Source organism: Hyla sarda, chromosome 8 (assembly GCF_029499605.1).
Source record: "Hyla sarda isolate aHylSar1 chromosome 8, aHylSar1.hap1, whole genome shotgun sequence".
Taxonomy (NCBI): Eukaryota; Metazoa; Chordata; class Amphibia; order Anura; family Hylidae; genus Hyla; species Hyla sarda.
In genome coordinates this window covers 215,705,809-215,840,935 of record NC_079196.1, presented here as the reverse complement: position 1 = coordinate 215,840,935, position 135,127 = coordinate 215,705,809, and the positions used below count along the sequence as shown (strand labels likewise).

The following is a 135,127-nucleotide window of genomic DNA, read 5'->3' as shown; positions in this document are numbered from 1 at the left end:
ACTGTAATACAATGCCTACATAATACAGTCCCTATATAGTACTGTAATACAATGCCTACATAATACAGTCCCTATGTAGTACTGTAATACAATGCCTACATAATACAGTCCCTATATAGTACTGTAATACAATGCCTACATAATAGTCCCTATATAGTACTGTAATACAATGCCTACATAATACAGTCCCTATATAGTACTGTAATACAATGCCTACATAATACAGTCCCTATGTAGTACTGTAATACAATGCCTACATAATACAGTCCCTATGTAGTACTGTAATACAATGCCTACATAATACAGTCCCTATATAGTACTGTAATACAATGCCTACATAATAGTCCCTATATAGTACTGTAATACAATGCCTACATAATACAGTCCCTATATAGTACTGTAATACAATGCCTACATAATACAGTCCCTATGTAGTACTGTAATACAATGCCTACATAATACAGTCCCTATGTAGTACTGTAATACAGTGCCTACATAATACAGTCCCTATATAGTACTGTAATACAATGCCTACATAATACAGTCCCTATATAGGACTGTAATACAATGCCTACATAATACAGTCCCTATATAGGACTGTAATACAATGCCTACATAATACAGTCCCTATATAGGACTGTAATACAATGCCTACATAATACAGTCCCTATATAGGACTGTAATACAATGCCTACATAATACAGTCCCTATATAGTACTGTAATACAATGCCTACATAATACAGTCCCTATATAGTACTGTAATACAATGCCTACATAATACAGTCCCTATATAGTACTGTAATACAATGCCTACATAATACAGTCCCTACATAGTACTGTAATACAATGCCTACATAATACAGTCCCTATATAGTACTGTAATACAATGCCTACATAATACAGTCCCTATATAGTACTGTAATACAATGCCTACATAATACAGTCCCTATATAGTACTGTAATACAATGCCTACATAATACAGTCCCTATATAGTACTGTAATACAATGCCTACATAATACAGTCCCTATATAGTACTGTAATACAATGCCTACATAATACAGTCCCTATATAGTACTGTAATACAATGCCTACATAATACAGTCCCTATATAGTACTGTAATACAATGCCTACATAATACAGTCCCTATATAGTACTGTAATACAATGCCTACATAATACAGTCCCTATATAGTACTGTAATACAATGCCTACATAATACAGTCCCTATATAGTACTGTAATACAATGCCTACATAATACAGTCCCTACATAGTACTGTAATACAATGCCTACATAATACCACAATACAGTACCCACATAATATCACAATGGGGGGGGGGGGGTCTATATAATTCTGCAATACACCTCCCACATAATACCACAATATAGAGGGAGATTTATCAAAACCTGTGCAGAAGAAAAGTTGTTGAGTTGCCCATAGCAACCAATCAGATCACTGCTTTCATTTTTAACAAGGCCTTGTTAAAAATGAAAGCAGCAATCTGGTTGCTATTGGTTACTGCACTACTTTTCCTCTAGTCAGGTCTAGATAAATCCCCCCCATAGTGCGTTGTGTGTATTAGTGCGTTGAGAAAAGCAGCCACGGCACAACAGCATCTGGGCAGGTGTGGCATTCCTTGGCAGTAGGGTCCCGGGGGGCAATCGTATGATATGGACGTATACGGTAGAGCAGAAGTATCTCATTGATTGTGTATGAAGAACCAATAAGAAACGTCGTCCTCTTTACTTCATGTCATGCCCCCCCCCCCCCCCCCTGTACTGTAATATATTATTCCAGTTGCCCAACACCAGGGTTGCGACAAATAACAGAACCAGAAGCCACAATATTCCAGCCCCTTGTGTAACCTCCTCCTGACCTTTCTTGCCAAAAAATACAGTCCATGCTAATTTGAATAATTAATTATATATATGCGTGACATCACAGGATACACATATAGGGGGGGGGGGGGGAGTATACATTTTGTCCTATTCTGACCCTATAACCTTTTTATTTCTCCTTATACAGGGCCTGTATGAGGGCTCATTCCCCCCCCCCCCCGATCTGTAGTTTTTTAACAGGACTGTTTTTGTTTTGATGTGACTTTTTGATCACTTTTGTTTTTTGTTTCAAATTAAATTTAGGAGTTGCAGTTAGTTACTAACTACAACTCCCAGCATGGCCTGATACAGCCTGTGGCTCAGCAGCTGCCCCAAACGAAAACTACAACTCCCAGCATGTTGGACTATATAGTAGTATATAGTATAGGTCCGTGTTTCCCAACCAGGGGTGCCTCCAGCTGTTGCAAAACTACAACTCCCAGCATGGCCTGATACAGCCTGTGGCTCAGTAGCTGCCCCAAACAAAAACTACAACTCCCAGCATGTTGGACTATATAGTAGTATATAGTATAGATCAGTGTTTCCCAACCAGGGGTGTCTCCAGCTGTTGCAAAACTACAACTCCCAGCATGGCCTGATACGGCCTGTGGCTCAGTAGCTGCCCCAAACGAAAACTACAACTCCCATCATGTTGGACTATATAGTAGTATATAGTATAGGTCACTATTGCACTATATAGTAGTATATAGTGTAGGTCAGTGTTTCCCAACCAGGGGTGCCTCCAGCTGTTGCAAAACTACAACTCCCAGCATGGCCTGATACGGCCTGTGGCTCAGTAGCTGCCCCAAACGAAAACTACAACTCCCAGCATGTTGGACTATATAGTAGTATATAGTATAGGTTACTATTGCACTATATAGTAGTATATACTATAGGTCAGTGTTTCCTAACCAGGGGTGCCTCCAGCTGTTGCAAAACTACAACTCCCAGCACAGCTTGATACGGCCTGTGGCTCAGTAGCTGCCCCAAACGAAAACTACAACTCCCATCATGTTGGACTATATAGTAGTATATAGTATAGGTCACTATTGCACTATATAGTAGTATATACTATAGGTCAGTGTTTCCTAACCAGGGGTGCCTCCAGCTGTTGCAAAACTACAACTCCCAGCATGTTGGACTATATAGTAGTATATAGTATAGGTCACTATTGCACTATATAGTAGTATATACTATAGGTCAGTGTTTCCCAACCAGGGGTGCCTCCAGCTGTTGCAAAACTACAACTCCCAGCATGTTGCACTATATAGTAGGATATAGTATAGGTCAGTGTTTCTCAACCAGGGGTGCCTCCAGCTGTTGGAAAACTACAACTCCCAGCACGTTGCACTATATAGTAGTATATAGTATAGGTCAGTGTTTCCCAACCAGGGGTGCCTCCAGCTGTTGCAAAACTACAACTCCCAGCATGTTGCACTTTATAGTAGTATATAGTATAGGTCAGTGTTTCCCAACCAGGGGTGCCTCCAGCTGTTGCAAAACTACAACTCCCAGCATGTTAGACTATATAGTAGTATATAGTATAGGTCAGTGTTTCCCAACCAGGGGTGCCTCCAGCTGTTGCAAAACTACAACTCCCAGCATGCCCGGACAGCCAACGGCTGTCCGGGCATGCTGGGAGTTGTAGTTTTGCAACAGCTGGAGGCACCCCTGGTTGGGAAACTCTAGTATAGGTTATAGTACAACATTCCAGGAGTGGGGGGATTGGTTGGATATGCATGGCCGGTATTTTTTATATAAATATACCGGCAGGGTGGCCAAAATACTGGCTGTGCCGGTAATATACCGGCTAGGTGGCAGCCCTATCTATGACTGACAGCGGCAGATCCCTCGGTCAGTCCGATTGGTCCATCACGTGTCATCCCGCCATCATCTCCACTTACTGACACATTTGTGTTTTTTTTCCTATTTTCTCCACCGATAAATAATGTAATAATGGATGATGTAAGTGTTTGTGATGTCATGTGTCGGCCCCTCGGGGTTATTCTGAGTGTACGTGAATGATCTGATCTGCTGCTGATGTGTTTGTATAATGCAGGAGATCAGACGTGTACAGATCCCTAGAGGGTGCAACCAGCTGAGGCCTAGCTGAGGCCTGGTGACCCATGGCTACGCTAAGTGATGTGTGCGAGAAACCCGCTGGGCCCACAGGATGATGAACCCATCTCGGGGACCTTTTAGTGACTACAAATGGATTTTACTGTCACCATGATGAACACCAGGGCCACAGGTGCAGGGGGGGGGGGGGGGGGGGGGACAGGAGTGGTGGGACGTACAGGAGGTCACGTCTCCGGATCCAGACGGTGCTGGGGGCTTTTTGCTAAGTCCTTGAGATGTCCTCAAGTTGTGTGAAATTCTTTTCTTGGTTCTGGAAAAGTTGAGCAATACCTGACCACCAATGGAGCTGACCGTACTGCTTCCACATGGGGCTGTCACAAAACGTCTCCATAATATGGTCATATCTTACTACCGTAACAACCAGACCTCCCCTGTGGTGGTTCTACAGAACTGAACATTATAGTACCCTGTTGTACCCTATAGTAACAGTATAGCACCCTATAATTACATAGCAGCAGTGTTATAGTAGTTACTTTCTTGTACATAGAACTATTATAGTAGTTATATTCTTGTATATAGGAGCAGTATTATAGTAGTTATATTCTTGTATATAGGAGCAGTATTATAGTAGTTATATTCTTGTATATAGGGGCAGTATTTTAGTAGTTATATTCTTGTATATAGGAACAGTATTATAGTAGTTATATTCTTGTATATAGGAGCAGTATTATAGTAGTTATATTCTTGTATATAGGAGCAGTATTATAGTAGTTATATTCTTGTATATAGGAGCAGTATTATAGTAGTTATATTCTTGTATATATGAGGCAGTATTATAGTAGTTATATTCTTGTATATAGGAGCTGTATTATAGTAGTTATATTCTTGTATATAGGAGGCAGTATTATAGTAGTTATATTCTTGTATATAGGAACAGTATTATAGTAGTTATATTCTTTTATATAGGTTGCAGTATTATAGTAGTTATATTCTTGTATATAGGAACAGTATTATAGTAGTTATATTCTTGTATATAGGAGCAGTATTATAGTAGTTATATTCTTGTATATAGAAGACAGTATTATAGTAGTTATATTCTTGTATATAGGAGGCAGTATTATAGTAGTTATATTCTTGTATATAGGAGCAGTATTATAGTAGTTATATTCTTGTATATAGGAGCAGTATTATAGTAGTTATATTCTTGTATATAGGAGGCAGTATTATAGTAGTTATATTCTTGTATATAGGAGCAATATTATAGTAGTTATATTCTTGTATATAGGAGCAGTATTATAGTAGTTATATTCTTGTATATAGGAGCAGTATTATAGTTGTTATATTCTTGTATATAGAAGTATTATAGTAGTTATATTTTTGTATATAGGAGGCAGTATTATAGTAGTTATATTCTTGTATATAGGGGGCAGTATTATAGTAGTTATATTCTTGTATATAGGAGCAGTATTATAGTTTTGTTATATTCTTGTATATAGGATAAGTATTATAGCAGTTATATTCTTGTACATAGAAGTATTATTATAGTAGTTATATTCTTGTATATAGGAGCAGTATTATAGTAGTTATATTCTTGTATATAGGAGCAGTATTATAGTAGTTATATTCTTGTATATAGGAGCAGTATTATAGTAGTTATATTCTTGTATATAGGAGCAGTATTATAGTAGTTATATTCTTGTATATAGGAGCAGTATTATAGTAGATATATTCTTGTATATAGGAGCAGTATTATAGTAGTTATATTCTTGTATATAAGGGCAGTATTATAGTAGTTATATTCTTGTACATAGGAGGCAGTATTATAGTAGATATATTCTTGTATATAGGAACAGTATTATAGTAGATATATTCTTGTATATAGGAACAGTATTATAGTAGATATATTCTTGTATATAGGGGCAGTATTATAGTAGATATATTCTTGTATATAGGGGCAGTATTATAGTAGTTATATTCTTGTATATAGGAGCAGTATTATAGTAGTTATATTCTTGTATATAGGAGCAATATTATAGTAGTTATATTCTTGTATATAGGAGCAGTATTATAGTAGTTATATTCTTGTATATAGGAGCAGTATTATAGTAGTTTTATTCTTGTATATAAGGGCAGTATTATAGTAGTTATATTCTTGTACATAGGAGGCAGTATTATAGTAGTTATATTCTTGTATATAGGAACAGTATTATAGTAGATATATTCTTGTATATAGGAACAGTATTATAGTAGATATATTCTTGTATATAGGAGCAGTATTATAGTAGTTAAATTCTTGTATATAGGAGCAGTATTATAGTTGTTATATTCTTGTATATAGAAGTATTATAGTAGTTATATTTTTGTATATAGGAGGCAGTATTATAGTAGTTATATTCTTGTATATAGGAGGCAGTATTATAATAGTTATATTCTTGTATATAGGGGGCAGTATTATAGTAGTTATATTCTTGTATATAGGAGCAGTATTATAGTTTTGTTATATTCTTGTATATAGGATAAGTATTATAGCAGTTATATTTTTGTACATAGAAGTATTATAGTAGTTATATTCTTGTATATAGGAGCAGTATTATAGTAGTTATATTCTTGTATATAGGAGCAGTATTATAGTAGTTATATTCTTGTATATAGGAGCAGTATTATAGTAGTTATATTCTTGTATATAGGAGCAGTATTATAGTAGTTTTATTCTTGTATATAAGGGCAGTATTATAGTAGTTATATTCTTGTACATAGGAGGCAGTATTATAGTAGTTATATTCTTGTATATAGGAACAGTATTATAGTAGATATATTCTTGTATATAGGAACAGTATTATAGTAGATATATTCTTGTATATAGGGGCAGTATTATAGTAGATATATTCTTGTATATAGGGGCAGTATTATAGTAGTTATCTTCTTGTATATAGGTGGCAGTATTATAGTAATTATATTCTTGTATATAGGAGCAGTATTATAGTAGTTATATTCTTGTACCTAGGGGCAGTATTATAGTAGTTATATTCTTGTACCTAGGGGCAGTATTATAGTAGTTATATTCTTGTACCTAGGGGCAGTATTATAGTAGTTATATTCTTGTACCTAGGGGCAGTATTATAGTACTATATGAAATATTGTAATGCTGGTTGTGAGGGGGTTAAGTGTCATGGATTCTTCTCCAAGTCATGTGTTTACTTAGAAGCGCCCAGGAATGTGGCACACCTGCTCCCTCTATTGTTGTGTTGGAGCAGTGCGGCCTCCAGAGGATCGGGTGTGTCTCCAGGGTGACACACCCGGAGTGTATATGTGCCTGGGGGGAGACGTAATAAACACTGACATCCATTGTCCCATTGCTGTGTAATTCACAGAGCGCAGTCATCTGAACGCAGCCATTGTCAGGACACGATTACAGGAACTCGCTGCGAGCGCTAAGGTGAAACGGAAAAGAAAAGGGGATAAACACTGTGTACAATGCGAGAACAGCTGGGCTCTAAGATGGCGCATCACCACCTTTACCTGTACAGTAGGAACACCCTACAACAGTGGTCTCAAACTGTGGCCCTCCAGAGGTAGCAAAACATCAACTCCCAGCATGCCCGGACAGCCGTTGGCTGTCCGGGCATGCTGGGAGTTGGCGTTTTGCGACCTCTTAAAGGGGTACTCCACTGGAATTTTTTTTAAATCAACTGGTGCCAGAAAGTTAAACAGATTTGTAAATGACTTCTATTTAAAAATCTGAATCCTTCCAGTACTTATCAGCTGCTGTATGTTCCAGAGGAAGTTCTTTTCTTTTTGAATTCCCTTTCTGCCTGACTCCAGTTCTCTCTGCTGACACCTCTGTCCATTTTAGGAACTGTCCAGAGTACAAGCAAATCCCCATAGAAAACCTCTCCTGCTCTGGACAGTTCCTGACATGGACAGAGGTGTCAGTAGAGAGCACTGTGGTCAGACAGAAAAGAAATTTAAAAAGAAAAGAACATGCAGCAGCTGATAAATACTGGAAGGATTAAGATTTTTAAATAGAAGTAATTTACAAATCTGTTTAACTTACTGGCACCAGTTGATTTAAAAAAGAAAAGTTTTCCAGGGGAGTGCCCCTTTAAGGGCCACAGTTTGACACCACTGTTCTAGAACATGAAGACACTCTTACTGTAGTCCATTCTACAGGGGGGGGGGGGCGCATTTATATGGAAACACCTTAATAAAATGGGAATGGTTGGTGATATTAACTTCCTGTTTGTGGCACATTAGTATATGTGAGGGGGGAAACTTTTCAAGATGGATGGTGACCATGGCGGCCATTTTGAAGTCGGCCATTTTGAATCCAACTTTTGTTTTTTCAATAGGAAGAGGGTCATGTGACACATCAAACCTATTGGGAATTTCACAAGAAAAACAATGATGTGCTTGGTTTTAACGTAACTTTATTCTTTCATGAGTTATTTACAAGTTTCTGACCACTTATAAAATGTGTTCAATGTGCTGCCAATTGTGTTGGATTGTCAATACAACCCTCTTCTCTATATACTGCTATATACTACTATATACACCGCAGGAGAAATGCTAGCACAGGCTTCCAGTATCCGTATACACTGCTATATACCACTATATACACCGCAGGAGAAATGCTAGCACAGGCTTCCAGTATCCGTATACACTGCTATATACTACTATATACACCGCAGGAGAAATGCTAGCACAGGCTTCCAGTATCCGTATACACTGCTATATACTACTATATACACCGCAGGATAAATTCTAGCACAGGCTTCCAGTATCTGTATACACTGCTATATACTACTATATACACTGCAGGAGAAATGCTAGCACAGGCTTCCAGTATCCGTATACACTGCTATATATTACTATATACACTGCAGGAGAAATGCTAGCACAGGCTTCCAGTATCCGTATACACTGCTATATACTACTATATACACCGCAGGAGAAATGCTAGCACAGGCTTCCAGTATCTGTATACACTGCTATATACTACTATATACACCGCAGGAGAAATGCTAGCAAAGGCTTCCAGTATCCGTATACACTGCTATATACTACTATATACACCGCAGGAGAAATGCTAGCACAGGCTTCCAGTATTCGTATACACTGCTATATACTACTATATACACCGCAGGAGAAATGCTAGCAAAGGCTTCCAGTATCCGTATACACTGCTATATACTACTATATACACCGCAGGAGAAATGCTAGCACAGGCTTCCAGTATCCGTATACACTGCTATATACTACTATATATACCGCAGGAGAAATGCTAGCACAGGCTTCCAGTATCCGTATACACTGCTATATACTACTATATACACCACAGGAGAAATGCTAGCACAGGCTTCCAGTATCCGTATACACTGCTATATACTACTATATACACTGCAGGAGAAATGCCAGCACAGGCTTCTGGTATCTGTATACACTGCTATATACACCGCAGGAGAAATGCTAGCACAGGCTTCCAGTATCCGTATACACTGCTATACACAACTATATACACCGCAGGAGAAATGCTAGCACAGGCTTCCAGTATCCGTATACACTGCTATACACTACTATATACACCGCAGGAGAAATGCTAGCACAGGCTTCCAGTATCAGTATACACTGCTATATACTACTATATACACCGCAGGAGAAATGCTAGCACAGGCTTCCCGTATCTGTATACACTGCTATATACTACTATATGCACTGCAGGAGAAATGCTAGCACAGGCTTCCAGTATCTGTATACACTGCTATATACTACTATATACACTGCAGGAGAAATGCTAGCACAGGCTTCAGTATCCGTATACACTGCTATATACTACTATATACACCGCAGGAGAAATGCTAGCACAGGCTTCCAGTATCCGTATACACTGCTATATACTACTATATATACCGCAGGAGAAATGCTAGCACAGGCTTCCAGTATCCGTATACACTGCTATATACTACTATATACACCACAGGAGAAATGCTAGCACAGGCTTCCAGTATCCGTATACACTGCTATATACTACTATATACACTGCAGGAGAAATGCCAGCACAGGCTTCTGGTATCTGTATACACTGCTATATACACCGCAGGAGAAATGCTAGCACAGGCTTCCAGTATCCGTATACACTGCTATACACAACTATATACACCGCAGGAGAAATGCTAGCACAGGCTTCCAGTATCCGTATACACTGCTATATACTACTATATACACCGCAGGAGAAATGCTAGCACAGGCTTCCAGTATCAGTATACACTGCTATATACTACTATATACACCGCAGGAGAAATGCTAGCACAGGCTTCCCGTATCTGTATACACTGCTATATACTACTATATGCACTGCAGGAGAAATGCTAGCACAGGCTTCCAGTATCTGTATACACTGCTATATACTACTATATACACTGCAGGAGAAATGCTAGCACAGGCTTCAGTATCCGTATACACTGCTATATACTACTATATACACCGCAGGAGAAATGCTAGCACAGGCTTCCAGTATCCGTAGTTTCAGGTGATGCCGAATGGGCAAAACAAAAATGTGAACAGGACCCTCAGTTTCCGCAGAAGATTTTGTTCAGTGATGAGGAAACTTTTATGTGAATGGTGAAGATAACAAACAAAACCACAGCTATTGGTCTGACACTAACCCACATTGGATAGATCCCTCCAAGACTGTTGGAACACAAACATTGATGGTCTGGTGTGGTATATGGGGTACAAAGATAGTGGGGCCATTCTTCATCAATGGAAACCTCAAAGCCACTGGATATGTGACATTGCTACATGATGATGTTTTTCCCTCTTTATGCACTGAAGCTGCACGTTCCCTGAGTTTTTCCAGCAAGATGGTGACCACCACATTATGGGTTTCAGGTCCGAGCATTCCTAGATGAACAGTTTCCTGGAAAGTGGATTGGTCGTCGTGGGCCAGTTGAATGGCCCCCAAGGTCTCCCGATCTGACCCCCTTAGACTTTTATCTTTGGGGTCATCTGAAGGCAATTGTCTATGTACAATTGTCTTCCAACATGACCTCTTCCAGCTCTGTGTTCCAACATGATCACTCCCGATTCCTGATCTACCAACATGACCTCTCCCACCTTGTATTGTTCCAACATGATCTCTTTCATTTCCTGATGATCCAATGTGATCTCTTCCACCTTATGATCCTCCAATATGGTCTCTTCCACCTATGATCCTCCAATATGATCTCTTCCACCTTAAGATCCTCCAATATTGTCTCTTCCACCTTAAGATCCTCCAATATTGTCTCTTCCACCTTAAGATCCTCCAATATTGTCTCTTCCACCTTAAGATCCTCCAATATTGTCTCTTCCACCTTATGATCCTCCAATATGATCTCTTCCACCTATAATCTTACCACATAACCCTTCCTACTTCTCAATCTTCCAACACAACCTCTTCTTCTCTCGATCTTCCACCGGGACCTTCTTAGATAAATATAAAGTAGATAGAAGACGGCACTGTGATGGATGCTCCAGCTGAACTGAACTGACTTATTGTGATCACTTCTACTCGTAAAGCCTATTAGGCCCTACATCATAATGTCTTCTAGCTAAAGAAACCCTATCGTGGATCCTTTCAATTCTTACATTTCAACATGGACACTTATGAAGGGTGTTCACATACCTTCTGCATTACTTCTGCCCATTTCTCAGCAAGTCAAACACGAGAACCTTTTACCTACAGACCATAGAACATGCACCTGAAGACAAATGACTCCACTTATGGGATTTCCATTACGGTCATACTCTACTCTTCCAACGTAATGTCTCCCAGGACCTTCAATATGATGCATTCACTTGTATTGGACCTTATTTTTGACCAACCCTTAGCTAAGAGACCTGACCCAACTTCACGTTCCTCTCCATTATGACCTTCTCCACCACTTTCTTTATATATCTGAGGTACTAGATGTCATCCTCCTCAGTCTCCTCACTGTTTATATGTGAGCTCATGGTGCCAAGAATATCAGGTTGACTCACAAACAGATCCAGCCTGTGGTTCACAATGATATCACAGTTAAGTAACCACGCGTTTCCAGTAGAAATAACAGAGAACGGGAATATGTCTGCTCCGTGTATGTAGGTGGTGGGCGAGTCCTGGCACAACTCACTGTCTGAACCATCTTTAGCCTCTGGCGATGGATGGTTGGTACTACCGTGCGCCTCATGCACTTACATGCACCCGAGTATAGAGGATATTGGGGCAGAGCGGAACGTGTCCTCAGGGAAAACAACTCATTTATAGTCACAAAGTGTCTCATAATATTTCATCATTGTTATTTCCTACAGCAGGAAAACAATGGGACCCACGATTATAGTAGTTATATCCTTGTATTATACATAGGAGGCAGTAGTATAGTCGTTATATTCTTGTATATAGGAGCAGTATTATAGTAGTTATATTCTTGTATGTAGGATGCAGTATTATAGTAGTTATATTCTTGTATATAGTAGCAGTATTATAGTAGTTATATTCTTGTATATAGGAGCATATTATAGTAGTTATATTCTTGTATATAGGAGTATTATAGTAGTTATAATCTTGTATATAGGAGCAGTATTATAGTAGTTATATTCTTGTATATAGGAGGCAGTATTATAGTAGATATATTCTTGTATATAGGAGCAGTATTATAGTAGTTATATTCTTGTATATAGGAGCAGTATTATAGTAGATATATTCTTGTATATAGGGAGCAGTATTATAGAAGTTATATTCTTGTGTATAGGAGCAGTATTATAGTAGTTATATTCTTGTATATAGGAGCAGTATTATAGTAGTTATATTCTTGTATATAGGAGGCAGTATTATAGTAGATATATTCTTGTATATAGGAGGCAGTATTATAGTAGATATATTCTTGTATATAGGAGCAGTATTATAGTAGTTATATTCTTGTATATAGGAGCAGTATTATAGTAGTTATATTCTTGTATATAGGATAAGTATTATAGTAGTTATATTCTTGTATATAGGAGCAGTATTATAGTAGTTATATTCTTGTATATAGGAGGCAGTATTATAGTAGTTATATTCTTGTATATAGGGGCAGTATTATAGTAGTTATATTCTTGTGTATAGGAGCAGTATTATAGTAGTTATATTCTTGTATATAGGAGCAGTATTATAGTAGTTATATTCTTGTATATAGGAGCAGTATTATAGTAGTTATATTCTTGTATATAGGAGCAGTATTATAGTAGTTATATTCTTGTATATAGGAGCAGTATTATAGTAGTTATATTCTTGTATATAGGAGGCAGTATTATAGTAGTTATATTCTTGTATATAGGAGCAGTATTATAGTAGTTATATTCTTGTATATAGGAGCAGTATTATAGTAGTTATATTCTTGTATATAGGAGCATATTATAGTAGTTATATTCTTGTATATAGGAGCATATTATAGTAGTTATATTCTTGTATATAGGAGCAGTATTATAGTAGTTATATTCTTGTATATAGGAGGCTGTCACGATGCCGGCTGGCAGGTAGTGGACCCTCTGTGCCAGAGAGGGATTGGCGTGGACCGTGCTAGTGGACCGGTTCTAAGCCACTACTGGTTTTCACCAGAGCCCGCCGCAAAGCGGGATGGTCTTGCTGCGGCGGTAGTGACCAGGTCGTATCCACTAGCAACGGCTCACCTCTCTGGCTGCTGAAGATAGGCGCGGTACAAGGGAGTAGGCAGAAGCAAGGTCGGACGTAGCAGAAGGTCGGGGCAGGCAGCAAGGATCGTAGTCAGGGGCAACGGCAGAAGGTCTGGAAACACAGGCAAGGAACACACAAGGAACGCTTTCACTGGCACTAAGGCAACAAGATCCGGCAAGGGAGTGCAAGGGAAGTGAGGTAATATAGGGAAGTGCACAGGTGATAACCCTAATTGGAACCACTGCGCCAATCAGCGGCGCAGTGGCCCTTTAAATCGCAGAGACCCGGCGCGCGCGCGCCCTAGGGAGCGGGGCCGCGCGCGCCGGGACAGAACAGACGGGGAGCGAGTCAGGTAGGGGAGCCGGGGTGCGCATCGCGAGCGGGCGCTACCCGCATCGCGAATCGCATCCCGGCTGGCAGCGGGATCGCAGCGCCCCGGGTCAGAGGACGTGACCGGAGCGCTGCAGCGGAGGGAGTGAAGCGAGCGCTCCGGGGAGGAGCGGGGACCCGGAGCGCTCGGCGTAACAGTACCCCCCCCCTTGGGTCTCCCCCTCTTCTTGGAGCCTGAGAACCTGAGGAGCAGACTTTTGTCAAGGATGTTGTCCTCAGGTTCCCAGGATCTCTCTTCAGGACCACAACCCTCCCAGTCTACTAAAAAAAAATTTTTCCCTCTGACCTTTTTGGCAGCCAAAATTTCCTTGACCGAGAAGACGTCCGAGGAGCCGGAAACAGGAGTGGGAGGAACAGATTTGGGAGAAAAACGGTTGAGGATGAGTGGTTTGAGAAGAGAGACGTGAAAGGCATTAGGGATACGAAGAGAAGGAGGAAGAAGAAGTTTATAAGAGACAGGATTAATTTGACACAAAATTTTGAAAGGACCAAGATAGCGTGGTCCCAACTTGTAGCTAGGGACACGGAAGCGGACATATTTAGCGGAGAGCCATACCTTGTCTCCAGGGGAAAAAACGGGGGGAGCTCTTCTTTTCTTATCCGCGAACCTCTTCATGCGTGAAGAAGCCTGTAAGAGAGAATTTTGGGTCTCTCTCCATATAATGGAAAGGTCACGAGAAATTTCATCCACAGCGGGCAGACCAGAGGGCAAGGGGGTAGGGAGGGGGGGAAGAGGGTGACGGCCGTACACCACGAAAAATGGGGATTTGGAGGAAGATTCAGAGACCCTGAAGTTATACGAGAATTCGGCCCATGGAAGGAGATCTGCCCAGTCATCCTGGCGGGAGGAAACAAAATGTCGCAAATAATCACCCAAGATCTGGTTAATTCTTTCTACTTGTCCATTGGATTGAGGATGATATGCAGAGGAAAAATTTAATTTAATCTTGAGTTGTTTACAGAGAGCCCTCCAGAATTTAGACACGAATTGGACACCTCTATCCGAGACAATCTGCGTAGGCAACCCGTGAAGACGAAAAATGTGTACAAAAAATTGTTTAGCCAACTGAGGCGCAGAAGGAAGACCAGGAAGAGGGATGAAATGTGCCATTTTGGAGAATCGATCAACGACCACCCAAATAACAGTGTTGCCACGGGAAGGGGGTAAATCAGTAATAAAATCCATACCAATCAGAGACCAAGGCTGTTCGGGGACAGGCAGAGGATGAAGAAAACCAGCGGGCCTCTGGCGAGGAGTCTTATCCCGGGCACAGATAGTGCAGGCTCGCACAAAGTCCCCAACATCCGTCTCCAGAGTCGGCCACCAATAGAAGCGGGAGATGAGTTGCACAGATTTCTTGATGCCCGCATGACCTGCGAGATGGGAGGAGTGACCCCATTTGAGGATTCCGAGGCGTTGGCGTGGAGAAACAAAGGTCTTTCCTGGAGGAGTCTGCCTGATGGAGGCAGGAGAAGTGGAGATCAGGCAGTCAGGTGGAATGATGTGTTGCGGAGGGAGATCAACTTCTGAGGCATCCGAGGAACGAGAGAGAGCATCGGCCCTAATGTTCTTATCGGCAGGACGAAAGTGAATCTCAAAATTAAATCGGGCAAAGAACAGAGACCACCGGGCCTGGCGAGGATTCAGCCGTTGGGCAGACTGGAGGTAGGAGAGGTTCTTGTGGTCGGTGTAGATAATAACAGGAAATCTTGATCCCTCCAGCAGATGCCTCCATTCCTCAAGTGCTAATTTAATGGCTAAAAGCTCTCGATCCCCGATGGAGTAGTTCCTCTCCGCTGGAGAGAAGGTCCTAGAGAAAAAACCACAAGTGACAGCATGCCCGGAAGAATTTTTTTGTAGAAGAACAGCTCCAGCTCCCACTGAGGAGGCATCAACCTCCAATAGGAAGGGTTTGGAAGGGTCAGGTCTGGAGAGCACGGGAGCCGAAGAAAAGGCAGACTTGAGTCGTTTAAAGGCGTCTTCTGCTTGAGGAGGCCAGGACTTGGGATCAGCATTTTTTTTGGTTAAAGCCACGATAGGAGCCACAATGGTAGAAAAATGTGGAATAAATTGCCTGTAATAATTGGCGAACCCCAAAAAGCGTTGGATAGCACGGAGTCCGGAGGGGCGTGGCCAATCTAAGACGGCAGAGAGTTTGTCTGGATCCATCTGTAGTCCCTGGCCAGAGACCAAATATCCTAGAAAAGGAAGAGATTGGCATTCAAACAGACATTTCTCAATTTTGGCATAGAGTTGGTTGTCACGAAGTCTCTGAAGAACCATACGGACATGCTGGCGGTGTTCTTCTAGATTGGCAGAAAAAATTAGGATATCGTCCAGATATACAACAACACAGGAGTATAACAGATCACGAAAAATTTCATTGACAAAGTCTTGGAAGACGGCAGGGGCATTGCACAGTCCAAAGGGCATGACCAGATACTCAAAGTGTCCATCTCTGGTGTTAAATGCCGTTTTCCACTCGTCCCCCTCTCTGATGCGGATGAGGTTATAGGCGCCTCTTAAGTCCAATTTAGTGAAGATGTGGGCACCTTGGAGGCGATCAAAGAGTTCAGAGATGAGGGGTAAGGGGTAGCGGTTCTTAACCGTGATTTTATTAAGACCGCGGTAGTCAATGCAAGGACGTAGGGAGCCATCTTTTTTGGACACAAAGAAAAATCCGGCTCCGGCAGGAGAGGAGGATTTACGGATAAAGCCCTTTTTTAGATTCTCCTGGACGTATTCGGACATGGCAAGAGTCTCTGGGGCAGAGAGAGGATAAATTCTGCCCCGGGGTGGAGTAGTGCCCGGGAGGAGGTCGATAGGGCAATCATAAGGCCTGTGAGGAGGTAGAGTCTCAGCTTGTTTTTTGCAGAAAACATCCGCGAAGTCCATATAGGCCTTAGGGAGACCGGTTACTGGAGGAACCACAGAGTTACGGCAAGGGTTACTGGGAACCGGTTTTAGACAGTTCTTGGAACAAGAGGACCCCCAACTCTTGATCTCCCCAGTGGACCAATCCAGGGTTGGGGAATGAAGTTGAAGCCAGGGAAGTCCAAGGAGAATTTCTGAGGTGCAATTGGGGAGGACCAAAAGTTCAATCCTCTCATGATGAGCTCCGATGCTCATAAGAAGGGGCTCCGTGCGGAAACGTATGGTACAGTCCAATCTTTCATTATTTACACAATTGATGTAGAGGGGTCTGGCAAGACTGGTCACCGGGATGTTGAACCTGTAGACGAGAGAGGCCAAAATAAAATTTCCTGCAGATCCAGAGTCCAAGAAGGCCACCGTAGAGAAGGAGAAGGCAGAGGCAGACATCCGCACAGGTACAGTAAGACGTGGAGAAGCAGAGAAGACATCAAGGACTGTCTCACCTTTGTGCGGAGTCAGCGTACGTCTTTCCAGGCGGGGAGGACGGATAGGACAATCCCTCAGGAAGTGTTCGGTACTAGCACAGTACAGGCAGAGGTTCTCCATACGGCGTCGTGTCCTCTCTTGAGGTGTCAGGCGAGACCGGTCGACCTGCATAGCCTCCACGGCGGGAGGCACAGGAACAGATTGCAGGGGACCAGAGGAGAGAGGAGCCGAGGAGACGAAACGCCTCGTGCGAACAGAGTCCATATCTTGGCGGAGTTCCTGACGCCTTTCAGAAAAACGCATGTCAATGCGAGTGGCTAGGTGAATAAGTTCATGTAGATTAGCAGGAATTTCTCGTGCGGCCAGAACATCTTTAATGTTGCTGGATAGGCCTTTTTTGAAGGTCGCGCAGAGGGCCTCATTATTCCAGGACAATTCTGAAGCAAGTGTACGGAACTGTACGGCATACTCGCCAACGGAAGAATTACCCTGGACCAGGTTCAACAGGGCAGTCTCAGCAGAAGAGGCTCGGGCAGGTTCCTCAAAGACACTTCGGATTTCCGAGAAGAAGGAGTGTACAGAGGCAGTGACGGGGTCATTGCGGTCCCAGAGCGGTGTGGCCCATGACAGGGCTTTTCCGGACAGAAGACTGACTACGAAAGCCACCTTAGACCTTTCAGTGGGAAACAGGTCCGACATCATCTCCAGATGCAGGGAACATTGGGAAAGAAAGCCACGGCAAAACTTAGAGTCCCCATCAAATTTATCCGGCAAGGATAAGCGTATCCCAGGAGCGGCCACTCGCTGCGGAGGAGGTGCAGGAGCTGGCGGAGGAGATGACTGCTGAAGCTGTGGTAGTAACTGTTGTAGCATAACGGTCAGTTGAGACAGCTGTTGGCCTTGTTGCGCTATCTGTTGTGACTGCTGGGCGACCACCGTGGTGAGGTCAGCGACAACTGGCAGAGGAACTTCAGCGGGATCCATGGCCGGATCTACTGTCACGATGCCGGCTGGCAGGTAGTGGACCCTCTGTGCCAGAGAGGGATTGGCGTGGACCGTGCTAGTGGACCGGTTCTAAGCCACTACTGGTTTTCACCAGAGCCCGCCGCAAAGCGGGATGGTCTTGCTGCGGCGGTAGTGACCAGGTCGTATCCACTAGCAACGGCTCACCTCTCTGGCTGCTGAAGATAGGCGCGGTACAAGGGAGTAGGCAGAAGCAAGGTCGGACGTAGCAGAAGGTCGGGGCAGGCAGCAAGGATCGTAGTCAGGGGCAACGGCAGAAGGTCTGGAAACACAGGCAAGGAACACACAAGGAACGCTTTCACTGGCACTAAGGCAACAAGATCCGGCAAGGGAGTGCAAGGGAAGTGAGGTAATATAGGGAAGTGCACAGGTGATAACCCTAATTGGAACCACTGCGCCAATCAGCGGCGCAGTGGCCCTTTAAATCGCAGAGACCCGGCGCGCGCGCGCCCTAGGGAGCGGGGCCGCGCGCGCCGGGACAGAACAGACGGGGAGCGAGTCAGGTAGGGGAGCCGGGGTGCGCATCGCGAGCGGGCGCTACCCGCATCGCGAATCGCATCCCGGCTGGCAGCGGGATCGCAGCGCCCCGGGTCAGAGGACGTGACCGGAGCGCTGCAGCGGAGGGAGTGAAGCGAGCGCTCCGGGGAGGAGCGGGGACCCGGAGCGCTCGGCGTAACAGAGGCAGTATTATAGTAGTTATATTCTTGTATATAGGAGCAGTATTATAGTAGTTATATTCTTGTATATAGGAGGCAGTATTATAGTAGTTATATTCTTGTATATAGGAGCAGTATTATAGTAGTTATATTCTTGTATATAGGAGCAGTATTATAGTAGTTATATTCTTGTATATAGGAGGCAGTATTATAGTAGTTATATTCTTGTATATAGGAGGCAGTATTATAGTAGTTATATTCTTGTATATAGGAGGCAGTATTATAGTAGTTATATTCTTGTATATAGGAGGCAGTATTATAGTAGTTATATTCTTGTATATAGGAGGCAGTATTATAGTAGTTATATGCTTGTATATAGGAGGCAGTATTATAGTAGTTATATTCTTGTATATAGGAGGCAGTATTATAGTAGTTATATTCTTGTATATAGGAGCAGTATTATAGTAGTTATATTCTTGTATATAGGAGCAGTATTATAGTAGATATATTCTTGTATATAGGAGCAGTATCATAGTAGTTATATTCTTGTATATAGAGGCAGTATTATAGTAGATATATTCTTGTATATAGGAGCAGTATTATAGTAGTTATATTCTTGTATATAGGAGCAGTATTATAGTAGATATATTCTTGTAGATAGGAGGCAGTATTATAGCAGTTATATTCTTGTATATAGGGGGCAGTAATATAGTAGTTATATTCTTGTATATAGGAGCAGTATTATAGTAGTTATATTCTTGTATATAGGGGGCAGTATTATAGTAGTTATACTGCGGGAACTGGGATTCAGTTGAAGTTTAGGAAGAAATTGTACAATTATGATTATTGGAAGAATGAAAGTTTGTGTATAGAGGACGCAGCTTCAGCCATTTGTAATCTGATTCTGGTAGTTGTGAAGTATTACAGCCGCACATGCAGGCAGCCTCAGTAGGTTAATGATTTACCTATAATAACGGAGGCCTCTCCATCCTGTTACAGAGATAATCTGCAGCCAATGACATCACTAAGGGCTTTTACCTCCAGCTGTTGCAAAACTATAACTCCCAGTATGCCCGGACAGCCAACGGCTGTCCGGGCATGCTGGGAGTTGTAGTTTTGCAACAGCTGGAGGTCCACAATTTGGAGACCTAAGCACTTTCAGCATTTTGATCACCCACATATCTTCTGAATTATTAAGCATTTTAGTCTTAGGTACACATATCTTAGTTTTGTGTATTGTCGTAAAGGCACCATGAACCCTAGAACTCTTCCCTAGTACATCCTAAGGTTCTTGGTGTGAGAGAGTGACTGGAATGGTGGTCAGGGATCGCCATATTTTCCCAAGGTTTTTGTCGTATGTGGATACCAGGTTTCCAGAAACGCATATCTCATCCAGGAAAAGCTGGGTGAGATATGGGGAATCCAGGAAATAGTTAAAGGGGTTATCCAGGAAAAAACTTTATATATATATATATATATATATATATATATATATATATATATATATATATCAACTGGCTCCAGAAAGTTAAACAGATTTGTAAATTACTTCTATTAAAAAATCTTAATCCTTTCAGTACTTATGAGCTTCTGAAGTTAAGGTTGTTCTTTTCTGTCTAAGAGCTCTCTGATGACACGTGTCTCGGGAACCGCCCGGTTTAGAAGCAAATCCCCATAGCAAACCTCTTCTAAACTGGGCGTTTCCGAGACACGTGTAATCAGAGAGCACTTAGACAACCTTAACTTAGAAAAGAACAACCTTAACTTCAGAAGCTCATAAGTACTGAAAGGATTAAGATTTTTTAAATAGAAGTAATTTACAAATCTCACCGGATTTCCAATTCAGCAGATTTTATTGCACATTACTCACAGCCGTAGTACAATTCACGGGGAGACGACGGATGGTACAAGGGGGGTACCACAGGGGTAGCCTCTCTTTGGTACCCCCCTTGTACCATCCGTCGTCTCCCCGTGAATTGTACTACGGCTGTGAGTAATGTGCAATAAAATCTGCTGAATTGGAAATCCGGTGAGTGCCGACTTTTCTTTGTTTTCTTATGCACTGATGGTATATTCTACGTGAGTCCGAGCACCACCGTATCCTCATTCCGCTACAGCGACTTAGTGTCCACTCGCCTTCAGGTACAGAAGTTAGCAGTGCCGAACTACTCATCTATACGCTATAATTAACAAGTCTGTTTAACTTTCTGGAGCCAATTGATATATATATAAAAAAAAATAATTCCTGGAATACCCCTTTAAATTCCCTGGCGAGACTTGGCTTGCTAGCGACTTTGTTAAGTCCTGTTATGAGGACTAGGATTTTTCTAGAATGAAAAGCAGGTTTGGTAATGGGGCCTTTCATCCCCTTTCTGGACCGCCAAAGTCAGCACAGGTGCTGAGGACAATCAATACTTGGCGTAACAAAGTCTGCGCTGAGAGGTTTTGAGGAACCTCTGATGAGAGTCCTGAGGTTTGTAACACACTTTTGCTGACTGTTTTGTTGGGTGGCTGGTAGTAAGCCACCTGTACAGAGATGGATGATTTTGTGTAGTTATGGCGGGACTAGCAGGATTTATTTTGTTGTCTAAATGTTACTTCCATGTCCCTGCCTCTGACTCCTGTTTTGCTGCTATTTGACTGGATCTACGGAACTAATTTCCCACATTGGTCAGTGAACAGAATACAAGCGTTACAGTGAAAACTGATACACAGACAGAAATGAATATTTTCGTGCATAACAATTCAAATCCATATTCTAGTATCTAGTTATTTTTTGGGAAGAATTGCTGTCGTAAAGTGTGAACACCGCAGGATCATGCAAGTTTTGTACTCGGGTTTGCATAGATAAACATTTGGTTATGAAGGTCACATCTCCTTTTCTGGGCCACCAAAGTCAGCACAGGTGCGGAGGCCGATTAATACCTGGTGTAACCAACTTCTGAGGAGAGTTTAAGTCCTGAGGTTTGCAGTCTGTAAAAGGGAACATTTACCTTGTGTGAGTAACACATTTTTACTGACTGTATTGTTGGGTGGCTGGTAGTAAGCCACCTGTACAGAGAGGGACAATTTTGTGGAGTTATGGCAGGACTAGCAGGATTTATTTTGCATTTGTATGTGTCTGAAGTTAAAGGGGTACTCCGGTGGAAAACTATTTTTTTTTATTAACTGGTGCCAGAAAGTTAAATAGATTAGTAAATGACTTCTATTAAAAAATCTTAATCCTTCCAGTACTTATTCGCTGCTGAATACTATAGAGGAAATTCTTTTCTTTTTGGAATACAGAGCTCTCAGCTGACATCATGACCACAGTGCTCTCCGCTGACATCTCTGTCCATTTTAGGAACTGTCCAGAGTAGGAGAAAATCCCCATAGAAAACATATGCTGCTCTGGACAGTTCCTAAAATGGACAGAGATGTCAGCGGAGAGCACTGTGGTCATGATGTCAGCAGAGAGCTCTGTGTTCCAAAAAGAAAAAGTAGTATTCAGCAGATAATATGTACTGGAAGGATTAAGATATTTTAATAGAAGTAATTTACAAATCTGTTTAACTTTCTTGCACCAGTTGATTTAAAAAAAAAAAAAAGGTTTCCACCGGAGTACCCCTTTAAAGGGGTACTCCGTCCCTAGACATCTTATCCCCTATTTAAAGGGGTACTCCGGTGCTTAGACATCTTATCCCTTATCCAAAGGATAGGGGATAAGATGCCTGATTGCGGGAGTACCGCCGCTGGGGACCCCCGTGATCTTGCACGCGGCACCCCGTTTGTAATCAGTCCCCGGAGAGTGTTCGCTCCGGGTCTAATTACCGGCGACTACAGGGCGGGCGGTCACACTCCCTCCAATAGACTTGAGGGGCGGAGCGTGACATCACACGGGGGCGGAGGCGTGATGTCACACGCCACCCGCCCTGTAGTCGCCGGTAATCAGACCCGGAGCGAACACGCTCCGGGGACTGATTACAAACGGGGTGCCGCGTGCAAGATCACGGGGGTCCCCAGCGGCGGGACTCCCACGATCAGGCATCTTATCCCCTATCCTTTGGATAGGGGATAAGATGTCTAAGCACCGGAGTACCCCTTTTAAGGATAGTAGGGGGGGTCCTGCCGTTGGGATCCCCCGCGATCTCTGGCCCAGCACCCCGGCACTCTGCTAGGCTTCGAGTGCCCATGGTCATCATGCCCACACCATTCATCTCCATGGGAGGGGGCGTGATGGCTGTGGTTGCTTGTAATCTGCATGCACAGAGTTCGCTCCAGTGGTCGGACCCCCCGCGATCAGACACCTTATCCCCTATCCTTTGGCTGTTTGTAGATCACATCGCCTTTTCTGGGCCACCAAAGTCAGCACAATAATTTGCATAACAAACCTCTGATTAGAGTTGGTGTCCTGAGGTTTGCAGCCTCGAAAGGAGGACCATTACCTTGTGTGAGAAACACAATTTTTATTGACTGTATTGTTGGGTGGCTGGTAGTAAGCCACCTGTACAGCGAGGGACAATATTGTGTAGTTAACACTGGACAAGCAGGATTTATTTTGTATTTGTGCCTGAAGTTATAGGCTGTATTTGTTTAAACGTTACTTCCGTGTCCCTGTCTGTGACTGCTGTTTTGCTGCAATTTGACTTTGTTCTACGGAGCTAATCACCCACATTGCTCAGTGAACAGAATGCAATCGCTACAGTAAAAACTGACACACAGACTAAACGGTAACAGGCAGTAATGGATATTTTTCAGTATCTAGTCTTTTTTTTTTTTGTTTTTGGCGGGGGGTGGTGGTATTGCTATCGCACAGTGGGAACACGTCACCAGGCGCATACAATTTTCGTACCAGGATTGGTAGAGATAATTTGCTTATGTTTTGTAGGTCACAGACGGCAGCAGCGCGCACTCTCTTAAACAGCGACAAGTGATGTGAGAGAGCGCAGACAGAAATTGTAGGCTGCCAGGAGGCGCACCCCTGCGACCGCTGACAGATGTCACCACACCGCTTCCTGTGGTTGGTCTCAGTTAACTTGGTGAGTGATTGTTATTCAGTTAGACGCTTTGCTGCAGCAGTACTCTCAATACTTTTATTTTTATCTTTTATTTTTTTTAATTTTTTTTGCACAGTTTTAAGGCGACTGATCCCGGGGAAGGACGGCGGGGGACCCGCACAACGTCCCGGAGACACACGACATGACCTGACGAGTCGCAGGCAGCTGTCACCTACAAGGTGGTTGAAGCTGGTCCTGACCTAAATATAGACTGGCATGTCACATGTTATCTGCTCTTTAAACTCCTGGACGCTGAGGACGGTAAGTACTTTGTTATTCCTATTAGTCGCCATAGGGATTAGTCGCTATTGCAAAACTACAACTCCCAGCATGCCCGGACAGCCGCTGGCTGTCCGGGCATGCTGGGAGTTGTAGTTTTGCAACAGCTGGAGGCGCCCTGGTTGGGAAACACTGCTCGTGAGTCTACTGTTTTATACACAGATCATTGTTATGTTTTTTTTACATTTTTAAATTTTTTATTATTGCATAAATAAAGCCGGATTGGTCGAAAAGTTCTGCAACTTTTCTAAAATACTTTACGTTTCAGTTCCTCGCCATTTTTAAACATCTCCTCTTCTGGGAATTCCGTTTTTTTTTTTTTTAATTTATTAATTTTTTATTTATTTTTCGTTTTTTTTTTTTTTTGCAAAGTGTAAAAAAAATAAAAAATAAAAATGACACGACCTTAGTCACCGTAACAGAGCAGAGAATTTGTTACAGTGTATCAGAGCTCTGTCTTGTAATGAGTCAATGACTTGTGTGTGTTAGATGTAATCTGGTCCAATGAATCTGTTTCCAAATGTATTTTAGGATGCAAAACCTTTTCTTTCACACACATTATATATATATATATATATATATATATATATATATATATATATATATATATATATATACATACAGTCATGGCCATAAATGTTGGCACCCCTGAAATTTTTCAAGAAGATGAAGTATTTCTCACAGAAAAGGATTGCAGCAACACGTTTTGCTATACACATGTTTATTCCCTTTGTGTGTATTGGAACTAAACCAAAAAAGGAAGAAAAAAAAAAAGGAAATTGTACATAATGTCACCAAACTCCAAAAATGGTCTGGACAAAATTATTGGCACCCTTTCAAAATTGTGGACAAATAAGATTGTTTCAAGCATGTGATGCTCCTTTACACTCACCTGGGGGCAAGTAACAGGTGTGGGCAATATAAAAATCACACCTGAAAGCAGACAAAAAGGAGAGAAGTTCACTTAGTCTTTGCATTGTGTGTCTGTGTGTGCCACACTAAGCAAGGACAACAGAAAGAGGACAAGAGAACTGTCTGAGGACTTGAGAACCAAAATTGTGGAAAAATATCAACAATCCGAAGGTTACAAGTCCATCTCCAGAGATCTAGATTTGCCTTTGTCCACAGTGCGCAAAATTATCAAGAAGTTTGCAACCCATGGCACTGTAGATAATCTCCCTGGGCATGGACGGAAGAGAACAATTGATGAAAGGTGTCAACGCAGGATAGTCCGGATGGTGGATAAGCAGCCCCAAACAAGTTCCAAAGATATTCAAGCTGTCCTGCAGGCTCAGGGAGCATCAGTGTCAGCGCAAACTATACGACATTTAAATGAAATGAAACGCTATGGAGGAGACCCAGGAGGACCCCACTATGGAGGAGACCCAGGAGGACCCCACTATGGAGGAGACCCAGGAGGACCCCACTGCTGACACTGAGACATAAAAAAGCAAAACTACATTTTGCCAAAATGAACTTGAGTAACCAAAATCCTTCTGGGAAAACGTCTTGTGGACAGATGAGACCAAGATAGAGCTGTTAAATATAGCACATAATTCTACTGGTTACATAAAAAGAGAATGAGGCCTACAAAGAAAAGAGCACAGTACCTACAGTGACATATGGGGAAGGTTCAGTGATGTTTTGGGGTTGTTTTGCTGCCTCTGGCACTGGGGGCCTTGAATGTGTACAAGACATCATGAAATCTGAGGATTACCAAAGTATTTTGGGTCGCACTGTACAGCCCAGTGTCAGAAAGCTGGGTTTGTGTCAGATCTTGGGTCTTCCAGCAGAACAATGACCCCAAACACACGTCAAAAAGCCCCCAGAAATGGATGACAACAAAGCGCTGGAGAGTTCTGAAGTGGCAGCAATGAGTCCAGATCAAAATCCCATTGATCACCTGTGGAGAGATCTTAAAATTACTGTTGGGAAAAGACGCCTTCCAATAAGAGACCTGGAGCAGTTTGTAAAGGAAGAGTGGTCCAACATTCCGGCTGAGAGGTGTAAGAAGCTTATTGATTGTTATAGGAAGCCACTGATTTCAGTTATTTTTTCCAAAGGGTGTGCAGCCAAATATTAAATTAAGGGTGCCAATAATTCTGTCCAGACCATTTTTGGAGTTTGGTGACATTATGTCCAATTTGTTTTTTTTCCTCCCTTTTTTGGTTTAGTTCCAATACACACAAAGGGAATAAATGTGTATAGCAAAACATGTGTTACTGCAATCCTTTTCTGTGAGAAATATTTCATTTTCTTAAAACATTTCAGGGGTGCCAACATTTATGGCCATGACTAAATAGTATAGTATAGTAATAATAGTAATAATTATAATAATTTAAAAAAATAATACTAATAGTACTAATAACTATAATAATATTACCAATTACAGTATTATATATATATATATATATATATATATATATATATTATTACTGTTTTAATAATATTAATAATAATATAATTATTATTATTATACTTTTTATTGCAATATGATTAAACTTTATACAAAACTAGAATCCCCCTTTGTAGAGTTTTTTTTTTATTTTTGTTTAGGAAAGTGGACAACCTTAAATCACACCGCCATATAGTCCCTTTAAAATGTCTTCACACATCAGGGCCTGAAGTGATGTCACTGATAATGATAAGTGATGTCACATGAGATCTCAATAGGTGTCGCTATACTGATGATATTATGCGATGTTAATGGACTGATGATGTCATATTGGGCAATTCCACTGCACTGATGACGTCACTATACTGATTCTGTCACAAATCGAGAAGCCACCACATTGATGATGTCACATTAAGAGATATATGTACTGGTTGTTATATTGAGCGATATCACTGGACTAATGGTGTCATAGTAAGTGATGTTATAAGACTAAAGATGTCATTGTGGTAGAGGGTGTGATGCAGGGCAGATGGCATTAACCCCTTGTATTCGTGACGCCAGGGTGTGGTTAATCCTCAATACCACCTGAAGATATACCGCTGGATCCTGGGCTAGGCACAGGGGGCAATAATGACTCAGACGCCAAGTTACAGAACAACGTTAGCTTTACTGAATTAGACAGGTGGAATAGTCTATACAGCTTAGCCAGGCCCACGGAGGTGACCAGTGACTTCAGAGACCTTAGGGCTTGCTGGGACTTGCAGTGAACTGGGACAATTTTGGTGCAGGCCACGCTGACTGAGGACAGGTTGACTTTGACTGACTTGACTGGGACTGACTATACCCCGTTTGTAGCTTACCAGGCTCTGACTGGGACCTGGGGGTTGTGGACTGGTAGACTGGTGACTGTGTGGTTGACTTGTGGCCTCCTCTGGACTCCAGACACTCTCTTAGGACTTGACTGCACTGGACCTCAGCCAAGACTTAACTGGAATCAAGAGAGCGAGCTCCTCCCAGGGCTTATATGGGGGAGACTAGGAGGGGTCCCATAGGTCACCCTAAGGTCACATGGTCACTGATACCTCACTGGGTTACAATCACATGACAACTGTTTAATGACATGACAACTGTTCTTAAAGGGGTACTCAGCCCCTAGACATCTTATCCCCTATCCAAAGGATAGGGGATCAGATGTCAGATCGCCGGGGTCCCGCCGCTGACATCACACGAGGGCGGAGTTGTGACGTCACGATCTTCCGTCCTCGTGGTCGGGAGGAATTAGCCTGAGAGCCTCCAGCCCTTCCAGAAGCAGTTACAGGTGGGTGGTGCTTGCTATTTTGCGGGGATCCCCAGCAGCGTATAGGGGATAAGATGTCTAGGGGTGGAGTACCCTTTTAAAGACATAACACTTTTATTTACACAGCAAAAAGATAACTATACAAGGGGGACAGGTGCAGGGGGCCCTTGGGGACACTGCAGGGAGGCTGCCTGACAGGACAGCAAGGGTACAGGGGTACAACTCCTGTACTGGGCCACCGCATCATGTTAAAGGGGTACTCCGGTGAAAACCTTTTTTCTTTGATATCAACTGGTGGCAGAAAGTTACACATATTTGTAAATTACTTCTATTAAAAAATCTTAATCCTTCCAGTACTTATTAGCTGCTGAATGCTATAGAGGAAATTCCTTTCTTTTTGGAACACTGATGACATCACGAGCACAGTGCTCTCTGCTGACATCTCTGTCCATTTTAGCAACCGTGCATAGCAGATGTATCCTAAGGGCAGCATGGTGGCTCAGTGCCTTGCAGTGCTGGGGACTTGGGTTCAAATCCCACTAAGGACAACAATAAATAAAGCGTTATTGTTATTATAATAACGTCAGCAGAGAGCACTGTGCTCGTGATGTCATCAGAGAGCATTTCAAAAAGAAAAGAATTTCCTCTGTAGTATTCGGCAGCTAATAAGTACGGGAAGGATTAAGATTTTTTAATAGAAGTAATTTACAAATATGTTTAACTTTCTGCCACCAGTTAAGGTTTTCACCGGAGTACCCCTTTAAGTGATAGTCTTTGGGATGTCATATTTAGCAATGTCACAGCATAGATGATGTCATATTAAGCAATATCCCTGCACTGATGATGTCATATTAAGCAATATCCCTGCACTGATGATGTCATATTAAGCAATATCCCTGCACTGATGATGTCATATTAAGCAATATCCCTGCACTGATGATGTCATATTAAGCAATATCCCTGCACTGATGATGTCATATTAAGCAATATCCCTGCACTGATGATGTCATATTAAGCAATATCCCTGCACTGATGATGTCATATTAAGCAATATCCCTGCACTGATGATGTCATATTAAGCAATATCCCTGCACTGATGATGTTGTCATACCGATTGTAGTCACTGACACGGGTGCAGGACTCTTTACTCTGATCCCATGTACAATGACATGCACCATGTGAGGTGGGTCTCCAGCAAGCAGAGGTCTTGATAATGGTGACAATATAATACACAATGTTAGCTCAGCGGAATAGTTTGGATTAGGGATGAGCGAACTTACAGTAAATTCGATTCGTCACGAACTTCTCAGCTCGGCGGTTGCTGACTTTTCCTGCATAAATTAGTTCAGCTTTCCGGTGCTCCGGTGGGCTGGAAAAGGTGGATACAGTCCTAGGAAAGAGTCTCCTAGGACTGTATCCACCTTTTCCAGCCCACGGGAGCACCTGAAAGCTGAACTAATTTATGCAGGAAAAGACATCAACTGCCGAGCCGAGAAGTTCGTGACTAATCGAATTTACTGTAAGTTCGCTCATCTCTAGTTTGGATGTCTGAGGTTGCCCTGTTGACATATCAGTCGTCTCGTACTTTCCGGACACCTATACCTACATACTTCTGGATTAGGCGTGTGCACTATAAATACAGAGCCTGGCGGAGCGATCAGACGACTGTACTAATATTATTGTATTATGGCGACATTTATTCCTAATATTTTACCACCGTCACAGAAATATTGTGGCAGGCCTCACCGTGTGCAGATATAATTCTGTATGGATACGTTACAGTGACAATCATCCCTGGATTTGTAGCATTGTATGAAATATGCCATAGACCAGTGTTTCCCAACCAGGGTGCCTCCAGCTGTTGCAAAACTACAACGCCCAGTATGCCCAGGCAGCCAAAGGCTGCCTGGGCATGCTGGGAGTTGTAGTTTTGCAACAGATGGAGGCACCGTGGTTGGAAAACACTGCCATGGACTATAGGAGTAGCTGACTCTTCTATAGTCCATCAAACTGTCGGTGGATTGATAAAGCTTTTCTTTTTATAAAAGGCTGTCCGGGCATGCTAAGAGTTGTAGTTTTGCAACAGCTGGAGGCACCCCTGGTTGGTAAACACTGGTATAGTATATGGTGCAACATTCCGGAAGTTGGGGGATTGGTTGGATGAATACCGGCCATTGCATTGCTGGTATTTTTTAATATAAAAATACTGGCAGGGTGACCAAAATACCGCCTGTGCCGGTAAAATGCCTGGTGGAAACCTACACACTGATGATGTCACAAAAAATGATGTCCATGCACTGATGCTGTCACATATTATGATGTCACCGTATTGATGATGCCATATTAGCTTTTGCTATACAGATGCTGTTACATATAGTGATATCACCGCACTGATGATGTCACATTAGGTGTCACTATACTGATGATGTCACATGTGATGTCACCGCACTGATGATGTCACATTAGGTGTCACTATACTGATGATGTCACATAATGTAATGTCACCGCACTGATGATGTCACATTAGGTGTCACTATACTGATGATGTCACATAAAGTGATATCACTGCACTGATGGTCACATTAGGTGTCACTATACTGATGATGTCACATAATGTGATGTCACCGCACTGATGATGTCATATTAGGTGTCACTATACTGATGATGTCACATTAGGTGTCACTATACTGATGATGTCACATATAGTGATATCACCGCACTGATGACGCACTGTATTGATGCTGTCACATAATGTGATGTCACTTCACTGATGATGTCACATTAGGTGTCACTATACTGATGATGTCACATATAGTTATATCACCGCACTGATGATGTCACATTAGGTGTCACTATACTGATGATGTCACATAATGTGATGTCACCGCACTGATGATGTCACATTAGGTGTTACTATACTGATGATGTCACATATAGTGATATCACCGCACTGATGATGTCACATTAGGTGTCACTATACTGATGATGTCACATAATGTGATGTCACCGCACTGATGATGTCACATTAGGTGTCACTATACTGATGATGTCACATTAGGTGTCACTATACTGATGATGTCACATTAGGTGTCACTATACTGATGATGTCACATTAGGTGTCACTATACTGATGATGTCACATTAGGTGTCACTATACTGATGATGTCACATAAAGCGATATCACTGCACTGATGATGTCACATTAGGTGTCACTATACTGATGATGTCACATAATGTGATGTCACCGCACTGATGATGTCACATTAGGTGTCACTATACTGATGATGTCATATTAGGTGTCACTATACTGATGATGTCACATAAAGCGATGATGACGCACTATATTGATGCTGTCACATAATGTGATGTCACCGCACTGATGATGTCATATTAGGTGTCACTATACTGATGATGTCACATAAAGCGATGATGACGCACTATATTGATGCTGTCACATAATGTGATGTCACCGCACTGGTGATGTCATGTTCACTGAGGATGTTGAATAATAATTTTTTATGGTTTTTTCTATAAAATGTAATTATCCTCAATAAGAAATGGCGCTTCTCTAACTATGATCCATAGAGGGCTCTTCAGTCCCATTCGGGCCCAGAGGATATCATTCAGGTGTCATCATGGCTGCCGCGAGCAGGTGACGTCATGTGAAAGTGGACGGAGGCCGCACTACACAGAGACCATTGTGGGCTTTCACCCGTCATTCATTGAGGTTCCCATATGGACGGAGCCGTGGAGAATGGCTTCACAAGTTGCCAGCACAGATGTGGGGTGACTCATTCGGGGGCCAGGTTTTTTTGGAAGAGGGCGTCAGGAAGGAAGAGAGAGAAATAATAGGTCTTCCTGAGGCATCGGCGGGGCTCAGCCTTCCATTTCCCTCCACAGAATCTCTATAGATAAAGCCGGCAGTGGACAAGAGGCCGGGCACGCTGCCAGGACTGCCCACCACTCCTGGTTACGCCACAGACTAATTGGGCATCTGGTTAATCTGTCAGAAGCCAAGGGCAGATCTGTTAATACACAATTCATTATGGAGGAAAAGACCCAGGTGGGTGGCACAGACATAAGACATGAATGGGACGCCGGCTGGATGGAAAATTCCTATATTGGCCATGAATGCCCACCGGCTTATAGGCTGCATTCCCAGACTTAGGACCCGCTGCCCTGGGGTACCTTCATGTGTTAACCTCTTACTTACCAGTAACCCCATGAACACCAACATTATGGTATTGCTGGGCAAGAGAAACACATAGGGCGAGATTTATCAAAACCCGTCCAGAGGAAAAGTTGCTGTGTTGCCCGTAGCAACCAATCAGATCGCTTCATTCATTTTGCAGAGGCCTTGTTAAAGGGGTACTCCGGTGCCAGAAAGTTAAACAGATTTGTAAATTACTTCTATTAAAAAAAATCTTAATCCTTCCAGTACTTATTAGCTGCTGAATACAACAGAGGAAATTCTTTTCTTTTTGGAACACAGAGCTCTCTGCTGACATCATGACCACAGTGCTCTCTGCTGACATCTCTGTCCATTTTTAGGAACTGTCCAGAGCAGCATATGTTTTCTATGGGGATTTTCTCCTACTGTGGACAGTTCTTAAAATGAACAGAGGTGTCAGCAGGGAGCACTGTGCTCGGGATGTCAGCAGAGAGCTCTGTGTTCTAAAAAGAAAACAATTTCCTCTGTAGTATTCTGCAGCTAATAAGTACTGAAAGGATTAAGATTTTTTTAATAGAAGTAATTTACAATTTTTTTTTTTAATAGAAGTAATTTACAATTTTTTTTTTTATAGAAGTAATTTACAGCCGCATCTATGTCTTTTATTACTGTAACGCGGTCAAGTGATCACCAGTCTGTCTCACATCAGGTTATAGTGCAGAGGAAGTGGTCAGTCCTGGGTCAGCTGACTTCCTGTGAACTACAGGTAAGCACAAGGCATACCCAAGAACGTCTCCATTATTCTCTAATAATAACCTGTGCTGCATTATATAAGAAAAATAATAACAATAATCCCAGAGTGCTTCTTTACTGACCAGGCAGAGGTAGGAAGAGGGAGCAGGGAAGTGTCTGTGTATAGATGTGAGACCAGAAGACTCAGGACTCTAACTACGCAATGGCTGACTATAATTGGCCACTCTGAAACATGTGGCACATCATTGATAATTCATATGATTGGAGATACGTCTTAAAGGAGTACTGTGGTGCAGTAAAACTTATCCCCTATCCAAAGGATACAGAATAAGTGATCACGGGGGTCCGACCAATTGGACCCCCAGGATCTACTGCACGGCACCCGCCTCTCCCCAGGAACAGAGCGTGTCAACCCCGGCACAAAGCCACAGCCGACCCACCCCCTCCATGTATCTCTATGGGAGAGTCAAAGATACGGCCAACATGCTCCCTTATGTATATCTATGGGAAAGCCAGAGATACCCGAACGCGTGCGTTCGGGTATCTCTGGCTTTCCCATAGATATACCGTACATAAGGGAGCATGTTGGCCGTCACTGCATGCGAGGGTCGACAAACTCCCTTCCTGGTGGAGAGCTGGGATGCTGTGCAGGAGATCGCCGGGGTCCCAGTGATCGGACCCCCGCGATCTGACACTTATTCCTTATCCTTTGGATAGGCGATATCTTTTACTGCAGCGCAGTGCTCCTTTTAAGGTGGCTTCACACATAGGTTAGCGTCTAACAAAAACATTGTACGGCCTACAGCTCTCCCTCCCAATCCTAGCTAAAAATCCAATATGGCTGACCCTTCTCTTTACTGGCATCGGCCAATGGAGGGAGTCAAGAGGCCACCATATACACAGGGCCATGTTTGGTGATCAAGTGCCATGGGCGACAACTTGTGAGGGGAAGCAATAGGTGTTGGTTGAATTAAATAAATAAATGTAAACATATTAGATAAATGGCTGGTCCCACAGAACCAGACGGGTTTGACTGACACATAGCTACGTATCGCCATCTTTAATCTCCCAACAAGTAACCTTGGTGCCTGTGCCAGGCTGTGCAATCTCTACTACTTCTATCTCATTGTATTAGAAGACATTTATCTATACGTGTGGCGAGCTAGTCAAGATCAAAGGAAGGTGATGACTTTACCGTGCGCCTTATCTATAAGAGGGAGGGAAAGGGGAATAAGGAAAGAGATAAATGGTGGGACAAGCAGATGATCGCCCAGACCCACCATACTCATTACAGTATACTAGACTGTGTGCACCAGCAATACTTCACCCCCTGCTGGTCCTTGTGTTGCCCCCTGTCCAATGAGTGTGGTAGATCCTGGACAGGAGACACGAAGGGGTCATTTACACTCGTGTGGTGTCGGGGTGTGATGGTAGGAGCAGATGGTATTAACCCCTTAGTGTTCGTGACACCAGGGCGTGGTTTGCCTATGTAACCACTCGAAGGTAATCCCGTTAGTCCTAGGTTAGGCAGGGGTAAAGAATAGTCCAAGGCCAGGTTAATGTTAACTGTGGCTTTACTGAGGTTGACCAGGTCTAACAGTCCTTACAGAGCAGTAAGGTTCCCAGAGAAGTGACCTGTAACACAGGGGACCTCGCAGCTTGCTGGGACTTGCAGTGACTTGACAGACTTTAGTGCAGCCACGCTGACTATAACTGACTTGACTTGACTGACGATAGTGACAGCAGACAGAGATGACTTGACTTACTCACTTGTGGCTGTGATTTAGGCTTGAGGCCTCCAGATGTGCTGGACACTGGGTCTGAGACGTCTGGACTGGACTTGACCTCAGCAGAAAGTGTGTAGAAAGAGAGAGAGATTTTAGTACCTCCCCCTCTTATAAAGGGGGGCTGAGCAAGGAGCCCATAGGCTAGCTGCGGGTCATCTGGTCACCTGGTGCTCTCTGGGTAACATAACATATGACTTAAACATGTGATAACCATTATCATGTGACTAACAATCATGTGACCATATCAAAGGTCCTTTACACTAAATATACAATCTATATATTATATGGGGGAACACTGCAGGAGAGCCCTGAGGACATACAGGGACTCAACCTGACAGGACTGTAGGAACATATACCGTACCGGGATACCACACTAGTGATCTCCATGCCGTTACAAAACTACAACTCCCAGCATGCCTAAACAGCCAACATACTGGAAATGGATATTCCTAAAAGCAGAGGCCTCAAGCTACTAGAGATTCCCCCGACTTGGGCATTACAGTCCTGATTTTGGGATTCTCAGAAATTGATGTTGGCTAAACCTTCTCTATCTTGACATCTACTGTCAGAGAAAATGTAGGAGTCCCCCCCCCCCCCCCCAAAAAAAAACAAAAACCTTTGATTATTGTTTCTCAACCAGGATGCCTCTAGCTGTTGCAAAACCACAATTCCCAGCATGCTCTATCTTTATACTACTGCTACTGTTATCTCTATGGGATCAGGATATATAGTAGTTATACACCTCCCCTCACAGCTCTCTCTGTATACTGCTGCTGTTATCTCTATGGGATCAGGATATATAGTAGTTATACACCTCCCCTCCAGTTCTATCTGTATACTGCTGCTGGTGCTATCTCTATGGGATCAGGATATATAGTAGTTATACACCTCCCCTCACAGCTCTCTCTGTATACTGCTGCTGCGATCTCTATGGAATCAGGATATAAAGTAGTTATATACATCCCCTCCAGCTTTATATGTAAACTGCTGCTGCTATATCTATGGAATCAGGATATATAGTAGTTATACACCTCCCCTCCAGCTCTATCTGTATACTGCTGCTTTCTCTATGGGATCAGGATATATAGTAGTTATACACCTCCCCTCCAGCTCTATCTGTATACTGCTGTTATCTCTATGGAATCAGGATATAAAGTAGTTATACACCTCCCCTCCCAGCTCTATCTGTATACTGCTGCTGCTATCTCTATGGGATCAGGATATATACTGTAGTAGTTATACACCTCCCCTCCAGTTCTATCCATATACTGCTGCTGGTGCTATCTCCATGGGATCAGGATATATAGTAGTTATACACCTCCCCTCCAGCTCTATCTGTATACTGCTGCTGCGATCTCTATGGAATCAGGATATAAAGTAGTTATATACATCCCCTCCAGCTTTATATGTAAACTGCTGCTGCTATATCTCTGGAATCAGGATATATAGTAGTTATACACCTCCCCTCCCAGCTCTATCTGTATACTGCTGCTGCTATCTCTATGGGATCAGGATATATACTGTAGTAGTTATACACCTCCCCTCCAGTTCTATCCATATACTGCTGCTGGTGCTATCTCTATGGGATCAGGATATATATAGTAGTTATACACCTCCCCTCCAGCTCTATCTGTATACTGCTGCTGCTATCTCTATGGAATCAGGATATAAAGTAGTTATATACATCCCCTCCAGCTTTATATGTAAACTGCTGCTGCTATATCTCTGGAATCAGGATATATAGTAGTTATACACCTCCCCTCCAGCTCTATCTGTATACTGCTGCTATCTCTATGGGATCAGGTATTTAGTAGTTATACACCTCCCCTCCAGCTCTATCTGTATACTGCTTGCTGCTATCTTTATGAGATCAGGATATATAGTAGTTATACACCTTTCCTCCAGCTCTATCTGTATACTGTTGCTATCTCTATGGGATCAGGACATATAGTAGTTATACACCTCACATCCAGCTCTATCTGTATACTGCTGCTATCTCTATGGGATCAGGATATATAGTAGTTATACACCTCCCCTCCAGCTCGATCTGTATACTGCTGCTATCTCTATGGGATCAGGATATATAGTAGTTATATACCTCTCCTCCAGCTCTATCTGTATACTGCTGCTATCTCTATGGGATCAGGATATATAGTAGTTATACACCTCTCCTCCAGCTCTATCTGTATACTGCTGCTATCTCTATGGGATCAGGATATATAGTAGTTATACACCTCCCCTCCAGCTCTATCTGTATACTGCTGCTATCTCTATGGGATCAGGATATATAGTAGTTATACACCTTCCCTCCAGCTCTATCTGTATACTGCTGCTGCTATCTCTATGAGATCAGGATATATAGTAGTTATACACCTCCCCTCCAGCTCTATCTGTATACTGCTGCTATCTCTATGGGATCAGGATATATAGTAGTTATACACCTCCCCTCCAGCTCTATCTGTATACTGCTGCTTCTATCTCTATGGGATCAGGATATATAGTAGTTATACACCTTCCCTCCAGCTCTATCTGTATACTGCTTGCTGCTATCTCTATGAGATCAGGATATATAGTAGTTATACACCTCCCCTCCAGCTCTATCTGTATACTGCTGCTATCTCTATGAGATCAGGATATATAGTAGTTATACACCTTCCCTCCAGCTCTATCTGTATACTGCTGCTGCTATCTCTATGAGATCAGGATATATAGTAGTTATACACCTCCCCTGCAGCTCTATCTGTATACTGCTGCTATCTCTATGGGATCAGGATATATAGTAGTTATACACCTTTTCCACCAGCTTACAATTTCCCATTATACAGACATGACATAATAAATATAGGGCTGTACATCTATAGCCATAATAGGAAACTATTCCATATATTAGTTCCACTAATCCCTACTTCCCCGCACTGTTTACAGCCCGGACCAGGCCTGTCCCCCCCCCCCCTCCCCCTCCCCCTCCCTCGGGATTACGGTAAAATAAATCCAATAGTGTGAAAAGAGAATATAGAAGCTTGTTCTGTAAACACAGGCGGGCCCTAAAGAGGAAAGCTGGCATGTAAATAACCAAAATGTAAATGATATGTCAGTGTCACCGAGGGCCAGGAGGGCCGGTGCTCATAGACATGAACGATTTAGATGATATTTACTAGTGTTTCCAACCATGGTGCCTCCAGCTGTTGCAAAACTACAACTCCCAGCATGCCCGGACAGCCGAAGGCTGTCTGGGCATGCTGGGAGTTGTAGTTTTGCAACAGCTGGAGGAACTTTGGTTGAGGAAACACTGCCGTAAGCTATATACATCAATGCAGAATTTCAACATAACCGCAGAACCTGGGGTCCCAATAGGTGCGTATACTGCAAACTTGCAGACCAGGCCAGATCAAGGTCTACAAAGGCCATTAGCAATACATGAGTGGGGGCCACAAGTAGAGATGAGCGAACTTACAGTAAATTCGATTCGTCACGAACTTCTCGGCTCGGCAGTTGATGACTTTTCCTGCATAAATTAGTTCAGCTTTCAGGTGCTCCCGTGGGCTGGAACAGGTGGATACAGTCCTAGGAGACTCTTTCCTAGGACTGTATCCACCTTTTCCAGCCCACCGGATCACCGGAAAGCTGAACTAATTTATGCAGGAAAAAGTCAGCAACCGGCGAGTTGAGAAGTTCGTGACGAATCGAATTTACTGTAAGTTCGCTCATCTCTAGCCACAAGGAGTCGAATGGAGAGTTTTATGCTGGTTATACACCTAAGATAGACAGCTATCTCTCCAGATCCCTTTTACACCTGCATGGTCAACCGAGCCGAGCGTGCATGCGCTCTGAATGGGGAAAGGGGGCAGAAAACATTTGCCAACTTTGAAGACTAGACCAGATTAAAGGGGGTACTCCGGTGGAAATTTTTCAACTGGTGCCAGAAAGTTAAACAGATTTGTAAATGACTTCTATTAAAAAATCTGTACCCTTCTAGTACTTATTAGCAGCTGTATGCCACAGAGGAAATTCTATTCTTTTTGAATGTCTTTTTTTTGTCTTGTCCACAGTGCTCTCTGCTGACACCTGATGCCCGTATCAGGAACTGTCCAGAGCAGGAGAAAATCCTCATAGCAAACTTATGCTGCTCTGGACAGTTCCTGACACGGACAGAGGTGTCAGCAGAGAGCACTGTGGACAAGACAAAAAAAAGAAATTCAAAAAGAATAGAATTTGCTCTGTAGCATACAGCTGCTAATAAGTACTGGAAAGGTAAAGATTTTTTAATAGAAGTCATTTACAAATCTGTTTAACTTTCTGGCACCAGTTTTCCACCGGAGTACCCCTTTAATGTCTATATAGGAAAACATGAGTGGGGGCCACAAGGAGCAGAATGGAGAGTATAAAGCTGGACGTACATGTAAGATACACAGCTATATCTCTCGATCCTCCTAAACACATGCACAGTCGACTTTGCTCAGCGTGCATTTTCTCTGAATGAGGAAAGGAGGCAGAAAGCCGCTGCCAGATTCCTCTAGCTGGAAACAAAAGGATCGGACAGTTGAAATCCAACATGCCCAATCCTAGCAGGCCACCATACCGATTATATGGGAGGCCAACCATGTCTAGCTTTACTGGCATAATACCACCCAAACGGTACCATGCCTATACAACGCACTGCCACATGTTGCCACCTTATAGTGCCATAGCGGTAGTACAAAGTAATGCGTCCATACAGTGTCTGCAAGGAGCCATCAAGGAAGATGCTTGGACCAGGCCCTAAAATGAATATACACACACATGTGGTGGCCCAGTATGGGATGATGTTTCCCCGTACCTTCCCTGTCCTGTCAGGCAGTGTCCCTCAGTGTCCCCAGGGCCCCCTGTAGTTGTTTCCTCCATGTAAATAGGTTATGTATTATATTGTGTATTGTACCTTTTAATAAATGTGCCATGTGATGGTTACCCAGGAGGTACCAGTGACCAGTTGACCCCAAAGATGACCTATGGGCTCCCTGCTAGTCTCCCCCATATAAGCCCTGGGTGGAGATAGCCCCTCTCTCTCTTTTGAGTTCTGCTCTCTCTTTGTACTGAGGTCCAGTCAAGGCGTGCCTATAGTGTGTGTCCAGAACAGTGGAGGCCTCAAGTCCGGTCCCGCAGCCTCAAGTCCGGTCCCGCCGCCTCAAGTCCAGTCCCACCGCCTCAAGTCCGGTCCTGCAGCAGTGTGTGTCCAGAGCAGTGGAGGCCTCAAGTCCGGTCCCGCAGCCTCAAGTCCAGTCCCACCGCCTCAAGTCCGGTCCTGCAGCAGTGTGTGTCCAGAGCAGTGGAGGCCTCAAGTCCGGTCCCGTGGCCTCAAGTCCGGTCCTGCGGCAGTGTGTGTCCAGAGCAGTGGAGGCCTCAAGTCCGGTCCCGCAGCCTCAAGTCCGGTCCCGCCGCCTCAAGTCCAGTCCCACCGCCTCAAGTCCGGTCCTGCAGCAGTGTGTGTCCAGAGCAGTGGAGGCCTCAAGTCCGGTCCCGTGGCCTCAAGTCCAGTCCCACCGCCTCAAGTCCGGTCCTGCAGCAGTGTGTGTCCAGAGCAGTGGAGGCCTCAAGTCCGGTCCCGCGGCCTCAAGTCCGGTCCTGCGGCAGTGTGTGTCCAGAGCAGCGGAGGCCTCAAGTCCGGTCCCGCGGCCTCAAGTCCGGTCCTGTGGCAGTGTGTGTCCAGAGCAGTGGAAGCCTCAAGTCCGGTCCCGCCGCCTCAAGTCCGGTCCAGCGGCCTCAAGTCCGGTCCTGCGGCAGTGTGTGTCCAGAGCAGTGGAGGCCTCAAGTCCGGTCCCGTGGCCTCAAGTCCGGTCCTGCGGCAGTGTGTGTCCAGAGCAGTGGAGGCCTCAAGTCCGGTCCCGTGGCCTCAAGTCCGGTCCCGCCACCTCAAGTCCGTCCTGCCGCCTCAAGTCCGGTCGGTGTCTTCATTGCCCCCCGTGCCTAGCCCAGGATCCAGCTGTATACCTTCGGGTGGTTAAGGCTAAACCACGCCCTGGCGTCACAAACACAAGGGGTTAATACCATCTGCCCCTAGGGTAACAACTTCTGCTCTGCACCACACACCCCGCTGCCATACCACACATATATATAAGTTATAATACAGTGCCTTGGTCTCCAAACTGCTGGGAGTTGTAGTTTTGCAACAGCTGGAGGTCCACAGTTTGGAGACCACCGCCATGCATTGGGCACAGCTGTCTGGGCATGCTGGGAGTTGTAGTTTTGCAACAGCTGGAGATCCACAGTTTGGAGACCACCGCCATGCATTGGGCACAGCTGTCTGATGTATCTTCCGGCCTCCTAGTGCCCCCTAAGCAGATCACTTTATAACCATAAACCTTTTATCCAATTCTCCGGCGCTCACATCGTGCACGGTAACCAGGAGGTCAATGCCGCCGCTTCAGCCTCCGCTGTCTGATTTTATTATATTTCCATTAGTTCAAACTGCTGGCGACATCTACTCACTGTCATTCTCTATTGTCTGGGATGCGAGGAAATAAAAACAGGCTAATGATGGTCTGGGGGGTCCCCAAGAGACCACCACCCCCCTCCCCCTCATCAGACTTATCATTATCACTTGCATTATACACATTTAATGTTCCGGTGAGTCAATTGATTGCTGTATGTCTGACGGCTGTCAACAAATGGAGCAGGAAGGTGAGGAGACTTAAAGGGAAACTCCACCTCTGAAAGAAAAAATAGACAACATCGTGGAGTTAAAATTCCTAAAATGTTGAGCGACTTTGTAAATACTTTTCTTTACTCATTCGGGGAGATTTATCAAGAATTGTGCAAAGTGAAAGTTGAGCAGTTGCCCATAGCAACCAATCAGATGGCTTCTTTCATTTTTCTGAGGCCTTGTTGAAAATGAAAGAAGCGATCTGATTGGTTGCTATGGGCAACTGGGCAACTTTATCTCGGCACATTTCTTGATAATTCTTTACCAATAAGTGAGGAAACGTTGACCGGTTGCCCATAGCAACCAATCAGATCTCTTCTTTCATTTTTTTTCTTTATAAAAACAGCGCCACCCCTGTCTTCAGGTTATGTGCGATATTGCAGCAAAGTGAATATAGCCAAGTTGTAATACCAAACACAACCTGATGACAGGGGTGGCGCTGTTTTTGGAAGAAATCAGCTCTGTTTTTTTTTTCTATTTCAGGATAACCTTGCTGGCTGATAATCATCTATTTATTCCAGTGTTTCCCAACCAGGGTGCCTCCAGCTGTTGCAAAACTACAACTCCTAGCATGCCCGCACAGCCAACGGCTGTGCGGGCATGCTAGGAGTTGTAGTTTTGCAACATTCCTAGGACGCCGCGAGGTCAGGGCCTGGTTTTATGGTATTTGTCACTAAAATAATAATCACATAAAGCAAAGGTATTGGCCTATAAAATGTGTTTGGATAAGGCAGAGTAACCTTGGTGAGCGATGGGGACAGCAGATGGGGATTAATGCAGCGGGCCGGCCTGCCAGAGCACCAGCACGGACGAGGACGCCTTTCAATTTAAAGGGACATTTATCTCGGTGGGAAAGGGTTTTGGCTTTTCTTCCTTCTACCCTGGCCCTGTATCTGAATACCCAGGTCCAGGCTAAGGGACTTGTTGGCACCAATTGGCGCCCAGCTCTGGGGTCCTACCCCGGACTGTCTACAGCTGACCATAGACCCATTTCTATTCCTCCCACTAGTCGTTCTCATTTCCCTTACACCATTTAACAGGCCCAGCAATGATTCCACGATGCACTACAGCAGTGGTCTACAATCTGAGGCCCTCCAGCTGTTGCAGAACTACAACTCTCAGCATGCCCGAACAGCTTGCTCATGATGCACTACAACATGAGTCTCCAACATGTGGCTCTCCAGCTGTAGCAAAACTACAACTTCCAGCATGCCCCAACAGCGTGGCCATGACACACTACAACAGTGGTCTCCAACCAGGGTGCCTCCAGCTCTTGCAAAACCACAACTCCCAGCATGCCCTAATAGCCTGCCTATGATGCACTACAGCAGTGGTCTTTAATCTCTGGCTTTCCAGCTGTTATGAAACTACATATCCCAGCTTGCTCCAGAGCCTGCTCACAATGGACCACAGCAGTGGTCTCCGAGCTGTGGCTCACCAGCTGTTGCTAAACTACAACTTCCAGCATGCCCTAACAGCTTGCCCATGACGCACTACAACAGTGGTCTCCAACCAGAGGCTCACCAGCTGTTGCTAAACTACATCTCCCAGCATACCCTGACAGCCAGCAGATGAATAGAGCAGTGATCTACAACCTGTGGCTCACAACCAGTTGCAAAACTACAACTCCCAGCATGTCCTGACAGGCTGCCCATAAGCAATAGTCTCCAAGCCAGTGTTTCCCAACCAGGGTGCCTCAAGCTGTTGCAAAACTACAACTCCCAGCATGCCTGGACAGCCTGCCCAAGATGAATAGAGCAGTGATCTCCAACATGTGGCTCACCACCAGTTGGAAAACTACAACTCCCAGCATGTCCTGACAGTCTGCCCATAATCCTCTAAAGCAATAGTCTCCAAACCAGTGTTTCCCAACCAGGGTGCCTCCAGCTGTTGCAAAACTACAACTCCCAGCATGCCCAGGCAGCCTGCCCAAGATGAATAGAGCAGTGATCTCCAACTTGTGGCTCACCCCTAGTTGCAAAACTACAACTCCCAGCATGCCCTGACAGCCTCCCCAAGATGAATAGATCAGTGATCTCCAACCTGTGGCTCACCACCAGTTGCAAAACTACAACTCCCAGCATGTCCTGACAGGCTGCCCATAATCCTCTGAAGCAATAGTCTCCAAGCCAGTGTTTCCCAACCAGGGTGTCTCCAGCTGTTGCAAAACTACAACTCCAAGCATGCCCGCACAGCCAACGGCTGTGCGGGCATGCTGGGAGTTGTAGTTTTGCAACAGCTGGAGGCACCCTGGTTGGGAAACACTGCTCCAACCTGTGGCTCACCAACAGTTGCAAAACTACAACTCCCAGCATGCCCTGGCAAGCCTGGCCATGAACGATCCAGATGTTTAATCCATACAATCATTCCCATAACAGATCCATAATGCAACAATTGTCAGTTCTCTATTCTTTAGCCCTTGCAGTGCTGGGACTTGTAGTTCCACAACAGATGGCCTGCTGCTGGGGGCCCACATAGCCTCCCTACTGTTCTATTGTATTTACATAATATCTCTCCTTCTGCCCAGGGTCACATCCCCCCCTCTAATCCTCTCCTGTAACACCATAAGGCTGTGTGCACTGCCCTGCTGCATCCTCTATACAATGTATCCACTTTATATACAGTACAGCCCTGTCAACTTATACACTGTAACAACACTACAGTGTGGCTAGCACCCCAGGGGGTGTAAGGAATCAGGACCCCCCAGCCCTGCTCTCTCCCCCCTTCCTCCTCCTCCCTGCTCTCTCCCCCTCCCTTCTTTTGCAGGCTCTTGTTTCTCTGGCTCCCTCCTCCCTTCTCTCCTCCCCTCATCCTTCCCTGGCTGCCTCACATCTCCCTGCCGCCCGTCTGGGGCTCCATAGACACCCGATTCCTTCTCACCAGTGGCCCTCTGAGCTCTCACCCTGAGCTGGGAGGGGTGGGGGGAGAGGAGCACCCTCCCTGCCCCCTCTGCACACAGTCACAGGAGACCCTTTTTTTTTTCCTTTGGCACAGAGAAGACCCCTTTGCAAGAAGGAGAGAGTCCAGTGGGGTGAGTGTGGGTGGCTTTTTCCTATTTTAGGGTGTGGGGGTTGGGGGGGGGGGGGGGCTTGACCCACTGTGCCAACCCTGCAAATACCCAGGGGCCTGTTGCTGTCTGGAGGAAGAGGCCTCTTCTTTAGGGTGTGGGAATGCACCCCCCTCCTCCTCCATCCTTGTTTATACATTAGTATTTCTTTATTGATACATTGTATCTCTTTTATTATGCAAGGCCTTCTTCTCTCCCCTCTCCCTTGCACCATGCCCTTCTACATCTCAAGAATTCCAGTGGGCAGAGTATGTTGGCATGGAACCCCGGCTTGTTAAAATTATCCTTCCCTCCCTAAAATACCTCCTGGCACAGTGAACTATTTGTGCTGGATACATTGCTACCTCTGCAACTCCTAATGTTGTTCTATGGAACTTACCCCCAGTCCATGCCAAGGGGATGGCACCCGGTGCCCACCACCTCTTGCAGCAGATGATGCTTCTGTTGTTATATATATATATATATATATATATATATATATATATATATATATATATGCTCACAGGTTATTTAAGGTGGGTACCATAAGGTGAACCCTATGGTCAGGATTGGGATGAGATTGCAGGATCCATCTTGCTCTGTAACCTTTTGTTCCCTGGAGGGTCTCAGTGCTGGGGGGTGGGGGGAGGTTGTGTGCAGGAAGTTTAGGTTGTGGCATCACTTTATCCTCCTTGGTATCGGATACATTGTAGTCAGTGTATTGTTACGTTGTTGCATTGTATGGTTACATTGTGTTGGAGAGGTTTACTCTTCTTTTTACCACCCTCTTTTACTATTTGGCTTTTGCAACTCCTTACGTTGGGGGTTGCTGAGTAGAACGTCTGTGTTTTTATTCACTTACAGCTGTGTTTCCTAACCAGTGTGCCTCCAGCTGTTGTAAAACTACAACTCCCAGCATGCCCGAACAGCCTTCGGCTGTCCGGGCTTGCTGGGAGTTGTAGTTTTGCAACAGCTGAAGGCACCCTGGTTGGGAAACACTGCCTTAAGCAATAACTAATGTAACGTTTGGCTGTCTGGGCATGCTGGGAGTTGTAGTTTTGCAACAGCTGGAGGCACCCTGGTTGGGAAACACTGCCTTAAGCAATAACTAATGTAACGTTTGGCTGTCTGGGCATGCTGGGAGTTGTGGTTTTGCAACAGCTGGAGGCACCCTGGTTGGGAAACACTGCCTTAAGCAATAACTAATGTAACGTTTGGCTGTCTGGGCATGCTGTTAGTTGTAGTTTTTCAACAGCTGGAGGCACCCTGGTTGGGAAACACTGCCTTAAGCAATTACTAGTGTAACCTTTGGCTGTCTGGGCAGGCTGGAAGTTGTAGTTTTTGCAACAGCTGGAGGCACACTGTTTAGGAAACACTGGCATAAGAGTTTCTATGTTCTGTCTAAGGCTGTCTGGCATGCTGGGAGTTGTGGTTTTGCAACAGCTGGGGGCACCCTGGTTGGGAAACACTGGCATATAAGTTGTATGTTCTGTCTACGGCTGTCCCGGCATGCTTGGAATTGTAGTTTTGCAACAGCTGGGGGCACCCTGGTTCGGAAACACTGGCATAGAAGTTGTATGTTCTGTCTAAGGCTGTCCAGGCATGCTGGGAGTTGTGGTTTTGCAACAGCTGAAGACACCCTGGTTGGGAAACACTGGCTCAAGCAGTTACTAGTGTAACTTTAGGCTGTCTGGGCATGCTGGTAGTTGTAGTTTTGCAACAGCTGGAGGCACACTGTTTGGGAAACACTGGCATAGGAGTTTCTATGTTCTGTCTAAAGCTGTCTGTGCATGCTGGGAGTTGTGGTTTTGCAACAGCTGGGGGCACCCTGGTTGGGAAACACTGGCATAGAAGTTTGTATGTCATGTTTAAGGCTGCCCAAGCATCCTGGGAATTGTAGTCTTGCAACAGCTGGAGGAACACTGTTTAGGAAACACTGGCATAGGAGTTTCTATGTTCTGTCTAAGGCTGTTCCAGGCATGCTGGAAATTGTAGTATTTGCAACAGCTGGAGACACCCTGGTTGGGAAACACTGCCCTAAGCAATCAAAAGGTTGACTTTTGGCTATCTGGGCATGCTGGGAGTTGTAGTTCTGCAACAGCTGGAAGCACCCCGGTTGGGAAAAACTGATAGAAAAGTTTTTATGTTCTGTCTAAAGGTTTGAAAGACTGCTGGGAGTTGTAGTTTTGCAACAGCTGGAGGCACCCTGGTTGGGAAACACTGCGTCCTAGCCACTTGTAAAATGTGGAAATACCAGCTGCAGGAGCCCAGGCATTTCTTGTGTATTTGTTTGGTGGGGGATTTAAATATGTAGCACTTTTTTTGTGTGTGTATTTTTAGTAGTGTTTTTAGTGGTGTTTGATTTGTCTCGTTTTACACATAAAGTCTTTGAGAATTTAATCCTTAGAATAAAAGTGATGACGTCCGTCTTGTAATGGAGGAATTTTATATTTGTGTGTGTGTGTAATTATGTGTGTGTATATAGATGTGTGTGTGTGTGTATATATGTATATGTGTGTATGTGTAATTATGTGTGTGTATATAGATGTGTGTGTGTGTATATAGATGTGTGTGTGTGTGTGTATATATGTATATGTGTGTATGTGTAATTATGTGTGTGTATATAGGTGTGTGTGTGTGTATGTGTAATTATGTGTGTGTATATAGATGTGTGTGTGTGTGTATATATGTATATGTGTGTATGTGTAATTATGTGTGTGTATATAGGTGTGTGTGTGTGTATGTGTAATTATGTGTGTGTATATAGATGTGTGTGTGTGTATATATGTATATGTGTGTATGTGTAATTATGTGTGTGTATATATGTATATGTGTGTATGTGTAATTATGTGTGTGTATATAGATGTGTGTGTATGTGTAATTATGTGTGTGTATATAGGTGTGTGTGTATATATGTATATGTATATGTGTGTATGTGTAATTATGTGTGTGTATATAGATGTGTGTGTGTGTGTATGTATATATATATATATATATATATATATATATATATATATATATGTGGGTTGTAAACATGACTTCTAAGTTATATCACTTTTTGGGGGGGAAGGGGCGGGCAATGACATTTAGTATGTTTGCTATTACAGTCCTAAAAAACCTATGAAACTTCAGAAAGATACAAAAACGATGCCAGTGTTTTCCAACCAGGTTCCTCCAGCTGTTGCAAACTACAACTCCCAGCATGCCCGGACAGCCAACGGCTGTCCGGGCATGCTGGGAGTTGTAGTTTTGCAATAGCTGGAGGCACACTGGTTGGGAAACACGGCTATATGCAGATTTTTTCCCTGGTCCTTCGGCTGTCTGAGCATGCTGGGAGTTGTAGTTTTGCAACAGCTGGAGGCACCTTGGTTGGGAAACACTGCTCTAGGCAGATTTTGTCCCTGGTCCTTTGGCTGTCCAGGCATGCTGGGATTTGTAGTTTTGCAATTGCTGGAGGCACCTTGGTTGGGAAACACTGCTCTAGGCAGATTTTGTCCCTGGTCCTTCGGCTGTCCAGGCATGCTGGAAGTTGTAGTTTTGCAACAGCTGGAGGCACCTTGGTTGGGAAACACTGCTCTAGGCAGATTTTGTCCCTGGTCCTTTGGCTGTCTGAGCATGCTGGGATTTGTAGTTTTGCAATTGCTGGAGGCACCTTGGTTGGGAAACGCGGCTATATGCAGATTTTGTCCCTGGTCCTTCGACTGTCTGAGCATGCTGGGAGTTGTAGTTTTGCAACAGCTGGAGGCACCCTGGTTGGGAAACACTGCTCTAGGCAGATTTTGTCCCTGGTCCTTCGGCTGTCCAGGCATGCTGGAAGTTGTAGTTTTGCAACAGCTGGAGGCACCTTGGTTGGGAAACACTGCTCTAGGCAGATTTTGTCCCTGGTCCTTCGGCTGTCCAGGCATGCTGGGATTTGTAGTTTTGCAATTGCTGGAGGCACCTTGGTTGGGAAACGCGGCTATATGCAGATTTTGTCCCTGGTCCTTCGACTGTCTGAGCATGCTGGGAGTTGTAGTTTTGCAACAGCTGGAGGCACCCTGGTTGGGAAACACTACTCTAAGAAGATTTTTTCCCTGGTCCTTTGGCTGTCTGGGCATGCTGGGAGTTGTAGTTTTGCAACAGCTGGAGGCATCCTGGTTGGGAAACACTGATCTAGGAAGATTTTGTCCCTGGTCCTTCAGCTGTCCAGGCATGCTGGGAGTTGTAGTTTTGCAACAGCTGGAGGCATCCTGGTTGGGAAACACTACTCTATGCAGATTTTGTCCCTGGTCCTTCGGCTGTCCGGGCATGCTGGGAGTTGTAGTTTTGCAACAACTGGAGACAGCCTTGTTGGGAAACACTGCTCTAAGCAGATTCGATCTGATATCAGAACCTTAAAGGGGTACTCCGGTGGAAAACATATTTTTTAACATTAACTGGTGCCAGAAAGTAAAACAGATTTGTTAATGACTTCTATTTAAAAATGTTAATCCTTCCAGTACTTATATGTACTCCGTAGATTTGGGTCCGTAGAGCCCGTTGGTCTAAGGCGTTCGCCCAGAACCGCATATGTTGAAAAGTGCAATGGTGGTAACTATGTTGTTTTGAGAATCCTTCCAGTACTTATCAGCTGCTGTATGCTCCAGAGGAAGTTGTGTAGTTTTTTCCAGTCTGACCACAGTGCTCTCTGCTGACACCTCTGTCCATGTCAGGAACTGTCCAGAGCAGGAGCAAATCCCCATAGCAAACCTACCTGCTCTGGACAGTTCCTGACATGGACAGAGGTGTCAGCAGAGAGCACTGTGGTCAGACTGAAAAGAACAACTCGGCTTCCTCTGTAGTATACAGCAGCTGATAAGTACTGGAAGGATTAAGATTTTTTAATAGAAGTAAATTACAAATCTGTTTAACTTTTTGGTACCAATTGATTTTAATGTTTTTTTCCCCTCTGGAATACCCCTTTAATGAGGTGTCTTCTATTACCTCTATTTCCAGTTGTTTGCATAGAGAGCTCCAATGACGAAGCAGCCAAGATACAATGTTTACTTTCCTTCGTTTGTGAAGCACCAAGGAGATGTGAGCCCCGGAGGATCGCTCTTAGCTGCATGATATTCCTAATATTTTATAAATAGAGTTTATTAAAGGGGTATCCCCATCTTAAGAACCCTATCACCCTATCATACAGCATACGCGATAACAGGCAGGATGGTAAAGGTTAAACTGATGGACCCCCAACATTTCTGAGAATAGGAAGAAAATAGTCCCCCAGGATAAACAGAGAATAGTGTGTAAGTGCTGCAGTAATTCTGTATGGGGCTTCCGAGCATTGCCAGACTTAGTAGTGGAGCACTGGTTACATATGTGAGTTGGCCTCCTTTTGTTCTGGTGGGCATTTTACTTTTGTTTTTGTGATCAGTGGGGGGGTCCCAGAGCTGTACTCACTATTCTGCTGGTGAGGTCACTGTGTACATACATTATATTACTTATCCTGTACTGATCCTGAGTTATATCCTGTATTATACTCCAGAGCTGTACTCACTATTCTGCTGGTGAGGTCACTGTGTACATACATTACATTACTTCTCCTGTACTGATCCTGAGTTATATCCTGTATTATACTCCAGAGCTGTACTCACTATTCTGCTGGTGGGGTCACTGTGTACATACATTACATTACTTATCCTGTACTGATCCTGAGTTATATCCTGTATTATACTCCAGAGCTGTACTCACTATTCTGCTGGTGAGGTCACTGTGTACATACATTATATTACTTATCCTGTACTGATCCTGAGTTATATCCTGTATTATACTCCAGAGCTGTACTCACTATTCTGCTGGTGGGGTCACTGTGTACATACATTACATTACTTATCCTATACTGATCCTGTGTTATATCCTGTATTATACTCCAGAGCTGTACTCACTATTCTGCTGGTGAGGTCACTGTGTACATACATTATATTACTTATCCTGTACCGATCCTGAGTTATATCCTGTATTATACTCCAGAGCTGTACTCACTATTCTGCTGGTGAGGTCACTGTGTACATACATTACATTACTTATCCTGTACTGATCCTGAGTTCTATCCTGTATTATACTCTAAAGCTGTACTCACTATTCTGCTGGTGAGGTCACTGTGTACATACATTACATTACTTATCCTAATACAGGATATAACTCAGGATCAGTACAGGATAAGTAATGTAATGTATGTACACAGTGACCTCACCAGCAGAATAGTGAGTACAGCTCTGGAGTATAATACAGGATATAACTTAGGATCAGTACAGGATAAGTAATGTAATGTATGTACACAGTGACTTCACCAGCAGAATAGTGAGTACAGCTCTGGAGTCCTATTCATGGTTATTTGCCTTCCCTCAGTAGATGATATTCAGATACATATACGGTATTATAGTGTATAGAGATTATTTTAGTCTTCCTTCTAACCAAGTGAAGTTTGGTTATAAGTCTTGGAGCAGATAGAACAAGGACCTGGATTTAGGAGGCGCGGATGTGGGGTTGCTCAGCAACATCAGACGTCACGGAAAGTACTCATGGCACCATGCAGATATACTTATGTTAATAATGAAAAAATGTGGGAGAACATTGCACAGTGTGACGGTATACAGAGCTGAGCCTGGTATATACAGTCATGTGTCACCTCAGGCACCATCACGAATTTGTGCTCCAACCACTTTTTCTAAAGAGAGATTCCCAGTACTGATATGAAATAAGAATAACACCGCCAAATAATCCCAAACTCATCTACAGTCACAAGGTAAATATTTGTCTGACAGTGTAAACCAGAAATAAAAATAAGAAGCGTCTCAAGTGTTACTCAGGTTTACTTGTCTGTGACACATTGTTATCTAAACTGATGCTCCATTGGTATACTGTACATTCTTATCCATTGGGGCAGTATTATAGTAGTTCTATTCTTATACATAGAGGCAGTATTATAGTAGTTATATTCTTGTATATAGGAGCAGTATTATAGTAGTTATATTCTTATATATAGGAGCAGTATTATAGTAGTTATATTCTTGTATATAGGGGCAGTATTATAGTATATTCTTGTATATAGGAGCAGTATTATAGTAGTTATATTCTTGTATATAGGAGCAGTATTATAGTAGTTATATTCTTATATATAGGAGGCAGTATTATAGTAGTTATATTCTTGTATATAGGAGCAGTATTACAGTAGTTATATTCTTGTATATAGGAGCAGTATTATAGTAGTTATATTCTTCTATATAGGAGAAGTATTATAGTAGTTATATTCTTGTATATAGGAGGCAGTATTATAGTATTTATATTCTTGTATATAGGAGCAGTATTATAGTAGATATATTCTTGTATCTAGGAGGCAGTATTATAGTAGTTATATTCTTGTATATAGGAGCAGTATTATAGTAGTTATCTTCTTGTATATAGGAGCAGTATTATAGTAGTTATATTCTTGTACATAGGAGCAGTATTATAGTAGTTATAGTCTTGTATATAGGGGCAGTATTATAGTAGTTATATTCTTGTATATAGGAGCAGTATTATAGTAGTTATATTCTTGTATATAGGAGCAGTATTATAGTAATAATATTCTTGTACATAGGAGCAGTATTATAGTAGTTATATTCTTGTATATAGGAGCAGTATTATAGTAGTTATATTCTTGTACATAGGAGCAGTATTATAGTAGTTATATTCTTGTATATAGGAGCAGTATTATAGTAGCTATCTTCTTGTATATAGGAGCAGTATTATAGTAGTTATATTCTTGTACATAGGAGCAGTATTATAGTAGTTATATTCTTGTATATAGGGGCAGTATTATAGTAGTTATATTCTTGTATATAGGAGCAGTATTATAGTAGTTATATTCTTGTATATAGGAGCAGTATTATAGTAGTTATATTCTTGTATAGAGGAGGCAGTATTATAGTAGTTATATTCTTGTATAGAGGAGGCAGTATTATAGTAGTTATATTCTTGTATATAGGGGCAGTATTATAGTATATTCTTGTATATAGGAGCAGTATTATAGTAGTTATATTCTTGTATATAGGAGCAGTATTATAGTAGTTATATTCTTATATATAGGAGGCAGTATTATAGTAGTTATATTCTTGTATATAGGAGCAGTATTACAGTAGTTATATTCTTGTATATAGGAGCAGTATTATAGTAGTTATATTCTTCTATATAGGAGAAGTATTATAGTAGTTATATTCTTGTATATAGGAGGCAGTATTATAGTATTTATATTCTTGTATATAGGAGCAGTATTATAGTAGATATATTCTTGTATCTAGGAGGCAGTATTATAGTAGTTATATTCTTGTATATAGGAGCAGTATTATAGTAGTTATCTTCTTGTATATAGGAGCAGTATTATAGTAGTTATATTCTTGTACATAGGAGCAGTATTATAGTAGTTATAGTCTTGTATATAGGGGCAGTATTATAGTAGTTATATTCTTGTATATAGGAGCAGTATTATAGTAGTTATATTCTTGTATATAGGAGCAGTATTATAGTAATAATATTCTTGTACATAGGAGCAGTATTATAGTAGTTATATTCTTGTATATAGGAGCAGTATTATAGTAGTTATATTCTTGTACATAGGAGCAGTATTATAGTAGTTATATTCTTGTATATAGGAGCAGTATTATAGTAGCTATCTTCTTGTATATAGGAGCAGTATTATAGTAGTTATATTCTTGTACATAGGAGCAGTATTATAGTAGTTATATTCTTGTATATAGGGGCAGTATTATAGTAGTTATATTCTTGTATATAGGAGCAGTATTATAGTAGTTATATTCTTGTATATAGGAGCAGTATTATAGTAGTTATATTCTTGTATAGAGGAGGCAGTATTATAGTAGTTATATTCTTGTATATAGGAGGCAGTATTATAGTAGTTATATTCTTGTATATAGGAGCAGTATTATAGTAGTTATATTCTTGTATACAGGAGGCAGTATTATAGTAGTTATATTCTTGTATATAGGGGCGGTATTATAGTAGTTATATTCTTGTATATAGGGGCGGTATTATAGTAGTTATATTCTTGTATATAGGAGACAGTATTATAGTAGTTATATTCTTGTATATAGGAGCAGTATTATAGTAGTTATATTCTTGTATATAGGAGGCAGTATTATAGTAGTTATATTCTTGTATATAGGAGGCAGTATTATAGTAGTTATATTCTTGTATATAGGAGGCAGTATTATAGTAGTTATATTCTTGTATATAGCAGGCAGTATTATAGTAGTTATATTCTTGTACATAGCAGCAGTATTATAGTAGTTATATTCTTGTATATAGGAGCAGTATTATAGTAGTTATATTCTTGTATATAGGAGCAGTATTATAGTAGTTATATTCTTGTATATAGGAGCAGTATTATAGTAGTTATATTCTTGTATATAGGAGCAGTATTATAGTAGTTATATTCTTGTATACAGGAGGCAGTATTATAGTAGTTATATTCTTGTATATAGGAGCAGTATTATAGTAGTTATATTCTTGTGCATAGGAGCAGTATTATAGTAGTTATATTCTTGTATATAGGAGCAGTATTATAGTAGTTATATTCTTGTGCATAGGAGCAGTATTATAGTAGTTATATTCTTGTATACAGGAGGCAGTATTATAGTAGTTATATTCCTGTACATAGGTGGTGGCAGCAGGCGGTAGCTTGGCAGGTTACTGGGCAGTAGAGTGTATTTGGTGTCCTCTCCCGGTTCTATTAAATCTGTAACATCCTGACTTTGCTGCCAGTCTGCTGTAGACATTATCCCTACGTCAGAATAAATTCCATGTGTTTGGATACGGCCCAAGTGTGTGGTGCTCCGCTGACAAGCGAGCCTCAGGAACCTGCTATGACTTGCTGTGCTCTCCAGCAGGAAGCAGAACTGACAGAGAATGTCCTTATAAAGCCACAACCGTGACCGCACGTCCTGGGCCCCCGAAAATAACGGGACATGGTGGTTGTAATAAGATGTTTATTATAATTATACTGATTTTCCAGCTTTATCTAACTTTGGATTATACAGTGATTAAAGCAGTGTTCCCCAACCAGGGTGCCTCCAGCTGTTGCAAAACTACAACTCCCAGCATGCCCGGACAGCCGAAGGCTGTCCGGGCATGCTGGGAGTTGTAGTTTTGCAACAGCTGGAGGCACCCTGGTTGGGAAACACGGCATTAAAGAATAAAGCTACCGACACTACCGCAAACCATTGAGAGGCCGTGCACCAAAATAGAGGGTCAGGGAGAAGTAACATTTGCTGAAGTTTTATTATACGGCCCATATCCCCTTCCGGCCCCTGACCACAGTATAGTCGTGGGGGAGGCATGTTGTTATTTTGTAATTACTGTAAGTTCCTCTTTAATACACCTGGGAAAAATAAAATGAACACCCGTAGAAATACGTAAGGATGTGTGGTGGGTGGGTGTATAATGTTCGTATACCGTGCACTATATGGCTATGTGTACTGTGCGAATCAGCTAAAAGCTACACATGTCAATGGGTAATGCCGCCCTTACTGTATGTGTGTGTGTGTGTGTATATATATATATATATATATATATATATATATATATATATATATTATTTACAGTGAAAATAACTCTTTTTTTGTTGTTTTTTGCAATTGGGTGCTTTCTCTGCTAGTTTTCCCTTCCCCATATCCTCTACTCATGTTTGGTTCTCATATCTTGTTCTCCTATCACAACTTCATATCTCATCCTCATATCCTGTTTTTATATTTCATCCTCATATCCTAACCTCATATCTTTTCTTTATATTCCTTCCTCATAGCCCGACCTCATATCCTGTCTTCATATCCCGACCTTAAAACCTATCCACATATCTAATCCTTATATCCCGACCCTGCATCCCATCCTCATATCCCGACCCTGCATCCCATTGTTATGTCCGTTCCTCATATCCTGACCTTAAAACCTATCCACATATCTCATCCTCATATCCCGACCCTGCATCCCATCCTCATATCCCAACCTCATATCCCAACCTCATATCTTGTTTTTATATCCTGACCCCATATCCTGTCCTTATATCCCGTCTTCATATCTTGTTCTCATATTCCATTCTCATATCTTTTCCTTATATCCTGTCTTGTATCCCGACCCCATATGACATCCTCAAAGTCCATCCTCATATCCCAACATCATATGTCATCCTTATATCCCGACCCCATATCCCGACCTCATATCCCTGCCTTATATTCTGTCCTCATATTCTGACCTCATATCTTGTCCTCATATCCCGACCTCATATCCTATCCTCAGCCTCATCCTCATATCCTGCCCTTTAATTCCGACCTCATATCCCATGCTCATATCTCGTCTTCATATTCCGATCTCATATCTTGTCCTTGTGGTGGCCCAGTACGGGAGGTGTTACCCCGTACCCTTGCTGCCCTATCAGGCAGCCTCCTGCAGTGTCCCCTGACCCCCCCCCCTGTATCTGTTTATTGTTATTGTATATAACCCCTATGTTATATATGTAAGAGTGTTATACCTTTTAAGACTCTTTACCAAGTGAGTTGTCATGTGATTGTTACCCAGGAAGTAACAGTGACCAGGTGACCTAGGGGTGACCAATGGGACCCCACCAGAGTCTCCCCCATATAAGCCTGTGTGGAGCCTCTGCTCTCTTAGTCTTTGCTGAGGTCCAGTCAGTTCGAGCCTAAGTGTGTACAGAGTCATAGGAGCCTCAAGGCCAGTCTGCAGCCACAAGCTACAAACCTGCAAGTAACCACAGTCACAGTCTTGTCAGTCACAAGTCAGTCAAGTCATCTGTCTAGTCATCGTGACCTGCACTAAATTGTCCACCTCTACTACAAGTCCCAGCAAGCCCTTAAAAGGGTTCTCCGGTGCTTAGACATCTTATCCCCTATCCTTTGGATAGGGGATAAGATGCCTGATCGCGGGAGTCCCGCCGCTGGGGACCCCTGTGATATCCTTTGGATAGGGGATAAGATGTCTAAGCACCGGAGTACCCCTTTAAGGTCTCTGAAGTCACTGGTCACCTACTTGGGCCTTGGCTGAACTGCATATACTTTTCCACCTCTCTATCCTCAGTAAAGCTACCATTGTCCGTAACTTGGTGGCACCAGAGTCATTATTGCCCCCCGTTCCTATCCCAGGATCCAGCGGTATACCTTCAGGTGGTATTGAGGATAAACCACGCCCTGGCATCACGAATACAAGGGGTTAATACCATCTGCCCCTAGGGTGATTCCATCTGCCCTTTGCATCACACCCCATACCACATCCTCATATCTTGTCCTCATATTCCAACTTCATATCCCGTCCTCATATCCCATCCTCATATCCCGTCCTCATATTCCAACTTCATATCCCGTCCTCATATCCCATCCTCATATCCCGTCCTCATATTCCAACTTCATATCCCGTCCTCATATTCCAACTTCATATCCCGTCCTCATATTCCAGCTTCATATCCCGTCCTCATATTCCAGCTTCATATCCCGTCCTCATATTCCAGCTTCATATCCCGTCCTCATATTCCAGCTTCATATCCCGTCCTCATTCCAGCTTCATATCCCGTCCTCATATTCCAGCTTCATATCCCGTCCTCATATTCCAGCTTCATATCCCATCCTCATATCCCGTCCTCATATTCCAGCTTCATATCCCGTCCTCATATCTTGTCCTCATATTCCAACTTCATATCCCGTCCTCATATTCCAGCTTCATATCCCGTCCTCATATCCCAGCTTCATATCCCGTCCTCATAGTCCAGCTTCATATCCCGTCCTCATATTCCAGCTTCATATCCCGTCCTCATATTCCAGCTTCATATCCCATCCTCATATTCCAGCTTCATATCCTGTCCTCATATTCCAGCTTCATATCCTGTCCTCATATTCCAGCTTCATATCCCGTCCTCATAGTCCAGCTTCATATCCCGTCCTCATATTCCAACTTCATATCACGTCCTCATATTCCAGCTTCATATCCCGTCCTCATATCCCAGCTTCATATCCCGTCCTCATATTCCAGCTTCATATCCCGTCCTCATAGTCCAGCTTCATATCCCGTCCTCATAGTCCAGCTTCATATCCCGTCCTCATATTCCAGCTTCATATCCCGTCCTCATATTCCAGCTTCATATCCCGTACTCATATCCCAGCTTCATATCCCGTCCTCATATTCCAGCTTCATATCCCGTCCTCATAGTCCAGCTTCATATCCCGTCCTCATAGTCCAGCTTCATATCCCGTCCTCATATCCCAGCTTCATATCCCGTCCTCATATTCCAGCTTCATATCCCCTCCTCATATTCCAGCTTCATATCCCGTCCTCATATTCCAGCTTCATATCCCGTCCTCATATTCCAGCTTCATATCCCGTCCTCATATTCCAGCTTCATATCCCGTCCTCATATTCCAGCTTCATATCCCGTCCTCATAGTCCAGCTTCATATCCCGTCCTCATATTCCAGCTTCATATCCTGTCCTCATATTCCAGCTTCATATCCCGTCCTCATATTCCAACTTCATATCCCGTCCTCATATTCCAGCTTCATATCCCGTCCTCATATCCCAGCTTCATATCCCGTCCTCATATTCCAGCTTCATATCCCGTCCTCATATTCCAACTTCATATCCCGTCCTCATATTCCAGCTTCATATCCCGTCCTCATATCCCAGCTTCATATCCCGTCCTCATATTCCAGCTTCATATCCCGTCCTCATATTCCAGCTTCATATCCCGTCCTCATATTCCAACTTCATATCCCGTCCTCATATCCCAGCTTCATATCCCGTCCTCATATCCCAGCTTCATATCCCGTCCTCATATTCCAGCTTCATATCCCGTCCTCATATTCCAGCTTCATATCCCGTCCTCATATTCCAGCTTCATATCCCGTCCTCATATTCCAGCTTCATATCCCGTCCTCATATTCCAGCTTCATATCCCGTCCTCATATTCCAGCTTCATATCCCGTCCTCATATTCCAGCTTCATATCCCGTCCTCATATTCCAGCTTCATATCCCGTCCACATAGTCCAGCTTCATATCCCGTCCTCATATTCCAGCTTCATATCACGTCCTCATATTCCAGCTTCATATCACGTCCTCATATTCCAGCTTCATATCCCGTCCTCATATTCCAGCTTCATATCCCGTCCTCATATTCCAGCTTCATATCCCGTCATCATTTTCCAACGTCATATCCCGTCACCCACACTAACTATTCTCTGCACCTGCCTGTCGGACAGCCGTCAGGATGTTTTAAAGTCCTGGGCAATCTCTGCAGCCCAAGAGTAACATGATCAGGATCATAAATTTAATAAACATAAGGGAGTTGGTTAGGGTTATTTTAACAATACTTTTATATTTTTTTGACATATAAGATAGATGTGTACCAAGTTTAATGGAATTACCTCCAGCCCTTTGGAAGTTATGCTGGAACATACACACACAAATATCTACATAAATACACACACACACATACACATATATACATACATATATATACATACATTCACACACATATCTACATACACATATATATAATAACATGCACACACATATCTACATACACATACATACATGCACACACATATCTACATACAGATATATAATTACATGCACACACATATCTACATACAGATATATACATACATGCGCGCACACACACACATATCTACATACAGATATATACATGCGCACACATATCTACATACAGATATATACATACATGCGCACACACACACATATCTACATACAGATATATACATACATGCGCACACACACACATATCTACATACAGATATATACATACATGCGCACACACACACATATCTACATACAGATATATACATGCACACACATATCTACATACAGATATATACATACATGCGCACACACACACATATCTACATACAGATATATACATGCGTACACATATCTACATACAGATATATACATACATGCGCACACATATCTACATACAGATATATACATACATGCGCACACATATCTACATACATATATATACATACATGCACACACATATCTACATACATATATATAATAACATGCACATACACATATACATACATGCACACACATATCTACATACAGATATATACATACATGCGCACACACACATCTACATACACATATATACATACATGCACACACATATCTACATACATATATATATACATACATGCACACACATATCTACATACAGATATATACATACATGCGTACACATATCTACATACAGATATATACATACATGCGCACACATATCTACATACAGATATATACATACATGCACACACATATCTACATATATACATACATGCACACACATATCTACATACAGATATATACATGCGCACACATATCTACATACAGATATATACATACATGCGCACACATATCTACATACAGATATATACATACATGCGCACACATCTACATACAGATATATACATGCGCACACATATCTACATACAGATATATACATACATGCACACACATATCTACATACAGATATATACATGCGCACACATATCTGCATACAGATATATACATACATGCATACACATATCTACATACAGATATATACATACATGCGCACACATATCTACATACAGATATATACATACATGCGCACACATATCTACATACAGATATATACATACATGCGCACACATATCTACATACAGATATATACATACATGCGCACACATATCTACATACAGATATATACATACATGCGCACACATATCTACATACATACATACATGCACACACATTACAGATATATACATGCGCACACATATCTACATACAGATATATACATGCACACACATATCTACATACAGATATATACATGCGCACACATATCTACATACAGATATATACATACATGCGCACACATATCTACATACATACATACATGCACACACATATCTACATACAGATATATACATGCGCACACATATCTACATACAGATATATACATGCACACACATCTACATACAGATATATACATGCGCACACATATCTACATACAGATATATACATACATGCGCACACATATCTACATACAGATATATACATACATGCGCACACATATCTATATACAGATATATACATACATGCGCACACATATCTACATATATACATACATGCACACACATATCTACATACAGATATATACATACATGCGCACACATATCTACATACAGATATATACATACATGCACACACATATCTACATACAGATATATACATACATGCACACACATATCTACATACAGATATATACATACATGCACACACATATCTACATACAGATATATACATGCACACACATATCTACATACAGATATATACATACATGTACACACATATCTACATACAGATATATACATACATTCACACACATATCTACATACAGATATATAAATGCACACACATATCTACATACAGATATATACATACATAAACATATCTACATACAGATACATACATACATACGCACACATATATACATACATTCACACATACGTACCTACACACACGTTAACTTTTATATACATAGATTATTTTTCCACGCGTTTCGGTCTCCAGTCTACACCTATATCCTTTGCTCCTCTTCTAAAACAGAAATCTAGAGACACAATCTTTACAAGAGGCGGAAGTCTTCTGCGCCCTCATCCACAGGCAGGGCCGGTTCTTTAGTCCCGAATAGTCCATGAATGTCTCCATTTACAGCCACATGAAGCGTCCTCTGTCTCCATGATGAAACAGTGGAGGTTGTATTCAGCATGTCCTCGATTCTTTACAATGCTCGCTTGTCTCCCTTCCTGTCTGGATTACATGAGAACTTAATAGAATAAACAATACCGTAACACTAGGCCGGACAAGTGTAGACCGCCACCTGTTGTACTGCACATCCCAGCAGCATTTGGTGCATGCTGAGAGTTGTAGTTTTAGGCTGTTTTTGGTGGGGGTGGGGAACAGTATGGTTTGTGATAGCGTTCATAACTTTACAGTTTTTGCCCCAATTGATTAAAAAAGGGACAACATGACTCTCGTCTGTCTCAGAATACTAAATGTAGGCTCACAGTATATAGTGCTTATATATAATTTTTTATGTGTGTGTGTGTGTGTGTTTTTATTTTAAGACTGTTCCGTCTTTTTATTTTTAAAAAGTCCCTTTTTTTTTTTTTTTTTTAAACAAAACTGGACAAAATTTACAATTCTGCATTTTTTTGTGCCACAGCAGCTGCTGGTCACTGATCTTAAAGTGGTCACATCCCTTGCTGCCAGATCTTAATGTGGCAGCCACTTTTAAGCAGGAAGCAGTGGCTGCCGGCACCTGTGATGAGTGTGACGCCCTTGACACCCCATCTCAAGGAACAGAGCAGGAGGCATCAGGAAAGCGGGAGCCTGGACCCCTAACTATATATATATATATATATATATATATATATATATATATGAGGCAATATAAGGACCTACAACTATATATTGGTACAGAATGGGGTCTACAACTATATATGGGGCAGCATGGTGTCTCGAGCTATATATATAGGTGCCGTATCGGGGCCTATATATATATATATATATATATATATATATATATATATATATATATAGCAGTATAGGAAACCTACAACTATATATGGAGGCCTACAGCTATATATGTGGGCAGTCTTGGGGCTTACAACTCTATATAGGGGCCTACTACTACATATATGGGGGGTCTACAACTATATATGTGGCAGTATAGGGGCCTTCCACTATATGCTAGGGTAATATGGGGGAGTAAAACTATATATAGGGCAGTATGAGGGCCTACGAATATATATGTATGTGTATATATATATATATATATATATATATATATATACTCTGTCCGTTTTGTGCTATCCCAGTGTCCCGTTTTTGTCTCTAGAAAAGATGGTCAGTCTACTTAAATGGCAGATCTACCTACGTACACATCCGTCGCTCCTTTATCAAGTGGCTAAATGAAAACCCCTGTGGTAGATAATGTAACAGCAGCCATATTGGCCATCACCCATTAGAGTATCCCTTATGTAAATGGTCCCATTTTTGAGATGCTCTAGGCCACAACCCGTCAATGACTGAGTCGTAGTTGTCGTCTTATGAAACTTGTGAGGGATCTGTGGGGCAGTAGTGAGCAGGTAGAGGGAAACTTTGGGGGTGTAATGTTTGCATGGAGTTACATTTAGGTGTAGTCCAATGCAGACAGCCTGTGAATTTCCTGCGCATTGTCTGTGAACCCCATGGAAGATCCTGTGCCTTTAATGGAAGCCATAGCAATCCTGTGGCTTCCTGTAAGTCTGAACAATGACCATTGATATAACCATAAGGCTGTACAATCCCCCCTGTGAACACAGGGATAGTAGAGATATCTGAGATTTCTGTATGGAAGTGTATGGCCACCTATAGGCTCGGGCGACATCGCACAAATATTTTAATGGCGCAACTTAGATGCACAACCAAAATACTTGTGCTGAAAGTAACTGTAAAATAAAGTGCAAGCAGATCGCAGGAAGCACTGGACATGTAATACACTCAAGGAATGGACAGGTCGCTTCTGTTTTTTACATGTTAAATATGCAAAAATATACAACACCATGTAAATGATTGAATATATTTTCCATTGAAATTCATGGGTCTCTTATTGAGGGCAATATATGCAAAAGAAAAAAAAAAACACCATGTGAACATGGCCTAAGGCAGTAATAGTAAATTTGTTCCAGTATAATATTATTATTCGTGTCAGTTCTAGGAACTGATAGAAATCATCTGGTAATAAGGGATGTTGTCAGGGAAAGGAGGGGTAAACATGGGGACCCATGTGTAGGGTGGAAACACAAGGTACTGTCTCTAGGGTGACCCACCTGTAGAGTATAAACCCAGGGATCTGCCTGTTGGTTGTAAACATAAGACTCCATATGTAGAGTAAAAACAAAAGGCCCCATCTGTTGGCTATGAACACGCAATGGGGTGAACACAAGGCCCCGTCTGTAGGGGGTGAATACGAGGTCCCCATCTGTAGGGGGTGAACACGAGGCCCCTGTCTGTTGGGGGTGAACACGAGGCCCCCGTCTGTAGGGGGTGAACACGAGGCGCCCGTCTGTAGGGGGTGAACACGTGGCCCCCGTCTGTAGGGGGTGAACACGAGGCCCCCGTCTGTAGGGGGTGAACACGAGGCTCCCGTCTGTAGGGGGTGAACACAAGGCCCCCGTCTGTAGGGGGTGAACACGAGGCCCCCGTCTGTAGGGGGTGAACACGAGGCCCCCGTCTGTCGGGGGTGAACACGAGGCCCCCGTCTGTCGGGGGTGAACACGAGGCCCCCGTCTGTCGGGGGTGAACACGAGGCCCCCGTCTGTCGGGGGTGAACACGAGGCCCCCGTCTGTCGGGGGTGAACACGAGGCCCCCGTCTGTCGGGGGTGAACACGAGGCCCCCGTCTGTCGGGGGTGAACACGAGGCAACAGTCTGTCGGGGGTGAACACGAGGCCCCCGTCTGTCGGGGATGAACACGAGGCCCCCGTCTGTCGGGGGTGAACACGAGGCCCCCGTCTGTCGGGGGGTGAACACGAGACCCCCGTCTGTCGTGGGTGAACATGAAGCTCTGTCAGTAGGGGGTGTAGACGAAGCTCCATATGTAGCGGTTGAACATGAGGCCCTGTCTGTAGGAGAGGAACATGAGGCCCTGTCTGTAGGGGGTGAACATGAGGCCTTGTCTGTAGTGGGTGAATTCGGGGCCCTGTCTCTATGGGGTGGACACGAGGCCCCGTCTGTAAGGGGTAAACATGAGGATTCATCTGTAGGGTGGACACATGAGGACCCTTCTGTAGGGTGTGAACACGAGGACCCATCAATAGGGTGTAAACATAAGGACTAGTTTGTAGAGAGTAAACATGACGAACGGTTTGCAGGTTGTAAGCAGAATGACCTGTATGTAGGATGTCAATACGAGGCCTTATCCATAAGGTGTAAACCCAAGAACCAACAGGTAGAATGTAGACATGAGGCCCCATCTATAGGGTGTAAGCATAAGGACCCATCTATAGGGCGTAAACACGGGGGTCCATCTGTAGGGTGTAAACAGAATGCCCCAACACTAGGATGTATACACGAGGCCCCATCTCTAGGATGTATACACGAGGCCCCATCTCTAGGATGTACACACGAGAACCCATCGCTAGGATGTACACACGAGACCCCATCTCTAGAATGTGCATATGAGGCCCCATCTCTATGCTGTACACATTAGGCCCCATCACTAGGATGTACACAAGGAGGCCCCATTTCTAGGATGTACACGTGAGGCCCCATCTCTGGGCTGTACACAGGAGGCCCCATCTCTGGGCTGTAAACATGAGGCCCCCATCTCTGGGCTGTAAACAGGAGGCCCCATCTCTAGGCTGTACACAGGAGGCCCCATCTCTAGGCTGTACACAGGAGGCCCCATCTCTGGGCTGTACACAGGAGGCCCCATCTCTGGGCTGTACACAGGAGGCCCCCATCTCTGGGCTGTAAACAGGAGGCCCCATCTCTAGGCTGTACACAGGAGGCCCCATCTCTAGGCTGTACACAGGAGGCCCCATCTCTAGGCTGTACACAGGAGGCCCCATCTCTAGGCTGTACACAGGAGGCCCCATCTCTAGGCTGTACACAGGAGGCCCCATCTCTAGGCTGTACACAGGAGGCCCCATCTCTAGGCTGTACACAGGAGGCCCCATCTCTAGGCTGTACACAGGAGGCCCCATCTCTGGGCTGTACACAGGATGCCCCATCTCTAGGATGTACACAAGGAGGCCCCATTTCTAGGATGTACACGTGAGGCCCCATCTCTGGGCTGTACACAGGAGGCCCCATCTCTGGGCTGTAAACATGAGGCCCCCATCTCTGGGCTGTAAACAGGAGGCCCCATCTCTAGGCTGTACACAGGAGGCCCCATCTCTAGGCTGTACACAGGAGGCCCCATCTCTGGGCTGTACACAGGAGGCCCCATCTCTGGGCTGTACACAGGAGGCCCCCATCTCTGGGCTGTAAACAGGAGGCCCCATCTCTAGGCTGTACACAGGAGGCCCCATCTCTAGGCTGTACACAGGAGGCCCCATCTCTAGGCTGTACACAGGAGGCCCCATCTCTAGGCTGTACACAGGAGGCCCCATCTCTAGGCTGTACACAGGAGGCCCCATCTCTAGGCTGTACACAGGAGGCCCCATCTCTAGGCTGTACACAGGAGGCCCCCATCTCTGGGCTGTAAACAGGAGGCCCCATCTCTAGGCTGTACACAGGAGGCCCCATCTCTAGGCTGTACACAGGAGGCCCCATCTCTAGGCTGTACACAGGAGGCCCCATCTCTGGGCTGTACACAGGAGGCCCCCATCTCTGGGCTGTACACAGGAGGCCCCCATCTCTAGGCTGTACACAGGAGGCCCCATCTCTAGGCTGTACACAGGATGCCCCATCTCTAGGCTGTACACAGGAGGCCCCATCTCTGGGCTGTACACAGGAGGCCCCCATCTCTGGGCTGTAAACATGAGGCACCGTCTGTAGAAGCGTAAGTAACATCATTACACAGCGTCTGGTAATCGGTCACTGTTTGGTCTCCCTATTTGCACAGCTCTGTGCAAAGAAAAGTGGCCCATCGATTACACTCTATTTGCATGTCAACAAAGACAACTTTATCGCTTGCCATTTGCTAATTTGTAGGGCTCTATTACGTATTGTTGTCTAGGAATAGGGGAATTCTCGTTGCTATAATGATCGGTTAGTTTGAAGCTCCTCAGAGACAGTATGTGCTCCTTTACTCTTCTGCTGGGAAATCATTGAGACATGTCAGAAGATGTTACCGGAGAAGTCCATGAGCTGAAACCTTGCAGTGCATCATGGGAGCTCGGGTGGCAGTTAGCGCTGCCGTTAGGTCATATGACTCACTTAGAGATAAGGGGCTGCCATATATGATCAGACTGGTAAAGGTCCAATCGGCCGATACCTGTTTTCCCTGATATTGGGTTGATTTTCAGCGTTCACCCACTTGGCGGTTCTCCAGCTGTTGCAAAACCACAACTCCCATCATGTCCTGACAGACGAAGGCTGCCAGGGCATGATGGGAGTTGTAGTTTTGCAACAGCTGGTAAGCCGCAAGTTTGAAAATATTCCTCTAATACCTGATAAATAGTCACAGCAAACACAGGAATCTCTCAAAATGCCGTTTATTTACTGACTGTCCGTATTTTCTCGCCATTATCCCGATATATCCATTTACCAAACCCCCCTCCCTCCACTGCACTTTTCAAACCAAAATGGATCCCAGACCGCAATTGTGTGATATTTTAGACAGATTGCAGCTAATTTAATTGGGATCATCCAACAGCTAGGGGGGAGCAATTTTTTTTTCACTGCCTTTTGTATTGTTTTTCATAGAGTCATTGTTATGTAAGCGATTTTGTGATGACTAGGTAGCCAATTCACTTTTATATTTATTTTTTCAATATAATTTTATACAACTCATGACAGTAACATTTCTTTGTGTTTTGACTTCGCTGCAGTGCCTCCACAGGACAAATGAAGTATTACACCATTCTCGTTAAAATCAATAGGTTGTCCATATAATGCTCTAACATGTCGGGTCCTCCATAGTAAGAGACACTTTTTGTAGCATGTTTGATTTTGGCTACTAGAGGAGAGAGTATTTATAAAATTGATTTTTCATGCGCCCCCTGTTTTTGGACATTCCAGCAATTGGCCTTATATTTGGGGGGCACATTATATCATATATTTAAAGTAAATTAAGTATTTCTAAAGGCTTCCTACTCCTGGGATCCCCTGTGATCACCTGTAATGTGTGAGTAACCTGGCAGCGAGTGTTCAATTTCCCTGCAGTGCCACCACAGGGCTGACAGAGTATTACACTGTTCTTTTTTTAAATCAATGGCCTGCCCATGGAAAGAATGGAAATGTCGAATCCTCCAGAGTAAAATACATTCTATTTTTTGGCTACTAGATGGGGAACTCTAAAGTTGGGTGTATTGTTCAGGATTCACATCTAGTAACCAAAAAGTAGAATGCATTATGCTGTAGAGGATTCGACATGTCCATGCATTCCATGGACAGCCCATGGATTTGTAAAGAAAACAGTGTAGTACCTAATATCCCCTGTGGGAGTGCTGTAGGGAAATTGTTTATACACTGCCAGTTTTCCCCAAGGATTTCAGCTGATCATTGGGGAGCCCGGCAGCAAAATCTATTTTAAAATACCTTGTTTGGGAACTCTGAAGTCGGGGGTCTACCTTGTTTATTATTTTAAAATGGATTTTGCTGGTGGGCTCCCCACTTATCAGCTGAAATCTTTGGGGAAACCTGGCATTGTATATTCAGTTTCCCTACAGCATTTCCACAGGTGAGATGAGGTACTACACTGTTCTTGTTAAAATCAATAAGCTGTCCAAGGACACGTAACGCAGGGACATGTGGGTCCTCAACCCAGTCCTTAAGGCCACAAACAGTTCAGTCCTGTTCGATTCCAATGGAGTAACAAAAAAAAAAAAAACTCCTAAAGAATTCCAGCAACCGGCTGTAATATTTAGGGGGAGCTGGTATCATATGTTCAATTTTCCTGCAGCGCCACCACAGAGGAAATTAAGTATTACACCATTTTTATAAAAATCAGTGGGCTGTCCATGTAATGCCAAGTCCTCCAGAGATATTCTTTGCATTGTTCTTCATTTTGGTTACTTAATATTTCATATTCATTTTCTTAACCAGAAATCCACTTTCAAGAACATTTTTGAATTCTTTCATAGCTTTCCTGAATTTTATATAATTTTATATATCTCCCATTTGTTTCTTTTCCATGTAGGTTTTAGGATCGCACAATGTTTGTTGGCTGAGGAGATGCTTTTAACCAATATTGGACCACATTTTGTGTCATGTGTGGAAGCACCCAGTGACTTCTCCTTCAGAGGATTTTCCTACTTGGTTTTTAACGTGAGGACCCGGGGTATCGCAGACTTTTTTTGATTTTTGATTTTTTTTGTTTTAATTTGAGGTGTTTTTTTTTTTATTACAAAAATGACAACCTCGTCCATAAGGAGACAGATGAAGAATATTGTAAATAATTATTCAGAGGCGGAGATTAAAGTTCGAGAAGCCACCTCCAATGATCCTTGGGGTCCTTCCAGTTCCCTCATGACAGAGATTGCCGACTTGACTTACAACGTGGTGGCTTTTTCAGAAATTATGAGCATGATCTGGAGGAGGCTCAATGACCACGGGAAGAACTGGAGACATGTTTACAAAGCCTTGACCCTGCTGGATTATCTCATCAAGACCGGTTCTGAGAGAGTGTCCCACCAGTGCAAAGAAAACATATTTGCCATACAGACGCTCAAAGACTTCCAGTACATTGACCGGGATGGGAAAGACCAAGGGATTAACGTGAGGGAAAAGTCAAAACAGTTGGTGAGCCTCTTGAAAGATGACGAGAGGTTAAAGGGCGAAAGGGCCCAGGCACTTAAGACCAAAGAGCGGATGGCTCAGGTGGCCACAGGGGTCTCCAGCAACAACCAGATCAGTTTTGGCCGTGGCTCCAGCCAGCCCAACCTGTCCACGAGCTACTCTGAACAAGACTACGGGAAATCTGGTGGTTCTCCGGCATCTTACCATGGATGTGAGTATCAGTATACTGCTTTAAATATGTTGAGTTGAAGGAACATGTTTCAGTCCTTTAATTGAGGACACCATGGTACTAGGTGATCCTCAGACTGTAAGAACCTTCTGGGCCTTAAAGAGTACCTCTCATGATCTTGTTAAATGTTATAATCCTCCCAGTTCACTGCTCCCATCATGGTAAACCACCCCCTGCCTTTATTTTTATTATTTGTTAGTTTTCTACCTTGATATTGCTCTGTATTTTCTGCTCAGTCTCAGTCAGATTCACAGACTGGGAAGGGGCGTTCCCCAGCAGGTGTGACATCATCTGAAGCCATACAGGGGAGAACTTCATCCCTCACTCTGCTACACACAGCCCAGAGCAGTTCAGTGTGAGATGAGCTGTAATTGGCTAAGGCTGCGTCTCCCCCCCCCCCCCTAGCATTTCCTGATTTTGGATTTCTGCCAGGCCAGTTCAGTGTTAGATGAGCTTTGATTGGCTAAGGCTGCACCTGACCGACAAGTAGGGAGACACCTAGTGGCAGCTTTTTTAAACACAAATAAAACATAGAAAACAAAGTATATCAGAAATATTTTTATTAACCATTTAAGAAGCGCAATAGCAAAAAAATTTTTATTGACAGTGCCAATTTAAAGATCCTGCAGAAGACAAAGCTATTAGGTGATCATTCAAAAACTTGCCACTACTAGGGTCTATTTCTTACGGGACAATTCACAAATAGACCAATGATAATATGTCCTGGTGGGCCCGAGGTGCCCTAGTCTGATGATGAATTATCACAGGTCACTGAAAATTAGTTGTAATATGCGAAAGATAACATAGTCACCACTCAAGGGGTCATCTACCTTAGAAAAACATGGCTGTCTTCTTTCAAAAACAGTACCTTACCTGTTCACAGGCACATTACTGGAAAGAACCCATGCGCTGGAAAAGTGGAGTTTTTGAATGAAGGCAGCCATCTTTTTCTTTCCCTATTATTATAATTCTCACCTGATTTTTCCTTTATGAGTATACATTGCCTATTGTAAATCACCATAGCAAGGCCCTTGTGCAGAAATGGAACCAGCAAGGAATGCTGGGAAATCTGACCTCAGAGGTGAATGCATATATATTATAAATGTGTATGTGAAGTCACTTTATTTATAGCATTTCACAATTGTACCTAAAAGGTTGTCTAACAGTGCTTTACCTTACTGTTTTGTGGTTATTTTGTGTAACTCTCTAGTCACACCCAGAGCTGCATTTAAAATTCTGCCATCTGAAGCAGACAGCAATTTAGCCCCACCCACCCCTTGTCAGTCATGTGACTTGAAGGGGTACTCCGCTGCTCTAGCGTTCGGAACATTTTGTTGCAGAGGTTGTGACATCACACCCTCTCCCATAGACTTGCCACCACACCCTCTCCCATAGACTTGCAGTGGGAAAAAAAATTCAGAACGCTGGGGCAGTGGAGTACCCCTTTAAGCTCGTAAAAATTATCTTTACAAGATGTACACAGGTTCTCCTTTTATACGATTGTGTCTGTAGAATCGGTTTGAACAGTAACACGCTTGTACATGTGGTAATGGGGTGAGATGCATGGCAGGTGGCATTAACCCCTTCTGTTCGTGACGCCAGGGCGTGGTTTATCCTCGATACCACCCGAAGGTATACCGCTGAATCCTGGACTAGTCACGGGGGGCAATAATGACTCCAACGCTAAGTTACAGATAACGGTAGCTTTACTGAGGGTAGACAGTTGGTAAAGTCTATACAGTTCAGCCAGGGCCCACGGAGGTGACCAGTGACTCAGAGAACTTAAGGGCTTGCTGGGACTGGACAATTTAATGCAGGCCACACTGACTTGACAGTTGCTGACAGGGACTGACTTGACTTGACTGATGACAAACAAAGCTATGACTGTAGCTTACTTGCAAATGACTGTAGCTGCAGACTGGACTTGAGGCCACCAATGACTTGACCTGACCTCAGCAAAGACTCAGGAACTAAGAGAGCGAGCTTGCTCCACACAGGGCTTATATGGGGGAGACTAGCAGGGAGCCCATAGGTCACCCCTGGGATCACCTGGTCACTGATACCTCCTGGGTACCAATCACATGGTACATTTCTTAAAGTAACAACACATTATATATCACAATACACAGCAAAACATGTGTACAGGGGGGAAACAAGAACAAGGAGGCCCAGGGGACACAGAAAGGAGGCTGCCTGACAGGGCAGCATGGGTACTGGGCAACAACTTCCGTACTGGGCTACCACATACTCCCCCTCTTAAATACAGCCGTCCTCGGTGCCCAGTCCTGGAGGGCGGACGACTGAAGTGGTCACTGAGGCCTAATGACAGTTCCTGGGGCATTGTAGTATAAAATGTCCTTCACAGGTCTGGATGATCAATAACAACAGGGGATGAGTCCATGTAGCACTTTCAAATGTCCTTACATGCTCTTTGTTTGGCATAACTGGGTAAACATTTATTTACGTTTGGACTGCATGAGTAACACTTTTTTAAGCACAATAACACTTTTTAAAGCACTATAACACAAGGTTGCCAGAGGCTATCTTCCCAATGCCTTAGCTGCTGGGGCCCTTCGATTTTCAACACTTCTCCCCAGAGATCAATATACATTATTATACTATACAACAGTGTTACCTTACATACTGTCCTCTGTCTCTATACGTGTTTACCTATCTTTCAGGGGAATCCTCTGCCCAGTAGAGTACCCTGTACACGTGAACAGGAGAGAAAACATTAGACATATATAGGCATACATTTAAAACTGGTGGACTGGGACTACACAGGATGTTACAGTCCTAACTTAGTTATTTTCATATGTATGGACTATTTTGATTGTACATGGACTAACTGTGTGGTACATAACTTTACACATTATATTGTGAGCTAATCTTTGTACTTTGCAGGAATTTGTCATGGCAGTGAGGTAGTGGCTACGCTTCTCCTGACTGGGTCATTATACCTCCCATATAAATTGCCATGAATAAAAGACACTGTACACGTAAAAATTTACGTACAAAACATATTATACACATTTTATTACAGCACACCATAACCATTATAGTACACTAACATAAGCATTTACTTGTGCTAAGGTGATGAGCAAAAATATATTACTCTGACTGTATATATACATCTTTTCATTATACCGCTCCACAGTCCTAGTACACTTGAGTTTTTAGTAAAGAACCACGGCTAGAAGCCGGGCACGTACACTTACGCAAATGGTTACAAATAAACTTTTTGACAAGTTCGTCAGGCTCTCCTTCTTAAACGTTACATAACCTGTGGAGAACAAAAGTATTTCACAAAGAAAGTTAGTGACAAATAGTAAAATTTAATTGGGGAACTTGCCATCCCAGCCTCGCCGTTGGACTGTTTCCAAGGCTTGGACAAGTAACTGGGTCCACGGTACTGTGCCCCCTCTAAAGGACTCACTCGGGTGTTCCAGTTCACCCGTGACAAAGTAGACTCTGTAATGGTGGGGCTGACGGTGACCACCATTTGCACCGCAGCAGTTTTTGCCACTGGGGGAACAGCAGTTGGTGCCTGTTGGGCTGGCCAAACCTCCTCTATGGGAGTAGGCCGAGGCACTTCAGTTGGTGCCCGCTGATTAGGCTAAACCTCCTCGACCACAGGAGTAGGCCTGGGAACATTCACAGACGACTTTGGTAGGTACTCCGGGGCCATGATAGGCACCTCGGGCATGTAGACCTGTTCCTCCTGGACCTCATGCTCTGTATGATAGGGTATTCCACGATCTCCCCACTCTCAGAATGCAGTGGTGGGGGAAAATAGTCTCTCTACACTGCCCGATGATTAACCAAGATGGTCCCTCCTTGACGACAGTCCATGAGGGTGCCAAACCCCCACACTTTGTCGAATTTTATGACTGTGGCTCTGCGGCGTTCCAGGGGTGGCTCTCCCGCTGGTGGATGTTCCAGCTTCCTAATGTACAGGGCCTCCAATGCTTTTGTGTCCTGTTGCTGCGCTTATTGCACCTCATATGGCAGCAGCTTCGGCCCATATCTTTCCATTCTCTGTGCCCTCAGCCCCTCTACAATCTCGGCCACCTGAGCTTCTCTTCTGGCCCTCTTTGACTAGGACTGGGGGATGAGATTTCCCTGGCAGGGGAAAAAGGTGCTCCCTCTTATACTGTATTAGTCCAAGCTCATCGCCAAACAACCACTTTGGTAAAGGTGGGGACCGGGAACGTGCTGCAGACTTTTGGACCTGGGGGGTTTGCTTTAGGCTAGGGGAAGAAGGAGGGGTAGAGAAAGCGGCCTCAGCTGGGGTACTCGTTTCCAACTCCTCAGTGTGGACTTCGGCCCAAGACCCCCAGGTCCTGTAGTGAGGGGACAGCCTCACCGGCGATGATCCGCAGGAAGATGCCGGCGTTCCCTCCGCCAGGGTTGCTGGCCAGTCTCCATCATCCTCGGGCAGCAAGACTTGATAGCAGGCCTCTTCGGCCCCGAAGGAGATGCGCTGTAGACGATCTGCCAGCTCCGGAAACATTTGCGCCGCAGCAACTTTCCGGGCCTCCAGCGCCATCTTGGGACTCTCTGCACGTGTGCTTGCCTGTTCCGCCATGTTGCTCCTCTTACTGACTTCCGGCAAACTGAGAGGATCTGGCAGCGCTGCTCCTTTTTATGCAGGGCTTCGGGAAAATGGCCACCAGACTGAAGTGCGTCAGTGGTGCAGCGCTGATGTTACGCCGAGCGCTCCGGGTCCCTGCTCCTCCCCGGAGCGCTCACGGCGTCTCTCTCTCTCTGCAGCGCCCCGGTCAGACCCGCTGACTGGGAGCGCTGCACTGACATTGCCGGCGGGGATGCGATTCGCATAGCGGGACACGCCCGCTCGCGAATCGCATCCCAAGTCACTTAGCCGTCCCGGTCCCCGGCTGTCATGTGCTGGCTCCGCTCTCTAGGGCGCGCGCGTGCCAGCTCTCTAAGATTTAAAGGGCCAGTGCACCAATGATTGGTGCCTGGCCCAATCAGCCTAATTAGCTTCCACCTGCTCCCTGGCTATAATACCTCACTTCCCCTGCACTTCCTTGCCGGATCTTGTTGCCTTGTGCCAGTGAAAGCGTTTAGTGTTGTCCAAAGCCTGTGTTTCCAGATCTTCTGCTATCCACATTGACTACGAACCTTGCCGCCTGCCCCGACCTTCTGCTACGTCTGACCTTGCCTCTGCCTAGTCCTTCTGTCCCACGCCTTCTCAGCAGTCAGCGAGGTTGAGCCGTTGCCGGTGGATACGACCTGGTTGCTACCGCCGCAGCAAGACCATCCCGCTTTGCGGCGGGCTCTGGTGAATACCAGTAGCATCTTAGAACCGGTCCACCAGCACGGTCCACGCCAATCCCTCGCTGACACAGAGGATCCACATCCAGCTAGCCGAATCGTGACAGCTGACTTCCACACCCCCAGCAACAAGGGGCGGATCTTTACAGTTCCATTTCGGCATCGATACAGCAACATGGTTTCCATGCCCAGGGGCGGTACGCTGACCAGAGCGGGACATTTTCGCGTGCTTCTCCTGCACATCTTTAACCCTTGCAGGTACAGGCAATACTTGGCAACGTGACATAGCTTCAGACCTCATCTTGCACATGGTTGACACAGTACTTTTCTTCACCTCCCCCTCTATTTCACAAGTGCCACGAGTAAAACTCTGACAAAGTCCCGTACACTTTCTGGCGCAAATTTCATTCACATCGGCATGTGATTCTTGCAGACAATACTGGACACAGTTCAGACTAGGGGGGAGGACTTGCTGACAGGGACTGACTTGACTTGACTGACGACTGTCAGTTACAGCAAAACATATGTACTGGGGGGAACAGGTATAATGAGGCCCAGGGGACTCAGAAGGGAGGCTGTCTGACAGGACAGCAAGGGTACGGGGTAACAACTCCCGTACTGGGCCACCACATACATATAATGCGCCATTTCTATACATACAGTGTTAAAACCTTCCAAATCCCGCTCTCCACCCTCCGCCATTATCATCCCTAGTTAATCCAATTTAGCCCCTCTTTGAAGTGAAGAATGGCATTTTGCCGGCCAACTCTCCGAGTCTAAATGAATTATCCCTCAAAGGAGTCGCCGCTAAAAAACAAAAAACGCCTCCCTTCTAGATTTCATCACTGGGCCAGGATCACACTTGGGAGGGGGGAGATTTATCCAAACCTGACCAGAGGAAAAGTTGCTGAGTTGCCCTTAGTAACCAATCAGATCGCTTCTGAAAGAAGCGATCTGATTGGTTGCTATGGGCAACTCAGCAACTTTTCCTCTGGACAGGCTTTGATAAATCTCCCCCTTGGTGTTTTTGTCCCCCCCCCAAAAATGGCATACTCGTAGCATGCTGAGGTTATGGCTTTTTTTGGCGTAATCCCAGCCTTACGGAGAAACCTGTCGTCGTTCATACTCACTTATGTGTTCTAAATGTTAGGCGTCATCTCATAATTCCACCATTACATCTCAAAGTTGGTACCCTAATCAGCTTTTCTTGGCTCCTGAATGGCAATTTTTGCATCAGGGGAATGCTATACTGTACAATTAGCAAAATGCGCCATTGTGGCTCTGATCACGTTCTGCGGTAAAGTTGCGGTTTTATTACAATTTCCAAAAAATTCTATTCGATTTCCGTAAAAATTGCGACAACAAAAAGACGACATTCCTGCAGTGTGCGAGCACGGCCTCTGGGAGCATGAGAAGCTGAGGTGGTAATCAGTATGGCCATTTTTTTCCCTTTATTATTTTTATCCCAAAACATCATAAAAACATAAAAATAATAAATTACAGTGTACAAATTCTATTCCTACATTTAAACCTTCATTCTCTCCCAATTCAAAATTCAGTATGGCCATTACTATTGTACACAGGAGGGATTTCACCCAGCTTTTCTATAGCCCTGAATGGGGAAAGTACCTTGTTATGCAGCAGGGGATGTATCATCGCGGGTTTAGGTAGCTGTCAGGCATGAAGGGCCATCACTACAGCCCACAGTGGGAATTTCACCCAGCTTTCCTGCAATCCAGAACAGAAAATTTACATAGATAAACAGCACATTTTAACACTGGGCAGATGTGCAGTTTAGAAGTATAAGAATGCTGGGTGCATCCATTATGGCCATTATTTGCTTGCAGTGGGGATGTTACCCAGCTTTTCTATTACCCTGTAAAGAAAATTTACCTAGATACATAGTAGAAAACTTGGTAGAGGAAAATAACCATTATATATAAATAACACAATATTGGGGGAGTATTGTGAGCCCTGCACTGTGTACAGTTTCCCTAGTCTCCTGAAGAGAATATCTGTCTGGTCAAGCAGCCATATTGGAGCTCTTTGGGAAAGCTGGGTGTCATGCATAATGCATGCCACTCTGCTTTCCCAGTCTTCTGAAGCCCCAGCAGTGATAAGCTGCTCAATCTCCTTGCGATGCCCTCTCCCTGCCCCTGAATGGATGTCTTCTCTCCCCTGACCTCCCCTTCCCCTCTCCCTGCCCTAGCACTAACTATGTTCTGCACCTGCCTGCCGGACAGTTAAATCATACTTTACCAAGATTTTGGTCCAGTGTCAGGATCTTTAAAACTTCCCGACCATCTCCTCAGCCCGAGAGAAACGTCCTATAGACTTGCGTGAGATTTCTGTCTGCAGAGATTGCCCAGGAGTTTTAAACATCCTGCTGCCAGACCTATGTCATGGTAAAGTATCATTTAACTATCCAGCAGAATAGTTCATATAGTGGCAGGAAGAGGAAAGAAGAAGAGAAGAGTGAGGCGGGAGAGAATACATGAGTTCGGGGGCAGGGAGAGGTTATGGCAGCACTGCGACAGTGAGGATTGCAAGGAGCAGCGGCTTTTGGAGACTGGAAAAGCTGGGTGGCACGCAGTATACATATATATACATTGAGTTATAGAGATAGATAATATATAGAAGAGTTGATTTGTGTCTACTACATTCATTCAATTGTGTTTTTGTTGTCTCCCCCCCCCCCCCCCCCCCTCTCATCCAGTCATGTGTGATGTCCTGTCAGGTGAGTGTGTCACACCACGCTGCATGCCCGCTTATGTAAAGCCAGGGTGGGCCGCTGCGGAGAGGGCTGCATGGCACATCCCCCCCCCCCCCACCGCTCCCTCTATAAACAGACCCAGTCTCCACGAGAAGCCTGCTGATGCCGGCTCACATAAAAAGCCGATTGCACCGTGGGTCGGCTCCTATTGTGGCCACGAGACTTTGCCAGGAACCGGGTCAGAGGAATGAAGACCCACAAATAAGCATAAAAAACACACAAAAAAAATCCCATAATTGCATAATTCCTTTTATCCGGCAATTCTAAGTTCCTTTACACCGGCATCCAGAAAATTCCAGAAATTCCAATAGAACTGCAGCAATTCTGAGAGGTCTCCGATTATAAAGTGAAGGGACGGCAGCGGATTTTGGCGTCTACCTGATAATCCGGAAAGTAACAATTGCCAGATTAAAGGAATTGTACCGCATTGTATGTTGGACGGCCTTGCATGGCATGAGGTGGCAGTACCCTTTCAATACAATACTACTCGTAGCAATGTTTCCCAACTAGGGTGCCTCCAGCTGTTGCAAAACTACAACTCCCAGCTTACAACTATTAAGCTCTTATATAGTAAAGCAAAAAAAAAAACAATGAGTCAGTGTTTCCCATCTAGGGCGCCTCCAGCTGTTGCAAAACTACAACTCCCTACATGCCCGGACAGCCGAAGGCTGTCCGGGCATGTAGGGAGTTGTAGTTTTGCAACAGCTGGAGGCACCCTAGATGGGAAACACTGACTCATTGTTTTTTTGCTTTACTATATAAGAGCTTAAAGGGGTATTCCAGGAAAAACCTTTTCATATATATATATATATATATATATATATATATATATATATATATATATCAACTGGCTCCAGAAAGTTAAACAGATTTCTAAATTACTTCTATTAAAAAATCTTAATTCTTTCAGTACTTATGAGCTTCTGAAGTTAAGGTTGTTCTTTTCTGTCTAAATCCTCTCTGAAGACACCTGTCTCGGGAAACATCCAGTTTAGAAGCAAATCCCCATAGCAAACCTCTTCTAAACTGGGCGGTTCCAGAGACACGTGTCATCAGACAGCACTTAGACAGAAAAGAACAACCTTAACTTCATAAGCTCATAAGTACTGAAAGGATTAAGATTTAAAGTAATTTACAAATCTGTTTACATTTCTGGATAAGCCCTTTAATATTTTGTGGGCCCATGTGACCAGTGACCCCATGTTGGTACAGCACACTTGTGGTAGCCCCAACATGGGAAAGAACCTAGATGTGTTCTGGGGTTTCTGGCAGCCGATCCTGTGAGTCCTATAAATTGTGAGGTGCGGCCTCCATGGTCCGGCCTTGTTTCTCCAGCACATCCCACAGATGATCAGATTGAGATCTGGAGGCCAAGTCACCACCTTGAACTCTTCGTCATGTTCCTCATTTCTGAACAATGTCTGCAATGTGGCCAGGGGGGCATTATCCTGCTAAAAGAGGCCGCTTATATTAGGGGATTTGTTCTGTAGAATGGTTAGGTAGGTGGTACGTGTCACGGTAACATCCCCATGATGCCAGGACAGGTATCCAGCAGGACATTGCCCATCACACGGCCTTGTCTTCTTCCCATAATCCTGGTGCCATCTCTTCCTCAGGTAAGTGGCACGCACCACCACCCGGCCGGCCACATGATGTAAAACGTGATCCATCAGACCAGACACCATATTCCATCGCTCCATGGTTCAGCTCTGATGCTCACGTGACCATTGTAGACACTTTTGGTGGTGGACAGGGGTCAGCATGGGCGCTCAGACCGGACATAGACATGAAGCTGTGATCCCCTGTGTCATCTGACTCCTTTCCATCATAGACAGCAGGAACGTTTTCAGCAGTTTGCTTTACAGCAGCTCTTCTGTGGAATTGGACCAGAAGGGATAGCCTTCACCCTCCATCAATTGGGTGCCCATGTCCCTGTCACTGGTTTTCCTTCGTTAGAGAACTTTTGGTAGGCGCTGACCACTACATACCGGGAACACCCTAAAAGACCAGCCGTTGTGGAGATGCTCTCATCCGTCTAGAGATGATGGCTCGGCCCTTTTCCTACTTCCAAAACATCAATAGCACATAAAAGGGAAATCCTCCATATGGTCTCCTGACAGGTCGCAGGGAGGCCGTCATTCGACAGGTGGCAGGGTGGTTGTCACTCCATAGGTTTTAGGGAGGTTTTCACTTGACATATCGCAAGGAGGGTGTCACTTGACAAGTTGCAGGGTAGTTGTCACCCAATATGTCACAGGAAGGTTGTCACCCGGCAGGGTGCAAGGAGGTTGTCATTCAATAGGTTGCAGGGAGGTTGTCACTTGACAAGTTGCAGGGAGGTTGTCACTTGACCCATCGCAGGAAGTTTGTCACCTGACAGGTCGCAGGGAGGTTGTCACTTGACAGGTCGCAGGAAGTTTGTCACCCGACAGGTTGCAGGGAGGTTGTCACTTGACAGGTCACAGGGAGGTTGTCACCTGACTGGTCACAGGGAGGTTGTCACTTATGATGCCTGATATTAGACCCCGGCAGAATACCAAATAAAAGTGACCATGAATTAATGGACTGATATCATATTGTCACTGTGACCTGTCAGATGATTCTACATAGATACGTTCCTCCTGTTCGGGGTTAAAACCATGCATCAGCACGCAAATGGCGGGAAATATGTGAGGTAATCCTACATACAGCCCTGACCTCTCAGGATTTGAGGAGAATTGTCTGACAGGTGCCCACATATGCCATCTCCCTGCTGGCCCGGGTGGCTGCGGCTTTGGCACGGAGGAGAGACAGATGGCGCGTTGGGAATCCTGCTTTAGCGATTAGCAGAATTTGGAAGTAATTTCTTATGTGCCGGAGGCGAGCGGGAAAAACCGACCGGTGGGGGGGCGGGGGAATCCCAAATACGGGAATGGCCAAAATATGCCTGGTAACAGGTGGATCGGATATCGGACCCTGCAGTCCTATTCCTTTCATTGGAAAGCCCCCCGTGAGACCCCCTGCTGCTTATGGCGGCCATGAGACTGGTGCATTATAGCATCTAGGGTGGGTAAAGCTGGGTACCATCCAGTACGGCTGCCATTATAGAGCTCCCAGAGGCTGTCACCCGGCTTTTTCCTAATTTCTGCAGCTTTTCCTAGTTGGCATAGCAGGGCGCGCTGCAGGTTGACTGATTTCTTAAAAAAAAAAAAAACAGCACCACCCCTTTCCTCAGGTTGTGTGTGGTATCGCAGCTTAAAGGGGTACTCCACTGGAAAACATACATTTTTTTAAAACAACTGGTGCCAGAAAATTAAACAGATTTGTAAATTACCTCTATTAAAAAATCTTAATCCTTCCAGTACTTATCAGCTGCTGTATGCTCCACAGGAAGTTCTTTTATTTTTGAATTTCTTTTCTGTCTGACCACAGTTCCAGTGTCAGGAACTGCCCAGAGCAGAAACAATTGCCCATAGCAAACCTCTCCTGCTCTGGACAGTTCTTGACATGGACAAAGATGTCAGCAGAGAGCACTGTGGTCAGACCGAAAGGAAATTCATACTTCCTCTGTAGTATACAGCAGCTGATAAGTACTGGGATTAAGGATTAAGATTTTTAAATAGAAGTAATTTACAAATCTGTTTAACTTTCTGGCACCAGTTGATTTTTTTATTTTATTTTTTTTTACCAGAGGAGTACCCCTTTAATTCCATTGAAGTGAATGAAGCCAAGTTGTAATACCACACACAACCTGAGGACAGGGGGTGGCACTGTTTTTGGAAGAAATTTAGCACCAGAGTATACCTTAGACTCGGCACATATGGATCACTGCACAGTACAACTTCCTGTTCTGTCCGCAATCCTCCTCCATTTTGCAGAAATAGATAGGTGGGGGTATAGATCACTCTGGAATATGGGAAAGCTGGGTGATAGAAATTCCTATGGCAAGGACATACAAAACTGGGACAGGACGAGGCGGGAAAGTATTACTGGGCCCCCACCCAATGAGGAAAGATAGCCCCGAAGCCATAATGGCTTCGGGGCTATCTTTCCTCATTGGGTGGGGGCACAGTCCGTACTCTCTCGCCTCGTTCTGTCCCAGCTTTCCATGTCCTTGTCATAGGAATTCCGGGAATGAGGCCTTGTGACCCTTTACATCCCATAACTCTGCCCTGGCTTCCTGTCTGTGCGGCTCTGTAGTGGGTGGGGGGTATCCCTCATGATAATGTATTGTGAGTGATGCTTGGCACCGGGTGATGCCAGGCTGGACAGCTGTGTGTCTTTGCCCGCGGTTGCTCAGTACAGCCTGTACTGCTTGTCCATGTGTCACATCTGCACTTCCCACGGTTTTGAGGACAGCGAGTAGACGCGGGGGAGCCGAGGGCGCATACCTCATCCTGCTACATTTTCCTCTAAAATTTCTCCTCTCCTTGTCTTATCTGTTTCTTGGAAAGTTGGGTTAAAAAAAAAAGAAAAAAAGTTTCCTTTATTCCTTTACAACTCCCGTCACCCAGCTTTCCCAGATTCCTGAGTGATATATATATATATATACCTCACTTATCTATCACGGCAAAATGGAGGATGATTGCAAACAGAACAGGAAGTTGTACTGTGCACCGATTTATATGTGTCGCGGTACTGTGCACCGATCCATATGTGATTCATAGTACGCCCTGCATCTGACCTATCCAGGAATAGAAACAACGCCACCTCTGTCGTCAGGTTATGTGCGGTATTACATCTTGGCTCCATTCATTTCAATGCAACTGAGCTGCAATACCGCACACAACCCGAGGACAGGGGTGGCGCTGTTTTTGGAAGAATCGAATCCTTGATAACCCCTTAAATCGAGCGCTGATTTGCGCTAGTCCATACATACTTGTTATTCATTGCTACACGCCCACAGAATGGTTAAAGGGGTTATCCAGAAATAGAAAAACGGAGCTAATTTCTTTCAAAATCAGCTCCACTTCTGTCTCCAGGTTGTGTGGGGTACTACAACTTGGCTCCATTCACTTCAATGGAACTGGGCTGCAGAACCACACCCAACAAGAAGACAGACGGGGAGCTTTTTTTTTATTTAAAGAAATTAGCTCTGTTTTTTCCAATCCTGGATAACCCCTTAAATATAAAGTTGTTGGTCTGATATGAAAATTACTTCTGATTTCGCTTCCCCATGACAACACTTCTTCTTCCCTTGTGGTTCAGCATTGCCATGGGGACACCTAAATAATAAATTAATTAATAATTAATTAAATAAATAATTAATTAATTTATGGACGGAAAAAAAAAAGAATATGTAATTTCACTTAATAAAAAAAAGAAAAAAAAAAACTTAAATCCAAAAATTTTTTTTATAAAAAAACTAGTAGCTTGGCAAATACTTTTTATTTTATTTTATTGAATTTTTTTTTTTTTTTATTGCTTTTGTAGCAATTTGCATTATTTCCTGTTGTTTTCTCCGTTTACATCCGGAGGTGCACTCAAAATTCTGCTGGCTGCAGTTTAGCTCCGCCCTCTGTTAAACATGTGACCTAACTTCTGCGATTCAAAAGGGGTTACCCAAGATCCCTATCCTGGAGAATAACTAATTGATCAGAGATGGGAGGGCAGGGATTGGGGGGGGGGGGGGGGGGGGGGCAGTTGTCCCAAAATTTAAAGGGGACTTCCAGGCGCTGAACTTTGGCTATGGACTGAAGTCCTGTAGACAGTGAATGGACTTGTTCCATGATTGGTGGGGGTCCCAGCTGTTGAACCCCTCTGCTGATCAGCTGGTTATCCCCTATCCCAGTGTTTCCCAGCCAGGCTGTTTCCAGCTGTTGCAAAACTACAACTCCCAGCATGCCCGGACAGCCTTCGGCTGTCCGGGCATGCTGGGAATTGTAGTTTTGCAACCTCTGCAGGCACCCTAGTTGGGAAACACTTCCCCTATACTATGGATAGTCAATTACCTTTAATCCTAGGAAATCCCCTTTTCCAGTGCAATTGCCCTCTGAGCTCCCACAATGCATTGCTCTCTGGTAACAGGGCACATCTGAATTTTGAGTTTAGCGTCCGGGCATGCTGGGAGTTGTAGTCCTGAAACCGCTGGAGGCACCCTGGTTGAGAAACACTGCCCTACCTATGGGTAGGGGATAGCCTTTTTTATCCTAGGATGGCCCCTTTACCTGTGTAATTGCCCTCTGAGCTCCCTCAATGCTCTGCAGGGCACATCTGAATTTTGAGTTTAGCATCCAGACATGCTGGGAGTTGTAGTCCTTAAACTGCTAGAGCCACCCTGGTTAGGAAGAACTGCCCTATCCTATTGGGAAGGGGAGAACCTTTAAAGGGGTTATCCACCATAAGGTGATTTTAGTACATACCTGGCAGACAGTAGTGGACATGCTTAGGAAGGATCTGCGCTTGTCTTGGGGCTAAATGGCTATGTCCTGAGATTACCATAATGCTGTGGCTAGCTTTTTGTGAACTGGTATTTCCTGTTTGAGTTTTCTTCTTTTGCCTACAAATCCCATAATTCCATTTTCCTCCCATACATCAGCCACCCCACCCATTGAAACATAAATGAGCTGCATCCATTCAAAAGACCTGTGGTTTTCAATCAGGGTGCGTACAGCTGTTGCATTAGTTGCAGATTGATCTCTCTCCCACCAAGCGAATGCTCCACCCATTGAAGCAGACAGGCTCCCTGTCATCAGCTGACTAGTGATGTCAGGTCTCGGCCGCATTGCAAGCTGGGAAAAATCAGAGACAACAGTCATTTTGTATGCTGGTAAAAATAAATATTGGGGGGAAAATGACAGAAGAATTGTGAGAAAACTGTCACACACCGGTACAGACACTATATTATGAACTACACTAACTTTACAGCCCCTGTAGCATAGTCAAATTAAAAAAAATCCTGGAATACCCCTTTAATCCTAGGATGGCCCCTTTACCTGTGTACTTGCCCTCTGAGCTCCCACAATGCACTGCTCTGCAGGGCACCATCTGAATTTTCGAGTTGAATGTGTATGGAGCAGAAATGGTTATGTTTTTAATGATCATCGACACATTCGGTCTCATTGTGATTCTTTTTGGTCCTCAGCTACCTCCCCCCGAGTCTCTTCGGAGCTAGAACAGGCTCGGCCCCAGACCAGCGGAGAGGAGGAACTACAATTACAGCTGGCACTCGCCATGAGCAGGGAGGTGGCCGAACAGGTGAGTATAGATCCGCCATTACATGACTTTGGCACTACATGAACCACTTAACAAAATTTTTTCTAGGCAAAACCCTCCTAAATATGGAGCTGTGGGATCATAGAGCCATAGCTAGAGAGGGCTTGGGCTTAGCTGGTGCAGACCCTCTTGTGCTCTTATTCTTCATAGGTGCCCAAAATTGACGAAGAGGAATTATGGGGTGGGATTGTCCCATAGGGTCAACTTTGAAGAGATAGGGTGGGAGGGGTCAAGTTGGGCCTCAAAATTGGGTTTTTGGTAGAAAGAACCAGGAGAGATTTGTTTAGATTGTATAAATGTCTATATGTCCCCAGGAGGAGCGCATCCGGCGAGGAGATGACTTAAGACTTCAGATGGCATTGGAGGAAAGTAAGAAAGCCACCATCAAAGCCCCGAAAAAGAAAGCGGTAAGATCACCAATGGCGGCAGCGCCAGTCACTTGTGTTATGGTGCGTCTTCTGTGCATTTGCTGCAGCGATCAAAATGTAGAACATGGAAGGGTCAACAAAAGTCTAAAAAGTCATACCGCACAATCCGGTCCATGGGTGGTGCAGATAGTGCAGCTCAGAATGGTTGTCACTTACCTTCTCCCCTACATTGAGTGATTTGAATGGTGTCTTTTATATTTCTGAATCATAATATGTTTTATATTGACAGCAACCACAGACTTCATTGTTGGACCTCATGGATGCTTTGCCTTCAGGGCCGCCGGCTCCTCAGAAATCAGAACCATGGGCAGCAGTGTCAGCTAAAGCATCAAGTACCCAGCAAGACCCCTGGGGGGGATCAGCTGCCTCCGCCACTGCTATAGATCCCTGGCAGTCTTTTGGTAAGTCTTTTTGTTGTGACTGGTTATTACTATGTGCCATTCTAATGCTCTAACTACTGTAATACTTCTGCCTATGTATAAGAACATAACTACTGTAATACTGTCTCTATATACAAGACTATAACTACTATAATACTGCCTCTATATACAATAATATAACTACTATAATACTGCTCCTATATACAATAATATAACTACTATAATACTGCTCCTATATACAAGAATATATCTACTATAATACTGCCTCCTATATACAAGAATATAACTACTATAATACTGCCTCCTATATACAAGAATATAACTACTATAATGCTGCCTCCTATATACAAGAATATAACTACTATAATACTGCTCCTATATACAAGAATATAACTACTATAATACTGCTCCTATATACAAGAATATAACTACTATAATACTGCCTCCTATATACAAGAATATAACTATTATAATACTGCCTCTATATACAATAATATAACTACTATAATACTGCTCCTATATACAAGAATATATCTACTATAATACTGCCTCCTATATACAAGAATATAACTACTATAATACTGCTCCTATATACAAGAATATTACTACTATAATACTGCCTCCTATATACAAGAATATAACTATTATAGTACTGCCTCCTATATACAAGAATATAACTATTATAATACTGCCTCCTATATACAAGAATATAACTATTATAATACTGCCTCCTATATACAAGAATATAACTACTATAATACTGCCTCCTATATACAAGAATATAACTACTATAATACTGCCTCCTATATACAGGAATATAACTACTATAATACTGCTCCTAAATACAGGAATATAACTACTATAATACTGCTCCTATATACAAGAATATAACTACTATAATACTGCTCCTATATACAAGAATATAACTACTATAATACTGCTCCTATATACAAGAATATAACTACTATAATATTGCTCCTATGTACAAGAATATAACTACTATAATATTGCTCCTATATACAAGAATATAACTACTATAATACTGTCCCTATATACAAGAATATAACTACTATAATACTGCCTCCTATATACAAGAATATAACTACTATATTACTGCCTCCTATATACAAGAATATAACTACTATAATACTGTGTCCTATGTACAAGAATATAACTACTAGAATACTGCTCCTATATACAAGAATATAACTACTATAATACTGCTCCTATATACAAGAATATAACTAATATAATACTGCTCCTATATACAAGAATATAACTAATATAATATTGCTCCTATATACAAAAATATAACTACTATAATACTGCTCCTATATACAAGAATATAACTACTATAATACTGCTCCTATATACAAGAATATAACTACTATAATACTGCTCCTATGTACAAGAATATAACTACTATAATACTGCTCCTATATACAAGAATATAACTACTATAATACTGCTCCTATATACAAGAATATAACTACTATAATACTCTTCCTATATACAAGAATATAACTACTATAATACTGCTCCCATATAGAAGAATATAACTACTATAATACTGCTCCTATATACAAGAATATAACTACTATAATACTGCTCCTATATACAAGAATATATCTACTATAATACTGCCTCCTATATACAAGAATATAACTACTATAATACTGCTCCTATATACAAGAATATAACTACTATAATACTGCCTCCTATATACAAGAATATAACTACTATAATACTGCTCCTATATAGAAGAATATAACTACTATAATACTGCTCCTATATACAAGAATATAACTACTATAATACTGCTCCTATGTACAAGAATATAACTACTATAATACTGCTCTATATACAAGAATATAACTACTATAATACTCTTCCTATATACAAGAATATAACTACTATAATACTGCTCCCATATAGAAGAATATAACTACTATAATACTGCTCCTATATACAAGAATATAACTACTATAATACTGCTCCTATATACAAGAATATATCTACTATAATACTGCCTCCTATATACAAGAATATAACTACTATAATACTGCTCCTATATACAAGAATATAACTACTATAATACTGCCTCCTATATACAAGAATATAACTACTATAATACTGCTCCTATATACAAGATATAACTACTATAATACTGCTCCTATATAGAAGAATATAACTACTATAATACTGCTCCTATATACAAGAATATAACTACTATAATACTGCTCCTATGTACAAGAATATAACTACTATAATACTGCTCCTATGTACAAGAATATAACTACTATAATACTGCTCCTATATACAAGAATATAACTACTATAATACTGCTCCTATGTACAAGAATATAACTACTATAATACTGCTCCTATATACAAGAATATAACTACTATAATACTCTTCCTATATACAAGAATATAACTACTATAATACTGCTCCCATATAGAAGAATATAACTACTATAATACTATAATAAATATAATGAAACAATTTTGCATATAGCCCTTAACACTGCGGTTCACCAGTCAGCCACCTGCCCCTCTGATACACAGGAGTTAGTGTTGGAGCCGGCCTGACATGACATCATTCATTTGGAAAGTTTTTTGGTGATTCTGACACATTCCTCCATGCAAGGTCACAGTGTTACGGTAGAAAAACATCTAGCTGGAATCTGAAGGAGGCCTCGGCCCAGGACATGACTCGGGGCTACCTTAGTGATCTCCAAACTGTGGAGGTCCACAGTTTGGAGATCACTGCTGTATATACTCAAGAACACAGACCCTTAGAAATACAGGTATATATATATATATACTACATACGAGTACCCAGCGTTTCCCGGTTTTTCCTTCCTAATCCTTGTTGGGGAGGAAAATCAACAAAGGAGGAAGCTTTTGACTTCATATCCCGTCCTCGTATATTGTTGTCATATCCCAACCCCATATCCCGACCTCCTATCCCGTCCTCCTATCCCGTCATCATATCTCGATCTCATATCCCGTCCTCATATCCCGACCTCCTATCCCATCCTCATATATTGTTGTCATATCCCGACCTCCTATCCCAACCTCCTATCCCGACCTCCTATCCCGACCTCCTATCCCGACCTCCTATCCCGTCCTCCTATCCCGTCCTCCTATCCCGTCCTCCTATACCAATCTCCTATCCCATCCTCCTACCCCGACCTCCTATACCAATCTCCTATCCTGTCCTCATATCCCGTCCTCCTATACCGATCTATCCCGACCTGTAATATGTGTACCAGGTATTGAAATGTCTCCAGCCGTACAGAAGTTATGTGGGAACATACATTTTCCATTGATTTGCATGAGACTTTAAACAAAAACCCCGACCCTCACAAATGGGGGTAGTTGAGGGTTAAATTAACTATCCTATATTTTAAGGGGACATGTAAGTAACATGTGACCAAGTATTATCAAAATATATCCAGCCGTTTGGAAGTTATGCAGTAACATATATTTCCCATTGACTTGTATGAGACTTTAACCCCTTAACGACTAGTGCCATAAATGTATGTCCTGGTGACGTGGTACTTAACGCACCAGGACATACATTTACGTCCTAAGCATAACCGCGGGCATCGGAGCGATGCCCAGATCATGAGCGGCATGTCCCAGCTGCTGATCGCAGCCAGGGACCCGCCGGTAATGGCGGACACCCGCGATCCCGCGGATGTCCGCCATTAACCCCTCAGATGCCGTGATCAATACAGATCACGGCATCTGCAGCATCGCGGTCACTTAAATGGATGATCGGATCGCCCGCAGCGCTGCTGCGGCGATCCGATCATCCTGCACAGCAGACGGAAGTCCCCTCACCTGCCTCCGCAGCCTTACGGGAGTCTTCTGCTCTGATCTGCCTTCCTGCAGACCAGAGCAGAAGATGACCGATAACACTGATCAGTGCTGTGTCCTATACATAGCACTGAACAGGATTAGCAATTGAGTGATTGCTTTAAATAGTCCCCTATGGGGACTATTAAAGTGTAAAAATAAAAGTAAAAAAATAAAGTAAAAAAAATTTGAAAACCCCCCTCCCCCAATAAAAACGTAAATTGCCCCATTTTCCCTATTTCACCCTCAAAAAGTGTTAAAAAAATATTTTATATACATATTTGGTATCGCCGCGTGTGTAAATATCTGAACTATTAAAATAAAATTTTAATGATACCGTACTGTGAACGGCGTGAACGTAAAAAAAAAAGTCCAAAATAGCTGCTTTTTTATAACCTTTTATTCCCAAAAAAATTTATAAAAAATATATTAAAAGTTCTATATAAGCAAATATGGTATCAATAAAAAGTACAGATCACGGCCCAAAAAATGAGCCCTCATACAACCGCTTATACGGAAAAATGAAAAAGTTATGGGTCTTCAAAATAGGGGGATTTTAAACATACTAATTTGGTTTAAAAGTTTGTGATTTTTTTTAAGCGCACCAGTAATAGAAAAGTGTATAACCATGGGTATCATTTTAATCGTATTGACCCAAAGAATAAAGAACATATGTCATTTTTACCGTAAATTATATGGCGTGAAAACGAAACCTTCCAAAATTAGCAAAATTGTGGTTTTCTTTTTAATTTTCCCACACAAATAGTCTTTTTTTTGGTTGCGCCATACATTTTATAATAAAGTGAGTGATGGCATTACAACGGACAACTGGTCACGCAAAAAACAAGCCCTCATACTAGTCTGTGGATGAAAATATAAAAGAGTTATGATTTCTTGAAGGCGAGGAGGAAAAAACTAAAGCGTAACAATAAAATTGTCTGCGTCCTTAAGGCCCAAATGGGCTGCGTCCTTAAGGGGTTATGCAAAAACCCCGCCCCTAGCAAATGGGGGTAGTTAAGGGTTAAATCACCTATCCTATGTTTTTTGACATATAAGTAACATGTGACCAAGTTTCATGTTAATATCTTTAGCCGTTTGGAAGTTTTTGTGGAACATACACACAAGTTGAGTTTTATATATATATATATCATTTTTTTGTAATATATATATATAATATATATTTTGTATGCAGAAACAGGAATGTCCGCCGCAAAACTCGGGAACGATGAATTTATTCACAAGCCAAACAGGACATGATGCAGACTCAGGTACAGGTGAATAAATTCATTGTTCCCAAGTTTTGCGCTGGACATTCCTGTTTCTTTTTGCATTTATCTGGGGTCGAGATCCACGTCTGGTCTGTGCCGCATGGGTAGGATGAGCTGAAGCATATCACTCTTTTGATATATATTTTATATTTATATATATATATATATTTTTTTTTTACACCCACACACATATATAATTTTTTTTTACAATTATATATATATTATATATATATATATATATATATATATATATATATATATATATATATATATGTGTGTTTGTTTATATGTTTATTTATTTATAAAAAAAAATGACTGTTCTCATTCCTCGGTGTATGACGTTCTTATCTACGTAACAGGTACAAAACCCTCTGCCAATAGTAATCCCTGGGGAACAAGTTCGGCTCCTACAACACAGTCCCTTCCGAAAAGCAAGGATCCCTGGGCACCTTCTCAGGCAATGGGAGCAGCTAATTCTACAGCAGACCCTTGGGGACCGGCTCCGGGAGTTAAAACCAGTACAAGCACAGGTAGGGGCATCCGACAAATGGAGTATTCACCACAAGAAATCTCTCCAGAAATATACAAATAAAAAAATATTCCTTAGATTTTCTCCCCAAAAAACTCTCGATCTCTCATGTTCTGTGATGGTGTCGCGTCTGTAAGATGCATCCGGATCCTCAGACCCTTTCACTTTTTTCAACTTTACCCCCCATCATTCTGCACCTGGATTTGGGGATTTTAGGCCGTTCCTCTCAGCTCTGTCAGGTTGGATGGGGACGGTCGGTTGAAGTCATTTTCAGGTCTCTCCAGAGATGTCCCATTAGGCTCGGGCTTTGAGAGAGTTGTCCCTAAGCCGCTCCTGTGTTGTCTTGGCTGCCTAGGGTCATTGTCTTGTTAAAAGCTGAAGATCGGCCCAGTCTGAGGTTCAGAGGCACAACATAACCAGGGCTCAAGTCCTGTAGGAACGCATGGGAACAGAGTTCCTGCACTTTTTCCCACGAACCATTAGCGTTCCCCTGAGTCCTGCAGGACCAGCTCTTGATTGAAAATCTTGGGTGAGTTCTCCCACATTTTTTTCCCCAGGATTTGACCCCTGAACACAACAAAACTTGAAAAAATAAGTGAAAGGGTCTGAAAACTTTCTTAATACACTGTAGATGTTTTTAGCTTCATAATGTAAACGAGATTGTTCACATTCACTGACAACAAGCAGTAATCTTGGCGAGGAGTTTCAGGACTTTTGACTATACTGTAACTGCTTGCAAACTTTTTATTTCCCGACAGGAGGTTCTTCTTTCGATCCCTTCAGCAACTTAAATGGGACGGCAAAAGATGATTTCTCAGAGTTCGACAGCCTGCGATCCAAAGTTTCAGGTATATCATGTACCGCACAACGCCATCAAATATAGAGAAAATAGAAAGGGAGTCCCTTGTCCTAACACAGTGCGTTTAGAACGTCGGATTTCCGTGGCGGGGATCGTGATGTCATGCTCGCCCACTTGTGATGTCACACCCCCTCCTATAGACATGAATAGAGGGGGTGTGGTGTGACGTCACTACCCCCCCTCTTTGGATTGGGGATAAGATGTCTAGGGGCGAAGTACCCCTTAAATTTCCTAAATCTATGATAAATCACTTATGGCAATACTCCCTTGTCAGTCGCCCTGTGCAGAGTGTTATAGTCAGTCTTTGTTTATCTAGCCGTACAGTCATTTTGTGCAAATATGTTATAGTCAGTCCTCCTGTACATGGCACGGCAGTCAGTCCTGTTAATAGTGCCTGTAATTCTTGCTTTATGTGCACAACTCTAAAGATAGTCTTGTGAATAGTCCTGTGACAGTCCTGTCAGTACATAGTATTATGGTATGGTCAGTCCTGTGCCCAGCAGTATGGTATGGTCAGTCCTGTGCCCAGCAGTATGGTATGGTCAGTCCTGTGCCCAGCAGTATGGTATGGTCAGTCCTGTGCCCAGCAGTATGGTATGGTCAGTCCTGTGCCCAGCAGTATGGTATGGTCAGTCCTGTACCCAGCAGTATGGTATGGTCAGTCCTGTGCCCAGCAGTATGGTATGGTCAGTCCTGTGCCCAGCAGTATGGTATGGTCAGTCCTGTGCCCAGCAGTATGGTATGGTCAGTCCTGTGCCCAGCACTATGGTATGGTCAGTCCTGTGCCCAGCAGTATGGTATGGTCAGTCCTGTGCCCAGCAGTATGGTATGGTCAGTCCTGTGCCCAGCAGTATGGTATGGTCAGTCCTGTGCCCAGCAGTATGGTATGGTCTGTGCTGTGCCCAGCAGTATGGTATGGTCAGTCCTGTGCCCAGCAGTATGGTATGGTCAGTCCTGTGCCCAGCAGTATGGTATGGTCAGTCCTGTGCCCAGCAGTATGGTATGGTCAGTCCTGTGCCCAGCAGTATGGTATGGTCAGTCCTGTACCCAGCAGTATGGTATGGTCAGTCCTGTGCCCAGCAGTATGGTATGGTCAGTCCTGTGCCCAGCAGTATGGTATGGTCAGTCCTGTGCCCAGCAGTATGGTATGGTCAGTCCTGTGCCCAGCACTATGGTATGGTCAGTCCTGTGCCCAGGAGTATGGTATGGTCAGTCCTGTGCCCAGCAGTATGGTATGGTCAGCCCTGTGCCCAGCAGTATGGTATGGTCAGCCCTGTGCCCAGCAGTATGGTATGGTCAGCCCTGTGCCCAGCAGTATGGTATGGTCAGTCCTGTGCCCAGCAGTATGGTATGGTCAGTCCTGTGCCCAGCAGTATGGTATGGTCAGTCCTGTGCCCAGCACTATGGTATGGTCAGTCCTGTGCCCAGGAGTATGGTATGGTCAGTCCTGTGCCCAGCAGTATGGTATGGTCAGTCCTGTGCCCAGCAGTATGGTATGGTCAGTCCTGTGCCCAGCAGTATGGTATGGTCAGTCCTGTGCCCAGCAGTATGGTATGGTCTGTGCTGTGCCCAGCAGTATGGTATGGTCAGTCCTGTGCCCAGCAGTATGGTATGGTCAGTCCTGTGCCCAGCAGTATGGTATGGTCAGTCCTGTGCCCAGCAGTATGGTATGGTCAGTCCTGTGCCCAGCAGTATGGTATGGTCAGTCCTGTGCCCAGCAGTATGGTATGGTCAGTCCTGTGCCCAGGAGTATGGTATGGTCAGTCCTGTGCCCAGGAGTATGGTATGGTCAGTCCTGTGCCCAGCACTATGGTATGGTCAGTCCTGTGCCCAGCAGTATGGTATGGTCAGTCCTGTGCCCAGCAGTATGGTATGGTCAGTCCTGTGCCCAGCACTATGGTATGGTCAGTCCTGTGCCCAGGAGTATGGTATGGTATGTGCTGTGCCCAGCAGTATGGTATGGTCAGTCCTGTGCCCAGCACTATGGTATGGTCAGTCCTGTGCCCAGCAGTATGGTATTGTCAGTCCTGTGCCCAGCAGTATGGTATGGTCAGTCCTGTGCCCAGCAGTATGGTATGGTCAGTCCTGTGCCCAGCAGTATGGTATGGTCAGTCCTGTGCCCAGCAGTATGGTATGGTCAGTCCTGTGCCCAGCAGTATGGTATGGTCTGTGCTGTGCCCAGCAGTATGGTATGGTCAGTCCTGTGCCCAGCAGTATGGTATGGTCAGTCCTGTGCCCAGCAGTATGGTATGGTCAGTCCTGTGCCCAGCAGTATGGTATGGTCAGTCCTGTGCCCAGCAGTATGGTATGGTCAGTCCTGTGCCCAGGAGTATGGTATGGTCAGTCCTGTGCCCAGCAGTATGGTATGGTCAGTCCTGTGCCCAGCAGTATGGTATGGTCAGTCCTCCTGTGTACAATACTATGATCAGGCCTCCTATACATAGCCTTACACTCAGTCCTGTGGATGGTGTTTCATCAGTCCTCCAGTGTGCATTGCTATGTTAAAGGGCTACTCCGGCGATAAACATCTTATCCCCTGTCAAAAGGATATATCAGCAGCGGCATCCGGAACACGGAAGCGTGTATCTTCTGTGTTCGTGACATCATGCAACACCCCCTCTATTCATGTCTATGTGAGGGGGCGTGATGGCTGGTACATAGCAGTAACCCCTCCTCCCATAGACCTGAATGGAGGGGACGTGGCGGCTGTAGTCACCAGTCATCTGGCACATAGCAGATTGTGCTCGTGCATGGATGACAGGGGTGCCGCACTGGCAATTGTTGGGGTCCCCAGTGGCGGGGCCCCCGCGATCAGACATCTTATCCCCTATGCTTTTGATAGGGGATAAGATGTTTTTCGCCGGAGTACCCCTTTAAGGATTCTGATGCATAGCCCTACACTCAGTCCTGTGAATACCGTTTCATCCGTCCTCATGTACAGCACCATGGTCAGGCTCCTATGCATAGCCCTGCACTCAGTCATGTATATGGTGTTTTTTTAGTCCTGAGCACTGCACTATGGCCAGTCCTCCTGTACGTAGCCCTAGAGTTAGTCCCATAAATTGTTCTTTGTCCTGTATACAGCACTATAGTCCAGTGTTTCCCAACCAGGGTGCCTCCAGGTGTTGCAAAACCACCACTCCCAGCATGCCTGGACAGCCGAAGGCTGTCCAGGCATGCTGGGAGTTGTAGTTGTGCAACATCTGGAGGCACCCTGGTTGGGAAACATTGCTATAGTCTGTCGTCCTATGTAAGGTCCTGTAATTAGTGCTTAGTCAGTCCTCCTGTGTACATTGCTATGTTCAGGATTCTGATGCATAGTTATCCTGTGTGCAGTACTACAGCCAGTCCACCAGCGCACAGCCCTACAGTCAGTCCTTGTGGTTATGCCTACAGTCAGTCCTTGTGGTTATGCCTATAGTCAGTCCATGTGGTTATGCCTACAGTCAGTCCTTGTGGCTAGGCCTACAGTCAGTCCTTGTGGTTATGCCTACAGTCAGTCCTTGTGGCTAGGCCTATAGTCAGTCCTTGTAGTTATACCTATAGTCAGTCCTTGTGGCTAGGCCTATAGTCAGTCCTTGTGGCTAGGCCGAGAGAGTCAGTCCTTGTGGCTAGGCCGAGAGAGTCAGTCCTTGTGGTTAGGCCTATAGTCAGTCCTTGTGGTTAGGCCTACAGTCAGTCCTTGTGGCTAGGCCTACAGTCAGTCCTTGTGGTTAGGCCTACAGTCAGTCCTTGTGGTTAGGCCTACAGTCAGTCCTTGTGGTTAGGCCTACAGTCAGTCCTTGTGGTTAGTCCTACAGTCAGTCCTTGTGGTTATTCCTACAGTCAGTCCTTGTGGTTATGCCTACAGTCAGTCCTTGTGGCTAGGCCTACAGTCAGTCCTTGTGGCTAGGCCTACAGTCAGTCCTTGTGGTTATGCCTACAGTCAGTCCTTGTGGCTAGGCCTACAGTCAGTCCATGTGGTTATGCCTACAGTCAGTCCTTGTGGCTAGGCCTACAGTCAGTCCTTGTGGTTATGCCTACAGTCAGCCCTTGTGGTTAGGCCTATAGTCAGTCCTTGTGGTTATGCCTATAGTCAGTCCTTGTGGTTAGGCCTACAGTCAGTCCTTGTGGTTATGCCTACAGTCAGTCCTTGTGGTTATGCCTACAGTCAGTCCTTGTGGCTAGGCCTATAGTCAGTCCTTGTAGTTATACCTATAGTCAGTCCTTGTGGCTAGGCCTATAGTCAGTCCTTGTGGCTAGGCCTAGAGTCAGTCCTTGTGGTTAGGCCTAGAGTCAGTCCTTGTGGTTAGGCCTAGAGTCAGTCCTTGTGGTTAGGCCTATAGTCAGTCCTTGTGGTTAGGCCTATAGTCAGTCCATGTGGTTATGCCTACAGTCAGTCCTTGTGGCTAGGCCTATAGTCAGTCCTTGTGGTTATGCCTATAGTCAGTCCTTGTGGTTATGCCTATAGTCAGTCCTTGTGGTTATGCCTACAGTCAGTCCTTGTGGTTATTCCTACAGTCAGTCCTTGTGGTTATTCCTACAGTCAGTCTTTGTGGTTATGTCTACAGTCAGTCCTTGTGGTTATTCCTATAGTCAGTCCATGTGGTTGTGCCTACAGTCAGTCCTTGTGGTTATTCCTATAGTCAGTCCATGTGGTTATGCCTACAGTCAGTCTTTGTGGTTATGCCTATAGTCAGTCCTTGTGGTTATGCCTACAGTCAGTCCTTGTGGTTATGCCTACAGTCAGTCCTTGTGGTTATTCCTACAGTCAGTCCATGTGGTTATGCCTACAGTCAGTCCTCGTGGTTATGCCTACAGTCAGTCCTTGTGGTTATTCCTATAGTCAGTCCATGTGGTTATTCCTACAGTCAGTCCTTGTGGTTATGCCTATAGTCAGTCCTTATGGTTAGGCCTATAGTCAGTCCTTGTGGTTATACTTATAGTCAGTCCTTGTGGTTATGCCTACAGTCAGTCCTCGTGGTTAGGCCTATAGTCAGTCCTTGTGGTTATGCCTATAGTCAGTCCTTATGGTTAGGCCTATAGTCAGTCCATGTGGTTATGCCTACAGTCAGTCCTTGTGGTTATGCCTACAGTCAGTCCTCGTGGTTAGGCCTATAGTCAGTCCTTGTGGTTAGGCCTATAGTCAGTCCTTGTAGTTATACCTATAGTCAGTCCTTGTGGCTAGGCCTAGAGTCAGTCCTTGTGGCTAGGCCTAGAGTCAGTCCTTGTGGTTAGGCCTATAGTCAGTCCTTGTGGTTAGGCCTATAGTCAGTCCTTGTGGCTAGGCCTATAGTCAGTCCTTGTGGTTATGCCTACAGTCAGTCCTTGTGGTTATTCCTACAGTCAGTCCTTGTGGTTAGGCCTATAGTCAGTCCTTGTGGTTAGGCCTACAGTCAGTCCATGTGGTTATGCCTACAGTCAGTCCATGTGGTTATGCCTACAGTCAGTCCTTGTGGTTATGCCTATAGTCAGTCCTTGTGGTTATGCCTATAGTCAGTCCTTGTGGTTATGCCTATAGTCAGTCCTCGTGGTTAGGCCTATAGTCATCGCTTCCATGAATAACTTTACTGCCCGCAGTCATCCGACTCGTACACCTCCATTTCCCATCATGCTCCTCTGCCCTCCGTCAGTAGCAGCTGCGAAAGCTGATCAATTCAGTAAGTGCGTCTTTCTTCCAAAGTCAAACACAACTTGTCTCGCATCCAGAACATTCCTCTGGCGACCGAGACTTTGCAAGAATTTTCTTCTTGGAAAGTGCATGGTGAAATATGATGCATCCCAGGTGCCCGGGAGAGTCAAACATCTGGCGGAATGGCCGGCATTAAATGTACGGCAGCTCTGGATGGAGTGTGGGGTCAGAGGTCACACATGTGCTGTGTAGTTTTGGGACGCGCAGAATGGAAAGGAAGAGGCCCGCTACGTGAAGACAGGACATTTCTTATGTAATGTGCTGCAGCTGGGATCCTTACCTTAAATTACACACAGCTTGTTCTTTATATAGCGTGTAGGTGGGGGAAGGGGGCGTTTTTTGGTCTCTGCAGCTGTTGCGGCACCATATCCCCTAGAACAGTGGTCTACAACCTGCGGACCTCCAGATAGTGCAAAACTACAATTCCCAGCATGCCCAGACAGCCAACGGCTGTCCGGGCATGCTGGGAGTTGTAGTTTTGCAACATCTGGAGGTCCGCAGGTTGAAGATCACTGCCCTTGAAGAACAAGACCGTTAGTATATACATTAACCCCTTAAGGACCGGAGGTTTTTCCGTTTTTGCATTTTCGTTTTTTGCTCCTTGCCTTTAAAAAATCATAACTCTTTCAAATTTACACCTAAAAATCCATATGATGGCTTATTTTTTGCGCCACCAATTCTACTTTGTAATGACGTCAGTCATTTTGCCCAAAAATCTATGGTGAAGCGGGAAAAAAAATCATTGTGCGACAAAATTTTAAAAAAAACGCTGTTTTGTAACTTTTGGGGGCTTCCGTTTCTACGTAGTACATTTTTCGGTAAAAATGACACCTGATATGTATTCTGTAGGTCCATACGATTAAAATGATCCCCTACTTATATAGGTTTGATTTTGTCGGACTTCTGGAAAAAATCATAACTACATGCAGGAAAATTAATACGTTTAAAATTGTCATCTTCTGACCCCTATAACTTTTTTATTTTTCCGTGTATGGGGCGGTATGAGGGCTCATTTTTTGCGCCGTGATCTGAAGTTTTTAACGGTACCATTTTTGCATTGATAGGACTTATTGATCGCTTTTTATTCATTTTTTCATGATATATTTTGGACTTTGGAATTTTTTTGCGCGCACGCCATTGACCGTGCGGTTTAATTAACGATATATTTTTATAATTCGGACATTTCCGCACGCGGCGATACCATTTATGTTTATTTTTATTTTTATTTACACTGTGTTTTTTCTTTTATGGGAAAAGGGGGGTGATTCAAACTTTTAATAGGGAATGGGTTAAATGATGTTTATTCACTTTTTTTTTGCACTTTTTTTTTGCAGTGTTATAGCTCCCATAGGGACCTATAACACTGCACACACTGATCTTTTACATTGATCACTGGTTTCTCATAAGAAACCAGTGATCGATGATTCTGCCGCATGACTGCTCATGCCTGGATCTCAGGCACTGAGCAGTCATTCGGCGATCGGACAGCGAGGAGGCAGGTAGGGGCCCTCCCGCTGTCCTGTCAGCTGTTCGGGATGCCGCGATTTCACCGCGGCTATCCCGAACAGCCCACTGAGCTAGCCGGCATGCTTTCGGTTTCACTTTAGACGCGGCGTTCAACTTTGAACGCCGCGTCTAAAGGGTTAATAGCGCGCGGCACAGCGATCAATGCCGCGCGCTATTAGCCACGGGTCCCGGCCGTTGTTAGAGGCCGGGCCCGAACCGCTATGACGCGGGGCCACGCCGTGGCCCCGCGTTATAGATCGGGAGTGGACACATGACGTTCCAGTACGTCATGTGTCCTTAAGGGGTTAAAGGGGTACATCGTGGAAAACTTTTTTTTTTTTTTTTTTTTTAAATCAACTGGTGCCAAAAAGTTAAACAGATTTGTAAATCACTTCTATTAAAAAAATCCTAATCCTTCCAGTACTTTTTAGGGGCTGTATACTAAAGAGAAATCCAAAAAAAGAAATGCATTTCCTGTGATGTTCTGACCACAGTGCTCTCTGCTGACCTCTGCTGTCCAGTTTAGGAACTGGAGAAAATCCCCATAGCAAACATAGGCTTCTCTGGACAGTTCCTAAAAATGGACTGCAGAGGTCAGCAGAGAGCGCTGTGGTCAGGACATCGGAGGAAATGCATTTCTTTTTTTGGATTTCTATTTAGTATACAACCCCTAAAAAGTACTGGAAGGATTAAGATTTTTTAATAGAAGTGATTTACAAATCTGTTTAACTTTCTGGCACCAGTTTATATATATATATATATATATATATATATATATATATATATAAAGTTTTCCACAGTAGTACCCCTTTAAAGTAGTGAAAACAGTTTTTTAATATGTCACCTCTAGGCGGAGATATGATCACTTGAAGTTACAGGCCCAGAAGCCTGAGGCTGCACTACTGAGACATTCACATGCCATCATGTTCCCGTTTTGTCAGGTGCAGGGATATTACAATGCATCCTATATTATACCATCGTATATTATCTCTTCCAGCCGACTCCATGCCAACTCTACCATCCGTGCGCAGCGGCACCACAAGTCCCGATCTCTTCGATTCACAGACCACCACTACCACAAGTACCAGCAAACAGAACATAGCTCGGAAAACCCCGGAGTCCTTCCTGGGACCCAACGCTGCCTTAGTGAACTTGGACACGCTGGTTACCATGCCTGCTCAGCCTCCCCCTACGTTTAACCCTTTTTTGGCATCAGGTAAGAGTGAAGAGCTAATCCGGCATTATGTATGCTGACGATCAGGGGGCTGAACGGCGGGGGCTTATTTCACACACTTACCGTATATACTCAAGTATAAGCCGTGTTTTTCAGCACGATTTTTCGTGCTGAAAACAGCCCCCTCGGCTTATACTCGAGTGAACTCTCCGCCTGTCAGTGGTTTTCAACCTGCGGACCTCCAGATGTTGCAAAACTACAACTCCCAGCATGCCCGGACAGCCATCGGCTGTCCGGGCATGCTGAGAGTTGTAGTTTTGAAACCTCTGGAGGTCCGCAGGTTGAAGACCACTGCGGCCTTAGTCATCATCCAGCCCCCCCCTTTAGTTTTCTACTCACCTCCCCTCGGTGGGAAGGAAGGGTGAGCTGGTCCGGGCCATCTATACTGCAGGGACCGTCCGGTGGGAAAGGTTAGTCATTCCGGGCTGTCCATTTTCACCTGGGGGCCCTCTTCTCCGCTCCGGGCCGGCCCCGGACTAGTGACGTTGCCTTGACGACGACGTACAGGTACGCGCATGAACGTCCCTGTGCGTTGTCGTCAAGGCAATGTCACTAGTCCGGGGCCGGGCCCAGAGCGGAGAAGAGGGCCTCCCGGTGAAAATGTACAGCCCGGAAAGACTAACCCTCCCCACCGGACGGTCCCTGCAGCATAGTTGGCCCGGACCAGCTCACCCTTCCTTCCCACTGAGGGGAGGTGAGTAGAAAACTAAAGGGGGGGGGGGTCTGGATGATGACTAAGGCAGCAGTGGTCTTCAACCTGCGGACCTCCAGAGGTTTCAAAACTACAACTCCGGGCATGCTGAGAGTTGTAGTTTTGCAACATCTGGAGGTCCGCAGGTTGAAGACGACCGAAGAAGGGATTGACAGGCGGTGATGATGAAGGGGGGGGGGGGGATGATGATGGGGGTCTGGATGATGACATGGGGGGGATGATGTATTTCCCACCCTAGGCTTATAGTCGAGTCAATAACTTTTCCTGGGTTTTTGGGGTGAAATTAGGGGCCTCGGCTTATATTCGGGTCGGCTTATACTCGAGTATATACGGTATTTTATCCTAAAAGTTATGATTCTGGTATTCCCTATGCAAGGGATAGGTGATAGGTATGTGATTGCGGGGGTCCGACTGCTGGGACCCCCCCACGATCTCCTGTACGGCATTCCAGCTCTCCTCGCACACTGATCGGGGGTCTCTGGCTCTCTCATAGAGATGCATGTATTGCGCGTGCCGACCTCTGCTTTGTGCATTAGGAGCGCCATACAGGAGATGTCCCCATCCTCGGACCCCCCCCTGTTATCAAACACTTGTTCCCTATTCTTTGGGATAGGGGAATTTTTTTCTCCTTTAAAGGGGTACTCCCGTGGAAAACTTTTTTTTTTTTTTTTTTTTAAATCAACTGGTGCCAGAAAGTTAAACAGATTTGTAAATCACTTCTATTAAAAAATTTTTAATGCTTCCAGTACTTTTTAGGGGCTGCATACTAAAGAGAAATCCAAAAAAGAAATGCATTTCCTGTGATGTTCTGACCACAGTGCTCTCTGCTGACCTCTGCTGTCTATTCTAGGAACTGTCCAGTGAAGGAGAAAATCCCCATAGCAAACATATGCTTCTCTGGACAGTTCCTAGAATGGACAGCAGAGGTCAGCAGAGAGCACTGTGGTCAGGACATCACAGTAAATGCATTTCTTTTTTGGATTTCTCTTTAGTATGCAGCCCCTAAAAAGTACTGGAAGGATTAAGATTTTTTAATAGGTGTGATTTACAAATCTGTTTAACTTTCTGGCACCAGTTGATTTAAAAAAAAAAGTTTTCCACTAGAGTACCCCTTTAATATGATACCTATAAGATCTATGCTGTAGCCCATATATTCTAATCTATATTTCATGTCCTTAGCAATGATAAGCTTAAAGGGTCGCGAACTGCGATTTTTCAAATATAGAGGTCCAAATCTGCTGCCGGAGAGTTAAAAATTGAAATTCCTGCTTCCTGCATTCACCACTAGGGGGAGATGAATGAAGACAATTTATTTGTGGACTTCAGTGGGGTCTGGCTCTCCCAGTGGCAGCTAGAGGTACTACATATTATGTGAATTCATGTTTATGCAGCAGATTTGGAGCGCTATATCAGGAATAAAAAGGGGCACCAACCTTCTTTAAAGATATATTAGTAAATGCAGAATTAAGGCCTCAGAGAATTCAGAAGGTACGCTTTAAATATGGGCATGGACGCTGGGCTCGTGCTGCTGTTATGGAAGGTATATTAATAAAGGAGTAGTCTGGTGATATATAACTTATCCCCTATCCAAAGGATAGAGGATAAGTTATAGATCACGGGGGTCCGAGCACTGGGACCCCTCGCGATCTCCTGAACGGGGCCCCGGCAGTCTGCTGGAAGTGGGTGGGAAGGGGGTGTGCCGGCCGTGGCTTCCCGCTGGGGTCGGAACGGCCGCTTCCGACAAACTGCCAGGGTCCCATGCAGGAGATTGTGGGGGGGGTCTCAGCGCTTGGACCTCCCGCCATCTATAACTTATCCCCTATCCTTTGTATAGGGGATAAGTTATACTTCACGAGACTACTCCTTTAAGAAGTATAAGGAGCAGGAATGCACCTTGTGAATACAGATCAAATAGAATAGATGGTGCAGGGTCACCTATTTGTAAGGTCACCCATCTCTTCAGAACTGAATAGCAAGTTTCTCTTTTCTTAAAACATGCTGGGGGTTTTGCTGGAGCTGGAGGAACACTCCTTGGGAAACACTGTGTCCCCGGCTCCCTGGGACGTCCATATGGAGGAGGCTCCCCAGCTTCGCTGAGACATCGTAATTGGCTCTGGCACCAGGCCATGGACTCTTAATACAGGAGAAAGTTTCTTTCCTGTGTTTTTCCTGTCTGCCTGGAAATCGGAAATGACCTGTTTACATTAGGGATTCCTGAAATACCTTGTAAGCCGCCCACACTCCCTCTAGTCAGAGGCGCATAAAGAGGCCTCTCAGCAATCTACAACAGGCTCTCCCCGGACCCACAGGAACTTCCGAGGGGCGTCCCTGCATCTTTTTCTCATTTTAGAACAATTTAATCATTTCGTGTGTCTTTTCCGGTTCCTGAGATACATGGGGCTTGCACATCCCTTTCCCAGGCCTGTCAGCAATATTAGGGACTTATCTATAGGGGCTTCCTGACGGGCCTAAAGGTCGCATACACTGACACCAGCATTATAGAAGGCACATGGTTTGATGGGGGCCCGGTTATAGATTTTGCATTGGGGCCCAGGGGCGTTCAAGATATTTCTGCTGGCTAGAGAATATTCTGCTGGAGCTGAAATGTGTGATCCTACAGCGCAGGCCCCCCTCCCCGGGTATGTGCATACCTCCACCCAAACTACCCAATCTTGTCCAGATTATAATCCTACATACCTTACCATACCTCCACCCAAACTACCCAATCTTATCCAGGCTATAATCCTACATACTGTACCATACCTCTACCCAAACAATCCAGTCTTGTCCAGGCTATGACCCTACATACCTTACCATACCTCCACCCAAACTACCCAATCTTGTCCAGGCTATGACCCTACATACCTTACCATACCTCCACCCAAACTACCCAATCCTGTCCAGATTATGACCCTACATACCTTATTATATCTCCACCCAAACAACCCAATCTTTTTCAGCCTCTGTGACTGACCCTATGACCTCTATGAATAACTATGGCCTCTGTAGCTGACACGGGCCTATATGGCTGACCCTATTGCTTCTGTGACGGACACTATAGCCTCTGTGCAGACACTTTGGCCTCTGCGACCAAATCTATGGCCACTATAAGGGACACAATTGTCTCTATGGCTGTAACTATATACTCTGTGACTGACATTATATACAATGTATTTGCAAAGTCTTCAGGACCTTTCACTGTTTATCAAATTTTATTATGTTTCTCCTTGTGCTAAAAAAAGCCCCCCCCCCCATCATTCTGCACTCAATGCCCCAAAATTTAAATGTGAATACAGAATTTTAGAAACGTTTGCAAATTTACAAAAAATTAAAAAGTAAAATTTGGCATAGACAAAGCATTCTTTGCTATGACATGTGATCTTTATCTCAGGCTCCTCCCATTTCTTTTGATCATCTCTGAGATGTTTCTTCACCTTGGTTGGAGTCACCTGTATTAAAGTCATCTGATTGGACAAGATATGGAAAAACACAGCCCTGTCTATATAAGGTCTCACAGCTGACAATGTATATCAGAGCAAACACCAAGCCATGAGGGGGAAGAACTGCCTGTAGAGGTCAGAGACAGCCCTGTCTATATAAGGTCTCACAGCTGACAATGTATATCAGAGCAAACACCAAGCCATGAGAAGGAAAAAACTGCCTGTAGAGCTCAGAGACAGCCCTGTCTATATAAGGTCTCACAGCTGACAATGTATATCAGAGCAAAAAAAAACAAGCAATGAGGGGGAAAGAACTGCCTGTAGAGCTCAGAGACAGGATTGTGTGGAGGCACAGATCTGGAGAAGGGGACAAAAACATTTCTGCTTCTCTGAAAGTTCCTAAGAGCTCAGTGACCTCCATAATTCTTACATGGAAGAAGTTTGCAACAACCATCACTGTTTGTTCAGAGCCGCCGCCCCACCAAATGAGGGGCCTTGGTAAGAGAAGTGGCCAAGAAGCCAATATATATATATTTTCCCTCACTAAAATGTAAAGGGAACCCCTTACTGCTTTTACAGAGTAGAGGTTTCTGTACTGGGAGGGGGCACCATTTTATATTTTATACATAGGGGGATACCTAATCCTCAAAATATATCCTGCTGCCAATGCATATGATATTTGCAGGACTCCCAGACACAATAGGAGTCCACATCTACTAGGCATGTGCAGCTATTCAGCCAATCACATAACAAGATTCAAAAGCTGCACGTCCCGTAGATGTGGACTCCTATGTCTGCCACTCTGCCGTTGGATGACCATGCCCATTGATTACTTTTGTGTTTTCTAGGAACCCCGGCGCAAGGATCTACTCCAGCCGTCGTCAATCCTTTCCAGGTCAACCAGCCGCAAGCGCTCACCCTCAACCAGTTGCGTTCCAGCCCGATGATGGGAGTCAGCCCGTCCTTCAACACCGTGCCAGCTATGGCTCCAGAGGGCTCCATACCACCGCCATTACTGGGGATGTCCACATTACCAGCTGTACCACCAACAGGACTTGGGATTAACATGAACATGGCAGCCACCTTGCCCCACCACAGCTCGGCCATCCCTCCCTCGACAGCCCAAGCTATGAATGCCACCAATCCTTTCTTGCTATGAAGGCTGCAGGATATTGGCTATGATGTATAGTAAACACTACACACCGCTAAACTGTCGTCTTCTTCCAGTCCCGAGAGTAACATCTGGCGGTTTCCGTCCTGTGGGGTGGGGGTGATGGTGGCCCGAGGGGACAAGCCTCCAGCTACGGATTATTACATTCAAGCTTTCTATCACATCTGATCTAACATGGACACCAAAGCTGGACCTGGGCTTCCTGTCTTTCGCTTGTCACGTCAATCTAAGTGGATCGTAGTCGTCTTCTCCACCGAGGCTCCGTCACTCACACTGGGATGCAAGGCTTGTAGGAGGAAAACATTATATGGATTTGTAAGATTTGTCCCTTTTAAGGAGACGTTGGTTTGGACTGGGGCTTTCTAAGGACAGAAAGTTTATCCTGTTATGTAAAGAGAAAAAAACGCGGTGACGCGGACCTGACGAGAATGCATTGCGTGCCTATAAAATGACTTACACGGTTACGTCACCCTTCTAGACGTCCTGCAAGTTTCAATGTAACGGAGACGGGTTTCCAATAAGAGCTTGTACTGTGGTCCTCTGATCTTTCAAACAGACATAAGGGGGTTATCCAGAATTAGAAAAACAGAGCTGATTTCTTCCAAAAATAGCACCACACTCGTCCTCAGGTTGTGTGTGGTGTTGCAGCTCAGTTTCATGGAAGTTGTAATACCACACACATCCCGAGGACATGCGTGGTGCTGTTTAAGGACGAAATTTTCTTAGTTTTTCTATTCCTGGATAACCCCTTTAATACAGTGTAGCATAGGCAGCCATTTTGGATGGTGAATTAAAGGGGTTCTCCGATTTTACATAAATTAAGCTACATCAGTGTATAATTTATTAAGCATGTTTCCAGTGTATTTTGTGTTTTAGTTCTGCATCAATTTTAAGATCTCTGCTTGCTTCCAGTCAATGGGAACACTTCTGAAAACGTGTACAGTTGAGGGTACGGCAAAGTTGTACCCTGTCTTCACAAACAATCTGGAGTCCAGGATGATACATTTTACCTGCACTGATACATTGTAACAAACTATCGCGACAGGTGAGAGATTTACATCTTATATGTCTAGACTCAATACAGTAAAACAAAAATCGAGAAACATAGCCGCACATCCACCATTATACATTTTGATCAGAATGTACAAGCCCACTCGCCACGTCAAGGCCACCTAGTCAGAGTGGGTCCCTAACCTAACACTGGTGTAGTGCCAGGGGGTGACCACTGCCTCCGAGACACCAAGCCCACAGTGGGCAGGAGGCCCCACTGCTGCCCAATCAAGCCCCCAGCTCCGGGCCACACCAACCCACAGATAAAGCACCATAGTAACAATGGCTGCCACAGAGAACCACACCAGTGTGAACACCTACCAGAGGGCTGGGAGAATGCTAGGAGGAAACCCATTTGCAGTCTCCTGGGGCTTGGTCGGGCAGCTGTGGGGCTTCCTGGCCACGGGGTCATTCCCCCTGTGAGCTTGGTGTCTCAGAGGCAGTGGTCGCCACCCGGCGCTACGCCAGTGTTAGGTCAGGGACCCACTCTGACTAGGTGGTCTTGATGTGGTGAGTGGGCTTGTACTTTTTGATTAAAATGTATAATAACAACCTGTTAGTTTATTAAATTATGCTGAGAAGCAAATAGATCAAAATACAAATGGTGGAGGTGCGGCTGTGTTTCTCCGTTTTTGTTTCATTACAGTTGTGACAAGGCCTCGGCTATATAGGATCAGAGCTTTCCAAACATTTCATGTTGGTGACGCCCATTTTCGAGATGCATAGTTTTGTAGCACACTCCTTGCCATACCACCAATTGTATGTGTTGGGTTGTGCGTCCTGATACCAGTATCCAGGATCAGCATTACAAATATGGCTGCTACCCCCCTGTGCCACTTCATTCCCCCCTTGCGTTACTTCATTCTTCCCCTTGATCCCCTGCTATGTCACTTCCTCCCCCCTTTATCTCACCCCTGTGTGACTTCATCCCCGCCGGTGCTGGCCCGGGGGGTCCCAGTGGCCGGACCCCCTGCGATCAAACATCTTATCCCCTATCCTTTGTATAAGATGTCTAGGGGCAGAGTACCCCTTTAAATTTGCTGGGGCACCAGCTGCCAGTTCAAGATCAGCAGTGGCTGTGGCCACTTAATAACAGTAACCAGCGACGGACTGCCCCCAGCACACTAATGTGTCATGGCACCCAGTATGGAAAGCACTGTCCTAGAGGTAAGCAGTCATGTTTTCATTCACTGACAGCAATGAGAGATCTTGAAAATGCTGTAAAAAAAAAAAAGGGTTAAAGGGGTTAACAGAGCTATTTCTTTAAAAAACAGCGCCACACCTGTCCTCAAGTTGCGTGTGGTATTACAACTTAGCTTCATTCACTTTAATGTGGTGAACTGCAATGCCACACACAACCTGAGGAGAAGAGTGGCGCTGTTTCAGGAAGAAAGCAGCACTTTTTTTCCCCAAGCTTTATTTACATAAAATGAGAAATAGCCTTTACAGGGCATTGTCAATGCAGCCTGTATGTAATACATATGTGGGATACACTAAAACGCGTGGGTGTAAGGTGACCGCATCAGGGTGGCAACGAGGCCTGTGCTAGATGCTGACAATTACACCCATAGGTTGGCGCATACTTGCCCACGGTTCCGATTTTAGGTGGCACAGTGCCACAACTATGCCCAAAAATGGGCACTAGGAGTTGCTCCTGGGGGTGGGGCTTTAGTATCTCGATTTACTTAGAACGCGAGTAATAGTACGTAATTTCAATGTGCCTTGGACTGCCACATCGATAGCCACACCCCTGACGATTGGCTGCGTTCATGACCGTCTCCGCATCTGACAAAATGGCTGCCAGTAGGATAATAACCCAGTGACTGATGCACTAGCATTGTCCATTGGTCAAACAGTAACCCTACAGCAGGGGGGGGGGGGGCGGTACTTGTATATGGCATCTAGTGTGAAAACCAAAATGGCGGTGTCACCATTAGTCTCACTTCACCAATCTCAACCTATTTCACTTTCTTCTTTTATTTTTTCATATATGTAATATATATGAGTAAAGTGTGGATCTTCAGGGATTTAAAAAGAAAAAAAATTAAGTTTTTTAGCCCCCCCCCACCAAAAAAATAAATACATACATATATATATATATATAATTTTTTTTATTTTATTTACTTTTACAGAAAAATTATTGCACCGTATATGTTGTCTGCAAACTGGTGCACATGAAAAAATAGTATGATAACCCTATAGCCTATATACGTCACCAGTTTGAGGAAAAATCTATAGAAGAAGAGGTCCCTGTGACAACACTTCCTGTCGTAATGCTCAGGCAGGAACATAGTACCCCATTACACTGTATATCCAAACTGGTTCCTAATTGGTTGCTATGAGCCTCGTGTCCCTATGATAACACTTAATTATCAGAATGAAGGGGCAGGGAATGTTGTCATAGTGACATTGGTTCTATCTACAGCAGTGGTCTTCATACTATGGACCTCCAGCTGTTGCAAAACTACAACTCCCAGCATGCCCGGACAGCCGTTGGCTGTCCGGGCATGTTGGGAGTTGTAGTTTTGCCAGATCCGGAGGTCCGCAGTTTCTAGACCACTGATCCACACGATAGAGGACAGCTAGTCGCGATCACAGGAACAGAGGTCTGTTGTCCATCAAGTGGACTTCCAAATATTGTTGAGTCCGAAGTCCCAAAGAGAATGAATGGCGCAGTGGTCAACACGCAGAACCGTAACTTTTCTTATAGTATAACCCATTTAACCTCACATACCTAAATACAGCGCCACACTTGCCCATAGGATATGTCTGGTATTGCAATACCACATGCAACCTGTGTACTCATGCGGCACTGTTAAGGCAGCCATTTTTTTTTATTTTTTATCCTGGATTAGACAATGCTGGGTTATGCCTAAAAAGAAAGCCAACTACACCCTTCCCCCTCCAAATCCTGACAAGCAGTTAGGGATCATTCACACTACGAATTTACCGGAATTCTGCTCGAAAAGTACGTTGCAGCAGTCTCCCATTGTTCTCCATTCTGCTGCACCATTCACAATACAGAATTTCTGCCATGGAAAATCCGGACCTCAAACTCAAACATGTTCGTTCTTTCGGTGGAATCCGCTCAAAAAATGCATTGCCGTCTATTGAGACTGCTCATTTTCGAGGCAGGTCCAGTTAATTTTGCCCCCGCCAGACGGAATCTCCGCCACAACTATCTCTGTAGTGTGAGTATATATATATATATATATATATATATATATATATATATAAAAATCCAATGTAGCATATCAGGGCGATGTTGTCCTCGTTGGCGAGCGTTAGTAGCGCAACTGTCCACCGCAACCAATTAGATGATAGCTTTAATTTTCTTACCTGTACTGAAAAATAGGGGGGAGAGATAGGAGGATTGAAAGGGGAAAAAATGTCGCTGAAGGAGGGGTCTAAGACTACGGAAATTCTACGCAGACTCCGCTGCTCTGCTCACATGTCCAAAGTTGTCGTGAAACTGCCGCCGACTATTTGGGGACTATTTTGAATTGGCGCGGAGCCACTGAGGAAATTCAGCGAGGAAATTCGTAGCTGAATTTCCTCAGTGTGAACATGCCCTAAAAGGAAGACTGCCCTTGTTGCCCATAGCAACCAGTCACAGGTCAGCTTTCATTTCTTCTCCTTCTTATGAAAACCGAAAGCTGTGCTGTGATTGGTTGCTATGGGCACCAATGACAGTTTCAGTTTCGTTTCAGACATTAGTCTTTGTTTTCCTTGGCAACCCTTGGCCGTACAGCTATCACTTACCCTGTGCATAGACTTTTTTTGTTTGTTTATTTTTTTTATAAAAAGGGTCATGTGACTAATCACAATCAGACGGTGACAAGTGGCGCTGTAACAAAGGTTTTGTGGCATATTTTGCCCCAAAACTTGCTTGTGTGAATACCATCCTTTTGAGGTTGAGGTTATTCACATAACGTGGTTCTATTGCGTATTTACCGCAACAGTGGGAAATAGAAAAACAAACTATGGCTTTTCGCCATAATTTTGTCCAAGTTTTGTTTCCTTTTTTGCTCCAATTTGTAGTAAAACTGTACACCGCTGCAATTTTGCAGCTCGTCGTTGTTACCTCTAGTTTCTAAATATTCTGTGACGGAATTTACTCTTTATGCTATTAACCCCTTATTTCTAATCTTCAGGCCCGAGCTCCATGCTGATTTACCTCCATCGGACAGCGCTGTAATTCGCCATGTCACGTATCATCGCCATGGAGCCCGGGCTTAATAGATAACACATTTGTACAATGAATTTCTGTCACCAGATGCCGGAAAATATTATATTTGTCAAAAATATTTTAATTATTGTTACTATATATATATATATATATATATATATATATATCTATATATATACACACACACACTGTATACACTGCTCTAAAAATAAAGGGAACACTGCGATAACACATCCTAGATCTGAATGAACTAATCGTATGAAATACTTTCCTCTTTACATAGTTGAATGTGACAACAAAATCACACAAAAATGATCAATGGAAATCAAATGTATCAACCCATGGAGGTCTGGATATGGAGTCACCCTCAAAATCACAGTGGAAAACCCCACTACAGGCTGATCCAACTTTATGTAATGTCCTTAATACAAGTCCCAATGAGGCTCAGTAGTGTGTGTGGCCTCCACGTGCCCGTATGACCTCCCTACAACGCCTGGGCATGATCCTGATGAGGTGGAGGATGGTCTCCTGTGGGATGTCCTCCCAGACCTGGACTAAAGCATCCGCCAACTTCTGGACAGTCTGTGGTGGATGGAGCGAGACGTCCCAGATGTTCTCAATCGGATTCAGGTCAGGGGAACGGGCGGCCAGTCCATAGCATCAATGCCTTCCTCTTGCTGACATACTCCAGCCACATGAATTCTAGCATTGTCTTGTATTAGGAGGAACCCAGGGCCAACCGCACCAGCATATGGTCTCACAAGGGGTCTGAGGATCTCATCTCGTACCTAATGGCAGTCAGGCTACCTCCAAGCACATGGAGGGCCCCCCAAAGAAATGCCACCCCACACCATTACTGACCCACCGCCAAACCGGTCATGCTGGAGGATGTTGCTGGCAGCAGAACGTTCTCCAAAGGGTCTCCAGACTCTGTCACATGTGCTCAGTGAGAACCTGCTTTCATCTGTGAAGAGCACAGGGCACCAGTGGTGAATTTGCCATTCTTGGTGTTCTCTGGCAAATGCCAAACGTCCTGCTCAGTGTTTGGCTGTAAGCACAACCCCCACCTGTGGACGTCGGGCCCTCATACCACCCTCATGGAGTCTGTTTCTGTCCGTTTGAGTGGACACATGCACATTTGTGGAGGTCATTTTGCAGGGCTCTGGCAGTGCTCCTCCTGCTCCTCCTTGCACAAAGGCGGAGGTAGCGGTCCTGCTGCTGGGTTGTTGCCCTCCTACGGCCTCCTCCACGTCTCCTGATGTACTGGCCTGTCTCCTGGTAGCGCCTCCATGCTCTGGACACTACGCTGACAGACACAGCAAACCTTCTTGGCACAGCTCACATTGATGTGCCATCCTGGATGAGCTGCACTACCTGAGCCACTTGTCTGGGTTGTAGACTCCGTCTCATGCTACCACTAGAGTGAAAGCACCGCCAGCATTCAAAAGTGACCAAAACATCAGCCAGGAAGCATAGGAACTGAGAAGTGGTCTGTGGTCACCACCTGCAGAACCACTCCTTTACTGGAGGTGTCTTGCTAATTGCCCATAATTTCCACCTGTTGTCTGTTCCATGTGAAATTGATTGTCAATCAGTGTTCTTCCTGAGTGGACAGTGGGATCTCACACAAGTGTCAGTGACTTGGAGTTACATTGTGTTGGTTAGTTGTTCCCTTTATTTTTATATCTATATATAAGTTGGCTTCACAGTGTGATTGGCGCATGTTGTTCTTAAAGCTAACAATTTCCATCTTTTTAAATTTAATCTTTTTGTTAAAAAAAAAAAACCTGTGCCATGACAGCGCTGTGCGGAGCCGGTTGTGTAAATCTCGCATATTGTTGCAGATAATGGCGGCCGCGCCGTCCTGCTGTCACGTGTTACGTGTACCGGTCGGCTCTGCCAAGTCTGTTATTTTTTTCTTTTGTATTTACCCCATGTTTTATGACAAGATGACTTCTGAGCCTTTTTCTATGAGCGCTGATATAAAGGCCGAATACGACTGCACCTATCGTGGACTCTGTGGTAGGAGAATGAGAGTCGTCATCTCAGACAAGATAACACCAATCACCTCCCTGGGATCTGACCGTCTCGTCTTTTGGTCTCTTGCACATATACGTTACATTATAATATATATTTTCTCTCACCTATAGGTCGATGTAGCAGAGCTGAGTGTGTCCTTTCCTAATAGTATTGTAATAACTCAGCGTGTTTAGAGAATGTAATAGGATTTACTGCCGGATCAATGCCAAGTGCAAACTCAGCTCTGCTACATCTATACATATTCAGAATAGGCAATATAGTAGGATTTACTGCAGGATCAATGCCTAATACAAACTCAGCTCTGCTACATCTATACATATTGGCAATAGGGAATGTAATAGGATTTACTGCAGGATCAATGCCAAATACAAACTCAGCTCTGCTACATCTATACATATTCAGAATAGGTAATATAGTAGGATTTACTGTAGGATCAATACCAAATGCAAACTCAGCTCTGCTACATCTATACATATTCAGAATAGGTAATATAGTAGGATTTACTGTAGGATCAATGCCTAATACAAACTCAGCTCTACTACATCTATAGATATTGGGGCATTGGGAATGTAGTAGGATTTACTGCAGGATCAATACCAAATACAAACTCAGCTCTGCTACATCTATACATATTGGGGGATAGGGAATGTAATAGGATTTACTGCAGGATCAATGCCTAATGCAAACTCAGCGCTGCTACATCTATACATATTGGCAATAGGGAATGTAATAGGATTTACTGCAGGATCAATGCCAAATACAAACTCAGCTCTGCTACATCTATACATATTCAGAATAGGTAATATAGTAGGATTTACTGTAGGATCAATGCCTAATACAAACTCAGCTCTACTACATCTATAGATATTGGGAATAGGGAATGTAGTAGGATTTACTGCAGGATCAATGCCTAATACAAACTCAGCTCTGCTACATCTATACATATTGGGGATAGGGAATGTAGTAGGATTTACTGCAGGATCAATGCCAAATACAAACTCAGCTCTGCTACATCTATACATATTCAGAATAGGTAATATAGTAGGATTTACTGTAGGATCAATACCAAATGCAAACTCAGCTCTGCTACATCTATACATATTCATAATAGGTAATATAGTAGGATTTACTGTAGGATCAATGCCTAATACAAACTCAGCTCTACTACATCTATAGATATTGGGGCATTGGGAATGTAGTAGGATTTACTGCAGGATCAATACCAAATACAAACTCAGCTCTGCTACATCTATACATATTGGGGGATAGGGAATGTAATAGGATTTACTGCAGGATCAATGCCTAATACAAACTCAGCTCTGCTACATCTATACATATTGGCAATAGGGAATGTAATAGGATTTACTGCAGGATCAATGCCAAATACAAACTCAGCTCTGCTACATCTATACATATTCAGAATAGGTAATATAGTAGGATTTACTGTAGGATCAATGCCTAATACAAACTCAGCTCTACTACATCTATAGATATTGGGAATAGGGAATGTAGTAGGATTTACTGCAGGATCAATACCAAATGCAAACTCAGCTCTGCTACATCTATACATATTGGGGCATTGGGAATGTAGTAGGATTTACTGCAGGATCAATACCAAATGCAAACTCAGCTCTGCTACATCTATACATATTGGGGCATTGGGAATGTAATAGGATTTACTGCAGGATCAATGCCAGAAACAAACTTGGCTCTGCTACATCTATAGATATTGGGGCATTGGGAATGTAGTAGGATTTACTGCAGAATTAATGCCTAATACAAACTTGGCTCTGCTACATCTATACATATTGGGGCATTGGGAATGTAGTAGGGTTTACTGCAGGATCACTGCCAAAAACAAACTCAGCTCTGCCTTATACACATTGGGGGGGATATATCAAAGTTGTCTATGTCCCGCATCAATATAGACCAAACTACAGAGCATTAGTCCGGTCTATTGTGCGCCTAATGTATCTAAAGTCGCGCGGCTCTTGATAAATTCTGCGCACGGACTTCAGGATCTGCGCTTTAGACTGTATTTATACCTGCTCCAACATGGTCTGACATTTCGGGGGACTTTCGGCCAATGCGACTTTTTGCCAAAAAGTCGCTATTGATAAATTCCGCACCAATGCATTTTTCTGTCTAAAATAGACTAGACTGTTCTAAAAATCCTCTGAAGCAAAAGTCGCAATAAAGTAGCACGTATTTAGACTGCGACTTTCTGATGCGACAAATTTAGATGGGAAAAACCAGTCTAAATCCTTTGCTAAATCTCTCCCGTTGTTTTTATTTGCCACATTTATATAAAGCTCCGCCCATTTTCACAACACACGCCTCTCAGTAAATCCTGCCAACCTGTGGCTGCCCGAGTGCCCGAAGCAAGTGTTTTTATTTTTATTTATTTATTTTATTTTATTTTTTTTGGCCTTTTTTTTTGGCCTTTTTTATACATACATTTTTTGCACGTGTTTTTACATTAGTTCCTTGCAGTTTTTTTGTGCCATTTTTTTCTGTTGCAAATCACTTGATTCATTGATCATGTGATTCAAGGATTTCTCTTGAAGAATGTGAGAAACGCCATTGCAAAACTACAAATCCCAGCATGCCCGGACAGCCGTTGGCTGTCCGGGCATGCTGGGATTTGTAGTTTTGCAGCAGCTGGAGGTCCGCAGTTTGAAGACAACTGTACTACTATACATGCTGCTTTTTCTTGGGGGGGGGGTAACTAAGGTGTCTACCATTAACCATCGCTTAGCCGGGGGCCTATTGATTAATCGCTACAGCAATTAGGAATCTTGCCGAGTAATTGTCAGTGATTTGTGTCCCGCCTGAGGGAGCGGCCCGATATAATTCACCGCAATCACCTCCAGTGATTCATGAAAAAAAAAAAATCGACTGAGCCGTGAGTGACGCCGCCGCTAATCCTCCGATTGTGATCGTATTACCTGGACGTGTCGGGAAACGCAAGAATTACCAACCGGTCCTGCAATTATTAGTGTTGACATTACCCCCCCAAGTGTGAACACTGTATGGCGGTACATGATCCTGTATTGCTGGAAAAACATAACACTGCCATAGAGCGCTGACATAATAGTGTAATATAGTGCACACAATACTGTATAACAGGAAACATAACACTGCCATAGAGCGCTGATATAATAGTGTAATATAGTGCACACAATACTACATTACAGGAAACATAACACTGCCATAGAGCGCTGATATAATAGTGTAATATAGTGCACACAATACTGTATAACAGGAAACATAACACTGCCATAGAGCGCTGATATAATAGTGTAATATAGTGCACACAATACTACATTACAGGAAACATAACACTGCCATAGAGCGCTGATATAATAGTGTAATATAGTGCACACAATACTGTATAACAGGAAACATAACACTGCCATAGAGCGCTGATATAATAGTGTAATATAGTGCACACAATACTGTATAACAGGAAACATAACACTGCCATAGAGCGCTGATATAATAGTGTAATATAGTGCACACAATACTACATTACAGGAAACATAACACTGCCATAGAGCGCTGACATAATAGTGTAATATAGTGCACACAATACTACATTACTGGAAACATAACACTGCCATAGAGCGCTGACATAATAGTGTAATATAGTGCACACAATACTACATTACAGGAAACATAACACTGCCATAGAGCGCTGACATAATAGTGTAATATAGTGCACTCAATACTACATTACAGGAAACATAACACTGCCATAGAGCGCTGATATAATAGTGTAATATAGTGCACACAACACTACATTACAGGAAACATAACACTGCCATAGAGCGCTGATATAATAGTGTAATATAGTGCACACAATACTGTATAACAGGAAACATAACACTGCCATAGAGCGCTGACATAATAGTGTAATATAGTGCACACAATACTACATTACAGGAAACATAACACTGCCATAGAGCGCTGATATAATAGTGTAATATAGTGCACACAATACTACATTATAGGAAACATAACACTGCCATAGAGCGCTGATATAATAGTGTAATATAGTGCACACAATACTGTATAACAGGAAACATAACACTGCCATAGAGCGCTGACATAATAGTGTAATATAGTGCACACAATACTACATTACAGGAGACATAACAGTGCCATAGAGCGCTGATATAATAGTGTAATATAGTGCACACAATACTGTATAACAGAAAACATAACACTGCCATAGAGCGCTGATATAATAGTGTAATATAGTGCACACAATACTACATTACAGGAAACATAACACTGCCATAGAGCGCTGACATAATAGTGTAATATAGTGCACACAATACTACATTACAGGAAACATAACACTGCCATAGAGCGCTGACATAATAGTGTAATATAGTGCACACAATACTACATTACAGGAAACATAACACTGCCATAGAGCGCTGACATGAGTGTAATATAGTGCACACAATACTACATTACAGGAAACATAACACTGCCATAGAGCGCTGACATAATAGTGTAATATAGTGCACACAATACTACATTACTGGAAACATAACACTGCCATAGAGCGCTGACATAATAGTGTAATATAGTGCACACAATACTACATTACAGGAGACATAACACTGCCATAGAGCGCTGATATAATAGTGTTATATAGTGCACACAATACTACATTACAGGAAACATAACACTGCCATAGAGTGCTGATATAATAGTGTAATATACTGCACACAATACTACATTACAGGAGACATAACACTGCCATAGAGCGCTGACATAATAGTGTAATATAGTGCACACAATACTGTATAACAGGAAACATAACACTGCCATAGAGTGCTGACATAATAGTGTAATATAGTGCACACAATACTACATTACAGGAAACATAACACTGCCATAGAGCGCTGATATAATAGTGTAATATAGTGCACACAATACTACATTACAGGAAACATAACACTGCCATAGAGTGCTGACATAATAGTGTAATATAGTGCACACAATACTACATTACAGGAAACATAACACTGCCATAGAGCGCTGATATAATAGTGTAATATAGTGCACACAATACTACATTACAGGAAACATAACACTGCCATAGAGCGCTGATATAATAGTGTAATATAGTGCACACAATACTACATTACAGGAAACATAACACTGCCATAGAGCGCTGATATAACAGTGTAATATAGTGCACACAATACTGTATAACAGGAAACATAACACTGCCATAGAGCGCTGACATAATAGTGTAATATAGTGCACACAATACTACATTACAGGAAACATAACACTGCCATAGAGCGCTGACATAATAGTGTAATATAGTGCACACAATACTGTATAACAGGAAACATAACACTGCCATAGAGCGCTGACATAATAGTGTAATATAGTGCACACAATACTGTATAACAGGAAACATAACACTGCCATAGAGCGCTGACATAATAGTGTAATATAGTGCACACAATACTACATTACAGGAAACATAACACTGCCATAGAGCGCTGACATAATAGTGTAATATAGTGCACACAATACTACATTACAGGAAACATAACACTGCCATAGAGCGCTGACATAATAGTGTAATATAGTGCACACAATACTACATTACAGGAAACATAACACTGCCATAGAGCGCTGATATAATAGAGTAATATAGTGCACACAATACTGTATAACAGGAAACATAACACTGCCATAGAGCGCTGACATAATAGTGTAATATAGTGCACACAATACTACATTACAGGAAACATAACACTGCCATAGAGCGCTGATATAATAGTGTAATATAGTGCACACAATACTACATTACAGGAGACATAACACTGCCATAGAGCGCTGATATAATAGTGTAATATAGTGCACACAATACTACATTACAGGAGACATAACACTGCCATAGAGTGCTGATATAATAGTGTAATATAGTGCACACAATACTACATTATAGGAAACATAACACTGCCATAGAGCGCTGACATAATAGTGTAATATAGTGCACACAATACTGTATAACAGGAAACATAACACTGCCATAGAGCGCTGATATAATAGTGTAATATAGTGCACACAATACTACATTACAGGAGACATAACAGTGCCATAGAGCGCTGATATAATAGTGTAATATAGTGCACACAATACTGTATAACAGGAAACATAACACTGCCATAGAGCGCTGATATAATAGTGTAATATAGTGCACACAATACTGTATAACAGGAAACATAACACTGCCATAGAGCGCTGATATAATAGTGTAATATAGCGCACACAATACTACATTACAGGAAACAATAACACTGCCATAGAGCGCTGACATAATAGTGTAATATAGTGCACACAATACTACATTACAGGAAACATAACACTGCCATAGAGCGCTGACATAATAGTGTAATATAGTGCACACAATACTGTATAACAGGAAACATAACACTGCCATAGAGTGCTGATATAATAGAGTAATATAGTGCACACAATACTGTATAACAGGAAACATAACACTGCCATAGAGTGCTGATATAATAGTGTAATATAGTGCACACAATACTACATTACAGGAAACATAACACTGCCATAAAGCGCTGACATAATAGTGTAATATAGTGCACACAATACTACATTACAGGAAACATAACACTGTCATAGAGCGCTGATATAATAGTGTAATATAGTGCACACAATACTACATTATAGGAAACATAACACTGCCATAGAGCGCTGACATAATAGTGTAATATAGTGCACACAATACTACATTACAGGAAACATAACACTGCCATAGAGCGCTGATATAATAGTGTAATATAGTGCACACAACACTACATTACAGGAGACATAACACTGCCATAGAGCGCTGATTTAATAGTGTAATATAGTGCACACAATACTACATTACAGGAAACATAACACTGCCATAGAACGCTGATATAATAGTGTAATATAGTGCACACAATACTACATTACAGGAAACATAACACTGCCATAGAGCGCTGATATAATAGTGTAATATAGTGCACACAATACTACATTATAGGAAACATAACACTGCCATAGAGCGCTGACATAATAGTGTAATATAGTGCACACAATACTGTATCACAGGAAACATAACACTGCCATAGAGCGCTGACATAATAGTGTAATATAGTGCACACAATACTACATTACAGGAAACATAACACTGCCATAGAGCGCTGATATAATAGTGTAATATAGTGCACACAATACTACATTACAGGAGACATAACACTGCCATAGAGCGCTGATATAATAGTGTAATATAGTGCACACAATACTACATTACTGGAAACATAACACTGCCATAGAGTGCTGACATAATAGTGTAATATAGTGCACACAATACTACATTACAGGAAACATAACACTGCCATAGAGCGCTGATATAATAGTGTAATATAGTGCACACAATACTACATTATAGGAAACATAACACTGCCATAGAGCGCTGACATAATAGTGTAATATAGTGCACACAATACTGTATAACAGGAAACATAACACTGCCATAGAGCGCTGATATAATAGTGTAATATAGTGCACACAATACTACATTACAGGAGACATAACACTGCCATAGAGCGCTGATTTAATAGTGTAATATAGTGCACACAATACTACATTACAGGAAACATAACACTGCCATAGAACGCTGATATAATAGTGTAATATAGTGCACACAATACTACATTACAGGAAACATAACACTGCCATAGAGCGCTGATATAATAGTGTAATATAGTGCACACAATACTACATTATAGGAAACATAACACTGCCATAGAGCGCTGACATAATAGTGTAATATAGTGCACACAATACTGTATCACAGGAAACATAACACTGCCATAGAGCGCTGACATAATAGTGTAATATAGTGCACACAATACTACATTACAGGAAACATAACACTGCCATAGAGCGCTGACATAATAGTGTAATATAGTGCACACAATACTACATTACAGGAAACATAACACTGCTATAGAGCGCTGATATAATAGTGTAATATAGTGCACACAATACTACATTACAGGAAACATAACACTGCCATAGAGCGCTGACATAATAGTGTAATATAGTGCACACAATACTGTATAACAGGAAACATAACACTGCCATAGAGCGCTGATATAATAGAGTAATATAGTGCACACAATACTGTATAACAGGAAACATAACACTGCCATAGAGCGCTGATATAATAGTGTAATATAGTGCACACAATACTACATTACAGGAGACATAACACTGCCATAGAGTGCTGATATAATAGTGTAATATAGTGCACACAATACTACATTACAGGAAACATAACACTGCCATAGAGCGCTGATATAATAGTGTAATATAGTGCACACAATACTACATTACAGGAAACATAACACTGCCATAGAGCGCTGACATAATAGTGTAATATAGTGCACACAATACTGTATAACAGGAAACATAACACTGCCATAGAGCGCTGACATAATAGTGTAATATAGTGCACACAATACTACATTACAGGAAACATAACACTGCCATAGAGCGCTGATATAATAGTGTAATATAGTGCACACAATACTACATTATAGGAAACATAACACTGCCATAGAGCGCTGATATAATAGTGTAATATAGTGCACACAATACTGTATAACAGGAAACATAACACTGCCATAGAGCGCTGACATAATAGTGTAATATAGTGCACACAATACTACATTACAGGAGACATAACACTGCCATAGAGCGCTGACATAATAGTGTAATATAGTGCACACAATACTGTATAACAGAAAACATAACACTGCCATAGAGCGCTGATATAATAGTGTAATATAGTGCACACAATACTACATTACAGGAAACATAACACTGCCATAGAGCGCTGACATAATAGTGTAATATAGTGCACACAATACTACATTACAGGAAACATAACACTGCCATAGAGCGCTGACATAATAGTGTAATATAGTGCACACAATACTACATTACAGGAAACATAACACTGCCATAGAGCGCTGACATAATAGTGTAATATAGTGCACACAATACTACATTACAGGAAACATAACACTGCCATAGAGCGCTGACATGAGTGTAATATAGTGCACACAATACTACATTACAGGAAACATAACACTGCCATAGAACGCTGATATAATAGTGTAATATAGTGCACACAATACTACATTACAGGAAACATAACACTGCCATAGAGCGCTGATATAATAGTGTAATATAGTGCACACAATACTACATTATAGGAAACATAACACTGCCATAGAGCGCTGACATAATAGTGTAATATAGTGCACACAATACTGTATCACAGGAAACATAACACTGCCATAGAGCGCTGACATAATAGTGTAATATAGTGCACACAATACTACATTACAGGAAACATAACACTGCCATAGAGCGCTGATATAATAGTGTAATATAGTGCACACAATACTACATTACAGGAGACATAACACTGCCATAGAGCGCTGATATAATAGTGTAATATAGTGCACACAATACTACATTACTGGAAACATAACACTGCCATAGAGCGCTGATATAATAGTGTAATATAGTGCACACAATACTACATTACAGGAAACATAACACTGCCATAGAGCGCTGACATAATAGTGTAATATAGTGCACACAATACTACATTACAGGAAACATAACACTGCCATAGAGCGCTGATATAATAGTGTAATATAGTGCACACAATACTACATTATAGGAAACATAACACTGCCATAGAGCGCTGACATAATAGTGTAATATAGTGCACACAATACTGTATAACAGGAAACATAACACTGCCATAGAGCGCTGATATAATAGTGTAATATAGTGCACACAATACTACATTACAGGAGACATAACACTGCCATAGAGCGCTGATTTAATAGTGTAATATAGTGCACACAATACTACATTACAGGAAACATAACACTGCCATAGAACGCTGATATAATAGTGTAATATAGTGCACACAATACTACATTACAGGAAACATAACACTGCCATAGAGCGCTGATATAATAGTGTAATATAGTGCACACAATACTACATTATAGGAAACATAACACTGCCATAGAGCGCTGACATAATAGTGTAATATAGTGCACACAATACTGTATCACAGGAAACATAACACTGCCATAGAGCGCTGACATAATAGTGTAATATAGTGCACACAATACTACATTACAGGAAACATAACACTGCCATAGAGCGCTGACATAATAGTGTAATATAGTGCACACAATACTACATTACAGGAAACATAACACTGCTATAGAGCGCTGATATAATAGTGTAATATAGTGCACACAATACTACATTACAGGAAACATAACACTGCCATAGAGCGCTGACATAATAGTGTAATATAGTGCACACAATACTGTATAACAGGAAACATAACACTGCCATAGAGCGCTGATATAATAGAGTAATATAGTGCACACAATACTGTATAACAGGAAACATAACACTGCCATAGAGCGCTGATATAATAGTGTAATATAGTGCACACAATACTACATTACAGGAAACACAACACTGCCATAAAGCGCTGACATAATAGTGTAATATAGTGCACACAATACTACATTACAGGAGACATAACACTGCCATAGAGCGCTGATATAATAGTGTAATATAGTGCACACAATACTGTATAACAGGAAACATAACACTGCCATAGAGCGCTGATATAATAGAGTAATATAGTGCACACAATACTGTATAACAGGAAACATAACACTGCCATAGAGCGCTGATATAATAGTGTAATATAGTGCACACAATACTACATTACAGGAAACATAACACTGCCATAAAGCGCTGACATAATAGTGTAATATAGTGCACACAATACTACATTACAGGAGACATAACACTGCCATAGAGCGCTGATATAATAGTGTAATATAGTGCACACAATACTACATTATAGGAAACATAACACTGCCATAGAGCGCTGACATAATAGTGTAATATAGTGCACACAATACTGTATAACAGGAAACATAACACTGCCATAGAGCGCTGATATAATAGTGTAATATAGTGCACACAATACTACATTACAGGAAACATAACACTGCCATAGAACGCTGATATAATAGTGTAATATAGTGCACACAATACTACATTACAGGAAACATAACACTGCCATAGAGCGCTGATATAATAGTGTAATATAGTGCACACAATACTACATTACAGGAAACATAACACTGCCATAGAGCGCTGATATAATAGTGTAATATAGTGCACACAATACTACATTACAGGAAACATAACACTGCCATAGAGCGCTGACATAATAGTGTAATATAGTGCACACAATACTACATTACAGGAAACATAACACTGCCATAAAGCGCTGACATAATAGTGTAATATAGTGCACACAATACTAAAATTACAGGAGACATAACACTGCCATAGAGCGCTGATATAATAGTGTAATATAGTGCACACAATACTACATTACTGGAAAAATAACACTGCCATAGAGCGCTGACATAAAAGTGTAATATAGTGCACACAATACTGTATCACAGGAAACATAACACTGCCATAGAGCGCTGATATAATAGTGTAATATAGTGCACACAATACTACATTATAGGAAACATAACACTGCCATAGAGCGCTGACATAATAGTGTAATATAGTGCACACAATACTGTATAACAGGAAACATAACACTGCCATAGAGCGCTGATATAATAGTGTAATATGGTGCACACAATACTACATTACAGGAAACATAACACTGCCATAGAGTGCTGAAATAATAGTGTAATATAGTGCACACAATACTACATTACAGGAGACATAACACTGCCATAGAGCGCTGATATAATAGTGTAATATAGTGCACACAATACTACATTACAGGAGACATAACACTGCCATAGAGCGCTGATATAATAGTGTAATATAGTGCACACAATACTACATTACAGGAAACATAACACTGCCATAGAACGCTGACATAATAGTGTAATATGGTGCACACAATACTACATTACAGGAAACATAACACTGCCATAGAGCGCTGACATAATAGTGTAATATAGTGCACACAATACTACATTACAGGAAACATAACACTGCCATAGAGCGCTGATATAATAGTGTAATATAGTGCACACAATACTACATTATAGGAAACATAACACTGCCATAGAGCACTGACATAATAGTGTAATATAGTGCACACAATACTGTATAACAGGAAACATAACACTGCCATAGAGCGCTGATATAATAGTGTAATATAGTGCACACAATACTACATTACAGGAAACATAACACTGCCATAGAACGCTGATATAAAAGTGTAATATAGTGCACACAATACTACATTACAGGAAACATAACACTGCCATAGAGTGCTGACATAATAGTGTAATATAGTGCACACAATACTGTATAACAGGAAACATAACACTGCCATAGAGCGCTGATATAATAGTGTAATATAGTGCACACAATACTACATTACAGGAAACATAACACTGCCATAGAGCGCTGATATAATAGTGTAATATAGTGCACACAATACTACATTATAGGAAACATAACACTGCCATAGAGCGCTGACATAATAGTGTAATATAGTGCACACAATACTACATTACAGGAAACATAACACTGCCATAGAGCGCTGACATAATAGTGTAATATAGTGCACACAATACTGTATAACAGGAAACATAACACTGCCATAGAGCGCTGATATAATAGTGTAATATAGTGCACACAATACTACATTACAGGAAACATAACACTGCCATAGAGCGCTGATATAATAGTGTAATATAGTGCACACAATACTACATTACAGGAGACATAACACTGCCATAGAGCGCTGATATAATAGTGTAATATAGTGCACACAATACTACATTAAAGGAAACATAACACTGCCATAGAGCGCCGATATAATAGTGTAATATAGTGCACACAATACTACATTACAGGAGACATAACACTGCCATAGAGCGCTGATATAATAGTGTAATATAGTGCACACAATACTACATTACAGGAAACATAACACTGCCATAGAGTGCTGAAATAATAGTGTAATATAGTGCACACAATACTACATTACAGGAGACATAACACTGCCATAGAGCGCTGACATAATAGTGTAATATAGTGCACACAATACTACATTACAGGAGACATAACACTGCCATAGAGCGCTGATATAATAGTGTAATATAGTGCACACAATACTACATTACAGGAGACATAACACTGCCATAGAGTGCTGACATATAAGTGTAATATAGTAAGCATATAATGGTGTAAGAAAGTACACACAATACTGCATTACAGGAAACATAACACTGCCATAGAGTGCTGACATAATAGTGTAATATAGTGTGTAGATAAGTGTAATAGAGTCCACACAATACTACAGTACAGAAAACACTGCCATAGAGTGCTGGCATAATACTGTGCACACTATACTGCTACTAAACACCCACACAATACTGTAAATACATAACACTGCCATAGAGTGATGACACAATAGTGTAACATAGTGAGCACATAATAGTGTAATAGAGTGCATACAATACTACATTACAGGAAATATAGTGCCATATAGGGTGTATGTAATAATGCCGTACACTGTCTGCATAATGGCATCATGTAATGTCTACTGGTAGTGGCATAAATATCCTACAAAATAGTGTCATATTGGATCTACACTATAATACTATTCCCACATAATAGTGCCATAGAGTGCCTATATAATAGTGCCATAGAGTGCCTATATAATAGTGCCATAGAGTGCCTATATAATAGTGGCATAGAGGGCCTATATAATAGTGCCATAGAGTGCCTATATAATAGTGGCATAGAGGGCCTATATAATAGTGCCATAGAGTGCCTATATAATAGTGCCATAGAGTGCCTATATAATAGTGCCATAGAGGGCCTATATAATAGTGCCATAGAGGGCCTATATAATAGTGCCATAGAGGGCCTATATAATAGTGCCATAGAGGGCCTATATAATAGTGCCATAGAGTGCCTATATAATAGTGCCATAGAGGGCCTATATAATAGTGCCATAGAGGGCCTATATAATAGTGCCATAGAGGGCCTATATAATAGTGCCATAGAGTGCCTATATAATAGTGCCATAGAGTACCTATATAATAGTGCCATAGAGTGCCTATATAATAGTGCCATAGAGTGCCTATATAATAGTGCCATAGAGTGCCTATATAATAGTGCCATAGAGTGCCTATATAATAGTGCCATAGAGGGCCTATATAATAGTGCCATAGAGTGCCTATATAATAGTGCCATACAGAGTTTATATAATGGTCGAATACAATCCGTCTAAATAGTATTTCCGTACATTATATGCATAATAGTGCTGTAAATTGTCTACATAATGGCTCCATACTTTACCAACATATTAGCGCCATACACTAAAAAAATAATACCACCATTCAGTGTCCAAAAATATGTATTTGGATGTACATCACTGTAATGTATAAAAGTGACCAAGAAAGTGAATGGGAACCTGCAGCTTGGTACTCACTAAATTGAGAATAACAAGTGTTGAGCACCACCTAGTGGTAAAACTATGTAACTGACGTTCTCACTAGGCGCTATGGTACTGTGATGATTCTAGTGATGTAACCAGGTCCCCCATGATCATATAGAGCAGTGTTTCACAACCAGTGTACCTCCAGCTGTTGCAAAAGTACAACTCCCAGCCTTCCCGGAAAGCCTTTGTAGTTTTACAACAGCTGGAGGCACGCTGGTAGTGAAACACTGATATAGGGATTCATAGAAATCGAAATAAAGTATATAGCGCATTGAGCACGTATCTTCATATATTTGGGATACACCTCTGACCTGTCAATAAAAAAGTATAAAAAACTGATGACCACAAGTAACACAGCGCCAGACTGTGCCGGGACAGTGCCCAGGTAAGTAGTCCATACTGGGTTGTGAAATCTCTAAAGTTCACAAATGGCTTTACACATTGCCCAGATAGCTTTACACAGTGCCCAGATAGCTTTTCGTAGTGTCCAATTGGCTTTACACAGTGCCCGGATAACTTTACACAGTGCCCAGATAGCTTTACACAGCATTCAGATATCTTTACACAGTGCCCAGATAGCTTTACACAGCATTCAGATATCTTTACACAGTGCCCAGATAGCTTTACACAGCATTCAGATATCTTTACACAGTGCCCAGATAGCTTTACACAGTGCCCAGATAGCTTTACACAGCGCCCGGATAGCTTTACACAGCGCCCGGATAGCTTTACACAGTGCCCAGATAGCTTTACACAGTGCCCAGATAGTTTTACACAGCATTCAGATATCTTTACACAGTGCCCAGGATAGCTTTACACAGTGCCCGGATAGCTTTACACAGTGCCCGGATAGCTTTACACAGTGCCCGGATAGCTTTACACAGTGCCAGGATAGCTTTACACAGTGCCTGGATAGCATTACACAGTGCCCGGATAGCTTTACACAGCATTCAGATATCTTTACACAGTGCCCGGATAGCTTTACACAGTGCCAGGATAGCTTTACACAGTGCCTGGATAGCTTTACAAAGTGCCCGGATAGCTTTACACAGCAATCAGATATCTTTACATAGTACCCGGATAGCTTTACACAGTGCCTGGATAGCATTACACAGTGCCCGGATAGCTTTACACAGCATTCAGATATCTTTACACAGTGCCCGGATAGCTTTACACAGTGCCAGGATAGGTTTACACAGTGCCTGGATAGCTTTACAAAGTGCCCGGATAGCTTTACACAGCAATCAGATATCTTTACATAGTACCCGGATAGCTTTACACAGTGCCTGGATAGCTTTACAAAGTGCCCGGATAGCTTTACACAGCATTCAGATATCTTTACATAGTACCCGGATAGCTTTACACATTGTCCAGATAGCTTTAAGTAGTGTCCAGATGGCTTTAAACAGTGTCCAGATTGATTTACACAGTGTTCAGATAGCGTTCAGATAGCTTTATACAGTGCCCAGATAGCTTTACACGGTGTCCAGATAGTTATACACAGTGTCCACATAGCTTTACAGTGTCCACATAGCTTTACAGTGTCCAGATAGCTTTACACAGTGTCCAGATACCCGGCAGCTTTACTGAGTCAGACAGGTGTAACAGTCTTTACAGCTCAGTTAGGCCTAAGGAGATGACCAGTGACTTAGGAGACTTGCGGGCTTGCTGGGACTTTTAGTGGACTTTAGACAGACTTGACTGACTTGACTAGGACTGACTAGACTTCACCCCTTGTGTAGCTTACCAGGCTTTGACGTTCACCTGTGGGGCACTTGGTTGGTGGCTGCGTGGTCGGCCTTGGGTCTCCTCAGGACACCGGACACTCTCAGGTCTTGACTGTTCCTCAGCAAACTCTAGAAGAGACTGAACTATCTCCTCGCTGGGTTTATAAGGGAGTGTTTTAGAGGGGTCCTATAGGTCACCTCACAAGTCACATGGTCACTGACACCTCCCCTGGTTACACAACAATTAAAGGTATAGAACAGTATAAAGACAATGCAATAAATAACATAGGGTGTAATTAACGATTTGAGCTATATAGAATAAAGGGGGACTCAGGGGACACTGACATAGAGTCCGCCACACAGGACAGCAAGGGTACAGGAGTGCAACTCCTGCACTGGGCCACCACGTTTACACAGTGCCCGGATAGCTTTACACAGTCCCCAGAAAACTTTACACAGTGCCCAGATAGCTTTACACAGTCCCCAGAAAACTTTACACAGTGCCCAGATAGCTTTACATAGTGCCAAGATAGCTTTACACAGTGCATGGATAGCTTTACACAGTGCCCGGATAAATTTACACAGTGCCCAGATAGCTTTACACAGTGCCCAGAAAACTTTACACAGTGCCCAAATAGCTTTACACAGTGCATGGATAGCTTTACACAGTGCCCGGATAAATTTACACAGTGCCTAGATAGCTTTACACAGTGCCTGGATGGCTTTACACAGTGCCCAGATAGCTTTACACAGTGCATGGATAGCTTTACACAGTGCCCAGATAAATTTACACAGTGCCCGGATAAATTTACACAATGCCCGGATAAATTTACACAGTGCCCAGATAACTTTACACAGTGCCCAGATAGCTTAACACAGTGCCCAGCTAGCATAACACAGTGCCCAGATAGCTTAACACAGTGCCCAGATAGCTTAACACAGTGCCCAGATAGCTTTACACATTGCCCAGATAACTTTACACAGTGCCCGGATAACTGTACACAGTGCCCAGATAGCTTTACACAGTGCCCAGATAGCTTTACACAGTGCCCGGATAGCTTTACACAGTGCCCAGATAGCTTTACACAGTGCCCGGATAGCTTTACACAGTGCCCGGATAACTGTACACAGTGCCCAGATAACTTTACACAGTGCCCAGATAGCTTTACACAGTGCCCAAATAGCTTTACACAGTGCCCGGATAGCTTTACACAGTGCCCGGATAGCTTTACACAGTGCCCGGATAGCTTTACACAGTGCCCAGATAGCTTTACACAGTGCCCAGATAGCTTTACACAGTGCCCAGATAGCTTTACACAGTGCCCGGATAGCTTTACACAGTGCCCGGATAGCTTTACACAGTGCCCAGATAGCTTTACACAGTGCCCGGATAGCTTTACACAGTGCCCGGATAGCTTTACACAGTGCCCAGATAGCTTTAGACAGTGCCCGGATAGCTTTACACAGTGCCCAGATAGCTTTACACAGTGCCCAGATAGCTTTACACATGTGCTCCTGAATGCTGTTCCCAGTTACCTCCTGGTTTTGACCTTGGGCTGTTTCTGGATCCTGTTCCTGATATTTCCAATGCTTGTCCCTGGCTTCCACATTCCTGGACTCCATCCACTGGGTCAAGGTTTCCCAACCAGTGTGCCTCCATATGTTGCAAAACTACAATTCCCAGCATGCCCAGACAGCCAAAGGCTGTCTGGGCATGCTGGGAGTTTCGTTTTGCAACAGCTGGAGGCACACTGTTTGGGAAGCACTGCTCTGGGTTCTCATTCAGCTCCACCTGACTCTGCTTTAGACCTGATCTTGTCTTGTATGTCAGCCCCGTGACACTTTTCTTTCCTGTTTCTATGCTATTATCCTGCCATCACTAGTGAGTCCACCTACCAACTGATGCCCCACAACTTGGGGATCATACTGCTAAACACTCCAGATTTCTTTTTTGCCCATATTCTACACACTTACCATCATTAGTCCTACAGCGCCATCTGTTTTATTCCATCACAGCTGCAGCCACACGTTTCATTGCTGTAACTTGGTCATGTGGTCACCAGCCTGATCTATAGAAAATCACAGTACTTAATGGGTCTGACATCCTGTGACTCAGATAAATCCTGCTGACTCCCAGACCACTCCCCTCCCCACCCTGATCTGTTTGCAGCTGCATTTATCTCTATGAGATCAGGATATATGGTAGTTAAACACCTCCCCTCCAGCTCTATCTGTATACTGCTGCTTCTGTCTCTATGTAATCAGGATATATAGTAGTTAAACACTGCTCCTTCAGCTCTATTTGTATGCTGCTGCTGCTGCTATCTCTATAGGATCAGGATATATAGTAGCTATACACCTCCCCTCCAGCTCTATCTGCATACTGCTGCTGTTATCTCTATGGGATCAGGATATATAGTAGTCATACACTTCCCCTCTAGCTCTATCTGTATACTGCTGCTATCTCTATGGGATCAGCATGTATAATAGCTATACACCTCTCCTCCAGCTCTATCTGTATACTGCTGCTGCTATCTCTATGGGTTCAGGATATATAGTAAGTATACAGTACATACCTCCAAACCGTCCTAGATCCTGTGGGACATTCCCGCTTTTGGGGTGATGCCCCCCCGTCCCGGAACGGCCCCCACATATCCTGCATTTTACTGTTAACAGCAAATTATAATATGAAAATTTCAAAGCACAACAAGTGGACATTTTAATTATAATTTTAGGCCTCAATTTAAATGGCATATAAAGCCACCTGCAGTTCACCTGGCCTCCACCAGATGGCGCTAAAGTAATAGGAATTCCCTGTGTCTATTCCAGATATAGATATCACTGTGAGTAATCCCTTTAAATTTATACAGTTTTCAGTGTTTATAAACTATGCTGCCCCCTCCCGCCGCGAGAACAATAAAAGTAACATAAGAATATAACTATGCAGCGTGTACTCCCAGCAGGGGCCTGACGGTGATGACGGCGACCAGCCGACGAGCGCGCACCATTCACATCAAGGGGCAATATGAAGGTAGACTTGCCGAAATTAATACGAGGTATCAAGATAATTAGAACAGGCGTGTGACGTGAGGCGCCGGGCGATCTTTATTGTTAGCGAGACGCAAAATTTGGCGTTCTCCATCGAATCGTCCGACACTTTTATTTAAGTCTTATGATGGCGCCGCTGAGTAGTGATACAGCGAGACATAAAATGGTTAACGCTGAGGAGACGAATGAACAAGCTTCCTTACCTAGTGGTCTGCAAACTGCGGCCCTCCAGATGTTGCAAAACTACAACTCCCAGCATGCCCGGACAGCCGTTGGCTGTCCGGGCATGCTGGGAGTTGTAGTTTTGCAACATCTGGAGGGCCGCAGTTTGGAGACCACTGTAGTCTAGCCCATTATCCTGCTGGAAGTATCATCAGAAGATGGGTCCACTGTGGTCATAAAGGGACGGACATGGTCAGTAACAATACTCAGGTAGACTGTGGGGTTTATACCAGGATCAATTGGTACTAAGGGGCCCGAAGTGCCCAGAAAATGTCCCCCGCACCATTACACCCCCACCAGCCTGAACCTGATACAAGGCAGGAGGGATCCATGATTTATGTTGTTTACACCAAATTCAGACCCTGTCATCTGATGTCACAGCCAGAATGGAGCCTCAGTTTCCTGTTCTTATCTGACAGGAGTGGCCCCCGGGGTGGTCTTCAGCTGCTGTAGCCCATCTGCTTCAAGGTTGGACGTGTTGTGGGGTCAGAGATGGTATTCTGCAGACCTTGGTTGTATCTGAGTTACTGTTGCCTTTGTTGTCTCACACCAGTCTGCCCATTCTCTTCTAACATCATCAAGGCATTTTCTTCCACACATCTGCCGCTCACTGGGTATTTTCTCTTTTTCGGACCGTTCTCTCTAAACCCTAGAGATGGTTGTGGGTGAAAATTCCAATAGATCAGAAGTTTGTGAAATACTCAGACCGGCCCGTCTGGCTCCAACAACCATGTCAGGTTCACAGTCACATAAATCCCCTTTCTTTTCCTTTCTAATGATTGATTTGAACTTCAGCAAGTTGTCTTGACCACGTCTACATGCCTAAATGCATTAAGTTGCTGCCATGTGATTGGCTGATTAGCTATTTGTATTAACAATAGATCAGGTGTATCTATTAAAGTGGCCAGTGAGTGTATATATTGCAGCCACACGCCATATATATATATATATATATATATATATGGTGCAGCCATTTACCCTATATGCAGCATATACCTGGGCATGCTTGGAGTTGGAGTTTTGCAACACCTGGAGGGCCACAGTTTGGAGACCACTGCGTTAAATGATAGTGAGATAGCTGACGAATTCCTCGATGTGCGGAAACATTGACTGGTGTTCTCTGATCATCTTCGGAGGACGCTAACAAGGAAATCTCATGTGGAGGCGTCATGGTGGAAATAACCTCAGCGGGAATCTCCAGTCAATGCTCGTGTGCGGCTCAATATTTCCAGACACATTCCAGAGCGAGGAGGATCTGAGGCCACGGAGATGTGCAAAAAAGGCTTCGGAGACACCATGATCATGGAAGGATGGCCAAATATATGGGGCAAACATTAATAGGGCAATGTATGGCCAGGAGAGGGGCTACTAGGGCCAATAATAGGTTAATGTATGGCCAGGAGAGGGGCTACTAGGGCCAATAATAGGGCAATGTATGACCAGGAGAGGGGCTACTAGGGCCAATAATAGGGCAATGTATGACCAGGAGAGGGACTACTAGGGCCAATAATAGGGCAATGTATGGCCAGGAGAGGGGCTACTAGGGCCAATAATAGGGCAATGTATGGCCAGGAGAGGGGCTACTAGGGCCAATAATAGGTTAATGTATGACCAGGAGAGGGACTACTAGGGCCAATAATAGGTTAATGTATGACCAGGAGAGGGACTACTAGGGCCAATAATAGGTTAATGTATGACCAGGAGAGGGACTACTAGGGCCAATAATAGGTTAATGTATGACCAGGATGGGGCTACTAGGGCCAATAATAGGTTAATGTATGACCAGGAGAGGGGCTACTAGGGCCAATAATAGGTTAATGTATGACCAGGATGGGGCTACTAGGGCCAATAATAGGGCAATGTATGACCAGGAGAGGGGCTACTAGGGCCAATAATAGGGCAATATATGACCCCTATACTGTGGCTAGGGGATAAGAAGTTAAGCACTGGAGTTTTACTTTAAGTGTTTGATGACAATGGATGCAGTTAGCATCTATCCCTGTACTGTGACATCACTGTGTGTATTATCCCTGTACTGTGACATCACTGTGTGTATTATCCCTGTACTGTGACATCACTGTGTATTATCCCTGTACTGTGACATCACTGTGTATATTATCCCTGTACTGTGACATCACTGTGTATATTATCCCATCCCTGTACTGTGACATCACTATGTGTGTTATCCCTGTACTGTGACATCACTGTGTGTATTATCCCTGTACTGTGACATCACTGTGTATTATCCCTGTACTGTGACATCACTGTGTGTATTATGCCTGTACTGTGACATCACTGTGTGTATTATCCCTGTACTGTGACATCACTGTGTGTATTATCCCTGTACTGTGACATCACTGTGTGTATTATCCCTGTACTGTGACATCACTGTGTGTATTATCCCTGTACTGTGACATCACTGTGTGTATTATCCCTGTACTGTGACATCACTGTGTGTATTATCCCTGTACTGTGACATCACTGTGTGTATTATCCCTGTACTGTGACATCACTGTATGTATTATCCCTGTACTGCGACATCACTGTATGTATTATCCCTGTACTGTGACATCACTGTGTGTATTATCCCTGTACTGTG

General features: G+C 43.3%; 1 protein-coding gene across 4 annotated transcripts; it reads left to right on the top strand.

The window, feature by feature from the left end:
• The first annotated feature begins 23,954 nt into the window (after positions 1–23,954).
• Positions 23,955–106,445, top strand: EPN2 (epsin 2). 4 transcript variants are annotated; one of them, XM_056535559.1, is made up of 10 exons: positions 23,955–24,095; positions 24,190–24,374; positions 68,446–69,255; positions 84,408–84,520; positions 84,853–84,945; positions 85,196–85,367; positions 90,840–91,010; positions 91,768–91,857; positions 100,043–100,261; positions 105,280–106,445. In XM_056535559.1, exons 3-10 carry the CDS (start codon positions 68,658–68,660, stop codon positions 105,588–105,590), a joined length of 1,767 nt encoding a protein of 588 aa, XP_056391534.1. In that variant the 5' UTR covers positions 23,955–24,095; positions 24,190–24,374; positions 68,446–68,657; the 3' UTR covers positions 105,591–106,445. The 4 variants fall into 4 exon arrangements, with proteins under 4 accessions (XP_056391534.1, XP_056391533.1, XP_056391536.1 ...); XM_056535558.1 differs by lacking the exons at positions 23,955–24,095; positions 24,190–24,374 and adding an exon at positions 44,269–44,502; XM_056535560.1 differs by lacking the exons at positions 23,955–24,095; positions 24,190–24,374 and adding an exon at positions 66,536–66,556.
• The last annotated feature ends 28,682 nt before the right edge of the window (positions 106,446–135,127 follow it).

What these genes read in the sequence shown, in the direction of transcription:
- EPN2 (XM_056535559.1), top strand. Translation starts at nt 68,658, where the DNA reads ATGACAACCTCGTCCATAAGGAGACAGATGAAGAATATTGTAAATAAT. An exon ending in AAGCCCCGAAAAAGAAAGCG is followed by an intron (nt 84,946 to 85,195) that starts GTAAGATCACCA and finishes TTATATTGACAG; the next exon opens with CAACCACAGACTTCATTGTT. An exon ending in AGATCCCTGGCAGTCTTTTG is followed by an intron (nt 85,368 to 90,839) that starts GTAAGTCTTTTT and finishes TCTACGTAACAG; the next exon opens with GTACAAAACCCTCTGCCAAT.